At 41.3% G+C, this 135,224-nt stretch overlaps 7 protein-coding genes across 13 annotated transcripts in view; 3 read left to right on the top strand and 4 right to left on the bottom strand.

Moving 5' to 3' along the window:
• Positions 1 to 13,366, bottom strand: part of trappc9 (trafficking protein particle complex subunit 9) — a 166,044-nt gene extending 152,678 nt beyond the window's left edge. For 2 of the 3 annotated variants that reach the window (XM_026299857.1, XM_026299859.1), the window contains exons 1-8: positions 13,292 to 13,366; positions 12,014 to 12,614; positions 9,442 to 9,587; positions 9,089 to 9,214; positions 8,134 to 8,160; positions 6,368 to 6,489; positions 4,271 to 4,396; positions 3,602 to 3,818 (exon numbers count right to left, since the gene is read on the bottom strand). In XM_026299857.1, coding sequence (XP_026155642.1) covers positions 3,602 to 3,818; positions 4,271 to 4,396; positions 6,368 to 6,489; positions 8,134 to 8,160; positions 9,089 to 9,214; positions 9,442 to 9,587; positions 12,014 to 12,597 — 1,348 coding nt within the window. In that variant the 5' untranslated portion in view covers positions 12,598 to 12,614; positions 13,292 to 13,366. The remainder of the gene's footprint in view (positions 1 to 3,601; positions 3,819 to 4,270; positions 4,397 to 6,367; positions 6,490 to 8,133; positions 8,161 to 9,088; positions 9,215 to 9,441; positions 9,588 to 12,013; positions 12,615 to 13,291) is intronic. The other variant, XM_026299858.1, reaches the window with a different exon arrangement.
• Positions 13,367 to 14,899: 1,533 nt separating this feature from the next.
• sh3bgrl3 (SH3 domain binding glutamate-rich protein like 3) lies at positions 14,900 to 19,834 on the bottom strand. Its single transcript, XM_026300841.1, has 3 exons — positions 19,704 to 19,834; positions 18,285 to 18,452; positions 14,900 to 17,194 (listed from the first exon to the last, which is right to left on the bottom strand). Exons 1-3 carry the CDS (start codon positions 19,746 to 19,748, stop codon positions 17,129 to 17,131), a joined length of 279 nt encoding a protein of 92 aa, XP_026156626.1. The 5' UTR covers positions 19,749 to 19,834; the 3' UTR covers positions 14,900 to 17,128.
• A 2,027-nt stretch (positions 19,835 to 21,861) lies between these two features.
• On the bottom strand, positions 21,862 to 25,913 carry paqr7a (progestin and adipoQ receptor family member VII, a). Of its 5 annotated transcripts, none has more exons than XM_026301212.2 (3): positions 25,580 to 25,886; positions 24,684 to 24,762; positions 21,862 to 23,915 (listed from the first exon to the last, which is right to left on the bottom strand). In XM_026301212.2, the coding sequence occupies exon 3, from the start codon at positions 23,875 to 23,877 to the stop codon at positions 22,813 to 22,815; it is 1,065 nt and encodes a 354-aa protein (XP_026156997.1). In that variant the 5' UTR covers positions 23,878 to 23,915; positions 24,684 to 24,762; positions 25,580 to 25,886; the 3' UTR covers positions 21,862 to 22,812. The 5 variants fall into 5 exon arrangements, with proteins under 5 accessions (XP_026156997.1, XP_026157000.1, XP_026156999.1 ...); XM_026301215.2 differs by having other exon boundaries at positions 25,804 to 25,874; XM_026301214.2 differs by having other exon boundaries at positions 24,684 to 24,805; positions 25,804 to 25,868.
• A 5,557-nt stretch (positions 25,914 to 31,470) lies between these two features.
• Positions 31,471 to 36,604, top strand: tmem222b (transmembrane protein 222b). The gene is made up of 6 exons (XM_026300795.2): positions 31,471 to 31,627; positions 32,465 to 32,549; positions 32,884 to 32,915; positions 33,022 to 33,118; positions 33,213 to 33,343; positions 34,709 to 36,604. The coding sequence occupies exons 1-6, from the start codon at positions 31,509 to 31,511 to the stop codon at positions 34,794 to 34,796; spliced, it is 552 nt and encodes a 183-aa protein (XP_026156580.1). The 5' UTR covers positions 31,471 to 31,508; the 3' UTR covers positions 34,797 to 36,604.
• A 1,810-nt stretch (positions 36,605 to 38,414) lies between these two features.
• On the top strand, positions 38,415 to 41,801 carry tpbg1b (trophoblast glycoprotein 1b). The gene is made up of 2 exons (XM_026300422.1): positions 38,415 to 38,918; positions 39,063 to 41,801. Exons 1-2 carry the CDS (start codon positions 38,665 to 38,667, stop codon positions 39,910 to 39,912), a joined length of 1,104 nt encoding a protein of 367 aa, XP_026156207.1. The 5' UTR covers positions 38,415 to 38,664; the 3' UTR covers positions 39,913 to 41,801.
• A 4,673-nt stretch (positions 41,802 to 46,474) lies between these two features.
• On the top strand, positions 46,475 to 51,036 carry LOC113126253 (uncharacterized). The gene is made up of 4 exons (XM_026300209.1): positions 46,475 to 46,506; positions 46,613 to 46,671; positions 46,753 to 47,658; positions 50,585 to 51,036. The coding sequence occupies exons 1-4, from the start codon at positions 46,484 to 46,486 to the stop codon at positions 51,034 to 51,036; spliced, it is 1,440 nt and encodes a 479-aa protein (XP_026155994.1). The 5' UTR covers positions 46,475 to 46,483.
• A 5,102-nt stretch (positions 51,037 to 56,138) lies between these two features.
• On the bottom strand, positions 56,139 to 104,244 carry arid1ab (AT-rich interactive domain 1Ab). The gene is made up of 21 exons (XM_026300806.1): positions 102,932 to 104,244; positions 84,672 to 84,893; positions 81,468 to 82,021; positions 81,224 to 81,320; positions 80,373 to 80,486; positions 68,392 to 68,632; positions 67,349 to 67,438; positions 66,778 to 66,948; positions 65,899 to 66,199; positions 65,185 to 65,324; positions 64,998 to 65,095; positions 64,696 to 64,905; positions 64,379 to 64,583; positions 62,460 to 62,592; positions 61,922 to 62,097; positions 61,705 to 61,834; positions 61,445 to 61,564; positions 61,164 to 61,260; positions 59,997 to 60,816; positions 59,507 to 59,637; positions 56,139 to 59,425 (listed from the first exon to the last, which is right to left on the bottom strand). The coding sequence occupies exons 1-21, from the start codon at positions 103,829 to 103,831 to the stop codon at positions 57,509 to 57,511; spliced, it is 6,867 nt and encodes a 2,288-aa protein (XP_026156591.1). The 5' UTR covers positions 103,832 to 104,244; the 3' UTR covers positions 56,139 to 57,508.
• Between the last annotated feature and the right edge of the window lie 30,980 nt (positions 104,245 to 135,224).

The following is a 135,224-nucleotide window of genomic DNA, read 5'->3' as shown; positions in this document are numbered from 1 at the left end:
CCATCTAACACAGATCATTCAAGAGGTTGTATCTCATTATTAAAGATTCATAGCAGAAACAAAATGCTTCCTCATTCAAAAATGTAAGATCAATATTTATGAGAGCAACCCATGCTCAAAAACAAATCCTCTGCTCAGGCATTTTCTGTTTTTCTTTACTGGCCAAAAATTAAATACATTGTTGAAATTACACTGTATATTGTTGTTTCAAGAACACTTCGTCATTGAACTTTTTTTGTTAACCTAGAATTGTCAATACATACAGTATGTGACTGAATTACCACAAATGAAGTAAATACATACATTAAGAATATGGTTGATGGAGCACATATTCATTCTTGACCTTGGTAAAAGTACTTTAACCAAAACCTCATTTTACACAACTCCTGGTGGATGGAGTTTGCCTAGTTGATATCACAGATGGATGAAACCTAAGCATGATGAATACAGGTGGTTGTATATAGGAAGCTTAGTGAATATAGCAGTACTTCAAAGGAAATAGTTCAAATGAAGACTACTTAACTTTACTATAATCATCTCAGTTACAAAAACTGCTTTGGCACATCTGTACAAAGTGAAAAAGTGAAAATATTGAATAATATTCTTGACATTTCAGTAAATTCAGCCATGACTTGGCCAAAACACAAAGGAATGATTTAAAGATTTTTAGCAGAGATGTAACTAAAAATCACTACATTTAAGTTGTTACATGAAGTTACTGTAGCTTCTTTATTATACAACATTGTAAATGGATTGAATAACACCAATATAACACAAAATCATGTCATTGTATGTATGACAAATACACTGTACTAATACTGGGAAATATTCTGGATATTTCAATATATCTTGTAACCATATCCTGTAATGGCCTGTAATTACAGCTACACAATAATGCCCCTTAAATTTATTGAACTGCTTGCCTGAGATGATCAAAGGAGTGTGACAAAGTCCATATTTAGCATGCTTGAAATTATTCACACTCAAAAAGCTATGCATAATTAGATCAAATCAAGTGTTTTCATTGGAGACATCTCTTACAACTGAAGAATCCTCAATGCAGATTATCACATGTGCTCCAGCATGGTGCTAACTCAGTCTGTGTTGTTTGTGTTATACAGCTCCACAAGACATCTTAATAGCATTCTAGCCTGACACCAACTCTTACATAAGACCCTCAGCACCTACGAGATCCCCTGCTCCACTCCCAACTGTCGACTGTTGACTCACTGAGTGGGAACGAGAACTACAGAAAAGATGTTGTAGGGAGACAGTGGGGGTGAGAGGGAAGGAGGGAGGATATTTGGTAAACACTTGGATGTTTCCTTAACTTTAATGCCACCTCTAGTCAAATAATGGCTGGCAAGCTTTTCAGTTATCAGCATTTTTCTACCATGGTTAATATTCATCCTGACTTCTTCTGCCATGTGAATAAACTCTAAATGCAATTTCTGCATAAGCAATTTTTTTAGTCATGAAACTGCACCCACTACGCAGTCTAAAAATAGCAGACTTCCACCTGTCTGCCAAAACCAGTGTTTATCTGGAGGACAGTAATCCAAAGGACACTTTGGATTTTCTGAGGATGTCGCTCTCACTCGAACACGAAAAATAACTTCATATGTGGTATTTTCAGACCTGAACTGGAGGTGTCTGGCAATCCAATTAATACACCACCAAGATAATGAGTGTAGTGCCACGGCCAAGCAGTCGCACTGTCATGCAAAACCTGACTCATAAGGCACTGTAGCTTCAGGTCGCTTCTGATTAAGCCAGGGGAATTTTCTGCTGCGCAGGGTGATGAGATGTAACACACTACCATGGTGCTCCTACATATTAAACATCTAAAGTATTACAAGAAAAGAAACTCACCAGATTTTGATGAAGGCATGATAATAGTAAATAACAGGGGTCTTTGAGGAGGAAACTAAAAAAACGTGCCCTATATCTCCTGGGTAAAAATGGGAGTAGAAAAAAAGGGTTTTTGAGACATTTAAAAAGCCATTTGTTCCCCTGTAACTCAGGGTACAGCAGCCTTAATGGAATGCACCACTGATCCCAATTTTCTTTCCCACTTAAACTTGCCTTTCTAGCTCATTCCCTGATAAACTCCTACCTGATCCCTTCTTCCAAACCATTATTCAGTACTTTCCCTCCAGACCTGTAGGGACTGATGAGCAGATTCCCAGGCCTCCATTGGTACTTAATGTTTCAGCTGACTTGTTGCAACACTTCTGGTACCTGCTATGTATTCAAAAACACTGTTGCTTTCTATTTACAGCTAAGGTCTTCAATTCAAATGCACAATTTCTATAAAATAATGCTTTTATTTGCATTTACTTTATCCACTGGTGTAATGAACTCATTTGGATGTATGTTCTTATTTGAAAATAAAATATTTTGTTAATGGAGTTCACCAAAATGTAAACTGGAAAACATAACGGTCCACACAAAAGCAGCATAGGCTGAAATACAGCACCTTTACTTATAGAACCATGTATGGATCACACCTTAATAACCCTGGATCCATTTCGTTGTTGCAGCCCTACCTGATACACAAACTTGGCAACACACTTTGCTATGAAGTCTCATTCAGAAACTGAGATAAGCCATAATTATTTTTTTTTTTTAAATTGAAAAAGTGTGTGGTAACCCAAATATCATCAAAAGAAGTCAACCTTTAAGCTTGAGTGCAAGCTTCTCACTTCAAATGACCAACAGCTTATTCAGAGTTTCTAAAGGAAATAAAAAAATCCTCTCACAATATCCCTCAAATAAGTATCATAAGAGAAAATATGGACGTCCCTGGGCTTTTTGTTCACTGTTAGCCCTGTCGTTTCTGTTGCCAGTGTTTGCCAATGAGTAGCTACAATGAGCATGGGTCAAGAGTCTGCAGAACCAAGAAGCTTATCATGAGGACCTTACTAAAGAATCTACAAAAGGCAGGTCAGGCCTCAACTGTGCCTTTTTTTGAGCAAAGTGGTGCCGTGAATGCAGAATACCCTGAAGAAACATTCTTAAAAAGATAGCAAAGCTTGAGGGGGAATGGAGCGATGTTATTAATCTCCTTTATCTATTAAATTTGTTTCCACTGCCGCCACTCCTTTACTCTGAATCACGCAAGAATACTAATCCCTCAGTGGGTTTTTTTACTGCAGACTGACTCTGTTTTACTTTCACATTTCATCTGTTGGATGTACAAATGTTCAAAAAACTAAATCTGATTATGACAGTGATTTGGATTATTCATAAAACATGTATACCAATATAAAACTGGCTAAATTAATCAGCAACAATTGTGAGAATCAGTTCATTATGTCAATAATCAAAACAAAATACCAAACATTTTCTGGTTCCAGCCTGTCACACAAACAGGATTAGAGTTCTCTCCTTTGTATAATACTTAAATATCTTTAAGAAAACATTTTGGAAAAAGTCTAATTTGTTGGAAATTATGAAAGAAATTTTTCCATGTTTATATTTCATACAGTACAGTTAATCTTAAGGAGCCAGTTTGAAAGGAGTGTTCATTATGAACCTTTTCTGTCTTTAGAGTATTTTTCCTTTGATAAATCAAGAAACTCCAAGTGCCCAAGCCTACCTTTGCTGAAGTCCTTTGGATCAAGTGAAAGGCTGTACCCTGGTAACGTCTCCAGCAGCAATTTGTAGCAGGCCCTCCAGCCAGGCTCAGGGATGGTTGGAGCCACGCACTGCATGGCTGCAACACGCTTGAAAAAGGCAGACTTACGATGGAAGCCGATCAGCTCATAGAGCTCGGACAGGATACTGTAGCGCTGGATCTTCTCCTCCTCTGATAGCTGCAGTTATGAAGAGAACATTAAAGTCCCCCTTCACTAAAAACAGGTTTTTCGTATCATTACTTGACATGGATGTTTGCTCTTTACTATGCAGAATGAGATATATGAGTTTAACACTAGAAGACACTGTATTGTGTTAAAGGAGGAGGTTTTGCATACTATACACACTGTATACCAAGATATAAAAAGAAAAATAAACCTCTGTAGTACTGAAATACTTTACTTAAAGGACAAGCCTATAGGACTTGTTGGCTGCATAAATCACTTAAAGATACAAAGCTTTAAAGTGTTAAGGACAAAACAAAATGGTAATATTGTGAGGGCAGAAAATGTTCATGTGCCCTTGTGCTTCTAGTAAGATATTCTGCAGTCAGACAGATTCCATTGTACACCATATATCCACTGAACATATTAATCATCCTGTTTGTCTGTTTTCCAGTCAGAAAGCATACCTGCCCCAGGTTGATGTAAACAGCATTCTGCAGGAACTCAGAGGCCTCCCTGGCCCTCTTCTGAATGGCCAGCACCCTGACCGCTTTCACACAAGCCTCCAATTCAATCACACCTGCATTCTTGTACTGCCGGAGACAAGAGGAGGAGTTTGGGGGGAGGCTTAGTGTTAATGAAAAATGAATAGTCAGCCTTGACTTCTACATCCACCTTCATAATCAGAAGGAATGTTTTTTCATTAACATATGACCACCCTCATCAGTCACTGCAGATGTGGAAAGACAGACAAGTCTGATAGCGTGGATCCCATGTCGCTCATTCCTCAGGGACACCCAGCTACTATACCGTCTGCACTGCCATTGAATCCTGAGCTGATGCTGAGGCCTCACACTCTGCGCAAGTGTGTGCATTTTTTATCTCATTGTTCCTCAACCTCCTTCCTCACTGTCTCCTTATTAAAATTCAATTAATATCTAAATGGCTATGTATTGAGATATAATTTAATTGTGAATGAACCAGGTACAGGTAAAAGTGCTCAGGGAGGTCAGTGTGAAAAGGTAATTACAGTAATGGAGACAAAATACAGTGAATAGTTGGGTACAGTAGCATAATGAAACTGCTCTTTCATACTATTCTTTGTGACTCTGTCCAACAACAGTGGTAAAAAGAGCAGTCACACTATGTTCATATTATGCCAAATCAAATCAAACACTGCCCCCTGGTGAGATGAATAAATACTACATGTCTTCCTGCCAGTGGTTGTTTCAACGCAAACTGAACATGAACACAATCTTGTATGACCAAAAAATACAGAAACTGGAGAAATGCAATTCAATAATGTCGTGGTGACTTTCAGAGGAGGATGGTCAGGCACTACAGCATATTTATTTATACGGGTTTACTCCAGGTACTCTGGTTTCCTCCCACAGTCCAAAAACATGTATGTCAGGTTGATTGGTGACTCTAAATTGCCCATAGGAGTGAGTGTGAGTGTGTGAGGTTGTTTGTCTCTATGTGGCCCTGTGATGGACTGGTGACCTGTCCAGAGTGTACCCCTGCCTTTCACCCAAAGAGAGCTGGGATAGGCTCCAGCAGATCCCTGGGACCCTGGTTAGGACTAAGCGGGTATAGATGATGGATGGATGGATGGATGGATGGATGGATGCTATTTATAAATTAAATAATGTCCTAAGGCCCCAGTCTAAGAGATGTTGCCTGTCAGTCTGGACTAAAAACTGACAGAGAATATCTTTGTTTGAGGTTGTAACTACTATACTACAGAACATTTTTGGGACATTTTTTAAATCTTGTTAAGGTTGCAAATTAAATGCAATTTAAAACCTATGTCCATATTATTCCACCAAAAGGAAAAAAGTACGATGATGATGAAAAATATAAGCATGATTTATTATAACATGTACTTTACTTTATACTATACTGTATACTTTATTAATGTAATGGGGTCTGGATTAGTACCACAAATAGATGGCTTAACCTAATAAATAATTCATATTCATTTCAATGTTTGTTAATTCATATTAACACTTGAGAGAAACAAGCTTCATAACTTCAGTAGCTAGCAGCAGTGACAGTGCTTGTATGCTTTTTAAGACTTTTCAAGACCTTTAGATACTCTAAGCTAACTATTTTCAGGCAGGCTTGTAAATCACTATGATGGTGGAATGGAAACAGGGAAATAATGTGTTGGACAAAGCTCTGTGGTACAGAGGAATAAGATATTTTAGACAGTACGTTCAGTTTAGGGAGGTTTAGTGCACTGTTAATTTTGGTCAAGTTAAAAGTTAAACACAGAAAATCCACAGGTGTACTTTTTAAGACCCAAGATCTTTAGACAGCTTTACAGGGCAGCTCAAGGCCTTCTGTTTTTATTTACTGTTTATCTAGTGTGATGCACTCTGTAATCCTTCACACATAAATTAACTGACTCAAAATTCTGTTAATTTTAGGCAAAGCATCACTCACATCAATCTGACTGATGTAGTGAGGCATGATTCACCTAATATTAAAAATCATTTATTACATGCTAGTCAGTAGTTGATGTGATGTCGTTCTGACTAATAAAGAGTTGTGGTCAGTACCTTTCCATAGTAAGAGATGGCCTCTTTGTATTTCTCAATAATGTCCTCAGGACTCAGGCAGTTCTTTGCTCGTCCAATCTCAGTACTGGTGTCTGCACTAATGCCATTGGCTGTGAGGGCACCTACACTCAAAAGACAAGGGTTTAGGATTAGTTAAGGAAAGACACGAGTATAATCACCCATCTGTTCTGCCACAAAAGGAAAGAAAATGAAACAAGTGACAGCAAGATTGACAAACTTAAATTTGCTGGTTATCTGTAAATACTCCTCCCTGCTACCACTGCCACATTCATATTGATACATACTCCCAGATAGCAGTTATTATTTTAGGTTCACATTGCAATAAATCAAAAATCCTTTCTTCATAAAGGCTGCTATTGACTATACTGCACTACAGAAAGCTATTTATGTATCTACTATCCTTAACACTTAAGTGGAAAAAAATAACTCAGTACTGCTAGCATAAAGCAGTACTGAGTGTCATGTCTAATACTCCTACTCATAAAAGTTACCAGATATAAACACAATGATACTTTACAGCAACATCACACTAGTGGAGCAGATAGTTAGGCACAGGAGGAGAAATTACAGTTGTGTGGAGATACTTTAAGATTAGTGGCAACAGCAAAGAATCAACAGCTCTCTGAAAGTCTGAACAAAATCTGCACATTAATAGCTTCATGAAGGAGACTTTATTGCTGGACTATTGGATTAAAACTGCATCAGTTTAAGTTTGGTAGACCTAATAAACTGCCAACCTAGTACATATTAAATAGGACACACAGATGGTGTTCAAAATAAATTTCTTGACAAAATAGGAGTGGTAATGTTCTGAGAAGATATAAGGATACTGAATGAAACTGTATCAAGTTTTTATTCCTAGTTCTGATGCCTCCCAATCAATCCATTTAAACAATATGTGAATGTTGCATCTACACCACCAGTAGTGAGCGATGCCACTGGAGTCCCAAAGGTATATTAAAAATTATACTCATAGTATCCTACAAAGACTTACTCTTGCACCAGAAATGTTTCCAAAGCAACAGCACAGTAAAACTCAAATCTGATTGGAATGCAAATACCAGTAGTGAGTGCGTCACCTAGCAACAAGGGTTGTGTCCATAGCAACAGTGTAATGATGTCACTATAATAAATGGCCGAATGAGGAGATGCTACATTGCACTATTTCCTAGACAGACGACACAGGCAACATAAAAGACATCCAATAATTTACCAGAGCTCTATAAGAATCCAAATTTTTACAGAAAAAGCCTAAAACATCTATACATGTGATTTTATGTAACAAAGCCTGCCATGTATTTCTGCTTAGGACATGACAATGAAATTTAAGGATTGCACCCGTGATGTTGGACAGCCACCTGCTGTTGCTTATAAAGAGATAAATGCCATCAAAAGACCACATTTTTGATTTTGATAAGGTTAAGTGACTTTTATGTGTGTTAGAATGATGACGGCATTAAGATGGGGAGTAACTGAGAGTCATTTGAGCTTTGGTCTTGAACTGTTCATTCACACTGATAACCAAAACTGTGGCAGTGAGAAAAAGCATTTGGGAAAAAAAAGTTATCTTTAACCACCATAGAAAAACATTATAGCACCTGAGAAAAAAAAATGTTGATTTTCAAAATAAACTTTATTCTTAAAGTTTCTCATGATGCAGAACGAAAAACAACATCACAGATACGACCACAAGCAAACAGGTAGACTGGTGTCTACAAAAGCTAAGTGGGTTAGACATACCATACCTGGGTCAATGAGAACCTCTTGAGCCCCTACAGACAAAAAGAAAGAATGCAGATTCACTCCATGACACAAGGCGCAATGTTAGCAGCGTTAGTTCCAACAATCAGTTTAATGCAAAGTTTTAGCATGCAATTTACTTCACACAAAGAAAATGTACAGCTGGAAAATAATATTAAAGCAAAACTTTAGATTTTTCTAAAGTCTTTTCCTCTTTTCTCTCTCCTCTATCCACTCACCCCAACCGGTCGAGGCAGATGGCCCAAACTGATGGAGTTTTTCCTCTCCACTGTCGCCAAGTGCTGCTCATAAGGGATTTGTTGGGTTTTTTGTTTTTGTAAAGTGCCTTGAGATGATTGTGTTGTGATTTGGCGCTATCCAAATAAAATTGAATTGAACTGATTTGAATTGTATTATTTAGTAGAAAGTTGGTCTTTTTTATTATGATTTTGACAAAAAAAATATCATTTAAATTATTCACATAAAAACACCAAGTTTAGGCTAGTAAATAGAAGCATTTACTAGTTTTTCATCATTTCATATGATTGCAAACTTGATTTTAAATATATAAACTAATGGATTAAATAATTGATAACTTAATAAAAAAATGTTTAAAAAAAAAACTAATTTGATGCAACTCCAAATCCCCAAAAGCATGTTATCATCATTTATATTTAAAATGGCCGAGTTCCCATTCCAGACTTATATTTGCAATAACTGAAGCTGTTCATAATGCAGTGTTAGAAAACCATGTTAATAAAAGGCAGACTATATGTTGTTAAGGCTGTGTTAAATTAGCAGGGTACTTAAGAAAAGCTTCAGCAGTTTTGGCGGCTGACGTCTTGGACTTTACACACAAACGAGGCAGGTTAGCTGCGCAAAGCCCAGTAGAGACATTCTCACTCAATCACAGCTCACTAACAGGCATCAGCCCTTCTGTTTACACAGCAACATTCTCACCTGGTCTGTGGCGTTTCCCTGCATCTGCTGGCTGGGAGACACTTGGCTTGCGTCCAGCCATCTTCCCTGCTGTGCCTCCGGGGTAGTGGAATATGACAGATGCTGAACACAAACCCTCCAACGCAGCTGCAGAGAAGAGCACGGCCATAATAAAACACTTACTTTCCTTTCTGTTTGCACTGACCAACAATAATTATATAACTATTCCATAACTGCTATGGAAAATACACACTCAAAGCAAGTAAAACTCATATAGCTGATTCCAGTATTGGTGATAGAGCTGAAGTCTATGTGACCCTATAGAGCATATTCAAATATTAAACATCAATATACTGGCCATCCCGCAGACTTACCACCCAGCCACAGGAAGTCATTAACCCCTCGGAGCAGCTCCACAGCCATGTGATAGTGGACAAGGGCATCCTGCAGCATGCTTGCCTGGAGACACAAGTCCCCAACATGCTTCCTCATCCGTCCTTGGCAGCGCTTCTTATAATGCCTAACAAATGCAGAAAAAAAAAAAGAGGGGGAAACATCAGAAAGAACAGCAGCCTGAAAAGACTACTCACAAATACTAATTTTATAAGTTTGGCTCTTAAATGTATTGCTGTTGGTGCAGATAGGGGAGGTATCTATGATTATTTATATTTTTAAAAAGTTCTGACAGTCTGCTTTTGTTATTTCATATATTAACGGGGTTCGAGGAAAGCAGACTGACGTGAATCTTATCTGTCGGCTGTATAGGAGATGCATGGGTTGGAAAGCACAAGCAAAGGAGAGCAACAGAACAAGGACAAGGAGCAAAGGAGGTAACCTAAGACCCTTTAGGCTGCACACAATAACATGGGAATTCAGGGAGGAGTAGCTTCACTGGGATACAGGGAAGAAAAAAAACACGAGCCCATTGTGCAACACATTTGAGCTTTATGAAAAACAGGAAAGGTTATGTGAAGACAACTGCGTGGATCAGTAGGTGATCACAGACTCAAGATGTAATGGAGCCATGGAGATAATTTTCTTAGCTTGGTAACGACAGGCAAGGATAGAAAAGTCTACACAAGGCTACCTCCAAACAGCAACAAAATTGATCTGACAGAAGTGAACTAAAATGAAAGGGTTTTTCTTAGGAATTTGTAAAATATTAAGTATTGGAATTAAATTGGATATGAATAAACAAATACCATTATCAAATTCAGGTGCACTGCTATTCCAAGTTGGAGGTAATGTATGCTCTCATGAATAAAGATGTGAAATCCATGCAGCCAGTGTCTCACTGCAGCTTCTAAAGCCAGACAAAGAAAATCCCAAACTGCACCTTCCCTTTCCAAAAATTCTCCTGAAGCAGGGACAATACTCAGTAGCATCTACGATGCCGAGTCCAAACTCCTCCTTTAAAAGGACCATTCCAGTGTTTCTCCACGTTGTTTTGCACTACATATAAATATTACTTACTTTCAATCCCCCAAAATGTGTTTGACAATACAAGGGAGTATTTGTCTAAAAAGTTAACTGCAGAGACTGAAAGCATGTTTGAGACCAGTAATCAATTATTCTGTTTATAAATGATGAAACATCCCTGTTCAAACTGAAAAAAGTGCACATATAGCAAATGCATTATATTATATACATTTTGTATTATTGTATTTTTTATATATAAATATATATATATATATATATATATATATATATTTCCCAAATATCAAATATGTATAAATCACCCCAAGCTTGCAGAATTTAACTGTATCAGTGAAACTAACATACAATAAATCTATTTTATTCTTTTTTTAAACTGGCACAAAAGTTTCAACATACAAATTTAACGAATTGGTGGCTGAAAAACATAATGTTAAAAAAAAAAAAAAAAAAAAAACGTGAAATTCATTCCTCATCAGCATCATCCCATCAGGGACAGTCTGTATTGTATTACAAAGCTATGTGACGTGCTCTCAGCTGTATTACAGTGGCAGATCCACTTAAAACAAGACAAATGGATGGATGGACAACAGACAGACGGACAGATACAGATGAATACATATATAGACAAATACATAATGTAGGTAGATACCAAAACCAAAACCGGGGGGAGAAACTGTGATTTAAAGGAGGCATCATTTGATGCAAAAACACAGAAAACACTGGAATGGCCCTTTAGCTCCATTCCCAATTACCAATGCAATGTACCAATGTAAGAATGTAAGTTGGTAGTTACTGGGCCTCTATGAACACTAGGTGGTCAACTGCATATACCTTTGCAGTTTACTGCAACAGTGTGAAGCGTAAGACTATGACATATTATCCAGAAACCATTACTGTGTGTGTTGGTATGCAAAAAACTGCAATGCTTCAAATTAGTTCCAATCTAATACTATGTCATGTATAATGTGATGTTTGTTTTTTAGCAGTTAATGTTACTGGTGTAGATGAGACTATTTTGCTAACAGTATTTGCACATGCCACAGCTTTGGTTATATTCATGACCTCTTAATTTAAAAAATGTTTTTTCACCTCACTTTTTGTTTAAAACTGAAACTTGTGGAGGAGTGATGAGTTTGGTACGGAGGTCTTGCTGTTTATTTCAGGGCAGAGCTAAAGCTGATGGGATCGGTATGGGTCAACTAAACCTATGGATCTACCATCTCACCTTTTCACACCCAACAATAAACTCACAGGACAGTATGAAAGAAAAGAAGAAAGAGAAATAAACCAATGTAAACAAACAAATGACTGTAGCAAAAATCAAGAGATTTTTCAGAAAAGAATTTCTGAGCAGGTGAGGCAAAGGTATTAAGCAACTTGACACACAAAACACAAAATACTGCTGTATATCACATTTACTGACTGCAGTGAACATTCAAGCAATCCTCTAAATGCTAAATTCATCTTAGTGCTTTTGAAAAGGGTGACAAGGTGCAGAAAACAACTCACCTACTATCCGTATCCAAACCCACAAAGTCCTTCTTCTCAAAGGGCACACAGAGCAGAGGGATCTTGTCACCTGATTTGTCTGTTGCCCGATCAAGCCGCTTGGACTCCAGAACAATAAAAATCGACTCCACAAAGTCCTCCACTCTCTTCTCCACATCAGAGCAGTTTTCAAAGCTGGGGTAGAAGGCCATATCTGTGCGCTGCTGCTCTGCAATCTCACCCTGCAGCCCAAATACCAACAACCTCGAGTCGTAGAGCGTAGAGCTGTACACCTCCTTCTGGCCGTGGAAGCGTTCGGCGGTCTGGGGCCACTCCTTGGCCGAGCTACAGGTGGTGATGGCAATGAGGCCAACCACTTTACGGTGTGTCTGGAAGTCACCCCACTCATTGTTTTCAGGCAAGTAGTGGTGGCGGTAGCGGATGTAGAGGAGACGCTGAGAGTCCCTGATGTTTACCTGGCTCACGCTGGCAATGCGTTTGTAGATCCTGAAGAACTGGTCCTCAGGTACAATGCCAACCGGCTGGACCACCACAAGCACTGTCTGGTGGTCCTCGGCACACTGCATGTAGTCTGGGACACTCATCTTCACATGTGCCTTCACTGGACAGAAAACAAACACCGAATAGAACAGGTCATATCCCCACTTCTTGTTTCATGTCTTATTATGGCAACTTCATATTTATCAATTTCTACGTTGCTTCAGCAGAAAATGGTTCCAATGGAGCTTCATGCTGTTTTGTGCACAGCTGCAAACAAGCGTTTGAGCAGCGCTTCGTTGTGAGAAAAGAAATCAGTGCAAGCAGACAGTGAATAAACAGTGAGCAGCTGTGGCAACTGGGCTATTTAAGTTGTGAGCCCTGAACGTGCTTTGTGCTGTGTGTGCTCAGGGAGACTTGTACTCCATAACAACCGGTATAGCGTTTGAATGAAAGGTGTGTGGGCAAAACGAGAAGGTGGACGCTAAAATGTCCAAAAGCGCCACAGGCAAAGCAACAGCTGCCGCTGTCCTCACCCACCTAGCTGGGCAGCTAATACAGCCGTCAAAGAAGACACAGGCTGTGAGACATCTGGTTCATGTTAGGAAAAAACAGCTTACTTGGAGCTACGATGCCGTCTCAAAGCGCATGGGTCAGCTAGCTTAGCTCAACTAGCTAACCAATGCATCTGCTACTGGTGACAGTGACAGTATAACAGCACTGACTGGAGTAAACAGCTCACTCGTTAAATATAAGTATAGTTATTCACAACGACGCGTTTCATTTATTACATTAACTTACGTTTCCTTAGCAGGTCCCTATCAAATCTCAGAGCTTCCTTCTTTGGACCAGCCTTTAACAACACTGGCTCCACACCAAAGCTTCCGGTAAATATTTCCAGAATAAAATCTTCACAGGGCTAATAAATGTGTCTATCTTCTGACATCATGAAGCTGGGAGACAGTAAATTAATTTATCATGTATTGTCTCTTTGTTTGTGTCTTTTCAGCTTGACGACAGTGTCCCATATTAACTACTTAATGTGTAGGCAACTATTTTCGAGCCTAAACACACTTTGGATGAAATTAATGTGTGAAAACAGCACAAAGAAAATATTCTCATATGGATACATATTCATAAGAATTTTTTTTTTGAAGGTTAGTTTAAGTGAAGCTAGATAAAACATCAGAAAGAAACAGACTGCGGGAATAATTATGAATGGATTTTTATTTTGAATTCAAAATCTGATTTCCCACTGCTGCTCCACTCGCGTCGTATTATTCTTCTTCTGCAGGTTCTGCAGGCAGATGTCTCATATGCTACAACAGCTCTGCCTAAAGAAGAAATTGGGTACTGCAACCTGAGCAAACCATGAGAATGATGCCCTGATCAAAATGTCAACTTCATAATTTCTTCATATCGTATCATAACGCTCTTGGTCCTCGCTCTTAACCTTTATAAGTTGGTTTGTTCAAAATGTGCATGTTGTGTCCCTGTAGACCGAGCTTTGAAGATCTCACCCATGTGTTTGAGGTGGCAATCACGATACTCCAGACTTACTGTTCCAATATTTTTGGAGGGGACTGTAAGGCCAATTCCTTTAGGTTTACTGTAGACTGAAAACATTTGGGTTTGACATCAGAAGATGAATATGAGACAAGAGATCAACATTTCTGCTTGTCTTTCCAGGTATTAACATCTGGATCTGATACCCAACTTAGAAGATTGTATTATCTGTAACAGAACACCAATTTCTTCATGTGAGCAAAAGTATTGGAACAGACATACTTAAAATAGAATAAAGTGAATAAGACTTAATATGTAGTAGCAAATCCTTTACTTGCAATAACTTCATCAAAGCTGTGACACACTGACATCACCAAACTTTTGCCTTTTGTGGTCCTTTGCCAGGTTTTCACCACAGCCTCTTTCAGTTGTTTGTTTTGGGGGTTACTCCCTTCAAAACCCAAATCTGAAACTGAGGGTAGACATTCATCACTATTTATTGTTTGAATAGTCAATATAATAGGACATACCTGGGTAATCCACCCGAAAAAAAGCTGGGATAGGCTCCTGCAGATCCCTGTGACCCTGGTTAAGGAATAAGCGGGTATAGAAAATGGATGGAGGGACATCTGGGCAACAAAACAAACCTGTCAGTCACATGTTTCAATACTTTGGCTCACCTGAAAACTTGGTATTCTGTTACAAATAATACAATCTTTTAAGTTGTGTGTCGCATTCAGATGTTAATACCTGGAAATAAAAGCTGAAATGTTGATCTCTTGTCTCATATTCATTTTTGACTGAACAGACTGTCCTATAAAATTCCACTACATGTGGAATGTGTTTCAAATAGTCAATGATTTGGGGTTAGATTTTACAGGTGAATAAAGATATCCAGACATGTAGATTCAACTCCATTTTATTTATTTTTTAACCCATAAATCACTTTTCACAATCTTCTTGGAAGACAACCACATTTTATTCCCTATTTTCTTCTTTATTGGCCAAGCATAATTGGTCCAAAAGCAAAGCAGGAGCTCAGAGAGACGTGGAATGTCTTCAACATGGTTCATAGTGAATATACATCAAAAACAGGCAAACATCCACAACCATCAGCTTACAAAACAGTGCACAAACATTGTGTGTGAAGGCTATCATTACTACGGATCCCAAACTGTAACAACACGATCATGGATGTGGGGGAGTTAACAGGTGGTCCAAATAAAAGAGGCAAACCATGTTGTCATCAATTTTAAAAAAAACAGGCGTGACCAACGCTTGAACCTTACAAATTAACTAGTATCTATCAATTGCATGAATGCAAACACTGCAAAAATAAGTAAAACCTTCATTTTTCCCATGTGGTGACTGTGTTCCCTAAGGCCAGTAAGACTGAGTCAGGTCAATCTCAACACAGCAGCTTTGACCAGCGTTCAGAATGAGGCAGGGTTTCAGTGCATAGTCACATTACTGCATCTTTATGCCTGGTACAATCAGCAAAACTGTAACATAAAACAGAGGAAGGTAGAGCTACGTGGTTGAAGTAGGGAGATTAACACCTTTTCAACTATGAAATGCTTCCTTCTACATGTGACAACGTTTTGCCCAAGTCAGTCAAGTTTCCAACAGTGAAATGAAGGTTTCAAGTTGTACAGTAAAAGTGTGGAAAACATAGAAGATGGCAGGTAAGTGCTAACACTACAGAGACTATCCACCTGCAAAAGCACGTAATAGATATATATTGGCACCAGATGTGATAATGAGAAACATGTTCATCCTCGCTAATGGATAAAAGCAGCCAACTGATTTATTTTGAAAGAGTCAACCAATCTTTTACTAATTTTGGCTCATTGGACACCATTATAACACATCTAAGACAGCATTTGGTTCCCAAATCCTGCATTTTTTTGAAATAAACTGGGATGTACCCATGATTTCAGGAAGACAGGTCATGAGCCAATCTGCCCAATGGAACACTAATTTCCACAGAAACGTTTAACCAGACACCAAAAGCAAAGTGTGTAAAACTAATCTCTTATATTTTACTTAATTAGATTAAAGATTGAAGATGTTTCTCAATGTTGAAAAAAATTAAATTTCAGCTGAGCCTTACTGACTTTTTCCTATGCATCCATTTTATTTGCTTCAGATTTCACTAACGTAATTTGATTTCACTTTTGTTAGATATTTCTGCAACCTAGCTGCAACAAAGTGGGTCCCTGTTTGGTTGGTATCATGTGCGTGGACAGTACACACGTCTGCCACCGGTTTCTGCCTACTCAGATCAACAGTTCGTGGCAGTAACAAATAGGCAGCACTGACTTTAAAAATACTGTGAACTAGAAGACATGGATGTAAACAATTCGAGATTTAAATGTTTGTGTTTGAAAAATGTAAGGAAGGAAATGTGATCAACACATCTTTCAGACATCTGTCCAAAAATACACTTTTGGTGTTCTGGTGGCATTATCAACCTTAAAATCAGCTCAGATAATTTTGGAACCAAACCTTTTTTCACATACACCATAAGCTAACCAATGGACCAAAATGACAAAAAGCTGTCTGTGCCAGAAAGACATCTTTAAGCTGCTATAATTCATCAGGAGGTTTTAGGACATCACAGTCCATGCTACTTCTGTGTGCGTCTGCATTCATGCAAAGTACAAATAATGTGCCACCATGGGAACTTAAAGGCTACAGAAAAAAAGACAACAAAGTAGTTAAGACTGAGTGATGATGGTGTGTTTGGTCAGCAGAGGATCAGGAAGATTGTGGGTTGAATGTTGTCATCGAGTGGATTAGTTTAATCTCCAGCAATCATGTGGCCTTGGCCAAGATTAGTCGACCTAATTACCGCACATTTAGACACCCCTTTGATTCCTAGTGGACTAGGAGCACTTACTAACACTAGACTGGAAAAAAATGAAAAAAGAACAGAAAACAGATTAAGACTTAGTGGGAATGTGTTTCTTCTGATGAGTTGAATACGAGATATTTGGCATTCTTCATTATGGCATTGAAAGTGAGTGGACACTGCCAGTGGTGCAGAGGGAGACTGCAGGGCCCCCCCCCCCGTAGGACACAGGGTGGGTGGGAAGGTGATTGGTGGGGGAGAACTGCACTCCACCCTCCTCACGCCAGTTTCAGAAACTGTTCCACTGTATCTGCTTCCACTGCCTCAGTAAGCATATCATAGTTCTGTGGGGAAGAAAACGCCATGAGTGGCAATCAGTAAACAGGAAAACACAGCAGTCTCAGACATTTATATTATAAAGTCAGGTTGCTTAAAAGTTATCTAATATTACTTTCAAATTGAGTTACAGGGTTTCCACAAAGACACCTGCAGCCTGTTTCCCCTTCTGTTTGTTAGTTCATGCAGACCTTAGTTTGAACATTGTGCTGCAATTTGCACTCCAGGCTGCACCGGGAAAGTTGGTTGCAACTTTTTATTAAGATGTAACTTCAGCACCTTCGCAGATAAAATAATAAAAATAAAATAAACTAATGTTGGAAGAGGTTTTTCCATGATGGGCTCTATCTTCTTTACATGTTAATCACACTGACATGTATACTCAGCACTGTGCTGTACTGCTAAGAGATATTTAAATACATGAAAGCACCATTGTGATTTTATGCATCTTTCACTTAAGATGGAAATTGTCACTTGCATCTCTTGGCTGCTGTCACAGAAACGTAACTTTCAGCAGAACGGTAAGTAGGATGTGGTGTAAGAGAGACAAACATACATTGTATTACAGGTGAACTATTTAACATTAAACATAATAAAAGTATACGTCTTTTACTTTCTACTTTGAGATTTTACCCAGGTGCTGCACTAGACACATCTCTTTCTGTGACAGTGATTTACAGGCAACTTAGTTAAGCTGTAGTGCAAACAGATCAGTGTGAAACTAACTAGAAACCTAGTTAGTTTTGTGCCCCTTTGCCAAGGAATTCAGCTATAGCCCACATGCATGCAGCTGTTACAATGGATAATATATGTGACTCAGAATTAACTCAAGTATACAAACTTCACCCACGTTTGTATGCCAAGTATGCCCCAAACAGGCATATTCTTGGCATCATAGGCCACAATTCAGACAAATGTTCAGATATAAGAAATTTAGACAAACACATAAGGCAGCACAGCTATACAGTACATGCTAGCAACAAACGGACTGTCTTTAACCAAACAGTTGTCAAACTATGAGGGTATGGAACAGACAAATATTCACAAGTAACATAAACATTTCTGATTATCTGGGTCGAGTGTGTGTGCATTCCTCACCCCACAGTACTGGTCTTCATTAAAAAGCTGGGGAGGGGCTGCCCTGGGATCCCCTGCTTTGCTCCTCATTTCATCACGAAGCTCCCCGCCCTGAGAAATGTCGATGAGCTCATACTGGATGCTTTTACTGTCGAGGATCCGGATCACCTCTGCCTGCTGAGACTTCACCTAGAAAACAGCAGCTTCCATCAGTAATGTACTCTTCAGTGTAACCACTGGGAAACAGGCCGTCGCACCAACCTGGAGCACATTATCCGCATCTGTGTACAACTGTCACCACAACTTCACATCCTGCTTTTACTGACTATCTCTAAAAAGCTGCACTATATTGAGCTGAAGATTGACGGTTGTCATGCCATCAAGAGTTTTAGTCCGTGTCATGTATTGAACAAAATAGATGCCATGATTCCAGTACTTTGAGACAGTGGTTTTATGGAGCCTGTGGCTGATGATTAATAATAATGATTAATAGTACTGATGAGCAGACTGCTATATGTTTGAGCACCGGAGGAAGTTGGGGGGGGGGGGGGGGGGGGGCCCACACCTAACCCCAGCGCTAAACGGAAACACACAGGCTGCATTACACAAAATGAAAGTGTTGTAAGGCCAATGCTCCAGCCTGACACTGAAAGAGGAACTGCCTCTGCTCATTACATGAAACTGTGAAAGCAGAGCCAGCAAGTTAATACAACTAAATCTGAGAGCAATGTTTCTTAAATTCAAAATATGACTTACAGGTTTGTTATTTAAAACCCTTCAGGGAATACTGTGTGTACAATGCAGAACAACAAAGTCCACATTAGGAAATCACACAGTTTAAAATAGTCTTACTAAGTAACCACATATATTGACTGACATTAATTGACTGCTTATTGTACCAGACAGCTTTTATTTCACTAACCTTTCATACCGTGTTCTTGTTTGTAAAAAGCATTTCCGCCACAATTATGCTACAGGCCTGTACAGGGCGACCTAAAACTGCCATATTTTTACATGAAGTTTGGTGTACAGTCCCTGGCACAGACACAAATTAAACTATTCCGGCCAGTCTCATGTGGAAATGACACTATAACTGAGTTCGTGTTTAAAGTAAGTGAACGTCCATATTCCTGGGGGAGGTTTCTGCAAAAACAGCTAGCCAGACATGCCCGGTGAGGAAAACAAGCCCCTCTAACCAAGAGGTGGACTAATGTTATTGTGGCTCCTCTCTACGTTTACTACATTTCCCAATGATGCTTCCAGCCCAGTAATTCAGACATTACACCAGCGCCAGAAACGAGCAGGTAGCAGCACAGGCCCAGTGCTCGGTCAGTCACAGGCAGCAGTGACTGACAGGCTGCTGGGTGTGTCTGCAGAACCGACCGATGCCACCGCCGAAACACAGGCGGATAGTTAGTGAGGTACAGCCCGGTAACTCACCGTCCGTGAGGCAGTAACGGTGGTGTAGTACAGTTTGACTCCCATTGCTGCAGCTCCTTCCTCTCCCTTTGTGTTTCTGTAGCTTGTAGCTTTGTCAGACAAGCTGAAGACTCGTCATCAAAAGGGAAGGAAGTTCGGCGATACCGCTTTCAAAATAAAAGTCGACAGCTTATGATGTAGCTGCTTGAGGGTCCTGGGTTTTAAAATGATGTGATGCGTATTAAAGAATAAATGTCCATGTTTTAAGTGTCTATAAATATATAGTCAGATGTCTATTAGTATGTATATTGAAAGAGTTATTGCTGTGTAATTGGTTGCTGAGATGTTTCCTTCTGTCCACACTGGTCATGAATGCAATTCCCATGTAAGACAGGGGGCACTAAGTCCACACACAGTCTCTGTTTTGTTTAAGAATGACATCAAGCACATTTTAATTGAAAAACATCCATTGTGAATCACCCTTTGCATTGTGCTTTATTAGTACTCATTCATATAGTCCCAAAGTTAGACTACAGTTAATCAAACAACCAACTATTTGCAACATACTTATAATCAGACTTTGTTGGGCTCTTGGGTGTCATGCAGTCCCAGGGAAGTTGCCTACTTTGTCCATTTTATGTAATAGCCTTGCCTTGAGCAGATTAACTCTGTAAAATTATGTTTAAAATATTTTGGCAGAAAAATAAGGAGTACAGAAACAATTAGGTGATGTGCAGATTAATAACCTACATGACAAAAATAAGCATTACTGTTATTGTATCAACTGTTAATAAGCTTAGGCTTTATCCATGGACATCCTCTATGTAATGTTGGACACAACAGGAAATGATTTGTTGTACTATGGTAAAATTGACTCTACTCAGCCTGATACTCCAGACCACTGTTTGACTTGCAGTTTAAAGAGACAGTGCAAAGCTGTGTTCATATCTTCATTTGATGCTAATGATATTTGAATGTCTTAGTAATCAAGGATGCTCAAGGATGCTGCTGTCTTTCTTTTACTTTTCATGTCTTGCCATTTATTCCTTCTTCAGTCTTCTCATTGTATTTTTTTAATACATTTTTCCTCCACAGGCCTCACCTCCCTTTTCCGTTCCCCTCTACCTAATTTCCAGATACACACACGCACACACACACACACACACACAAAATCATACACTGTGGCCCCTACGCATCTCTCTCTCTCTCTCTCTCTGCCTGCTTCTCTTATAGGTAACCACATAACCTCAGTTAATTCAATGCACATGGCCATAGTTGTCTAGAGTTGTGTACATGTGTAGACGTGTAAAAACATCTCAGTGTGTTTGACAGACAGCTTTCTATCAGCTTTGTCATTGCAACTCATGGTAAAGTCTCACAGGCCATAGTCACAGTCAACAGCCGATATTAAAGCTGCCATTTGTTTCATTTGGTGATTCAATGATGTTATTTTTAAATGCTAAACAGTAATTAAAGATGAAATCCCACAGTATACTTGTAATTATAATCATCTATGACAATTTAGTTTGAGATGACATAACACTCAAACACTGACAAAGCAGCTGTGTGTTGTTCTTGCTGTATTGCTCTGTAATGACCATTTTGAGCCCCATTAAGTCTGATGAGCAGTGATTCAGAACGTATCACAGGGGGAGCAGCCTGGCCCATTCTGTGGTGAGTCAGACATGAGGAATTTGGCAGAGTCCAACAGTGCCACAGTTCGGCTGATTCAGGGTTTTAAGTGAGCGAGTGATCTGTGCAGTGTGGACCAGTACCCACCAGCACACAGCACAACTGGAGCCAGACTGCAGAAATAGCCAGGAGGGACATTGTAGTTATTATTATATCTGCTCATGACATCATATAACTCACAAGGCATGTGTTTACCTCAATTATACTGAGCTTCATCAACACTTCAGTGCAGCAGGATTGTATTTTTCACTTGGTGTAGAGAGCAAGCAATGCCCTGACTGGTACAGGAGATATCAAGGATGTCTTATATGTTTAAATAATGGGTCATGGATTTTGGTCAAAGTGATATACGGTGATATCATAGTAAGGAAACAAGAAACTTCAATGATGTCCAGCAACAGCAAATGTTAAATAATGAGTCAAATGTGGGGGACCAGAAGAATTAACACAAAATGAAAAAAATTAAATAAAATAAACATGGAAGCTATTCAGAGGGAGAAATTTAATGTCAGCAGCTACAAATGGAAATCATAATGCAGAAAAATCAATGAAAGACAAAGCAGAATATCTCTCCCTGTAAAACTCTGAATTATGTGTACCATGGATTAACGCTGCCTCATATCTTTGACACGGGTCAGCATATCATTTGATTGTTCAGATGCAGAATGACGGAGTGTTAATACATTAATAGAGAGGACAAGTTTCCCTTGAATCCAGTCTGTATTAGTCAGGTCTGTGTGTGAACATTTATGGAACTTTCCAGAACTGACAATTTCACTGCACATAACAACTGGCCAGCTGTGCAGAGGTGAGAGTCACCTGCAGTCAAACACAACAACTTGGGCTACTGAGGTACAATGTCTAAGACCCTGCATATTGTACCATTATCATAATATTGTAAACATTTTATCTAAGTATATCAAAATGTCTGTACTTCAACTATGAAGAAGATTTTTGCGAAATGCCAAAACCCCAACAGCCTGAGTCACTCCCAAAAATTCTAAAATAAATCCTGCACACTGTAGATGCTAAAGTGCCATGTGATCATCGTATAAAACTGATAATTCATCAGATCTAACTCTACATTACATAACTGTATCAGTACCATTCTTAGTGTATAGACACTGCCTAAATGCTGTAACTATATCTCTGTTTTGGCATCAGTGTGTAGAATTTGACTTTGATTAGGAGCACAAAGCACTAACCATATCTAGTAGTTTGAAAAGCTGATACTTTGAATTATTCAAAAATTCACAAAATACAGAGTAAGAGTCAAAATAGAAGCTCCTGATATAATACACATCCCTCTAGTAATCTGCAATTCATTTACATAGGACAAACCTGCAGCTAAAGTAATTAATTCCCTCTCTATCAGCGCCTGTGTGGAAGCAAAGGCAGGCTAATGCTTTTGCATGTAGTTCCTACAGTAACCAATATATTACTTGGACTTGGCTTTCAAGTTAAGCACTTGTTTAACTTTTCTCAGCATGAAGGCAGTAATTAGTGCACATACAACCAAAGTGAGCACATACAGACCCACAAAGAGAGCAGCCTCGCTGCTCCCATGCAGACGTGAGTACAGCTTCCTGCGGCCCATATAGTCGAGGTGGGAGGCATGAATTTGACTCAAAGTGCAGCAAGACAGGAAAATATGGAACACCTGATGACTCTGTCCCACAAAGTCACATCGTCCAGGGAAGCAGAGCTCCAGCATGGGGAAGGTGAAGAAGAAGGAACTGCTTAGAAAGAAAGCCACCTGGCCAAAGTGATAGCTAAGGGCTGGGTCACTGCTGGCTATGGACCAAAATAAGAGTCTCTTAACCACAGGACTGATGTCCCAGGCATAGGCGAGCGCTGAGGGCAGCACCTGACACACTTTACGTACCCAGGTCGGTTGGGTGTGGTTGCAGTATTTGCCGTAGCAGCATCCCAGGCAGGACAGACAACTGAGGATGGTAGCAACAGGCATGAAGATCCCATGTACATATCTGTGCAAGCTTTCATCCACAGCATAGTAAAAGTGAACTACAGCACTGCCATACTGATACTGTGCTACCCCAATGTAATCCAAGTAAAAGAATCCATAATGGCACAGTTCAGACTTCCCTCCCAGCATGTGAGCTGCTACGCTGAATGCTGAGTAGATCATGGAGGACAGGATGAGGATTAACAGGGGCCATGAGTGAGGATCATTGACAAAGTCCACAGTTTCTGCAAGCTGACACAGTTTAACCAGAAAAACCAAAAACGCCAGCAGGTGAGTCCATATGTTGATGGTCTCATTGTGGCGCTGGAACATCGACAAGAGGTAGTAGCGCCAGCTTTGGTTGAGTGGTCGGTAGCCAGTGTAGATGTGGCAGTCCCTGAAATAGTGGGGAACCTCAGTGTCTCGTACAGTGCCAGGCTTAGAGGGCGCAGCCTCAGTCAGCATCTGGGGAACCTGCCTGATCTGCTGCAGGCTGATGAACACTCGCCCGATTCTCTCCATCACAATGGTTGCCATAACTGTCAGTAGCTAAACTTGTTGCCACTTGTTGGTTCCTGCAGAGAAGATTATAATAATTAAAATCACATCAAGGTTGATGTGGTCCTCTGTCCTGTCCACACCCGTGTAAGTCTTTAAGTATGCAGGCTGCCTGTGCCTGGCTGTGCCTGGCTGCAGGGATGTACTGGTTGAGCATTAAAACAAAACCGCTGAATTAACAGGTCTTATGAGTTATGTCCTTCTAAAATCCATTATTATTAATTTTATTATTATTATTAATAGTAGTAGTAGTAGTAGTAGTAGTAGCAGCAGTAGCATTAGTAGTATTGCTTTTTGTTTGTTGTCAGTGGTAACAAATGAATTTCCCCTTCGGGAATCAATAAAATCAATCCAATCCCATAATAATCTGTCTCATATGTTTTTTCCACAGGTAAACCTAATTTAACTAACTAAAGCACATCAACTTGTATATATCTTTGAATATGTAAGCACTGATCATTTCCAAAGTGCAGAAAACAAGATGTCCCCTACATCCGCATGACTCCTATTCTCACATCACTTTTCTTGAAGTTGCTGATTAGACTGGGGTTATCATCAGGTGAGGTCACACATCATGTTAATGAGCTCAGAGCTTCACTTTACATGGATCATTCTGACCAGTACAATGTATTACAGGCACTGAAATCATCCTCATGGACATGACCAGTAACCCCAGTATAATCACAGTTCTATTAATATCTATTAAAATATGGTTCAACTTCACTTAGACCAGTTTATGCTGTCCCTTCCACCTCCAGCAGCAACAACATATAAATGGTGTGTACCTTAGAGACTGAATGTACATCAAGTAAAGTCCTCAATTTATCCAGTTCTGTTTCCTCTCCAAAGAAGAGCCTGCCTCTGCTTGAAATGAGGAGATGACTAATGTCACAGAGAGGTTATCAGCCTTTGGAGAAACGAACAGTCAGAAACCAGTGTTATCAGCCTTCCACCTCTAACACACTCACTTACACACAGAATGTGTAATTCATTAACTGTGTTTGCTGAGCAGATGACCACGAGAAATCCTCTTATTTGATGGAAGGAACCTAGAGTGTGCACGCTAAAGAGGGCTCCTGAGAGGGTTGAGTCAGAAACCATAGCACCCCTAGTCCACACCTAGTTGATTGGTTTGCATCATTTTCAGAGATTCATCCATCCATATTCCTTAACCAGGGTCACAGAGATCTGCTGGAGCCTATCCCAGCTCTCTTTGGGTGAAAGGCAGGGGTCCACCCTGGACAGGTCACCAGTCCATCACAGGGCCACATAGAGACAAACAACCTCACACACTCACACTCACTCCTATGGGCAATTTAGAGTCACCAATCAACCTGACATACATGTTTTTGGACTGTGGGAGGAAACCAGAGTACCTGGAGAAAACCCACACAAGCACAGGGAGAACATGCAGACTCCACACAGAAAGGCCCTTGATGGGTTTCAAACCAGGAACCTTGTTGCTGTGAGGCAACAGTGCTAACGACTAATCCACTGTAATTTCAGAGAAACAGTGGTCAAATGTCAGTCCTAGGACAACACCAACCTGTCCCTGCAGAAAATTACACTGCATATTTAACATGAAATGAAATGAAAAGCGGCTCTCTCGCTTTTTAAACCATCTTTAAAGACTTGGTTAACAACACACTGTGCTCAAGGCCCTCATCCAACCTTCCTGCACCTGAGACACCGTGGAAGTGGTGAAGTGGGTCGTGGAGAAGGTCTCACTGAGGTCCAAATACCACGTCCAGCATCGAACTGCCATCATCTTCTACCTCATCAACGCCACTCAGCCGACAGGTGCTACTGTCAAGGTGTGAAGGTAAAACCGAGCCACAGCCTGACCAAAAGAAGGACTAAATGATTGGAAGACCAATGCCTCTACCCCACAAAGCCACACGATACCTTCTCCGTGTCCACCCTCGTCTCCTTCACTGCTCAAATCACTTTTTCCTCCTCCGCCCACGGAAAGATTCAAGAGACTGAAGTCAGAGTAGAGTCAAGTTAACGTCGATCACACAGCCCGGAGGGGGCGGGATTGTGCCCCAAACATAAAAGAGTTGTTTATTCTCCGATTGACACAGGAATAGTGCGGAAATAATCAATCTCTGTATTACATCGATGGAAGAAAGTTGAGAAATACAATTAAATCTAAGTAATAATGAAATAATTGTGTACAGCAACAAGTTCGACACAAACTAGGAGTGGTAAAACAAAAGCATACACACAGTAAGTACCCGTAAGTACTTCAATGCTGCATTTCAGTTCAGTTTTGATGTATTTTTTGAGTAGGGCCATTCCCATTTGATGTTAACTTATAAAACCACCGCACTACAATATTGTGCTTTATTTAGCAGCCTCAGGTAGCTACTGCTTCATTTAACACAATCAACTAAAACATTATGAAGTCACATCTCCAGTGCAGCTGGACCATCGCAGCTGCAGGAATAAAGCTGCGTCAATGTGGCCTGTTTTATTTTGAAAACCGATACTAAAACGCTGGTGCGCCTGGAAGTTGAAACGCGCGGCGGCTCAGGGGCAAGAAGAGAAAGAAAATACCCAAAGACCACATCACATATATGAGCTGAGGTTTAGCTATAAGAAGTCTGCTGTCTGGGAGTGTCCATGGCAAACAAATGTTACTGTATAGTTGAAAAGAAATTACGCAAAACGACATTTCCACCACAGCAGCCATCTTGACTCACTTTGTTTCAGCAGCCGCACAAGAAAGAGGAAAGTAGCGGGAGACAGTATATTCATTCAGGTTTGCTGCAGGATTAGTGACAAATCTATGTGAAAACAGTTTGGGATTATAGGCAGATCTCACATTCAAATACTGGTGATATGAAGGAAGCTCCCACATGTAGGGTAACAAGTTCTCCCTTCATAGAAAGCATATTGGAGTGGGATTAAAATGGAAATACTGGACAACAAACACATGGATATCAAAGTAACAGTTTTTGGAAATATGCAAAAGCCCATCTGTCCTGATGTCTGGATGGTTGTTCGTGATAGTTTGAATTCTTTTAGCCCTGTGCAATAAAATACGAATGGCTGCAGGACATTGTTTCATATATTATTAAATCAGTTTTTCATAAAAGATCTGATGTTTTGTGGATCCACAGCAATAGTTACCTGTTCCATAATCTATTTGAATGAAGCAATAGTCGGGATTGGCCCTGGGGTTTGAGCCCTGCTGAAGATAAAAGGTCCAATGTGCTTACACATTTCCCAAGACTGAATTTTATCTACAGTACACATCTAGACATTTACAGTGACTGTGATAATTCACTTAAAAACACAATATATCAATGCAGTATTTTCACTGGAAAAAAAACTTTTTAAGCTTCTCATCACCACATGTTGGCGTTAGACACTGTAATAGAGCAGATATTTATTGCAACAAGATAAACATCTGTGGAAGGTAAAGTGGACATTTAGGCCGGGGGCTGGGAGGCGTGTGATGGTTAAGGTTGGGGTCAGAGAGGGAAACCAGAATGCCTGCCCAACTGTGTGCAGTTTTTGTGGGACTGACTGCACTCAGTTGTCTGCATATTTGTGTGTGCGCATAATGAAAGATAACAGGAAGAGGAGGGAAGTGTGACATCACTGATACGAAGGATCTCACCACTGAAATGACATCAGAAACTGCCAGTGAAAAGCAGTGAAAGCTGTTTCCCAGTTACTCACAAAGTGTTTGATGAGCAGCGGTTCTCTGTCCTTGAAAGCAAACACCACTAAAATCTATAATGTTACATCAAGTCATTTGCACACTGGGCAAATAAAAAAAATGTACAGTTTAGAAAAACTAATTGTTGAGACTCATTTCAAAAGTGAGAATCTCTGAGTGTTTTCTTTGTCCACCTCACCAGCACCTTTACTTCTCTGCTCAGGTTTAAATATAGATATGTCACATCTGTTAAACAAACATTAATTTCCTGAGTATGGTTTCACTCTGCCACCCCCTCTCTCTGTCTGTTTATCTCTCTTACAAATATATACAGACTTCCTGTTACTAACCACACTGACAACCCAACAATTTCATTCTCTGCCTCAGGTCTGTTTTTACTCTTTTACTGCCTTCATCTTCTTACATAAGCTGTTCACCTTCTACCTGATTTTCTCGCTTCTGTCTTGTTGCCTTATTTATTGCCTTTTAGTTCATTTTGACAAGAGATGTCCATGAGATGACCATGAACCTTCTTGCTATGAGGTGACAGTGTATTGCACTGCCCCACAATGTAAAAGTGCCCTTTAAAACATACAGATAAGATAAACTTCAGTGATCCTGCTCATTGAAGTGGGAGTATAACAGAGTTTAAAAAAAAAAAAACAGCAATATTTGATACAGACAAATAAAAAACAATATATATTATAAACATCAACTGCAGACTCAAAAAATGCTTGAAAAATGTACTAAATGTTATATACCCCTAAACATTATCTGATTAGAAAAGGCATTGAGACAAAAATAGCCACAAATAAGTGAGCATACATTAAAATTGTAACTTTAATTTGTGTTCAATCGGCACACAAAACTAGTGCCAAGTAGTAGTATGCTAGAATAGGGGAAATTGTTTTTTCATGGGCTGTATAATAATGCTGCAGTGTGTACTTACAATATGCATATGCAAGGAGGAGGGAGGTGCCTTGGAGCCCTAGTATTCCTGACTGAGGTTCTAGGTGGATCAGATCAGCACAGTCGGTTTATGTGTAATTCACCTGGAAGGTGTCCTGTAAAAGTCATGCACAGATTGACCTCTTTGATGACCTGTTTTCAAAGTGAGGGTTCCCATAAATCATGTCTGATGACTCCCCAATATATCCACAGAGGGGCAGTGTTTCCATGTGGAACCAGACATGGCAGATATACTTTACTAAGAAGATCATGTTGTGTCATTACTCTGATCAGGAAAAGCAGTTGATAAGATGTATTTTGTGAACACACATTTCATTCACTGTGATGAAGACATTTTTTAAATTTTTATAGGTTATGAGAGTTTATCTCACACATATGGCACATGTACCAAACCTCATATTATGCCCACAGCTCCAGAAACCCATCACAGTTACTGGTAACATGCCACATATATACTTCCATAAATTTAGTGGAAAGTATTGTGATAAATTGATTACATATAAATGTCTATGCACCATACAAAAACAATGTAAAACAGAAATAAGCAGTAATTTAGAGCTAGATTTTTACAAAGGCATTCTTTTGAAGTATAAGGCCTCAATATTAGGAAATTATGCAGGACCTGCACTTTTTTGAGCCTTTTCATTTCAGTTTTTATCCTACTGTGCAAATTCCCTAACACATTTTCAATTAAGGAAACAATCACAGACCAACTGTCACACTTACCATAAGTACTTTGGGCCTAGGGCCTGAGGGGCCACTTTGTTCAGCTGGGACTCCAGCTTCCATAAGATAACCTCTGGGTTAAGTTATAATGGCCTCACTCTTGTCCTCAGAGGTGTACCTTTTGAAGCTTAGAACAAAAAAATCTATATCACAATTTGCGCAAATGACATGAATTGATAGACTGATTCATTATCAGTTGCATTTGTGTGTGTAAAAATTGGCATTTCATGAAGTATCATGGAGTTTTTACAAAAAGTACCTGTCCCCTTTTTAACTGATGTTGTGTAACGTTGCTTCAGAACTGCTGTTCAGCTGTAAAGTTACTTTTCTTTGCATTTAAACTGGAAAAATAGAACTTTTTACTTTCTGGTAAATTCACATTTCCCACTGTGTTTCTAAATATATAGAGTATCATTTCAAGTCTTAGCTGAGTAATCACAGTCCAGGGAACTGAACAGGTAACTAGTGAACACTTGACATTTTACTTTTCAAACCTGTGAATGGAAAGGATAGCATGTCACAGTTACGGTTCCTAAAGCAGCACATCTTCTGGCCTAATTGGGCTGGATGGCTCAGGCAGCTATCGAGGCGGCATTTTGCCAGAGAATTCCCTCAGCTCCCTGATGATGAGCCCAGTGCGCCTTCGTTTATCAGTGTCTCCCTGCTTTTGCTGAGTAGTTTGTTTTTGCCCTTCGCACAATATATCACTTGTCACATCTAATGGGGACCAGTATAGAGTATACAGGACACCAGTAGATCCCATGGGTTCATCTTTCCTTCCATTTCCACCTTTGCCATATATAACTCCTCTGATAGCTGCAGCTCTCTACCTCTTCCATGAGAAGAGCTCTCTTTGTCCTGGTATGAAAACAAATGGGTGTCCTACAGTTAACTGTATAGATGTCCTGTTTTGAGGTATGATTAAATTTAGATAATAATGATGTACCACTGTAATACAGATGACACTGTGACTTAATTGTTGACAAAATGTTCAGTGATGCTCTACGGCCACAGAAATAACATTTTGTCTCTGTCACATCAGGGAACGATGTGACCTGATGACTGCATAGTCAAATTGTCAGTGCTGGGTTGTGGTGCCCTGTTTGAATACAGTGGGACAAAATGTCATAAAGATCAGGGTTAGGGCTGAAACTCATTATTTTTTTTATTGTTGAATCTGCGGATGATGTTTTTGATTAGTGATCCATTTGATTTGGTATGTTTTTACTAATCATATGTCAGTATAGAGAAATAAATGTCAATAAAAACTGACTGACAGCCACTGTGAAATAAGCAGATATCTTTTCTTGTCTCATCAACAGTCCAAACCAAAGCATCTTCACTTTACAATGACATGAGCCTGAGAAAAACAATAGATCCTTATATAAAAGAGTTGGAACCAGAGAACGTTTTTAATTGATTAATTAACTACTTGTTTCAGCTCTGTTAGTGACATGTTTGACCACAGTTAAATCTGCGTTAAAAAGTAAAAGTTTGTTGTGAGGCACCATCAGTTTTTGTGTACCGTATTTATTGTTTTATTTAGGGTAGTCCTGACTGACATTTGTAACAAAAGAAGTTACTGATTTTTATTTTTTGGAGAATTTTCACAGGTTGGCTGCATAATTGAAGACCTTGGATCCAGGTTTGCATCAAATGTTTCTACATTTTATTAAAACACCGAAGAAAGACAAAACTGAGCCAACAGCTTGAAGGAGCGCTTCAGAGGCTAAGTCGAAAACAACCAGGAACTAAATGCTTCCTTAAAATGATCTGCGTCACATGTCACACATTTGACCAAATGATTGTCAATGAAAGTGTGAAGGAGTGTGAAATGTAGTTTGGGCTGATACTGTTAGAGGAAACAGCTCACTTGTTTGACTACAATTTAATGGACTGATCTATTTTCTGGCCGGAAGCTGATGTTGTGGCACACAACTGTATCAAGCTAGACTCCGTAGAGGAGTTTTCCGGTTGCACCTTTTCAAGTAAAACCTGTATGAGCAACAACACTTTCATTACAGTGTATCCTAAACGCCATTGGGAAGTTTTCTGTCAGATTTTCTCTAGGTGTACAGATAACACCTAGTGCTTCACAAAAAATACTTGTACTGTACACGTCAAACCCTGTTTATATAATTAACATGCCGGAAGTGTTTTAATTTGAAGCCGCGCTAAGCCGTGGGCGCGTCGTGCTTGACGCGGCTCCTGAGTGGGACAAGTGAAGTTCATCTTACAGCTGGTGATGGCGGATGCTGTTGACAAAGACACCATGACGAATTACCACATAGCGTCTGAGAAAATTAACCCAGAGGCCAGTCGCTATCCGTACTGCATCGTGTGGACACCTATCCCCGTGCTGTCGTGAGTGTTGCTGTCGGGGCGGCTTTAAACCTCTGGACTGGGACGAAGAGCCAGCTTTAACTTACTAGCTTAGCCCGCTAGCACACAGACACAGACACAGACACACACACACACACACACACACACACACATACATACACACACATACACAAACATACACACACACACACACACCGTCCTGTTGCTGCTCTTCTCCCAGGACAGGCTGCAGTCATGCGGCCCTGCTGGTACCGGGAGGACAGTTACTGTTATATTTTAATCCTAATTATCTGTAAAAAGACCAGAATTATAAAGACAGTTAACACCAAGCAAACAAACAAATAAACACATACTGCAGAGTTGTATCGTCAGGAGCAAATCTGTTGCCAACATAATGTTTGCCAACTATTTTAATTCAGATGTTTTCAAAACTCACAGTGTCACAGTGATGCTTCTGGGTGAATTTAGTCAGTAGCGCTGGTTCTCAAAATGTGTGTGTATGGTAGAAACTAGATAAAGCCATACCTTATCCTTTATAATGCTGCACTCAATAGTCCTGTACCAGTTCAACAATATAACAGAGCCCTGTGTGAACGGCGTCCTGCTGCATGTTTCCAAGTTATGATCAGTGACAGATGTGTCTGTTTAGGTCCTAGAGGCAAGACAGCTGGGCTTGACACTGGGGGGTTACTGGTTTGATTTTCTGAGCCAGATGAGAAGGTATTTCAGGAAAAGGGGAACCTATCTCACATTATATGTGCGTTTGAGCCCTACTCTAACTGCTCTGGGTTTAGATATAGCACAGAGATGCTACTTTTATGACGGAACATGAACTTAGCATTTTTTGTTGTTTTTCAGATGGCTGCTTCCATTTGTTGGCCACATGGGAATCTGTACCTCCACTGGAGTCATCCGGGACTTTGCTGGACCTTACTTTGTCTCGGTGAGTAATGACTGTGTCACTGTGAGGTTTACACACTTTGGTGTTGACAAAATGCAGTCTATATTGTTTTTACTGCATGTAAAGAACATGCAGGCAGCATAAAACAGTGGCTGTACTGTAGCACAATAGATTGTTGTTGCTTAGAACATATTCCACTAGTGACTCTGTTTTACATCAGAATATTTTAAAACGTCCAAAGAAAGTTGCTATGAGTGTAACAATAGAAACATTCAGTGAGCCTAGATGAGTTAAAGAAACATGGGGACACAAATTATTGTTCCTACAAATAGGTTTGAAACAATATACGGCATAAAACATTTTCACTTTTTTGCAGGAAGACAACATGGCTTTTGGAAGACCAACCAAGTAATTTTTCCTTTTTTTTTTTTTTAAGTGAGCATGTTACTACAGAGAAATAGTAATAGAGCCGAACTTGTGCTACACAACAATACAGTTTGTTTTTTAACTACAGGTACTGGATGCTTGATGTTAGCAAAGTCTATGCCAGTGGCTCCAACGCCTGGGACACGGCAGTGCACGATGCTTCGGAGGAATATAAACACAGGATGGTAAATAAGTGGTTTTTTTGTGTCAGGTCTTATATTCATCTTTGGGTGAAGGAAACATTGGTAACAATTTGTAATAATCTTATTTTCTAAATAGCACAACCTCTGCTGTGACAACTGTCACTCTCATGTTGCCATGGCTCTGAATCTGATGCGATACGAAAACAGCACCTCATGGAACATGGTCAACCTCTGCCTCCTTGCTCTGATTCATGGAAAGCATGTCAGGTGAGAAGGGGTAGCATGTGCAGTCTGGGAAAATATCATATGCTATGTGTTAGACTGATGTGTGGGGAGGAATACTACATCAATGGCCCAGCTACAGCAAAGGTGGCTGACCTATAGAAGGCTGGGTGAATCCAGGCTGCAGAGGGGATTTAGCTGCATTTTTCAGTTCTCCTCATGCATGTCTTACAGAACAAATACACTTTTCTTTTAATCAATACAGCAGTCTACACAGGCTGGACAATGGCTCGCATTTCACGGGTCCTTTTAACAAAGCATCGTCATGAACTGAAGAGTATTTTTTTTGCTTCAAGTCTATTCTACATCCTGTGCAGACACAGATAGAGTACTTAAGCTGCTGCTCTGCTGATGTGCTACTTTTACTGTGCTGCATGTGTAGACACTATCTCAGAGTGAGAGTGAGAGAGAGAGAAAAAGAAAGACAGACAGAAAGAAGACCCCTGTGGACATTAGCTGCTGCAGTTACGGTTGTCTTGTGTGGTAAAGACTAGATAAGCAAGCATTAATAAGTTAAAGTAAATATCATTGTGATTACCATCTTCAGTCCAAAAGTGTCTGAATGCTGTTGACCTTAAAAGCAGTGTAATCGGCGCTGGTAGGCAAGGCTAAAGATTATATATGAGCTTTCTCAATGGGATCCTTGTGCATGATTTCAGCGATATTCCTTATGTTACAGGACACAAGAAAGAGCAGCCTGAAGTGTTAAGTGTATAAAGGACATTCCTCTAGAAGGCCGTTTACAGTTGTAGCATGGACTACACATCCTGTGACTCTAGGAAGATTGTTAGAAAAAAAGTACGGGTTTGATCATATAAGACAAAAGGCAACATTCACCATTTTCCTATGCTGCATCCATGTGGAAAACTACATCAGACATTGACAGCTTTGATACTCTACTCTAAAGACATTGTTAAAGTTATTGTGAAGTAAATTATGTTATGAAGTCAGTTACATAAACACTTTGAATTGAGACATTTTTACATACTGCCCAGGACTAAGGAGAAACTAAATATAAAGATACTTTCTTAAGATCTGTGTAACTAACTGCTCCAGCATGTACAGTTAGCTCTTTCCATTTGTACCAGCCTTCCAGCAGGGGTAATTGCGGTAGTAACCTGATAAAGTGTCATCAGGACATAGCATACTGAGACAGTTCTCATTGTTACAGCAGCCACAGGGCTACCAGTGGCTTGTATACTCAGGGCACTGAGTGGGAGGAAATTATAACAAAATTAGAGGAGCTTTCTGTTTTTACCCCATGTTGTACCCCTGTGCTTAATGTAATGTCGTGTTTTCTCACCTTAATTTTTCTGTCTCCTATCTGTGTGGCATCCCTACTTCATCCAGCTGTGTAGGCTTTCTGAAGACCTGGCTGCCTTTCCTGATGCTGATGGGCATCATCCTTACAGTGGCCCTGGCCCTTAATCTCCGGTGACCTGTGAGTCAGTTTAAGGACGCAGTGGAACCCCTGCAGGTCGGCTGTGTGGTTGACCTTTTACACAGCAAGGAGCAAATGTAACCGAGGATATACTCACCTCCAAGAGAATATTGAACAGGGAGTTCCAACACTGGCATACTAACTCACACTGGGTTTGTGGAAAGCAGGCAGCCTGTTACTGACATTACAGTGGTGACGCTGGGATACCCTGGAAATTCATTTATATTCAGTTATTTTGAGAGAAGGGACTGAACATTCCCCACCACCAATAAGACCAGAACCACACTAATACATTTATGGAGTATAATTCCTGAAAGGCCGACAGGAGATTTAAGGCTACAACCACCTGCAACATGTAGATACTGTGTAGCTGGAACATACAAAGTTGAGGGAAACACATCCATGCCTTGCTTTCAGAGTTTGACGACCCTATTTGGGGCGTTATGTGATAATTCAGTGCTTCCAGAGTGCCATTTATACTGGGGAGCACAAACATGTAATTAGATGCCTTTCTAGTGAATTTAGCGCATCTCATGCTTGAGCATCTTGAATATGCCAGGGCAGTTTGTATTTTCATGCATTTTTTTAAACTTGTCTTCATACGATATCACCTCAACAGGTTTACAATAAGTATTTTCATACCTTTTAACTATAGACAAACATTGCAGTGGTTGTAGCAACCTCAGTGAATGTGGCTGTGGAATACCTAGAGAAACCAACAGAGCAAAGCTCCTCCTCTGGTTGTCTATACCTGTGCCAAATGTAGGATGTGAGACCTTGAATATGTAACTTGTTCTTCAGTGGAACAGCTCATGGATGCCTCTGATCTTAGGGAACAAAAGCCTGTTAGAGCTATAAAAACTGATCTCATTAATTTGTTTATCCTGAGAGCTGTTGTGTTTGTAATTACTAATGTTGATTTTATGGAAGGAGCAAGAGTCTGCCTGAAAATGATCTTTCTAACAGATCCTTTATGTATTTTCAGTTTTGTAGTTTTTGTGACATGCTTTAAAAAAAAAAAAAAAAGTTAATTCCACATGATGGTTGGCACTTGAAATCCGTTGCCATGGCTGTGGTGAGTAGATTCAAATCCCCTCATTGTTTGCAATCGAACAGAAAAAAGTGTTGAGACCAGTCTTTGTCCACGGAGCTGCCAGAAGCAGCAGGTAGCCCGGATCCTCAGGTTTTTCACGCTCACCAAGCCCTGCTGAAGATACCCAGTTTCCCCCAGCACCTCACTAGCGTCACTCCTGCTGGTTTCCACCTCTGCAGATCAGACTGGAAGGTCGTTGTGAAATGTCAATGCTGTTTCACAAAGCTTTGATATGTAGTGGCCAACATCCTGCAATAATCCAAAGTAGATGTCTTTTAGGTGTGCGCTTATAAATTACAATCAGTTTTCTGTGGTAAGGGTGTAATGCTATGTAGGGCTAACACTGTTAGTTTTCTAAACTTTTCTCATGGGGCTTCCTCACCACAGATATTCTGTGGCCTCGTGCATTTCACCCATGTTGCCTGTAAATATTCAAACACACATTATACTGTATACCAGGTGCTCTTTATATACTTTTCAAACTTGATTGCGTACACTGCAATTTTATCCTCTGAATAATTTCCATTGTAGTTTTTGTTTTCTCTACGCCACTGTCACTATCATCTCTGCTTTGCATTGAAGCAGATCTGTGCCTGAATCAATGTGCGATTGTGTGTTCGTCATGCACACAGTGATTAGAGAGCATGTTATTGCATGCCAGCATGTGTGTATTGCATGCATGCAAGAATCTGAGAGAAAAGTTTGACTCATACTGTGGCTTCTTGATTTTTTTAATCTAATGGCAGCCAACTGTCGAATGATTAGTTTTGTATTGCCCCATATCTTTCTCTTAATCTCTTTTAAGTTTTGTGATTGCTGATAAACCATAATTACAGTAATAATAAATTAGACTCTAACATTCATTTAAATGCAATAGTCTGTAAACCTATGTACTTCCAGATTTATTTTGTCAAAGCATTAAAACAAGGAGACAAAAGAAAGAAACTGAGATTCTCTCAAGTTAAAATATTAAAAGTATCTATATATTGACAATATTTTAACCTTTTTACTGTGACACTTCAATGGTGTTTTTACTTTTAAAAAATGCCACTAGTGCTAAGAAGTAATTAGCTTTTGTTAAAATACATTTTGCATTTGTTTAAGCATGAAATCTGAAAATATGTCTAATGTCTAAGCTATAGTGACATTTTACATCTGAAATTGACCTGCATAAACAAACAGAAGAGTAAAAATCCCTTTGGTTTTCTGAAATTGTGCAAGATAATGAGAAATGGGACACAAGTTGTGTTTGTATGTAACTTTTCTTTAGTGAAACAGCTCATTTGTTAATTTTGTTTTATTAAAATGATATTAAGGAATAGCCTGTTGAGAACAACATAAAACTCACATTGCCATGTACTACTTTTGATACTGTATATCCAAATATATGCATATTTTAGGACCAGAGATAGAAATTGTGAAGATAAATAGTGGTGTGCATGAGCAAGAATGGAACATTCAATGGAGATCATTTGAATGGTTTTAGGTGTTGCCTGCTGCGTTGCCTTGTATCCAAGAGTCAGGTCCAGGAATGTGGAGACCAGAGATTTGGTCTGTCGACAAAAGACATTTGGGATGCTATTATCAGTGCCGCTGTTCATATATACTTACACCAGTCAGAAATTTCCCTCTTTGGTTTCTCAAATTCATAAAAGATATTTTATGCTGCACATCATATAGTCCACAGGGAATTTTAGGACTCCTTTAAATGACTGTGTGAACTCTGAATGTGTTTATGACTTATAGCTATAATACCAATAAAGATGTCTATTATTGTAGATTTGTGTGTGTGTCTGTGTGTGTGTGTGTTGGGAGGGGGGGAGTATTTATTTTCTAATCAAGGCTGTCAGCTCTTAAAGCTCTTTGACCATAAAAGACAACGTCCCTTCCTGCTCCTCATGTTGCTCCTCTTCTACAAAGCACTAATCATTAGATGCTTTCAGAATATACACTAGTGACGGGAAGCCGTCACAGCTTTGATGCTCTACTCTAAAGTCGCTAAAAGTCCCACTTGGTGGCCATTACCATGCAGAGCATCATGGTATTCAAGAACAGGGATCAAAGACTTTGCTGTCCGGACCCCAAGCAGTGCTCCCCCTTCTCTGCCGCACCACCTGGGTAGGTAGGAATGACCGGTGGCGTCCCATTCACCAAGCACCAGTGGTGAAGTTAAAGCACTCATTACATTTAGGAGCAATTTACACCGAAAAGCCTTTAAACCCAAATGTCACTGCTGTGTTTGTCTCGCTTATTGTAGAAAACAACGTGCGCAATTTTTTCATTTTTCTAATTCTCGGATCTACATTTAGCTTTAATATTGGCCTGAGAGACGGTGGACAGGATGAGGAAAACAAGAGTCGGAAGCGAAGCCACTTTCTCCTTCTCGTCCATCCCTCGTGTCTCAGTCTAGTCAAAGCTGAGAGAAAGATCTCAGGACAGGGTGCAGGCAGGAGAAGCCCCTCCCCGCAGATCATTGCACTAGTCGATGGTCCTTTAAAATTCACTGTTAGGGAAGAAGCGACGCCCCGCTTTGCACGGATAAGGATCAAACACCCCCTCTGATCAGCACGACCCCCGTTTTGTTCTTATGGAAATCAGACCCTGCCTCCCGGCCACACTTTCTGCAGGGATGCAAACTTGAAGCGCATACTTCGGCCGGATCACCACACGGTAATGATGTCTTGGAGGAGCTGATCGTTTTCGTCTGTCCGCATTTCTGTGTTTCTTTTCGGACTGTTTGCTGCCACTTGTGCCGACGCTAAACTTCCCAGCATGTTGGGTGTAGCGCAGCGCATTGTCTTCTGCACGCTCCTCGGCTCCGTTTACGCGTCGTGTCCTCCTCGTTGCGAGTGTTCAGAGGCGGCTCAAACGGTGAAGTGCGTCTCCAAAGACCTGCGGAGTATTCCGACTGGGATACCCGGATACACCAGGAATCTCTTCATTACTGGAAATCAAATCAGTCGAATCGGTCCGGAGTCATTTAAAGGTCTGGATAATGTGACCAATCTGTCTCTCAGTAATAACAGGTAAGACTCTCCTGCTCTTCTTGGCATGACTTTAATGCACTTTAATGGTGACAAATGAATCCTAAACATCCACGATAATACATTAATATGACACATTCACCTGAAGTGTAAAGAATTTGTCTTCTGGATGTCCCTTCAATCCAGGATTTCTGTGGTGGAATCCCACACTTTTGCTGGACTCCGCAGCCTTCGCTCTCTGGATTTGAGTAACAATCAGCTGGCCGTAATTCACCCCGAGGCCTTCACTGTGCTGAACCAGTCTCTGAGGGAGCTCAACTTGAGCCGAGCCCTCTACAACCACACATCAGTGATAGATTTGGCCACATCTCTTCGCTGGAGCTCCATGGGGACCCTGCAGGGACTGGACCTGTCTGACAACAGCCTCATCTATTTTCCCTCACGTATCTTCTCCCACCTAACCAGCTTGCGGCGGCTGCAGCTTTCCAACAACTCCCTGGTGGCCATCCACAACTCCACTTTCTTGGGTCTGGAACACCTGGAGGAGCTCGACCTGACCCTCAACGCGCTGAAGACATTGCCCGAGGAGGGTCTGCGAGAGCTGGACTCGCTGCCTGGGGCTGTGCTTCTACTGGGGGAAAATCCTTTCACATGCACATGCGGGATTGAACCTTTTGCTCTGTGGCTCAACAGATCACAGGGTCGCGTCAGAGATGCAGAGAGCCTCGTGTGCGCTTTCCCTGCCAGCATGAGAAACACATCCATGCTTGCTGTGGGCACGCTGACTCTGGGATGCCACCAGGGGCATGCAGGAGGGGACCTTGCTTTGCAGACCTCTTATGTATTTTTGGGTGTAGTCCTGGGCTTTATAGGCCTCATCTTCCTTTTTGTACTTTATCTCAACCGCAAGGGCATCAAGAAGCGGATCTACGACATGCGGGATGCCTGCAGGGAGGTGTGGGAGGGCTACCACTACCGCTTCGAGATTGACTCTGACCCAAGGTTATCACAGGTCTCCACAAATGTTGATGTGTGAGAGGACAATGTCCACTGGTGTCTTTTCTTATGAGTCTTTTCTAACGCATTTTCCAATAGAAAATTGTAAAAAAAAAAAAAAATGTACAGAATTGTCTGTAAATACATACATATATGTTAATCTTTCAGCCTTGTAGATAAAAGCATGCACTGCCCGTCTCTAACACAACCAATACGCTCTTTTTAAACACATTATCAAGAATTATTTGCTCTTGAGTCAAATGGACATGAATGACATAGAGGCAGTTTATTGATTGACATTTCTATCTTTGCCTGCTATTTATGTCTTTACAAAAAACACAAAAGTAAGTGCCTAAGGTCAGCCAGGTATTGCTTCCTGATTAAAACAAAATCATTTAGCTTGTAAAAAAAAAAAAAATCAACAAAACACTGCAATAAAATCCTGACACTATAAAAGCAAACCTCTGGGAATTCAAAGCACAGGCATTCATCTTTGAGCCGTTTCAAGCGCTTCGCTTCCTCCATCCTTCAGCTCCAGGGTGCCAGAGAGGAATTAAGCCTCCAAAAGTCTTACCAAAGCTCTCCTTAAAATCAACGCTCTGCTCCTCTTTTGCTATTAGAGTGGAAGTGGTGACAATTCAGCCCAGACCTGCGGAAATCTCTTAGCTCCCTCATTTTTCACATGAAATGTTGCTTTGTTTCAACTCCATGAGTTTTATTGTCAAAATGATGAGAACCAGTCCTGGGCTGAGGCCACTGAAAGCAATCTCCCTCCCTCCCTCCTAAAAGACAACAGCCGCTCTGCAGGCTCTTTGAAGGAAAAGTCTGGCTCTCCACATTTTTCTGTTTAGGGTTTTCTTCCAATGATAAGACACAGATGATTTTGAAACACTAGCTACATTGTTTCATTCAGCAGTTTGCTCTGACCAGTTATTTTCTAGGATTAATTTTTTAAAGTAACATGGAAAACCAGAGAAGTATGAGTTCTTAAGCTTTATACTTTGCACGTTTAAGCAGAATCAAATATACCGTACAGCGAATGAATCCTAAACAACACACGATAGTAAGTGTTGTCCCTGTTTCTCTAAATGGCTACAGGACAGAAACACATTTCTGTGGCCCTTTGATTCAACAAAGTAAGGCAAACACAAATGGATGGCATTCCTCAAAGTGTTTATTGCCCAAATGGCTCGCTATTTTCGTATGTGCAATGGGGGTGAAGGAGCCCTGGAGTTAACTGAAACAACCTCCCATTGTTTGAAGCCAAAGTAGCATCTTCATCCTATCAAGATGCTATCCAAGCTCTCCTGATAGCCATTCACAAATGTTTATAACATGGAGCTCTTTACTGCATGTGAATGACAAAATAAAGCCTTACCAAGTCATGATGTCTGTATACTGTCTACTGAAAATGTAATCTTGTGTGGTATGAAAACAGCAGAAATGAATGTATTCAAAATGTTCGGAATAAACTCTAGGTATCATTTCTCCAAGTTGCAGAACCACATTAAGCCAGGCATTGACTCACTGAGGAGAAAACAATTGAGGCTCATAGGCTGACACAAAGGGCGGCTCGGATGGCGAGACGCCTCAAATAAGCTTTGTTTTCCGTTGCAAAAAGACGCCTTGTGATACCCATTTGCTTTCTTTGTTCACAGACAGCCATTATGCCAGTGCGTAATAGGATTCTCTCATGATGACAAAGTTGAGTGCTCTGATCCAGCTATTGTTAAAGTGTCATCATTCTTAATAATTGCCTGTGGGAGAAAATCCGAGGAAAAGTTTTCATTTGCTATTACACAACATGTCACAACTAGGGCATTAAGCTGGCCACGGGTCACTGGTGTCAGTTGGCGGAGCAGAAAGAAGAAAGATTAGGGTCTGCATGTCATTACTTCCGATTTCACTTCCGGCTCATTGAAATGTGGATAAGGAGCTCTACCCTTTTTGTCTTTTATGAGACTGGCTATTTGAAAAATATAGGGTCTAGTTGCTGTAGGCTGTGCACGACTGTCTCAGCAGGAGGAGAAGGAAGAGAGGACTCCTACAAATCCATCCATTCTACATTACTCGCTGTGCAAGAGAGAAGCTTGTTAAAACCTGAAAAATTGCTCCAATTACTGTGTCCTTTCTAACTGTATGTTTCAAATAACTGATTAAAAGATCACATCTTTATTTCAACTTTGCTTGGCATGTCTTGTATTCCCACAAGCCATATACATCCCTGAGGTTTCTTTCCAGTAGGCAGTTTAAAAAAGTTTAACAGCTTTATGAGGCTGTACTCAGGGTTTTTTTTTTCTGAAAAATTCATATTTAAAGTATTTCTTTGCTGATTTGAAAATGCTCCTCCAGAGCACAGCAGCCTTTTTATTTTATTCATTTTCTGTATCTCGAATCATCTTGGTGCCATTACATGGGTTTTAATGGTCATGATAGGGAATATGCCTTAAAAGTGAAGCCCACATCTGTGAAGAATTGAATATGTTAAAAAGAGACCACAACAGTCAGCAGCAGATGACAGAGACAAAGTGGCATCTACACCCTCCACTGGGATGATATGACAAATATTGCTGTCATTCTTTCAACCAAGAACAGATGTCATCATTACATATGCCATCAGAAAATACTACATAGTCATCTTACATATTCTGCTTTCCGTTTGATTTATTTGCTTTTAAAATCAAACCAAACACAGAACAGTGAAACCAAGTCTAGTCTGCCCTTCCTTCCTTCGCCTTTTAACATCGGACTTATTTCTGAGATTATTGAAGTAATTTACCCAGTCATCAATCCATCATGACCAACCAGTCTGGCCAGTGAAGGTGACAACTGAACCACAAAAGTGGTTCCAGTGGGGTCCAACCTATTGTTCTGCTGTTCACTTGATCAATGTGAGTAATTGTGTGTGTCAATGGAGGCAAGCGAGGGAAGTTGGTCCAGCTGGTCCAGCTACCCATTAAAACCAACTGGCCTCCCATTGATCACTTTCATAAAGACTGGAGCTAAAAACAACCACAAACACACCAAAGCATATACACAGCATATAGAGCATTACAACTGAACTGTACTGAATCATCTTTGTCCATTAATGACTCGATTAATTAATAGAACTCAAAAGACAGCAGAAAACTGAAGCATGAACTATGATTGAAACGTGAAAATCATTCAAATCCCCAAAGTGCTTCTTGATTTCCAACTCTACAGTGCACCACAGGAGATGACAGCACATCTAGCATCAGAAGCCCTTAGTCACCTGCTGACATGGAAATGTGCAGAGTGACGGGTGTTTCCATGTCTAAAAATTGTTTTATACTTTGTTGAAAAATGGATAATGATCAGATGCTATGACATTCTGTCGAGGTTTCCTTACACAGAAAGTGAGAAGAATTCAAATTTCAGTTTGAGTTCAGCAGAAGTCACATTACAAGCAGATTTGATTTGAGGCAATATGTATAATCTATCAGTCCCACTTGAGCATGTTCACCATAGAGTTTCTACAGCATGTATATGTCCACATGTCATATTGGGATACTTTATGCTCTTGAAATTTAAACAAAATCTCTTGGTGCACAACCACAGTGGATCCCCACATCCGTGGAAAATAAGAAACAAATGCTCTCAGCAAAGTCCCGTCTCAAATGAAAACAGTCTCATGTAAAACACTCAACCGCAACAATGCAGCTTCCCTCTGAAGTCCTTATGACTTTGTCACCATTGATCTCTGAATTGACTACAACTGTAAACGAAGCAACAGCATGGCTCTGTTACCCCCACTCATCAACTTCTCCTTCTCTGGGCCCCTATGTTTCGAGCAGAGTGTGCCCTGAAGCCTTGTCGTGAGATCCGCTGTCTTGCAGCTGCCCATGTATCAGTCTCAATCCATGTGGGCTATCAGATGTTTTGTTTTGCTGTTGCTGTGGTTGTTTACAGGACTTATGAATTATGAAGTTTTCATCTTCCCTTTTTGCCTTAAGCCCCATAAAGCTGAGGCTTACTTCATATGCTGCAATTTAAAGACAAGTTAACAGTTCTTTCCTTTGTAATCTTGCACTTCTCAACCTTTCTCAACACAGAATTAAGATAAATTTGCAAAGTTGAAGAATAAGCTCAACTATTATTAATGTTTATCATCTGGTCCTCTCAGAAAAAAGGAACAAGGCCTATGTTGCTGGTATGATTTTAAGTGGCCTTGACCAGTTTCAAAGAAAGGGCAAGATGCTCATAACTCGAGCACTACTTCATCATCTGCTTCATACATCAATGAGCTGGGCTGAAATTGGCTAGAGAGCCGGGCAAATACAATAGCCTGGTTGGAAACAGGAGTCATTTCAACATGCTTGGGATCAGCCTTCCCTTCAGTAGACCCACAGTGGTTCATATACAATAATTTAATTTATTGCTGGCTATAGTTTTCCATTTTTATTTTCCAGTTACAGTGGTAGGTCTTTTATAAGAACCTAACAGGAGAACTGCAATAGGAATGTTTTAACTGCAGCTTCAGAACTATGTCAGCAGTGAACTGAAGTGCGGTCTCTCTGATGATGATGAATCCCCGAGCTGTGTGTGGAATGTGTTGGGTGTGAACTCTCCATAGGTAGTTTGCCCTCTCACCTTCCTGATGGGAGGAGACTTAGGATCATTATTATTACCTTCATTATTTCAAATGCTGGACCAGATGCCTGAGCAGGAGGGGGCCCAGCACACCCAACGGGAACGTGAGGTGCCTGATTGGTCAAAAGGAGAGGAACGGTTTGGAGGCCATGGGGTAGATTCTTCCGGAGAGGAGAGACCATCTGCTGACTGTCTCCCTCTGACTTTATATCTTGCAACAATAGACTTTGAAGAAAGGATGCTGCCCCTTTGAACAAGGAGATTCTGTTACATCAAATAATAAATGAAGAAACAAATAAATAAACAAATGAAAAGTTTTCATTTGATTCTGAAGTTGAAGTAGAGTAGGTTGTCTCCTCTTGAGAATCTCTAACCCCAGAAAATATTACTTTTGTTGGAGTTTCAGTTTTTCTAAAGGATTGTATAATTTTTACATTCACAGAAAACCTGAATTTTCTAGCACAGCAATCTAACAACTGCATGTAGAGGAAAATGTTCAAATGACTTTTGTAAAATTCTCTTAAAATAGCATAAAACCTGCAGGTAATTATCATTCAACTCAGCAGTCCCCCTCATCTCTGTGGAGCATTTTAATGTCTCATTGTTTTGATTTGCTGACTATATTTTAGTCCTTTGTGCCACAGAGCTCCATTGTTGTCTATGAATGAATTATTTATGTTTTTAATGAAAATGAGATCATCCACAAGGACAAAAGAAGTACCCAACTTTAATAAATAGTTCTCATTTACAGTTTGATTTACGTAACCCTTCCAGGTTTTATGTATTTTTTAAAAAAATCTGCATCCTATAAAGCTTGTGTCAAGATTATTTTTGCTGATTCCAGTGGAGGACATTCACTTGCTTTCTTGCTCAAATGGATGTTGATAGGCGTAATGGAAAGAATTCAGAAAGGGGAAAACTGTTCCTGAAAAAAAGTCTGTGCTATTTCCTTTGACAGGAAATTGTATCTTTGATCTAAGCCACCACACTCATCTGGTCATTGCATGCAAGGTGTCACTCTTTCCTACAGAAGAGAAGATTTGTGATGGCTGTTCTGGCTTGTTTGGATGCTCATGCCAATGGTAAACACAGGAGCACCTCAAAATGAAAAATAACCACCTGATTAAGGCACATACAGTACTTGCAAAAGTAGAACAGTGACATATTAATCTGCCGTCCACTTTTCATGCACTTTCATACATCATGCTTCCTCTGTCAGCAGGGGATTGTCATTAATGATGAACACTACTGACCAAGCACAGTTGGTCCTGATGTACTCCTGCCAGACTACCAGGGAGTGTGTCCTCTACCTGCCATAGTGTGTCTCTCTCCTACACTCGCACACTCAGTGTAAAGGGTGATTTTCCTGTGGAGCATACCACATGGTCACAGATCAGTCAGACACACAAACTTGTGTATTTTGCTTATCATTCAAATAAAGTTGGAATGTATGATGTAGAGACGTGGTATTGTTTTTTTTCAGTATTTGATTTATATTCTGTACACAAAAAGTGGAAGCACACTGAACTTTGTCATGGTTAACGTCGGCTGCATCATTACCGCAGTGGGTCTACTCAGCATCAGGGGGTACAGGAGGCATCATTAATAACGTTAACAAGGCCATCAAGACTAACATGATCTTTCTCAGGGTCAAACTTGATGCAGAGGGGGAAGATACCAGCAACCTACACAGCCAAGAAATAGTGTATATCCATGTGTGTGAAAAAGGCTTTTTGTGGCTTTCTGTGGTTTTCTGTTCTTTGCATACAAACAAAACAATTGAGCACAGAGCAGAGGAAGATGGGAGGGGGGGCAGACCTCCACTCCCAAAGACATGGGCAAGACAACAACAAACACCTGTACACAATTAGCTCATTAAGCAGTGATTAGATGCAGGCAGCAATAAATACTACCTCTGCCATGCACATATGTAGAGCAAGTAGCTTGAGGGCAGGTGGGCTACTGCTGTGTTAGCCAGGCTGCTGTTTTGGCATACAGAAATGGCTTGTGGAGTTCATTTGGGGTATGTTATTTGTAACTTTTTTTATTTGTTTGTTTGAAGTATGTGTTGTGCTACTGTTAATTATGTCTGTTTAGTTTCTGATCTTGATGTCTTGTTTTCTATGCAGGATCATGTTGGTTTGTTTGGTTCAAGCAGAGCATGTGTGCTGTTTATGGGCTACCCAAGGTGAGCACAACACAAGTGTGTCACTATCATTAAGCACTGTGATTTATTAGCTGTTGATACATGCTCCTGTTTTTCTTGCAGGCCAGAGCTCACAGAGGAGAAACGGCAACAGATATGTTGGCTTCTTACATCAGGGAAGTGGACTAAAAAGACTCTATGGCAGCCATCCCCAGAATCAATTCAGACAGGCCTCTGTTTCCACAGGTTCTGTTCAGAGCAGTAGCCTCAACACAGAAACTGTACTCAACATGGGTTATGGGCATGGACTCCCCAGTAGTGGTTACACACAGTCTCTTTCACTGCAAAAATCTCCCAGTGCTGATGTCAAAACATCAGTTTACTATGGACAAAAACGAGTCCCTCTCTCAACAAAGTGTTCTGGCCTATTCAGTGGAGAGGCTCTAGTGGAACACCAAAACTCTGGATGGATGCAAACGTCAGCCACTGCTCCTGGTAGAAGGGTGTCTTTGCGTCACAGGGCTGTAGCAGCTAAATTGTCCAGTTTGCCATCTGCTCAAAACCCCAGCCAGCTGCAGGCTGGAAAGCTATACCACCATGAACCTTTGGGAGAAAGTGTCGAGTCTTCTACAGAATTGCAGTACAAACAAAATGGTGTAATTACCTTGCATCCATACAAAGTCAATATTCCTCCAAGCAAGAGGTTGTCTTACACTGCTTCTGAGAAGAGCCCCAGCAGTATGATTTCTAACCAAGACTCCTGGAACAGAACTCCAATCCAGGGAGACTGTAACCTCCCTGCTTCTGGGCATGGCACAGCTCAGCACTTTGCTCCAACCAAGACCTATGGCATCCCTCAACGCTTTGGTGGCTACATTATCAGGCGACTGAAAAACCCTGCTGACCAGTCAGAAGTGAGTGTGCAAAAGCCACAGCAAACCTTCGTATTTCCTGCATGGCTGACAGCATCTGACAAAACACAGGGTTCAAGTAAGTGGGTTCGGATAAAGCTGCGTCAGTCCCTGGAAGGTGAGTTTGCCACTTTGTGCATTTTGTTTTTTGCCCCCCCCCCTTCTTTTTCCCGTTTGGTAAACTGTCTGATTTCTGACATCTTGGTCTTAACAGGTGCAGTACAATGAATAACTCCTGGATGAGCAACTGTTTTGAAATAAAAAAAAAAAAAAAAAAAAAAAAAAACAACTTGTGCCTTGACTCTTCTGTCCCAGTTATGTGGTGAGAGGTAAAAGCTGACACTTGGATGAACTACGAATGTGGACTTGGTGCCACCTAGTGTATAAAAGATGGAGTGCACTAAGGGAGGGGGGGGTGTTAATTTTAGTTTACAATATTGGTGATTCTGTTTTTCAAATAGTGTGAATAGTTAAAAGGGCACAGTGGCTGTTGTCATATCTAACTTGAGTTAAAACTACTCAAGCCAGCCACCTGCTTCACATGGAGGCCAAAAGGGGTGCTCTAATAGCCTAGTGGCCAGAGGAGGACACTGAACAGGACCAGTTTGTGCAATGTAGATTTGAGTCTAGTTTCTTACATTATTCACAGGTCTCCCCAATCCTTTAGCTGCTTCCTGTTTTGTCCTTTGTGTTCTGCTTGAATAAAATCCCCCAAAACAATAAGTGAAGTAGTTGCCAGATATAAGTGTATATAGGTTAGTATTGACATTTCTTAAACGATGTGTATTAAAACATGTCCTTGTATTAATGCCTTTCAGTTGCTTCTAAATCTGAAAAATAAACTAAATCCTGTTTTGTTAGATTTATGGTAAACTATGACAGGCATTAGCATAAAAACGTAAGATCACAGAGACGTTTATAATTTCTTTTAGGAAATAAATTTCATGCTAACAATGAATAGAGCCAAAAACATTGTCTAATTGCCACCGCCTTTATTTTACCTGACCTGTTTTTTTTTTTTTTTAAATAACCCACTGGTTATTTTCAGCAGGCTAACATGACGTCTGTTTCCCTTTACTCATTACAAACCTTAAAAAGGTGTACCCTTCTGGGCCGTTGTGACTTAATGTGCTGAGTCATTTTTCCACCATGTCTGATATCCCAGTGTGTGACACTTCGCAAAACTCGTGGGTGTTAATTTGACTTTGAGATATGAAAAGTTACGCGAAAAGAAGAAAAAAGCTTTAGAGGCAGATGCTGTGACATGCTTCAGATGAACAGATTATGTTTTTGGCGTGAAGAGAAGTTGCAGTTCCGCAGGCTCTGACAGCTCTAGCATAACGGTGAAGGATAGCGAGGCTGGGTCCAGCAGCGGGGGTGAGTGATGATGAACCTGGGCCTGTTGATGACGACCAACACCTCTCCCCTTCTCTACCGAGCCGAGGGACAAGGATGGCAATCAAACTGAACAGGTAAATTGGAATAAAATCAGTAGCAGCATTAGCTCGCGCTAGAAAGCTAGTTACTAATTTCAGTTATTATGGTAGTCAATATTAATTCAAAATAATGCTGAGAAATAAGCTCCTAACTCTAGAATGCAGTAAGAATAAATTAAAAATAATAAACCTTAATGAATTACATTGTTTTCATTTAAAAATGAGTAGCATTGGTTCCTTGTTGTATATTTATCCTCTACTTAATGACAGTTTTAGTGATACTCTAATTTGATCATTTGTGTGTTAAAGAGGAGAAAATGTAAATTTTCTATTAACATTTGTAGATTTCGTACCTATGACCACTGCAGATAGAACCAACACATCCTATTTAATATTTTATGAATATTAATATTATTTGCCTTTTTGCATTTTAGGGCCAGCTAACACTGTTCCAACTCATAGATTATCCTGTTTTTTAACTGCACCTATATAAAATAAAATTGCAAACAGCATTATTATTATTATTATTATTATTATTCATTCAGAATCAGGGAGATAGATTGAGCCAGAGTCAGGAAGCCACCTCCAGCTTTGATTTCTTCAAAGTACCAAAATCAGAACATCTAGAAATATTTTTCAAGTTCCACCCTTAACAAAATACTAGTAAAGCTTTGGCGCAAAAGGTTTTCTGCGGTAAAGATGGTACCAACAGAAGGTGGTTAATATACAGTGAGGAGAGCCATGCATTAAACAGGTTTGTTTGTAGGTATGACATTTACAAAGCCCACAGACACCAGCCCCTTTATATCTGGAATGGTAGACTGGAAGCATGTTCATCAAAGAACAGAAGAACATGAGAAGAGCAAAATGCACAGAGATTATGCTGAGGCATACTTTCTGAGGGCATCCAAAAGTAACATTGAGGGTTTGCTCATGGGGAGTCAGTTATCAGTTCACTGAGAACAAGTATGCAGGAGGAGGCAAGTGCTAGAACGAATCATTGATGTTATTAACGTCATTGGAAAAAGAGGGCTGAGTTACAGAGGCACTAAATCCGAAGCAGCATATACACCTTTGATGATAGCAGTCTTGACCATGGTAATTTTTTAGAGATGGTCATCCTCTTGGGAAAATATGACATTTGTATGAATGAGTATCTTGTTGAGTGTATTAAGAAAAGCCTGTGTCAAGAGAGGGAAGAGGTGCTCTGAGGTGCATTGTTGTCCAAAACTACTGTCAATAACATCATTACCACCATTCAGCAGACAATGCAAGCCACCATGGCTAGACAAACTGAGAAAGCAGGTATTTTTCTGTGCAGATTGACACAACACAAGACCAGTGTTCTGTTATTGTCAGATATGTCTTGATATGAGAGGCTTGTTGCAGTGGTGAAATGCGAAGCATCCACAGTGCAGTACTTTGTCCAGCTGTTGACTGATGTTCTGGAAAGGATGAAGCTAGACTGTAACAGTTGCATCAGCAATTCTACTGATGGAGCTGCTAGTATGCAGGGGAGGTATAAAGTTATAAAGGCTTCAGTGCCTTGCTTTCCTAATCACATGCATGTACAGCGTTATGCTCATGTGTTGAACTTGGTCTTGGCAGACACTACAGAGGACACTCTGCCTCCAAAAAGGATACAGAGGAAGAAAACTATGCCTGGAGAGATGGCTCAACATGAACCCTTTTCTAATGTAGAGAGTGCATACAGAATTGAGGTCCATAATTTGATTATGGATACAGTAATTGAAAGCCTACATCAACAGTTTCTGAGTAATGGCACTTTGTATGCCGACTTGGCTCTTCTGGACCCTAAAAACTTTGACCAGATTACGGCCAACACCAGTGATCATCCACAGACTGCACTTCAAGAACTAAGCAAATACTTGCTTAAGTTTGACAGTACAGCTACAGTGACCAATTTAAAAAGTGAGCTCTCAAGTCTGGCTGAACAGTGGCCTAGATTGAAACGATCAACATTCGATGAATACACTATCAGGACAACAGAGGATGTGCCTGAAGAAGACGATGGTGTGGAGATTGTGAACAAGAGCTAAACAAGAACAAGAGTAGGCTCAGGAGCTCTCCCACACAACAGCATCTAGAAGCTTTCATACTCATGGCTTCAGAAAGAAATGTTTTATTGGCCTTGGGTAGTGATCAGATCATAGATGGCATTGCTGAGAGAAGTGAGCAACTATGGAAATTGCTCACCTAATTAAAGGAAAAGAAGGTAGTCATTTTCAGATATAAGCTCTGCCTAACCCTACTTCTATGTTGTCTTGCATACTTGATTTCTTTACAGTAACAAACAATTTATAATAAATAATCACTAATCTGTTTTGTCTCCTTCACAGGAATCCTTTCATTATTGTTATATCTTACACTGCATCAAGATGATACCCCCTGACTAGCTAAAATATTGTCTTTATAGTTTTACATGTTGTTTGTCTTAATGTTCTTTCCTTTGTTTCTTTGTTTTACAAATATGACCGAATACTGTATATGTTCAGTGATACTTCAAATAAATGTTTAAATAGCATTTATTCTGCATTTCGTTAAGTGGTGTTAAAAATTTGTCTCCACATTAATGAGCCAATGTATTATGGTGTGGGCTGCTGTGGGCTAGGAAGTCCAGGGTTAATTTTTGGCCCCACACCGCCCCTGGTTGCCATTTAAATTTGTGCTCTGTGCTCTGTGTGTGTGTGTGTGCGTGTGTGTGGGGTGAGATGGTGCGGTTGATAGATTACCTGCACACCTGTGGCCATAGGATGTGATCATGGAGGTTAGATAGGGAAGACACACAGGTCTTCATCCGTGCGCGTGTGCGCATGTCTGCATGAGCTTTTGTGTTTAGTTGTTGCTATTTTTTTGTTTTTTTCCAGTTCTCGTTTTTTAATTCATTCAGTCAGCACCCTGCCGCTTGTAGGTGTTTTTAAGCTGTTCGTGTTAATAAAGTGATAAACGCATACCCTTGTTTTTTCACACCATGAGTTAGAAATGTCTTCCTATTCCCTCAAGTGGCTTTTTTTGGCAACTGGACAACCTCATTACTAAATTGATAGGATTATTTGGGCCAGACAAATTACGGAAGTCTCCTGGGAGAAATAACAAATCGGTAGGGGGCGGGCGACTGGTGTGAAATATTGGAGACTCGGGAAAACCGGGAGTGTTGACAGGTGTGGTCCTGGTTCTTTACCCAGGACGTTTTGACGTCATGACGTGTGCCCCTAACTCTTCCTGTTAGTTGTTTCGTCTCCATAGCAACATAAGCCGCAGACATGTCCTTTCCGCAAAACTTTTGGCGCCAAGTTGGACGAAACTGATGCACGTAAACCAGAAATAACAGCGTTTTCAAATGACAACTATGCTAATGTTTTTAAACCATTTAAACCAAATAACAATTTTCCACAGTGTCAACCAAACAGGTCACTCGCCTTTAGTTTTGAATTCAGCAGGTTTTTAGCCTCTAAAAATCTTCCAAAGTTGTTGTGGAGGTTAATTCATGAATGTAGTTACCTGTATGAGGGTTGTCCTGGGCTCCAGTCGGCAGCTCTTCCTCTATGGCAGGTGGACTGTTAGCTGACTGTGGACTGTTTCTCCTCTAGTTTGGATTTCTGATCTGTTTATCAGACATATACAAATGTTCTTCTTCAACAAGGTCCGTTCTTGTGGTGTTTGGACGCTTCACAGTGCTCAGTCTTCCAGCAGGCCAAACGCTGGAAAAGTGGCGCAAAGTACGAAAGGCGCGCACGTCGATTTGACCGCGCGACATCGTTCTGTTTCCATGACTTTTAATAATGCACGCGCCAAATATAAATTGGCGCGCATATAAATGATCCAATGTCTACTATTTTGATGGATGTAAATACAAAATCATACATGCCGTGCTATATAACAGGCCTATTCATATTGTAAGACCCATATCAATGCTCATGTTATTTTTAACACAGCTTTACTCAGATTGCATAGGCCTAATGTTGTTTTGTGATTCAGTTACATTTTTGTCTCGCCTCTTTACATTTCATATTTTCTCAGTTCTTTTGGGGGCTGCAGACGAGTTTTCACATCACGTTTGAGATAATAAGGCACCACTGTTAAACCACTGTTTTAACACAAAGTCTGTATTTCAAGCTGGTGCCTTAAGGTTTGAAAGATTGGGGGCATTTATCAGCCAAGAAGATTCTAAAATACTACCGAATTGCATTTTGGGGAATGTAGGAGCCAATGCTTTTGAAGCTCAGGTTCTGAGTTACCAGAGTCACTTGTTTTCTACTTGTGTCACACATACATTGAGTTGCAGGGGCATAATGTATTGTGCTGTTCTAACCAGAGGAGGGAGCCATACTTTCAGAATGAAGAAAGGAGCCCCAGAAAAACAGTATAATAGCACAGTGTATATGGTGAACCTGGATGTCAGTTGCTGTAACTATAATGTTGTGTGACATGAGACTGAACCTAGTAGGTGCAAATCTTGGCCATCACTAATAACTAATTCATGTTGAAATCAATGGGTTATTTGAGCAGTAGAATACTGACAACTCTCCAGTGCACACATTAGAAACATCCTGTGTTGTAAAACGCTGCCAGCACCAGACTACGCTGAAATCATTTCTAAACGAGAAGGGATGGGGTAGCTTTGGAAGATTTGTTAGGTGCTGGGTTGATGTGATTATAACGCCTCAAAAATCTCTTTAGAGGCACAGAAATCTTTGGTAGTGTGTGTTTACCAATGGCATGATTGTTTGTCATGGCTCTTGACAAAATCCATGACAGATGTCTTCCTAAGCAGGCTTCAGGTGTTGATTGAAATGAATTGAATGCACAGAATGTGGTGTTTGGCAATGTAAGCAGAACTGAGGCTATTTTAATGGTAACTCCAGTGTAGACCCTCTACTTAGTATGGACAAGGAGTACTGGACAGATGTGGCAGGTAGATTTCACTAATCATTTTGGGATGCAGCTGCAAATGTAGATTAAGAATATTTGTAACCAGGTCCACCACTTTTTGTTTGTCTCATACCTGAACACTAAACAGCTCCTTCCTCGAGTATACAGAGCTTCATGTCTATCAGGTACCAAACAAAAATGATTCAGAAGAGGACATTTCAACACCTGCAGCAGAAATTATTTTCTAACAACTACTGATTCAGAGTTTTTCATCACTACTGTAATTTCAGGCACGTCTGCCAACCGTGTTCTAGTGGATGTACCGATGCATTGAGCTAACTCTTAAGGACATCTCTCTCTTTTCACACTGTTTTCACAAGAACACACACAAAGGCTTTGTTAAGAAAAAGGCTTGTCTCCCTTTTGCTATTTTGAAGGAGTTTTTCATGACAGCATGTTTTTTTAAAGCATTATCGTAATTTTGAAGTTTGTACAACGAGTTTTGAGAAACTATACTTGTGCTGTTTTGCTGATGGAAACAGTTTTGCTATTGGTGCCATCTACTCTCCAAACCAGGTGTTCCTTTCTAAGAAAGCATCAAATAAATGGAGAAAAACTCTACTTTGACTTCAGTTTCATTCAGCTGTGTAAGTTGCTAAATAATTAACTGTCGAGTTGTTGCTCTTTAAGCATTTTCCCCACAACAGCCTTGCAAATACAGTATCAGTTAGTGCTGGCTGATTTAACTATTCTCCCTGTGCTTTATAAAGGCCTGTGCCATCGTGTCTTTAGCACCAAATGAGGTGTAGAGAGCACAATGGCAGCGGCAATAAAAACACCAGAATAAACTGCAGTCAAAGGAGCTTTGTAACAGAACTGACAGATACAAATTTAAGTAAGTTAACCCATGTTCCCTTTTATGTTCATATTATAAAATGTAAACTGTATATTTTATGCTTTGTCCAATTTTCTCTTAATGAATGAGGCACTCCACTGAATTACGACAAGTGTTCAGTGCAGTGGGACCATGTGTCATGTGGTGCTACAGGGTACTTAATGCCTTTTAAAAAACAATCCCATCATCTGAATCATCTCACACCGGGCCTGGGATCTAACACAAAGTCTGCATTACAAGCAGGAGGCATTTGCATTTGGAGACAGGGAAGGTCTAATAGGATATGATAGAGTTGTTTCATGGGAAATCCGTTGTTTCTGGAGCTTCAAACATACAAGAGACTAAAAATCAAGATACTGTAAAAAAATCTGTAATGTGAGTTCCCCAGCTTTACAATAGCACAGTACTAAATTGGTGGAGCACCCCTTTAAATAGCTTTCCTGCATGAAAAATGTTTTATAAATGCATATTTCTACCATCTAATACTTAATATTGTCATAGTTAACAAATACTCTGTAGAAACAGGTCTAAATCCTATCCGTATTCGTTGTTACTGCACTCACATCTTTTCCAGGAGATGTGCGTTTTGCCAAGTTAAAACTCCACAAAGTTAATGTTGTGAAAAGGAAGGGAGGGTTTTAGTTTGGATTACTTTGTTTTCATGTCTTGCTTCCAAAACATATCTTAATCTTAGTGAGACTTCCTGGATAAATAATGCTGAACTTAGTAAAACCACATCAACAGTTGGCAACCTTTGTTATTTGCCAACATTTAGCACATGCTGTGTTTTGTTTTTGTGGATGTTACTTTGTTTCTCTGCTGTTGACTACTAAGGGAATAAATATTTCAAAATTGTATTGGGGAAGAATTCTTCTTTTACTTTGTTGTAATTTCCTGCTCTTCAAATTAAACCTGTTTTCTATGAGCACTTACTTGAATTGACTTAAAAATCAATGTACCCAGAGTCAAAATGAAAAATCAAATGAAACAGAAACAATATTCTTGGGAGGGGAACTATCATTATCTGTATTTATCAAGCAGACTTCTGCCTGTACTCCATCACCAATGAACATGTGTGTGTGTAAAAATCAGCATGATCGAGGACAGCTGTGCAATATTAGGATCTGATGTCAAACAATAGATGGATGTATAAGCTGCATTGCATTTGCTAAGCAGCACACACCACAGAGCTAGGAGTGTTGTGTGTCTGCCAATGTGTAAATATAATCCATCAGCAAAACACAATGTGTGCTGCTTTAGATGTATCAGATTGTGCTTTTGCAAGTGTAGTGTAAACCAAATGAAAGATTCAGGACTTTGTTCACTGTCGCCTCAAGTATGCACTGAATAATAAATAAATGGACAGCAAACGTCTTACGAAGATTTAATGTACATTTATTCTTAACACGTGGAACATATAGTATAAAGATTTCATACTGAATAAATGATATTCATTAAGCCAAAAAAGGAAAAAAAGAGGAATTTACATCAAGTTTTAGCTACATCATCTGAAATACAAATATGTAGAATCCGCATCACTGGAAACAAAAATAAACAAAATAAACAATTAAAATGGTTTCTTCATCAAAGTCTAGTTTGTCATTAATGAAGGAGCTCAAATTGAACTTCTGACATGATTTTCGCTGTATTCTCTACACCCAGACCAGAGACAAACTGAATTTTGAAGTTGTGTTTGCTGGGGGTGGCATTGGACAGCAGCGAAACACCCCCCGCCCCCACCCCCACCCCAGGAGCATGATATGAGCCAAAGTAACAGAGGGTGGCGTACTTGATGCAGGGAAACTTGTAATCTTCAAAGGGTAAAAACAGTGAAGAGCAACAGAAGTTGAGAAAGAGAGAGAAGTGTAATGTACAACATCATATATACACTGCAGCTTGGACTGCATCTAGAGTTGAGGACCAGTCCTAAAGAGGTGACTTTTTAATATAAGGGTCAAGTCATACAATCAAGGGACAAAGAGAAGAGGTCGGGGTGTTGTAGGTTCACCATACTTTGGGGGGAAAGCCATTTCTCTCTCCACATTAACTAAAACTGTTTTTAAAAACTACAGTTTGCTGCCAGGCCAGCGTATCTCAGTGTGAAACAGTATTATTACAGTATGTTTACAGTTTTTAAGGTGTACAGTACAGAAAAATGTTCTACAATCTACTGCACAGGCCTCCCATGACAGATGTCTGTTCACAGCCAATAATGTGGTTCCTGTGGGGCTGAGTATATAGCATCCAAAGTTACAGCAATTATACCACACCACAGTCTGTGAGTCTATGTAGCCTCCAAACATGAACCATAATATTGTTTAGTCCGTGCTCTCTTCCCCAGCGAGCACATGTATCCCCCAAACTCACTGTAAACGAGACAGCAACTTTGGTTACAGTTTTTTTCTTTTTTTCTGGAGATTTTTCTTTTCAATAAAAAACACAAGTTCATTCCGCAGGGCAGCGCACTCTGTCCTATGCCTGGGTCCCAATCTACACTTTGCCAGTATCTTTCCTTTTCAGACGTTTAAAATCCACAGCCACTTCATGATATTCCTTCCTTTAGTGAGAAACAAGGGTAGAAAGACAGTGGAATCTGAGGTGTTTTTGCATAAATTAAAAAAAAAAGGACAATCAGTTTTACTCTCGTCAGTCACGCACAACAGACTCACACACAACAGATACACACACAAACAAAAGGGTGTGGGGAAACGGAAAGAGGCAGAGCTGAAACCTCTCCACGGCTGTCATGACTGGCCAATCAGAAAAAGTACGTCACAGATCACTTGGGACACCAGAGAGTTCATAAGTGGGGACACTGAGATGTCCAGTAGCCTCGACTCGTACAACGTGAATTCTGAGTGGTTTTCCTCTACCTTAGCCAGTGCATGCAGGGCCCGGGCTGCTCGCCGCATCATGTCCACGCTGGTGGGCTCAAACTGGGGTGCGCCCTGCATTTGTAACAGGGAGCTCTGGCTCTGCTGGTACTGTGTGGCAGCTAGGCTGTCCTCCAGGAAGCCCAGCAGGTTACCTATGCTGCCTTTCTGCACAGCGATAGCCCGTGCAGCCAGGCTGTCACCCTGTGCCAGATTAGCCAGCAGGACTACTGCCATTTCCCTGCAAACAGCCACCTTGCGATCACCGACCAGACGCACCAGTGAGCCGTAAAGCTTCTCCAAGCGGCTGAACGGTGGCGTTGCCAGAATGAGGTCAACGTTGTTGTCCTGGATGCTGAGCTTGCTGAGGGTCTCTAGGACTAGTCTCTGGGGGGATAGTGAGCCATGGGGCCCAACTGTGGGGAAGGGGTCCAGAGCTTCTGCTGAGGGGCAGACAGCCCAGTGGAGCAGGCCATCCAGCAGTGGCAGGCATATACTCTCTGAGTAGATGGAAAGGTCCAGCTGGCCTGAGATGTTTGCCAGAGTGACCAAGCAGTTCTCTCTTAACACCTCGAGGCAGTCCCACCACCACTCATCTCTCTCGCAGCTCACACCTTCATCTTCCTCTTCCTCCTTCTCATAAGTGACCGGTGCCTGTTTGCGTTCAGGGTGCCTGTGGTGGAGCAGCACCAGGCGGCCCAATAGCAGCAGCAGGCCTGGGTGTTTTGACATTTCCAGGTCGTTTCCAGGGACGAACGACAGGCTCCGCACTATGTTGGAAATGCAGATGCATCGCCGAGCTAGCGAGTCCTGCCAGTCTGACAGAGTGCACAGTGGCGTTTCGTCCTTGCTGTGAGGCTCATCTTCCAGGATCTTGACATTGCGGCGGCTCTGGAGGTCAGGGTTGATGCTAAACAGATACTTGCCATTTTCCTTCTGCTCCTCTGCACCTCCGCGAACTACTTCCTCTGTGACTGATCCTGGGCGGGCGGAAAGTACGTCATCGATGGTGGCAGTGACTGGTGCACCAATGGGAAGAGGAGACATCTTCTCTGCTGGAGACTTTTGAGATTCCGAAGAATGAGGCGGATGCTGCCGAGGCTTATCCTCCTTGTTGGACTTCGATTTCTCAGGATTTTCTGTTGCCATCTCAGGCACTGGGACCTTCTTGCGGCTCTCAGTGGCTGTTGGTGTGTGTTTCTGCTGCTTGATAAGGTCCATCCGGCTCTCAAAGTGGGTCTGGATGTGATCGGTAGTGTCACCACCACCAATGCTCCAGTGTATCAGGCCACTGTCAAAGCTCTGCCGCTGCCCAAGCTTGGAAGAGTGGTTCACCAGGAAGGGATTCTTCTTCCGTACAACCCGGATGGGGAGTTTATCAAACTTGCTAGCTTGCTTGGGCTTTTCTGAATGTAGGCTGGGGTCTGGGGGAGACCCTGAGGTAGAAGTACTGGGTTCCTTGACAGAAGACTCCCTTTCTTTCTCCTCTTCCTCATTCTTTGAAGATTTATCTTTCTGGGAGCTCTCCTCCTCCTGCTTCACTTGGACCAGTGAGGAGGTGTCGGGATTGGTCTTTGATTCCTCTACCACCTCATCCTCATCTTCTTCATCCGTGTCCATGTCCTCGTCCTCTGGCACTGGAATTTCATCATCAGAGTCCTCAGCAGCATTGGGGTCTATTAGGGTGCGTTGGCCAGGGTCGCCTACTTCGTACTCCTTCAAGATGCCAAAGATCTCGATGAGGCAGCGTCTGAAATACTCCACCAACAGCTCTAGCAATCCAGGCAGCTGTGAAACCAAAGAAGATAATCAGAATAACTACAAACTCACTACACACCACGGCGTGACAAGAAGCCTTGTGGAACGTACCTGACATAAGTTAAAAGTAGAAATGCTGTTGTCATCATACAGTAAAATGTTAATGGTGTCTAAGGCCCAGGTGCTTTCAGCTAGTAAGCCTGACTTCAGTGACATCATCACTCTCCAAGCCTCAGGAGTGCCTGTGAAAAGAAAAACACATGAACATCATCAGTTATTAAAGCTGTGAATGACAGATACTGTGGTTCACTTATCTGCACCGTCAGGTTTCATCTAACTGCCTAAGTACTTATTTCAACTATCCCAAATGAGCAGCCTCTGTTTTTCTAAAGGCTTCCATTGTGAGGCTTATCAAACAGCAAATTTAGGTCAAACAAACATAGGCTTTCTCAATAACCAGTAACATGCAGTTACACTTAATGTCTTCTGCAAAACTGCCTTCTAGTCTGATGTATAGTTAACATTTTACTGTGGTTAATAAATATGTTCAGTACATCTACATGTCATTTTGAATATATAGAGCTCTGAAATAAAAATCTACCAATGTCTTTCATTGTGAGCCGCCTGCGGGGCTTAAGGTGGGGTTGGGTGGCCTCAACAGAGCCTGGAGGGAAGGCCACATCTCGCCGGATCATGGGTTGCTGCACAGGGGCCTGGCCAATGTGGGAGGCGGGTACTGGAGGTCCAGCTTTCTGCACCTTAATGCCTGGATGCATGTAAGGGGGCTTGCTGGGTGACGTGCTGCTTTCCATGGGTCGTGGCATGGGTGCTGGACTTGACACCTGAGGAATGTGGTTCTGTGAATTCTGGTAGGTTGATGGCAGGGGTCTGGACATGGGAGGTCCAGAACCACCAGGGCCAAACGGTGGCTGCCGCTGGCTGACGTGACCCGGCCACTGACCCTCGTGGTTCATGCGTTGGTCTGATGGCATCATCTCCTCTGAGCGGTTAATGCCATGGTAGCCAGGACCCTGACCAGGTACTGGAGGTCCCTGTCGGTTAGGATAGTTAGGGTATCCCATCTCATTGCGGCCCTGCCATATTGGGCCTTGGGGGCCATCGGGAGCTGAAGGCATGGAACTTGCTATCATCTGTGGAGGCATTGGAGATTGGGAGGTGGGGCCTGCAGTTGCCGGTCCTCTGTCCCGGCCAAAGGGGAAGGGGAACTGATTCTGTGGGCCTGGTGGTCTGCGGTCACCTCCAGGGTACGCATTATATTGGTTATACATGTCTTGCTGGCCCTGGGGCCCTGAAGACTGGGGTCCTGGCTGCTGCTGACCACTGTAGGGGACGTTGTACATTTCTCCCTCATGGCGTTTGGCAGGTGGTCCATACCCTCCATCTACAGGACGCTTGTAGTTCTGTTAGCAGACAACATTCAACATTATACTTGACAACTCAGTATCACTTAGCAAATTAAATATTTTGGCTTTATTTGAAATTCATTGTAAAAACGCAGACAAGAAACATGCTGAAATAAATAAATAGAGGAAATATAACATGCAAAAAAGTAAACTGTCCTGTAACCATTCAGCAACTAGGACTCACTTTATACTATAATTTTAAAATAAATTTGTGCTGACATATGCCAGTGCAGATAGGGCATTTATTAGATATATAATGAATACAGTATCTTAAATCAGGAAAATGTGAAGTGGAATCACAGTGCAACAAGAACACATGCAAACAATCAATGTAATATTCTCACCGGTTGCTGTGTTGGATACATTCCTGGCTGCTGATTTGTGTACGGGCCACCAGGGGGAGCTCCTTGGCCAGGGTATTGATTTGTATAGGAGTCATGCCTGAAAACAATAAGACAAAGTTCACACCATTTCATTTTTTCTTTCAGTAAGTGCACAGACAGTTTTAACATAAAATGCAAAGCTGATTGTCCTTCAGTCTTCTAACATGATCACAGTGGCAAATATCTTAAGATAAATATCTTTCTCCTAACACAGACCAATAGTCGTAGTGAATAGCACTGACCGTTGTTGTGGTGGAGGGCGGCTGGGTGAGTACATCCCTGTGTCGGCTCCAGAAGGCATCATGTTGGGCTGAGGAGCTCCTGGTCCCATGCTGCCGTCAGGGCCCATCCCCGGCTCCTGTCTGTAAACCCAAACAACCATCATTCAACAGTTAATTTTAATTAACAGGATACAAAAAGGGCAAATAATATAGTCTATAGTCACACACTTTCTAATTACAAAATCATTCTGACCACTTGGGTAATAATGCTGCATGTTTACCTTCGGTCGTATCCGTAAGGGTACTGTTGCCTCTGGCCCATCTGCATGTTGCCCATAGGACCTGGTGGGCCTCTGTTATACTGTTCTCCCATCCCACTGTTGGGGCCTGGTGGCATGAACTGCTCTCCAGCTTTAAAAGAATAGGAAAGCACATTTTGAGTTCCAACTGCTGCACAATATCTGCAGCAGCTGATCTGGTGGTTTGGGTTGCACTCACCTTTCCTCATGCCACCAAAGGGGTCCTTGGTGGATTCATAGGGACCCATCCGACCCATCATTTCTGGACCAACCATCCCAGGCTGGTAGCCCTGAGAGTTAGGAGTCATGGCATTTCTTCTGGAAAACGCTGGGTCTCCGCCATCAGCAAAAGGATCCTGCAGATTCACACTACTCCTACAGACGGGAAAGAGCCTTGTTAGTGAAATGTTGGATTCTTATTATATATACTTGTTTTGAATGTATTGGTGTCTTCCCTCACCTAACAATAACTGGGTGCTTTTTCCAACCATACATTTAAATCTATGAGGAACTATGTGCAGTTTATTTTATTATTATACTACTCTTTAGCAGTTAACGTTGCTGTTGATTGTGTGCATATTTTAACACGACTTAGTGCTGCATAACTTAAAAACCTAATTTTCTCTTTGTTGTATTTTATTTCTACTTCCATCAGTAAAGTTTCAAAATTGCCACATTCATTTCATTGTAATAACTTCTGATATTGTGAACATAGTATTATGGCTTCTAACTAGTACCTGACACCAGGCATTGGAGGCATTTGTGTGTGGGGGGTGGACGCCGGGGTGGGGGGCTTCAGGTCCCCCCCCTCTGCCATTGAACTGCTGGTGGACTGAGGAGTTTGGGGTCCTTGCAGAGATCCAGAACCAGCTGCAAAACAAGGACATACTCACTGATCACTGGGAAATAACTATCAAGTCACCCCAGGAATAAAGATGAGAGTTGGTAGGTGACAGTGAGGTGCGACAGTCTTGTGTTTAGGTTTTGAGCACTGCTGGGAGCTTTTGGGAACACATGCTGCATTTGGCATTCCTAAATGCCATTAAGAAATTCCTGAGCACTGTACAGGGGAACACAGATTGCATTGAACTGACTTTTGGCTTTTGAGTGCACAGCCAGCAAAAATGTTCAATCCACTGGCTCATCACAACATGTAAGCCCTCTGCCCTCACTTGCCATCATGCCGTCGCTACCACCAGCTGAGGGAGGGGGTTTCAGAGCCACCAGGAAACAGCGCAGTAAACCCTGACTCTGACAGATTACTGCCTGGCCTGTAGAGACAGGAGATGGCTCGTTGTGTAAGTGTGCATGACAGTGCATGATGATTTGTTTGTGTTGTGTGTGTAGAAGATAGTAGCACTCATCCTAAACTTCAGCTCAGGACTTCTCACTATTAGCACAGTCTGATGACTCACAGGTTTTCATTCATTAAACTGGCACGCACACGCACGCACACACACACACACACACACACACACACACACACACCAGGGTCACTGGCAGGTCACATTTATTCACATTTTCTCACATCAACCTCTCGCCTCTGTAGTTCTCACAACACAGACACACATTAACTGGCTCCCCTCCCCCTCCTCCCTCTGGGCAGGGATTTCCCTCTACTACAGATGAAGGGAGGAAGGGGGAGGGGGTTAAGGACAGGATTTTGTGTAGCATGGTAGAAACGGAGCAAGTCAAAGAGAGAACTGTGTGACACACACACACACACACACACACACACACATAAACCTCTTCCCCCATTCATCATTTCTGGCTCAGTAATAATCTCCAGGGAGTGTTGCCTTGCCTCTGTAGCCCTGGGCCAGGCACCAGGCAGCGAGGACACACTACTGACGGGGCATCGCTAACGCCAAATAAACCTCCTGCCCCATGCCCCCGCCCCTTCCCAGCTCTTCTTCCGTACTAACTAGAAGGCTGATGCCAGCTGACAAGCACCCTGATGCCTCCTGTAACAACACCCCAGCGCTGACTCAGTGCCCCGTGTCTGACAGCCTGGGTCTCCTCCAGACTGAAGCAGCACATGGCTGCTCCTGGTGTTGCTGATTCTGGCAGCTACAACAGGAGTCCCTCCAAAACAAACAGTTTCCAGGTGACAATGTGGTCCCGAGACACCCCCAACTTTTACATAACATTCAGAGTTCATTGAAAGATTTGGCACACTAGTTGTGTCACTGCATGCACAAAAACCAGTGTGGGAGTGGAGTCTGAAAAGTCAAGTCTTTCAATCATGTTCTGTGCAAATGCCAGGGAGTATTCCCCCAGGAGATGTGCTTGTGGAACTGTCCAAAGGGTGCCGTGCACCTCTGTGACTTCGAGCTACACTACTGTCATTTACAGTTGCTCCAGTATACACCAAACAGCAGTGATTTATGGAAGGAGGCAGCCAAATACAAGAGATGACAAACAATCATCTATGAATGGCTTTTAACACTGTAATCAATAAGATACTATAAAATAGACTCCTTTATAGGCAGATGGTGTAAGGAAAACAAAGCAAGGAGGATGTGATGAATCACATAAAAACAAAACTTCACCCAAGGGAAAAATACAATAATCTTTCATTCATTTAATATGAGTGCAATTTAATTCAGAGGTTGAAACAAATGGTGATGAGGTACAGGAGGATGCCATTGCTCACCTGGGCTGGGAGGCTGGATCTTTGCTTGGTTCTTTTTGGTGTCCGTATTAAAGAAGTCCGGGGGTGGGTCCTCGCCACGCTCAATCTTGCACTCGAAGGCATACAAACACTGGATGTACTGTTTCTTGAGCGAACTGGCTGCGCTGCTCGACGTGCCCACGTTCAGGTTGGTGGCCAGCTCCCTCCACTTCTTGTTCTTGTTCACCTGGTGGGCGATAGCAGAAGGAGTAGGCTCAGAAAGCTGCACACAATAGCCTAACAAGAGTTTCAAATTAGCCTGCTTTGATTTATGATATTCACATCAGATTCAGGCTTACCTGGGTGAGGCCACCTATCTCCTTGACGGAGATGTAGAGTCTGAAGAGATCAAGAGGCTTACGGCCCACAGCAGGCAGGTTATTCATGCCCATGGCCTTCTCCTCAGCAAAGGCCAGGTATCGGTCCACCCACAGCTTCCTCTCTGGCTCTGGACCAAGTTCGTACAAACGCGTAATCTTCTCGTTGGTGATGGTGGAAGAACTTGACTTCTGAAGGACAGATGATTAAAGGGAATCATGAGATGGAAAAAAGGACTATATTTTGCAATAATAAATCCACATGATTAATTTCTTACTTTCACCTTTTTGGATTCAGGCTTGGGAGTCCCATCCACTTTGTTGTTCATCTTCTGGGCAGGGTTCATTTTGTCCATGCCAAACTCAGAACTAGGAGCCATTCCTGGGTGTTTAAGATTAATAAGAGGTATAAAATTAAAGCATTACCAGTGTACAAAACCAATTTAGGGACAAGATTTCCAGCTGACTCACCAGGGGTGTTGTTGGCCATGTTCGTCCCCATTGGGTATGGTCCTGGTCCTCCCTGGTTCATCATACCATGCATGCTGCCAGGGCCGTATGGAGAGCCTGCTCCCATCATGCCCTGGGACATGTTGGGGTAGCCAGGTGGCCTAGAGAAAAGAATGCTTGTTTAAAAGGAACACTGGGAAAGCTGAGACAAAATTAACAGATAAAACACAATCACCATGACAAAGAAATTTCAATTTACAGCTCTGTCATCATTTAATGCCTTGCTGTTTTATGCTGTGACCAATCCTAGTCTTGTGTTCACTGGATTCAGCTCATTCTGCAGGAAACATCAATTTACGTCAGTACTGCCAAGCCCACGAGTATCTCTCTGTAGGCTGAGCTGGCGTCCTCACTGAGGAAGGATGTGATTCACTGTTCACAGAGACCGTCTCCATCTCTCCAATTTTCTCTCACAGATAAGTGCTTGGTCTACTGCCATCTACTCTGTTGCATACCCAGGCACCAAACACACAACAGACCGGTGTGTGCATGTGGGAGGAACCAATCGTTTTTTTATGGTCACACAACCATCATTTAAGCAAGGACACACACAAACACACATTCAGTTAAAGGGTGAAAAACACTCTACAAGTTTAAGAGTCTTAATAGAAATAGCTGTACGACCCTCAAGAGTCAAGCGCACCCTCATGACTCACTGAGGTTGTGAGCACTCACCTGTTGTGTATGGAGTTAGTTGGCCCATGGTGCATGGAGGGGCCACCATCCTTCCTGTTCATGCCTGGAGGGGGACACATCCCAGAGCCGACTTGAGGGGGCATACCACCCATGTTCGAGCCCATCCCAGGACCGTAGGGTCGCGTACCCATCTGCCCCGGGCCTATTCTGCCAGGTGGAATGCTTCCATAAGGAGTCCCGCTGCCCTGACCAGGCATAGGGTTCATTGAACCACCCATACCAGGACCACTGGGGTAGTTGGCGTTAGGCATCCCTGTGTAGCCTGGCTGCCTGGGGTAACCTGGAAGGATCACAGTCGGGCAGAATGTAGCTTTTAGCCTGCTACTTACAATCATTTGATGGTGTTTTATGGCATCCTGATGTGTTTTTAAACTAAAATACATTCTAAACAGAAACATGTGGAAGAACTTCTACTTATATCTCCCTGATGAGATAAAGAGTTTCAGTCAGAGGTCCAGCTCTAAATTTACCTCTGTTCTGACAGGCAGTCTGACGAAGCAGGCTTTATCTGGCACTCGCTGTTCACTGCTATGAGTCATAGCAGAACTTCAAAGTCCACAGAAACCATCTGAGACTTCAAAGTGAGGTGATATAATTTCATAAATATATATAGTGAGAGGAAACTTCAAAGCCTTTTAAAAATCTGGGCTATCTACAAAACTGATGTTTGCAGGATGACACCGGTAAACTCATTCACAATATTTTTAAGATTTGAGAAAAAAATATGATGGAGCAGGGAAGAGAGGAGAGTACAGTGTTAAGTGGTGCACTGTGCTCTCCTCTCTTCTCAGTTACTTTGTTAATCACTGTAGAGAGCCCTTTAAAGCAACACCCCGTACACCTCTTCCCTGCCCTCACCTTGTGGGCCATACTGGCCTCCATGTGGCCCATAGCTTCCCATGGAGTTGTTCTGGGGATAGGGCCCTATCCCACTGTGCATCTGGCCTCCTGAAGATTGGCGTGGAGATAAGGCGGAGCCAGGTTGTCCTGGGGACCCGTATGGAGGCATCTGAGGGTTACGCATGTACACTGGAGAGAATAGGCAGAGAGCATCGTTAGATGCATACTTCATTTGTAAAACACAACTCTGCATCTGTTTAAACATATGGTTACATAATGCAGTATGTGAAAAAGATAAAGTGTGAGAAAGCTCTTTACTTCCTCATAGACACACAGCAGTACAGTGTCTCTGTCTGCTCTTGCCCTCATTTGAACTGGCAAGTAGACTAGAAGCACATTCTTATTTAAAGATTCAGCCTAGGGGAGTGTTTACAGGAGAGAGGAATGCATACAAATGCAAACAATCAAACCTAAAAGCTGCTGAGGATGTAGTACACATACTTGCACCGTTGTCCACTGAGCAAGATGAGGGGTGTCTGTGATATGGGTCTATTGAAGAGCAATTTTGAATACTTATGTCAATACTCACCCCTGTCCTGGCCCATGGTTGACTGGTTCATTGAAGAGTGCATGATGCTGTCTGACTGGACGCTGGACGGCCGGGGAGGCATCTGATTCCCTGCAGGATGGCAGCAAAGCAAATAACGGTAAATACAGTACATATTGTCTTTGCGTGCCCTTTAACTTTGACATGCTGATTATCAAATGGCCATTTGCCACTGAATGAAATCAAACAGAAAAACACTGACAATATCTGTGACAATGTTTTCCACCATAACTTGTTGGCATAGCAACTTCTGTTTCTCTGCCACCTGGATGCCTTACTAGCACTATGTTAGGAGAAATGTAATGTTTCCATCTGGCAAGTGGCTTCATGAATTACAAATATGATCGGCTGTATTTGTGAGTGAGCAAGTTTTGAATTAAAACTCTAAATCTGTCTCCAGTTTGTTTACTAGATGTTTCATACAGCATCCAACTCTATACACTGAAGCTAACACTAAATTATTATTTTTTAGGTATTTGGAGCTGGTGTATTTTTATTTTTCACATTTGGAAGTCTTTGGCAAGCGAGCATGAATTACTGCCTTCACTTATTCCATACCGGATAATGTGACTTGCCTTTGGTTATTTTCCCCAACATTTTGCATTTGTTCTTTGTCAGCAACTTCTTCCACACCCAATTAATGCATATAGAGAATGCTTTTAGGGCCCTTTTTAGTTAACCATTTTTTTCTTTTCTATAAAAATCATCTTATGTTGTTACACACAAGATTTTCATACATTTAGTGTAGCTTGAGATTCATGTAATCCACTTCAACACTCAACAGTTTTTGTGAGAATGCAAGTGAAATAAAAACCCTATTTTTCTAAAGATAAAAAAACATAATGCTATATTTGGCATGAAAACAGCTGTGCTTTAGGTGCAAAAAGTCCAAGTGAATATGATAAAGGTGATTGGGTGTGTATGATGCTGTAACAACCACGGGACAAAGACATTTGTCATTACAAGACAAAAACATTTTAAATTTCAGTATAAAACTATGTGTTCTTAGTTTCTTTAGTCTTTACCTGGCACAGCGGCAGGGGACAGTGGGCCGGTGCGGGAGGGGGTGACGCTGGCGGGGGAGCCCACAGGTGATGGTGAGGGCCCGCGTATGCCTGGCAGGTGGGGTGAGGTGTGCGGAGAGAAAGGAGACTGGGCAGGGTTGCTCTGCTCGCCCTGACTGCTGGACACTCCTGAAGTGCTGACACCAGGACTCAGGGTCCCCTCTGTACCGGTGGGAAGGTCGTCAATAGAGCCCGATAGATCCTGAAACAAGAGGAGCAGCAGCTGATGATGATTTTGATTTTTTCTTACTTAAACGGAAAAATAAATTTTCTCTGCTTTGAAGACTTAAAAGGTTGACTGAATCAGAGATTGGATATTTGAAATTTTTTAAAACTATGTACCAGCTTAGAATGTTATATTTCTTTTTTTCCCTTTGGGTAAAAACATAAAATATACTTTTCATTTTTTATGGCTCATGTGAATCGCCTAATTTACTCCGTTCAAATCAACTCCTGGCAATACTAATTCCAATTCACACCTAATTTCAAGAGTTTGTAATGTAATTTGACAATTTTATTTTTTTTTAGGTTTATCAGAATAAACATTTATAAGACAAAACCATCAATCAAACATAATAATCTGCAAGCTTTTGGGGAAGCTGTGATTACGGTGAAAAGTGGAAGATTAACTGAAGAAACGGATCCACAGTACGAAAGGTAAATCGGTCTGTGTGTGTAACTGGAGATAAATAAAGCCCAGTTTGGCTCAGACCCTAAAATGTGGAAATCTTGAGAAGACAGCTGCACCATTTGGAGAAATGTGAACCACATTCATGAGAAAAAAAGAATTATACCCAATGCTCACAGGGTGTGAACATTTTACTTCAGAGAGTCATGTCAAAGTCACTGGGGTGTGTCAGTTATTCTCATAAATGGTTGCCAGCTCTATTATATTGCAAACACACATTCAGGTACAATGACTTCTTTTTCCACCTTTTTAAAAAATACTTCACATCACTCCGATAATGCAGATAATGATTCATCTTGGCAATAAGAACGCTGTGGCCTGCAAAGAGGAAGAGTAAGGGAAAAATATTTGAATGCGAGTCATCTTGGGAGGCAGTTGAAATAATTGGTGCTGGGCACATGCTCTGGTGCCATGTGGTGTTGTTATTGAGCCTTGCTGGCTGTGACACAAAGACAGTCAGGCAGGCAGGAAGATAGGGAGGCAGCCTGCAATGATTATGTTTGTGGGAAGGTGAATGTTTACACACTGGCCACTCACGTGGAGCCCATGTGCTTACTCAGAAATGCAAGCTCATCTGCCAGTCACATCGGAGGAGGGGAAAAAAATAGGAAGGAGGAGGAGGAGGGGGGGAAAAAAAACACTCATTGGAAGGTGGCCAACTATTCCCATAGAAATCTCACACCAGCAGGCTGGCTGCAGCTCCGAAGCCGGCGGTTTTGCACTTGAAACAGCGCCCATTGCTATTTTTGGGACGTGACCTGATGGAGGAACCCCAGAGGGAGTGACAGGAGGAGAACGCTGATTCAGAATCCACCCCCTCACCCCCCCTCCAAACCACCACCACTCGGTTCCCTCTGCCCTCCCTCCTTCTCTTCCTCTCATTTCGGTGACTGCACAAAACCAGGCCTTTCTGACCTGCACACGAGACGTGGCAACTACAAAGTCATGGAAAACCAGACAGGAGGGATTTATGTATGAGTATCACACTACAGTGTTTCATTGGAAATTAACACCCAATTAATCTTTCACAAATATGAAAACAGGTCAGAACAAGGCAAAGCCATGCTGTGTGAATGACATAGAGGGGGTAGATATTCATGCTCTAAAGCAGAGAGCAGAGATCAAGCAAGATGACATTCCTCGCTTAAACAACCACGGCAGGATACTTCTTCCATCAGCCAGCATCGTCAACTGACCTACATCACCCCTCTTCCCAACCAGCACCACCTCCCCTCCTTTCAGACATCACAAGACTGGTCTGACAGAGGGCTCCGTCTGAAGGCCCGGGGTCAGTTGCACTGATGACCACTACGGCATCTTCCATGGTCAAAGCTTCATAGTTACAGAATTGAGCTGTGTCCCAACCACAAAAAACTCCTCCCTGACCAAGACCACAGGGCAAAAAGGTCAGGGGTCAATTCCTGGAGTTACACCCAGAGTCACCTCTCAGAAGGAGGTCACTGTGGACGGCTGCACAAGATATACGCATTCAGTCATGAGACAGAAAAAGGAACCAAGATAGTATTAATAAGGCAGGATTCAATCCAATATAGAACAACACCCTTTAAAAGTCGAATCTGGGGACCTCTGGCAGCCCTTGGGGGAGTTTAAGCAGAATGAGAATCAGCTGAGAAATAAAAATCTACAAGAAACATTACAGAAGTACTAAGATTCACTGCCTTCACATTTTTTGCACACTTTGGTTGTAGATTTTATTGCCCATCAATCAAAAAGTTATTAATAAATAAATAAATAAATAAAAAAATAAATAAAAACGACTGAATAAAAAAAATGTTTTTAGATTTTTATTTTGCAAAGTTATTAAAAATCTAAGACTCAAAAGACTAAATGTTTTCAGTTCCTTAACTGAGGACGTCCATTTGAGTCTGAGTTGTGGCTGGGCCAGCAACTTCTCCTGTCAATTTTCTTAGCTGTATGCTTTAGGTCATTCTCATGCTGAGAGGTGAACCATCACCCTAATTTCTGGTTGTGTGGACTGTGAAGCAGAATTTCTTCAAATACATCTCTCTATTTGGCTGCATTTATCCCTCCCCTTGTTCTGACCAGCTCCCTGTCGCTGATGCTGAGAAGCCCCCACCATGCTTCACTGTAGTGATGGTATTAACCAGGTGATGAGCAGTGCCTGTCACAAGACACACAGTTCAGTTTCTGTCTCACCAGACCAGATTCTTTTTCCTCATGCTCTCTGAATCATTTAAATACTGTTTGACAAACAATAAGCAGACTGTCATATGGTTTTTACTCTAAGTGGATTCAGTCCAAGCACTGTGCCGTAAAGGCTTGATTGATGGGGAGCCGCTGAGATTGTGACAATCCACAAGTTTTCCTCTCTGCAAAGAATTTCTGACTATGGAGCTTTTGCTCAGGGAGATGACCAAAAATATTTAAAACTAAATCTCTAACACAAAATTGTGTGCAAAAAGATTATCAGAGTAAACAAATTGGACAAAGAAACACTTCTCAGTATATTGTGGTATAGCATCAGTAACACTGTAGCTTCCAAAATGATCATTAAACTGAATAAACATGCCTGTAAAACTGTTTCAACAAAAACTGAACATTATCATCATCTTGACCACAGGTATCATATTAGAGTGCTGTTCTGTCAGACTGTTATACTTTTAGATAGATGTATGTAATAACTAAGTGAATTTTGTTGAATTAAAAAAGAAACAATTACCAAAATGTTCTTGAATAGAGTCTCTTATGACTAAATCTCATGAAAAAGGTTTAATAACCCTAATGCATTAAAAAACCAAAAGCTACAAACAACATTTACATATTCACCTGCTATACTGGTACATACGCAGTGTAGAGTGTGAGATCCTTAACATTCTGTAAATATCTGACAACTGACAGCTCTGATCCTTCAGCCCAGACAGGCAGAAGCAATGTACACACATATGCACACAAACGCTCAAGCTCCTACCAACTCCCACTCTGCAGTCATTGATTTTTCCCAGCTCAATACTGCACAGCACCAGCCTGTTCTGCTGACTGCACAAGCCAGACAGCAAGAGGAGAGGGGAGGGGAGTGGAGGGGAGGGGTGACACTATTGATGCTGAGGCTCTGCTATTCAACCCGCTTATTATTAGAAGGCAAATGAGGAAGAGGACATGGATCAGGCGTGAGGACGAGTTGAGGGACAGTGCTATGACTAAGTTGTAATGTGGGGGGCTTCTGAGCTCAGAGGAAGGTTTCAGCAGTGTTATCTCTGATAAATATTAATGGTTGGTCACACAAGTGTAGACCAACACATGCAAGTTGATTTTTGTTCCAGCATGAAGGGAATAGGAGAAGCCCTGTTGTGGAGAGAAGGAGAGAGCTGCAGTTCTTGCTGTGGAAGCTTCTCTCTATGGCAGCCATTTTGTGTTTTTCCCAGCACTGCCTAACATGGAACTTCAGAGCCGAGAACTGCAGAACAGTGTTTATAATGTTTGAGAGCTGAAGAGAGGCGAAAAGATTTATGGTATGAAAATACACAAACACTGAAACAACTGAATAACATTACTCCTGATGCAATCACTGTTTGTGAACGTGTGGAAAATGGCAGTCTTTACAATTTCCACAATTCCCATATACTCTACTGCTCTTCTGAGTGTGCCTGTGTCTGAGTCATCTGCTCTGCTCTCCTCTCTGCCGTCCTAATGTATTCCATTTGCAGATTACTTCACTGAATCAATCAAGCTCGACCAGAGCCATTATTCTGCCAAGCCAGCCAATTTTGTTTTTTGTTTTTTTTTTAAATAGGATGTGAGAAACAGAAAGTGGAAGAAGAGAGGTACCGTAGCAGAGTCGAGATAATGAAACATATCTGGAATGTGTGACCCTGGCCAGTAGTGTAACCAGATCTGGTGGTGGTGGTAAGGAGGGAGAGCAGGGGCAGGGGGGCAGAGTTCATCCCTCAGTCACACACTCTCCCTGACCCACTCTTCTCTGTCACTGCTCAGGGTTTCACCAACCGCCTGGCTGGCAGGCTTCCTTTTTCTAAGACTTCCAGATGCTAAACAAAATACACAAGAAAAAAAATTGCTCACACACATGCTCACACATCCTGTGTGGCACATGTGATAGCTGTAGAAGAGAGAGAGAGCAAGAAGAGTGGAAGGGGATTGGGAGAGATAGGAGTGGAGGGGGAAAAAAAACTGGCTGCATCTCAAGGGCTGCCATGGTTACTGTGATCCACGTGGTTGACACATTAGTGCCGACACAGTTCCTCCCCCCTATTGCTGCCATCCCTCTGTCTGTCTGTTTCTCTAGGCAGCCTCCCTGCGTGCCTGGCAGGGTCACGGTGCAGTCAGCTACTACAAAAGAAGAAGCTAGTCATTGTTATAGGAAACGCAGACACACCAAAACCGCCCCCCACCCATCTCCACTCTACCACCACTTTAATTACACACTCAGCCTCCAGGCCTTTTGCGCTGAGAAGGCCTGAGAGCCACACATACACAGAGAGTGGACAAACAGCAAAACACACTTCTTTGCCATCTTTACTGATCCCTGATGTTTATGTGCTGAAGCTGAGTGACAAGACTGAAGTGCTGCACATTTGCACATTCAGGGCAAAATGGTCTTTTGGTACACGGTCATGGGAAAAGTCTTCTCGCTTTTAAGCATGGGATCAAGTGAAATTTTCTCAGCACATCTCCCAAAGAGGTTTCCCTTCTCTTTCAGCTCAGCCTCCGAAATTGCTGACGTGACTTAACTGAACCCAGCAGCACATTATCTCCACACCCTGATCATAGAGCTTCTATCTGTCACATGACAGACTATAGGTGCTCAGACAAAATAAAATTAAGGTTGTCTAGTCTGTGAAACTACCTGCACTCACTCCAAGCTGCATTACCAGGGGATGACAGCAGGAAATGCCTAAGGTACTCAACAAGAAGACTGACAGGTCGATGTTGATGCCTCAGTCACCTGCCCAGAGGTCCCACCTGTATTCAGGAGCAGTGCCAAGCTACGAGGGACTCCAGGGAAGTCCTCCAAAGGCTTAGAGTGAGGTAGCCCCAGCCCCAGCTTGAGGTTTGCAGGGCTGAGCTCAACCATAAGGGGGCACTCCCATCCCACTATGAGGAAAGAACTGGAGAAAGGAGGAGAAGCAAGGCAGGCCCCTGCCTCATACAGCAACAGCAGCCATTACAGGGTTTCACATACAGCACAGGCTAACAAGAAAGTCTACAGTTAAGGCACGATGTAGGTGCACCAATGAACTCTTACCCAACACAATATAGATATGAGCTAATGAACAGATTGCTTGAAAACCGGTGAATGTTTGAAATCATCATATCAAAGTTGCATTATTTCATTTCTCCAGGGTGGAAAACAAATGTAACTATTGACAACACCACTAGATAATTGGTCTGGGGTGCTAGGGCCAAAGACAGTGTCTACTATCCTCCACAGACGAGCTAGCTTTAGCTCCCCAGAGATCACCATTATACTACTACTTTGTCACCAGCAGGAAGGCATAATAATATGGACAAAAAAGTACAAGGTGAAAGAGTGAACCAGCAAAATTTCTAAAAAGACTTGCACTCTTAAGGCATGAAAAATACAATTAATTTGACTCTGGTTTATATTGTTATGCCTCCAACATTCTTGTGTGCTACAATCTTGAAAATGAAAATATAGGCCAACAATGAATCTTAATAAAAAGGGAGTCTTTTTTAAATGCTCCACATTTGCCTAATTGAGCTTCTCTGTGGGGGCAACAAAAAAGGCAGTGCAAGGCACACAAACGCTGCAGCAGTCTGTGTGTAGCTAACAGAGTAGATGGATGGAGATGGTGAAGGGGAGGAGGGTAAGAGGAGGCGGTCTGATTGCTGTGAAGAATGGGGAGATGGTGTGCGCATGGGGGGCTTTTTGTATAGATCACAATAGTAGCAGGGAGTCCCAGGGCAGCACACAGATGCCCAAGTGAGGCAGGCAGCTGCCCAGCCTGAGGTGAGGGGTGCTGGGATACAGAGGGCTGAGGGGGATGCAGGGGCCATAGGGTGAGGGTGGGGTGGATTGGAAGGGAGACCCATACAACTAGTCTGCCTGCTTTCCAGAGCAGCAATGCCCCTCCCCTCCTACTGTCACACATTGAGCATGTCTAGAGGGCGCTACCAAATAAACTGACACTCACCAGTGAATTAGCTGGAGAGGAGAAAAAAATAATATAGAGGTTATTTCATAGAGTGAGAGTTAATTTCATTGTGAGGCCAGTTTCATCCATCCAGGCTCAGCAGCTTGTTCCTGTGAGAGCAACAGAAAGCAGAGGACAGACAGTGCTGCAGTCAGCCACAGTCTTTGTGCTGCAAAACTAGCTCAGCCCAGCAGAAATGGAGGCAGAGGGGAGGGGCATGGGAGTGTGTGAGTGTGAGTGTGAGTGTGAGTGTGAGTGTGTGTGTGTGTGTGTGTGCATGTGGGCATGTGTGTGTGTGTGTGAGAGAGAGAGAGAGAGCGGACAGCAAAAGGGAGCGGGAGAGTGCTCTCTGTGCATGCTCACAAGAGCAAAACAGGGCTTGGGGTTTTTGTAGGCTGAGAAACAATTCACTGAAGCAAAAGCAAAACAACACACTTTGTCAGCAGATTGAATTTTCTCAAGTACATTAATTAAAAATCACATAGAGGAAAGAAAGGGGTGAGAGAGAGAGGGGAGCAGGGGAGAGAAACAGACGAGCTGGGAGGAGGGAGGGGTGAGAACGAGCGAGAGGCACCCTGGAATCTGAATAAGACATGTCCACACAGGAAGCAAGGGCCCCAGAATAGCAACAGGAAACTGGCCCCAGACTCTGAATACTGTCAGCATCAGCCTCGCAAAACAAGGCTGCGCTGCACAGCGTTATGAAAGCTGATTTACTGAGAGAAGAGAGAACGAGGAAGAGAAGAAGAGGAGGGGAGGGGGGCGCAGGCGAGGGAAAGAGAAAACGAGAATTCAGACAGAAAGAGGAACGAGAGAGAAGCATTGAGAGTGAAATATATATATTTATATAAAGAGAAAGAAAGAGAAATGCAGCAAAAAACAGTGTAATATTGAAAAATGCAGGGAGGGGGTTGGGCTGGGTAGGAGAGGAAAAAAGTGGGCCGGCCTTGTCAGGCTGATTGCTCTAGAGCTATGTCGCAAAAACAAGCTTAGCTGCCGCAGGAGAGCAGAACTGGGCTGGGCTGAGCAGGGAACGAGGATTGCAGGAGGGGGAATTCAGAGCTGATCCAAGACTGGAAGATCCCTCGATTCCAGATCAGGAGGTCTGCCATATATCATTAAAGTTCATTAAGGGACGGATCTGTTGTGATGTGGGTGGTCTTTGAGCTTTGGATAAGACTGAATTCTGAGACTCAGTGCAAGGGTGGGGTCTTGTCTGGCAGTGATGGAGTGGTAAATTACAAGGTGGGAACACTAGGACCAAACAAGGACCTCCAGTTGATCGTTTTCAAAAGCAAAATCTCCAACAAATAAAAATAAAAGTCAACTGGTAGAAAAGCAAGACTGTACAGCCTTCACCATTAGATACCCCAGTTAGAGGCCTTCTAGGTACGACACATTATACTTACAGTATATATTTCAAGTAGGGCCAGTACTGCGTCTACTCCATTACACCACTGTTAATAGGAAAACATACCCTATTGACACGAAAAAAAGTAGACAACATAAACCCTTGGCTGCTCCTTCAAGAGAAAACCAACCCAGATGAAATGCCTTATTTAGGAGGGCAAGACGAACAAGAGAAAGAGGAGGATGAGAGCAGAAAAACAAACTGAAGTGTTGGTGTGTGACCAACATGTGACCTTCCTCTTGAGTGTGTAGCACATTCAGACACATCAGAAAAGACGAACACCACAACCAGTGGGTGGTCCTGAGTGGGATTAGCCCCAAAGTGAAGAAAGTGTGTATGAAAAGACCGGGGACTGAACAAAAAGGAGAATTAATAATAAAAAAATAAATAAATAAACAAAGAGAAAGGTGCGATGAAGAGACAGAGGCTGACAGTTATGCCCATTCCCATGGTTTGAGAAGCAGAGAAAGTGTCACTTCCAGGGACTAAAATCCCCCTTGATGGTGACAGCAGAGTTTGGGCTGATGAAGGAGGTGGACTTTTATGTTAGCTCCTGTCATACCAAAAAGATTGTCCAATATAAAGATACTGGACTCACTATATCAATTTGTAGACATAGCAACATGGTATTAGTATTGCTAAAAGACAACCTGGTAAAAGAATATTTCCTTATGGGAGGGTGACTTGTTCAAAAGTTTAAGTTCAAAGCTCAAATTGTGATAACTAATGACAATAATATGACGTAGTCAGAGAGGCAGCCTACAAAACAAAATTTCTTTCACAGTCAATGAGTTAACTAAAGTTCATGTGTAAAATCAGTAAAGTGCTGCTTTAAGTCAGTTACTGATTATAGACTTGTGATGTATTTATTGGAAAACTGTACAAAAGGCTCGTCTTTCTTTCCCTCATACGAGCTCTTAATTTATTTGCTTTCTTAGAAATTACATTAAAGTTATTAGGCCACAGGAATATTTTAGACAAATATTTGTTTGTTGTATTGCTGTATTCTTTAAAGGTTGGATAAGATCAGCATCAACTTAAAAACCTAAACTGTGTAGAAGTGGAAAGAGATCCCTATCTAGAGAACAATGTGAGTTCTGGGGAACTGACAGTATGGTAAATACTCAACAGTTAAACTGTGCATGTGTCCTGGAGCCAGGGTGAAAACAAACCAGGAACCAGTTCAACCTGCGCAGCTAGTTCCACTATCGCTGCCTGGCTTTGGCTCTGCCCCCCCCCCCCCCCTCTTATCCACAACCCTGTTCTCAAGCTGACTGTTGTGTTCCTACCAGTCCCTTTCAGCAGGCACTGAGCCTCCTGTACTCCTTTATTCCCACCTCAACGGCAGCCTAACAGACGCTGGGTTTTTTAGCACCTGGCTTAAACAGACCCATCTGTGCTCTGGATGAGGTGGTGTCTGGCTGGCTCTCTGTGTATGTTTCTCAAGTAGCTAAATGATGCTGCTGTTGGATTGGTATTCAAAACTGTTTTGAGGCAGATTAAAACAAATGTTTCTATACAAATCACTGCAGGTGCTTAACAAATAAACGCCATTTAACCAAATTAAACCTGTAGATCTGTAATCTAACATTATGCAACATGTATAGCAATTTAGAAAATATCCTTCTTTGCTTAACATGAAACGTTTCTTGAAGTAAAAGTTCACAGATATTTATGATAACAGGACGTATTTTGAATCAAACGGGAATAACTGCATCTATTGTGTTTATCTAATAATGGATGGCAAATGAAAAATTAATTAATATAGAAAATATGAAACTTTGCAAATAGCCACGTTTTGATCCGTCATATACATTTTCCTGCACTGTTATTACTCTGTGGCAAAACTTGTGACATTTAAGCCTGGAGGTAAAGATATCACTGGTGCACATCTACTCAAAACAGCTGTAGGTGTCCTACAGCTGTTTTGACTCACACTGTCAGCTAGCACGGTCTAATGTGCACGCAGTGTCATGTGAGATCCACAGGGGTGCGGAGGGAAGAAGAGGAGGAGGAAGGGGATGGGCTCATCTGAACCTTAGCCAGATTAATGACTCTCGCAGCCAATCACACGGCATCAATAGGGAATCCCCAAGAAGTCAGTGAGAGAAAGAAATAAAAACAGCCCTGGCCTCTTCAGCCAATGGCTGAACCCACAGACAGATGTATAAATAAATAAGAGAAATAAATAAAAGAAGAGGGAAACACATCCTGAGGGCATCCCCTACTGGTATGGACAGTGCTGCCTCTCGTCCCTCCCTCCCTCTCAGCATCACCTACTCAAATCAATCACTCATACTATTTGAAGTTATTTGCGTGCACTCCCTCAAACCTGCACAGCACCCCACCAACTCCACCCACCGACTCCTCTCTCTCACTTTCATTCTCTCTCATTAATGATCTCATTTCTCACTCTCCTTCCCTGAGGCCCAGAATGAGGTTAGCTTCACAGTCTGACCTATAAACACTGCCATGGAAACTGCAACGTGTTTCAGCAAAACACCTCTTTAACAGGGATGTGGGGAGCAGTGAGGAGGTAAGGGGGTTCTCTCACCTTTATCTTAGCCAGAGGGCGATCAGATGCCTGGTTCACTTCTCTTTCAACAATCCTTTTCCTGGCAGAAAAGCATTTCTGCCACAGATTTTTTTTCCTCCCTAACAAGTCACTAGAAACCTGCACTGCTTGAACAAGCGTTACTCACTTTGGGCATCAACCTGTTGTTTGTGCACTGTGTGTATGTTGACAGCAGATGCAGGAGCAGAGAAAGGGTTTTAAACTAAAAGATGGCAGTGGGGATGCAGACATTTACTCATGGTACCATTTAACTCTTCATTGATGTTATGTGTGAAAATGCTGAAATTTCAGAATATAAGACTTAAGTATCTCCAATCTCATGTCATTAATTTAGCAGGCAACATAAAGCAGCAAACAAAGCTGGGAATCCTACCATGTCTGCAGTCCAAAGTACTGAATATTGACCCTACGCTTGTAAAACATGTAATACCTATAGTATAGGTCTGAAAAAGCATAAAATATCCAGCACGTTGCTCTGAAGAGACTGGTGCAGCTGAATCCATGTGCTTGGTAGTCAATCGATTGCACAGTGGGCCGAAAAATCCAATATTTACCTCACATTTCTATGTATTTTCCCCACAAAGAGTCACATGAGAAAAATGCATTTTATGACTGTTCCTATTACTCTGGGCTAACTCTTATTGCAGTGCGTTGATGTTTGCTACATTACAGAAGAAATTTAGGTGCCATAACTTGGTTATAAGAGAAAAGTTTTTATAAATTAACAAGAAGAATGGAGTAATTCTACAGAATTTCTTCTTTTTTATAAGCTTTAAACACAGCTAGTTGGTAGTGGTCCTACAGGGGACTAGGACAGGCATGGGAGCAAGCATGGATTTTTGACTACAAATTCAAAGTCCAAGTTAAAATGCTTATTCACTGTCACTGTGTTGACCAAAATGACCAAATTAATTATTGCAATCATCCGGCCATTGCTGCGGGGCAGCATGAATACCTACAACAGCTAGCTAGCTCTGGCCAAAACCTTACTAGCAACTAGCTGTGTTTAAAGCCTTTAAAGGGTGGTGTAGGTGGTTGCATCGAATGGAGGACAAAGCATAAAGGTCAGCTACAAAAAGCACAGGTTCGTGTTAAATGAAGAGACAGGCGGCTCACCGGCAGACTGGATGGCCGGACCTGCATGCTGTCGTCTTGACTGCTCTTGTTGGAAGCCATGGGCTGGTTGGAAGGAGCGCTGGACTGGGAGCTAAAGGTTTCCTGGGACAGTTCCTGATCATAGGGGCGAGAAAGATAATACAATGGATTCCACACAAGTTAAAAAAAGATAAAAGCATCATGCAGCTTTTTGGCTGTTTGCAATACAACCACACACAGGCACAAAAAGAAAAGAGATCTCCACTTGGCAGGAGAAATGCAGTTTTGCAGTGCAATAAGCACCTGGACATTTCCTGCATAGGATGTCTGTGTAGCAGACATAGCAGAGGCATGACATAGGAAAAGTAATTGCCTGCTTCACAGCCTGAGTAGCTCACACAGGGTTCACTTCAACTTATTTTAATTATTTTTTTTTTATTGAAATCTTAAATTGAGGATTGAGCAAAGATTTGCTCCCATGTAATGCAGAGGTTGTCACATTGTGTTCTAAATACCCTATATTATTGTTTACTACTGCTTTTACCATGTATTTAAGACACAGCAGCCTCTTTAATTAAGTAAATAATTAAACTACTATTGAAAAAAGACTTAGTCCTAGATGGCTTATACCAATCGTTTAATCAAAGCCTCATATAGATGTTTCACAGTTATTGCTTCACCTTTCAAATCAAACAAGGTGGCTCTGAAGCATCTACTGCTTTGCACTGTTTGATTCCAAACATTGTAAGGGAGGTATGGACTTGACTACAGCACTAATAAAGAAGCAAATGTGTAACCTCAGGAATCTCCTGCTGGCCCCGACACAACACATAACATTATAGCTACTGTGCTTTTATGGGTCTGTGTTTTACCTGTGGAGGAGGTGGGAACCTCTGATATGGTGACTGTTGTTGCTGTTGCTGCTGCTGCTGTTGTTGCTGCTGTTGTTGTTGCTGCTGCTGCTGCTGTTGTTGCTGCTGCTGCTGCTGCTGCTGCTGTTGTTGTTGTTGTTGTTGTTGTTGTTGTTGTTGCTGCTGCTGTTGTTGCTGCTGCTGTTGTTGCTGTTGTTGCTGTTGTTGTTGTTGTTGTTGTTGCTGCTGCTGCTGCTGCTGCTGCAGGGGAGGCGTCTGGGAGTAAGGTGATGGTTGACCCTGCTGACCATGACCTGGAGTTTGTTGAGCTTGAGGGGGTGGACCTCCTGGTTGTTGCGATTGCTGTTGTGGGGTCCCTTGCTGTTGCTGTGGGGTTTGCTGCTGTGGTTGTTGCACTGGTCCCGGGGTTTGTGGGTAGCCAGGTTGACCCTGGGGACCCTGGGGACCCTGCTGACTTTGAGCACCAGGAACCGGTTGCTGTTGAGGCTGCTGCTGGGGAGGGATATAAGGTGTTTGTCCTGGCTGAGACTGTGGGGGCTGGGTATAAGGAGGCTGCCCTGGAGGGGGGCCATGGGGACCTTGGGATTGCTGGTAAGGGGGTCCTGGCTGCCCGTGCTGGCCTGGAGGCTGTGGAGGGTGACCCTGCTGGGGATACGAAGGCCCGGAGGTGCCTTGCGGTTGGCCAGGGTATGGGGGTTGCTGCTGCTGCCCAGGGTGAGGTGGGGGGCCGTGCTGACCATAGTAGCCCTGGTTCTGCTGGCTGAAGCCACCTGGGCCCTGCGGTCCATAGGCTGACATCTAGACATGAAAACAAGAAAACCAGTCAGAAAAAAGGAAGACCACTGTGAAATGTGTGTAAATAGAACCCAGCTCAGTTGAACTGCCTGTGAACATAAACAGCTTTCTTCAGCAGAAATAAGATTTTACTACAGGTTCACTATCCTGAGTGCCTCAGTGGAATATCAATCACTAACAGAATACTGTCACTGTGAATTGACAGGATCCTTTCTAAAGATGTAAAAATATATAAAAATAACCCAGATTCAAAGTCACCTCTTTACTTTTTTAACCATTCATTCTCAGTGGAGTAATCAGAGCATCTCTTCATCTTACTCAAAGATTAAAAGGAAAAGACAACTGTTCTGTCTGTAAGAGAGAGGAGTGTGCTCCTCACTATAAACTGATCAGTCAAGGCGCATAAGAAAAACCATCTAAGTGTTGGAATTCAGCTGTGTATTGCTTTAAATTACAGCCATGAAAACAAAAATTGAGTTTTGACTTCATCTCCTTGAACTTCAATATGAGGCTTTTCATATTCTACCTGATCCTGTGCGCGGAAAGCCTTTCAATACAGCGTTTTCCTTTCATTACCTTCAAGGAGCATGAAAGGAGAAAGCACTGACCTTGTGAGGAAACACAGTAATAAAAAGAAGAGGAGGAGGGAGCCATGTGTTGTTTTGGGAGTGTTCACAGCTACTCAAGAATTCAAAGAAAAGACGAGATAGTAAAGAATTGCCACACACTTAAAACAACATGAAGTGGCTGTATTGTATCTGTCAGACAAAGGGAGGGAAGCCGTTTTCTTCTCTGCAGGGCACTTATCGAGTCCATGGTCAGACACCAGGCAGGCCAGTATGAGATAATCACACCACACAATGGGCACAAGACCACAGACAGCGGACATGGAAGAAAAGGCTTCACTCTACGGGATTCCCTGCATGCATTTTTCTGTAAAGGCAGACTGCCTGGCTAACAGGGTTCAAGAAAGGGCTTATTCCTAGCTATGAGTTAGTAGCTACAGCAAACTGGATGTTTGCTGCTTTCAATTCGACGACACTGTCAGAATGTGCTGCCCACTGTGTTTGTAGACACAACTTGAATTTCCCCAACTTATATTTGTGAGAAAAGAAACCAGACAGTGGAAAAACTGATCGGCTGCTCTCTTTGATTCTGTTTGCGTCAAGGTTTTTTTTTTTTCCCCCCTAGTTCATTTGAGATTCAAGGTTGAAAGGATGCTCAATTCTGGCTGGGCTCACCATTAGTCGAGTAAGATATAGTATACAGTATATTCCTGTCTAAAACACAAACCTCTTGCTAATTCACTTCACTGAACAGTTACAGATTAAAGACCAGTATGAAACTTTGGAATTTCTTTCCTTTCATGTCAAGATTTGCAGCAACTGGTAAGCTCAGCAAAAACCCTAGAAATTGGGAAAACCTGTTGAATCAGTCCCAGTTAAGCAAATCAAGCGACCATCACCTATAAAACTAATTAACATTATATTGATTTATCTGTAGCTTGGTTACCACACAAAAAGCTGATGTGTAAAATAATTTGAGGTTTGATGGAGGATTTGTTGCAAATAATTTCCTATTAATACTTTAAACAGTTCCAGTTTACCTGCTTTCCCAAAATTTCCAACCTTCCAACCAAGGTACAAAGGTAAATAAAATGTCCAAGTACAAAAACATCCATCAGATCACATAATGTGACTTTAACTGGAAACTAACCTTCCCTCTCAGACAGTTCAGATTAAACACTAACATATCCAGATCCTGACTAATCACCATGAAACAATAACCGGTTTTGAACCCATGCTTACTCCGATATCCCTGACATCCAAAGAGACCGCTACATAAAGTTACTTTATCTGCTGTCTGCTACCATGTTGACCAGTCCTGTAATACTGAGTCACTTACCAAGTCCGACTAAAAGGCGTGTAAAAAAAAAAAAAAAACTGATTAACTTGGGAGCCAGACTTTAAACCTTACCTTTTGCCATGACTATGTACTGCCGAAACTGAAAACAAAATTCAAGGATGGCTAATGTTCCTCTCTTGAGGCAGGAGGTCTTTCATTTTAAATAACATATTAGTTTCACCTGGTTTACACTTTCGACTAACAACAGAAATGTAACAGGTGATGCAAGCCTCTGCCCATCTTTTCTCCAGCTCACCCAGTAGCACTACTGGTTTGGCAATTCCTTTAACAAGCACGTTGAGGGACCTTCAGCAATCATGGAGGCTTTTTGAACGTGATACAATTATTCAACCTTGGTCAACACATTTCTGGCCCAGACATGACGCTAGTTACATGTTGCACTTTGAACTGAACCCATATTGACGACCCACATCTTTCTTCATAAATGTATGGTCCTTTGTCTTTACTGAAGTGGATAGACTTTCAGGTAATATCAGCAAAGTTCGATCATTTTGGAAATAATAAATCTACAATTTTCTGATTGCCCCAGTGAGGTGGTGAATAACCTGCATAGGTTAATCTTCATTATTTAGATGACATTAAGACTGGAGAAACCTCAATCATCAGTAGGTTGGAGTTATGACTGACATTCCATCATTAATTTTCAAAAATGGCCTCAATCATATAACATCCTTGGCCTTTTCAAGTCAAACTGTGACAAAGTGATTTAAGCTAAATAATTACTGACCTGTTGTCCATACTGCATGCCACCCATTGCACCAGGTGTTCGGCTCTGCATGCCCATAGGGTACCTCTGAGGCCCGGGTGGTCCATAGCCCTGGCCGGGATAAGAGCCTCCCTGCTGGGGTCCAGGCCCTGTGGGAGGCCCTTGTTGCTGCTGGGAGTAGGGGTTGGGTCCCCCATATGACTGGCTGCGCATTTTCCCTACCTGGTCCATTGGGCTTGGAGGCTGGTGAACACAGAGAAAATTTGAAGTATATCAATGAGCTGAAACAATGGATAAATGGCTGATGACTGCTGGTTATGCATAGTATACTGCCCTACGAGACTGTGCAGCCATCCACCTTAACAAGCTATAACAATACTGTCCAGGATTCACTAATGTGACAGCAAAACATGAGAAAATATTGTGCAGTCAAATACAGACGGTTATTTTGGGACCTCTCAGTGGGTTTTCTTGAAAAAGCATTACTCAGCAATGAACACAAATGATGACTTTTGCATTGCAATGTGTCGTGCAAGCATTATCCCATAAACCAGTCACAGTATAATCAAGCAAATATAGAACAAAAAGTAGGAGGGGGAGGAAAAATCAGTAGTGGATTTACTTTCTGAGTAGAAAGGGAAAATATTGGCCATGAATGAATGAATGAGCCCACTATATCCGCCAGGAGTGTTTTCCAGCCCAGGAGATCATTGTGCCAGTGGGTGGATACTATTACGTGGGGAGAAGTCGGGGAGGGTTTCTATGAAAATAAGCTTAAGGAAGTGGAAGTATCTGTGGTGGCTGGAGCCAGGCCCAACCCTCAGCTGGAGCCACGTTAGGATAGAGGCTGATGGTGATGTTCGTGGGGGCTGACCTTGGCTGGCTTGGACTTGGGGAGAGCTGCATTGCTGGGGCAGGCAATGTTACTGGGAATGCGTTCTCTGGCTGGAGAGCCAGGAAGGCAAATGGAGAGAGCAGAGGAGGAAGAGAAAGGGGGGTTGTAATGAGGTAGCCTTGCCTGTCAACAGCTGGAGCCAAGGTCATAAAGCGTCTGATGTTGTGTGTGTAAATAAGAGAAGCTCTAGGTGGAATCCCCCCAAACAACTTTCCTCAACAACATGTATTTAACAAATGGAATTCCATGGAATAAGAAGAATGTAATAATCAACAAGTCGGCCTCTGGAAATCTAAAAAAATAAAAATAGAAAAAACAAAATTCAAACAAGGGAAAGGTGGGGGTCTTCCTGGATCCGATGCCATCAGCTCATCACACCGCTGGCAGCCCCTGCATGTTCCCATCAAACCCACCGCAGCGGCATCTGAAAGTACAAACCACAATGGGGGCTTTGAAGTAGAAACACCTCCTGGCCTGCTGACCTCGGGCAGCAGACACAAAGCTTTCATTGCTTCCCACGGTTATTAATCTGTGTGTGTGTTTTTTCCTCCCCCAAAAACCTCTTTCCTTGGTTAAGGGAGACAACCACCAGAGCTATTTATAGCAAGCGAGACGAAGAGGGCAGTCTGCCGAAAATGTAACAGGTCCCAGCTGCACTGCTGTTTGAACCTGGGCCAGGCCTTGCTCTTCCTGGGCTTTAATAAAGCAGCAGGCTTTGGCACTCTATGAATGACAGTGGTGCAATGAAAGAGAGGAGGGTGGGGGGTGGGCAGCTCAGCAGGAGACTGATGTATATGTATATGTGTATGTGTATGTATATGTATATGTGTATGTGTATGTGTGTGTGTATGTGTATGTGTGTGTGAGAAAAGGTGTTTGTGTCTGTTGGGTGAGACTAAGTGTTGGAGAAGGGGAGGGTGAGGGTGAGGGTGAGGGTGAGGGTGTGTGTGTGTGTGTGTGTGTGTGTCAGTGGATCAACAGGCTGTCAGGGCGGTCATCCACGATAACAAATTCCACTCCAGGTTTTCCCTCTAGCCTCCCCCAGGCCACACTCTCCTGAACTCCTCCAGGTTCAGGAGAGTATGTGGGTGTGTTTTGTTGTGTATGTGTGTGTGCGTGCATGTGTGGAGTAATAGGGGAAGGGGGAAGGGGGGGTGTTACTATGCTCCCTGGGGTCATTACCAACTGCACCATGGAGAGAAGAGGTAACAGCCCCGGTAGGAACTCTCATGTGACCTCTAATGCACTTTTAACCCCAGTCTGCACCATACCACCCTGCACCTCCACCCCTTCCTCGCACCTGACATCATGCCTTGATGGGAGTCCACACAAGACAGTGCTAGTGGAAAATACCAAAGCAGACACCACCTCATTGCCAGGTTTTAATCCATTTCAGACAGGTGTAGTTGTCTAATTACTGCAACAGCAACAACAAAAACAAACTGTCTACTATAAACAAAGATGGAGTCACTTTTTTCACTGGACACAAATATACTATAGTTCTTTCTTAATGAGCTGCTTAAACAATTAGACAGCATCTCCTCTGTCAATGGCAAAGTGTGCCACTGAGGCCTACAGCCCTGGCTAACATCCTCCATTCCTCTTGAAAAATGACTAGTATGCTGACAAACCACAAACCAGCAACAGTAAAGGTAAAATCTATTTCTCATTTAGACAAAGTCTCCCAGCAATCCATTAACCGGCCATTAATAATCAACTTTTTTGCTCACCAATTTCAGCTGATATTTTGCTGGCAGTAAAAACATTTCTACATCAGCTTGTGTACCCGCTTTTCCATTAAGAAGCCTGACAGCTCAGGCCCCAGTTCAAGGGGAGAGAGCTGGAAGAGTACAGCTCAAGTGCAATCAGAGCCACGTGGAGAATCAGTGCCGACAACCACTCACCTCGCTCTCATGTCTCATTTAACCACTAAAGATGGATACACTGGTCATTTCACCAGGTGATCAGGTATGTGTGCACTATGCACACCAAGGGTTAGACCGATATGTTCCTTACAGAAATCACTCGTATGTGCAACATTAAGCCACTGCTATTTACTGATACTGACATTTTGCCCCAATATATGAGGCAAGTTTCATACAAAAATCATAAAACAACCTGTGATGATGCAAAAACTTCTGGAAGGGTGTGCAGGTGTACTAACTGATCCATTCGTTTATCTACCCATTTTCGCCCACATATCCAGTGACTGGTCACAGTGGCAGCAGGTTCAGCAAAGTAGCCCAGGCATGCCCAGGATATTTTCTTGCTCCTCCTGGAGGAGCTCAAGGCCCTCCCAACATAATCTTGGTCTACCCCAGGACCTCCTGCCAGATGGGCCTAGAAACCACCAATGCCCAATACATCTCAACTGGCTCTTTTGAGGATAAGAAACAATAGCTGTACTGAAACCTCCCTCCAAATGTCTTGAGCTCATCTCTAAGGCTGAGCCTGTCCACCTTAAGGAAGAATTTCATTTTAGCCACTTATATTCATGATCTCATTCTTTACCCAAAACTCATGACCATGGGTGAGGGTTGAAAGAAAGCCTGGCCAATAAATTGACAGCTTTGCCTTCTGGCTCAGCTTCCTCTTCACCACAACAGTAAGGTAAACGCTCACATTACTTTTGATGCTGTATTAATCCTCCTGTTAATCTCATGTGAACAAGGCTGGGAAGATGCTTAAACTCCTTCGCTTGGGGCACAACTCACTTCCGTTCCAGAGGGAGAATTGTATTGTCTTCCAGCAGGAGCTACTGGTATTAAAACTATTAGAACATATGAAGACATCACCTTAGACCTTAGACTTTCTCTATTTTCTGATATTTTCTACACTTAATGATTAATTAAGAAATCAAAGTCTTTGGGAAGTAGTAAGACACCAGAACTATTCTTTAAGGCATGATCATACCACCTTATCACTAAAGTTTACTACTAGTCCCTACAACATAACTGAAGTAAATTCATTGTCAAATAAAACACCAATAATTAGACAAGAGATCTTGAGAGAGATCTTGTTTTTTTACCCTTCAACCTCATTTGATCACATCTGTGCGCTGCAGGCTAGGATGCAGCTGCGGCCAGTCTATTGCACAGGCCTTCATTGATCTGTTTACCAGCCTTTCCTTGCATTGCTTAAGTTGTTCATATCTGACATACCATTACACATCCCCTAAGATCCCAGAGAGCTTTGGCAGAGGCCTTTGTGAGTTTGTATATGTGTGCTTTAAACAACCTTTTAACAGCCTCTACTGCTTCTTCTGTATGGAGGTCGGGGGCTGCAATAGAAGACTCTGTTCTTCTTTGTCTTAGTTATAGAATGAGTGGCTCTTAAGGGGGGCAATGCCAAGGCTGGAGCACTGCTGTAAAAACCATAGCATTTTAATTTATTTGCCCACGTTTCACAGTCAGAGTCAAATGATAAATCATACTCAAATATGATATATGGTAAATAAATATTATTAACAGTAGTTCAACAAATGAGAGGTTGAAAGCTGAAAATACAAATAGGAGGGTGTGCATTGCGCTTAGTTTTTGCTCTATTTAAAGAGATTATATTTGACTGAAAAATCATGCAAGAGAATTTTAAACATAAATATAAAGATTTATTTAATATTTTCACATTAGTAATCTGTTCAGTAAAATGGTCACACTTGTTACTTGTTCACCATCAAGGTCTAGAACAGAAAGTGATTTGTATCTGACGTATCAGAAGAAAATGGCAGCAGCAGGAGATTGCAGAAAGATGATAGGCCTGCAACACTACTCAATTGAGTGTATGTCTGCATCCTTATACTCTGAAACGCAAGTGACTACAATCAAAGGTCTGAGATGATAGTTAACTGACACGTACTGTATTAAATGTATTTTATGGTAAAGATGTGCATTTGGTCATGGACCAAGCAATGTACAGTGCATTCAGAAAGTATTCAGGCTCCTTCACTTTTTTCAGTTTTCTTACATAACAGCTTGATACCACAATTGTTTCAAATTATCCATTCATTTATTCCTCCATAATACTCAAATGGAAGAATTCTGGCACAACCAGGACTTTTGCTGGTCGCCCAGCCTAACTGAGCAATCGTGAGTGAAGGGCCTTAGTAAGAGAGGTGACCAAGAACCTGATGGTCACTGACTGAGCTCCAGAGATCCTGTGTGGACATGACCAGTAGTTTATGGTGGCTAATATTAGCTCGTGTTGGCAAACTAACATTTAATTATTTGTTTGGTGGCATTTGTGTACGTTTCCCCTATTGTTGATGACTTACTATAATAACATCACTAAGGGAGACAACAAAAAGCATGCTATAAATCAGAAAACAACTACATCTTTTATTTTGGTAACTCCTTTATAAAAAAAAAAAAAAAAAAAATTTCTAGGGATGCACAATTCTGGGTAAAATAGTAAAATTTCTCTCAAAATTCTTGACCAATGAAATATTTATATTATTTTTTTTTGCCTGACTTTTTTCTCATTATGTCAGATTTAATATGATCTTTACCACATTGCTGTTATTGTTAAACAATATATTATTTTTTATTTGTTTAATATTCCCCATTTTCACTGCAAGACTCTTGAGTCTCATTTCATTATCACTATCAGAGATTTTCCTTTAACCATGTCAAATGTGTTAGTTTTGTTTTTGAATCAGTCTTCCTCTGTACAGCTCGTCACATGATGTAATGTATTCCTGCTATTGCGGCTTAGCAATGAAAAAGAAACACACTATGTTTGATGGAACAGATATTCCTGCTAAAGCACACACAGCCGAATCGTCATCACTGGTCATCACTGAGGAATGAGGTCGCATAAAGTGGTCTGAATAGACACAGAGGTTGAAAAACAGCCCTACTTATATCTTGTATTTCTTCTAAAGAAGACAAACACTCAGGGAATTCAGTGCACCTTTTTCTTCCCAATGTATTAGTGCAAAAAATGTAAATATTGCAATGCGGTTTCCATAATAGCATTCAATCTCAAGTCAGAACAGAAATATTATATAATATGAATGTTACTCCTTTTGTACATCATAATTAAATTCATGTGATAAAAATGTCTAGTTATTACACGTAGGGAGATTCCCTGACACACAGGGACAAAAGGCAGGTGGAGAGTCTTTGCAGCAACCCACTCATTTGTTTCTGAATCTTTCTCAGATGTAAGACTGATGTTTGTTCCAAAAGGTCAATGCTGTGTTGTGACAGCTATATGACAGCCAGATTATTCAGGTTGCACAATCTTGACATTAAGAAAAATGTGGTTATTGTGTTTCTTTGAGAATGTAACTTGTGAAACAGCTTTTAGATGAGGATTAGATATTTTGTTTTCCAACCAAGGATAGTATTTTAAACATAATCTTTAACGTCTCTCGCGTCAGAATTAATTCAGGTCTAACCGGCCTTTTGCTAAAATGATAACTCAACCCACAAAACCACTCTCTCTCTTTTCTGCTCAGTCATCAAATCAACTTCAGAGGAAACACCTCCCCTCCCTTTTTTCTCTCTTCCATAAAAAAATAAATAAATAACCACAATTAGCACATGGCTAATCTGCATAGAGGAAAGCCAGAGCACTCTTGGCAGAAGAGGTTGTGCTGAGTATATTGTGTCATGACTGGGCTGCTGGTGGATACTGCAACTATTCAAAATTGTGCATGTGTGCGTGTGTGTGTGTGTGTGCGTGACATAGGAATGGGGATTTCTGAGAGGATGGGTAGGGTGGGATAGGAGGGGTCTGGAGCAGTGCCTGAGAGCAGAGCTGGAGTCTACAGGGCCAATCGGAGCAGATGGGCCGAGGGGGGACAGATGATAAACAACTGCTGCTAATTTAATCTGCCACACGGCCACATATCCTCAGCCCACACACTATTGTTCTGCGTTAAGGCACTTCAATATGCAACACAACAGTGCTAACACACACAAAGAGCAACATGATATCCCATACTTTATCGCCAGCGTCGATTTCTGGGGGTGTTGCTATCCGTGTTCACAGTGAGAAACTCCCATTATGACCAGCCTCTCACCGTTTGAATGTGTCCACATCAGAAGTGAAGGGTGAGGCGCTCCAACACAAGGGACCATGTTCCTCATTCCCTTTCTATAGCTGTATAAAGAATCATTTCGGCAACACCTCCAACCACCTCAAAGTAGACTCACTGCTTTTTTATTTCCAAACAAACAACTATTCCCACTATCAGTTATTCTGCAAAACATTTCCCTAATTAATCACATGTTGTTTTGCCCAAAAATGTCAGAAATGTGAAGAAAAAAAACTACAATTTCTTAGTCAAAAACATTCAAATGATTCATTTTGTTCAACTAAGAGTCCAAAGCCCCAAAATAAATATTCAGTTCTGGTACAAGAACTTGGGCATCAAAGCAGCATTGGAATAACCTTTTTAACTTATCAGGAACTGTGTGCCAAAAAAATATTTATTGTCATCTCTGACTGGTACACTTTCTCTGACCAGTTATCTTAACCAGCTCCTACATAGGAACAAGGTTGCAATGTTAACTTTTAGACACTGATGATATCCAGATGGACTATTTATATTTTGACATTATGCAACCTTAAAACAACACTATGTAGTTTTTTGACCTCAAAATAATGTCTCTAAAATTATTTAAGTGGTAGAACAACTCTTAACCGCTGCAGCCTGAGCGGGCTCCCATCAGCTGAAACAGCACTATGTAACTTTCATGTTTGGGTAGGATCACTCAGCCCCGCCATCTGCTGCCAGCTGAAAAGTGCTTTACGACATACGTCACATAGTGTTGCTTTAATAGAAAAAACTCTTACAGTATTCTTTCAGTAGAGCAGTCTAGACTAATTGTTTAAATGAGCATTTACGGAGCGCATAGCCAACCAGTGCGAACAAATTGACAGACCTGTACCTGTGGAATCAATAGGGCTGGGGCACAAGGTAATGTTCCCAATTAAGCCATTACTCTGTCTTGCCACTGCATCAACCTGAGAAGTTCCCATTTTGAACTATCAGCTGCATGACTCTGGACAATAGCAAGGAGGAGCTGGCTTAGGGTAAAGGGGACGGCCGACGGAAGCCCTCGCCTGCTGGTGCTACAATCCACGCCAAGCAGAGGCAGCAGCACCATACTCACCCAGATGTTCACCCAGCTGTTCCTATGAACTCAAAGGATGTTCTGGGAGGAGATGAAGAAGGGAACTTGCACACTCGGATGACAAAATTGGCTTGTACATCTCAGAGGAAAAAAAAAAAAAAACAAAGCTTTTCCAGAAACAACAACAAAAAAATGGCAGTACTGTGTAGCAGCATGAACTAGGGCTGTTTAGAAAGAAGGAAAGTATTACTGCTCAAAAGGTGTGTTAAAATTTAGTTTAATAAAAAAAAAAAACCAAAGTTCTACACTAAACTCAAAAAACACCAACTATTTCTACAAGATGAAAGGTAAAAAAACTAGTAAGGGCCAGTTCTAGGTTTCCCCAAACTAGTTGTACAAGTGTTCTCTCTGGCCACACTGGAAATCAAATGTGTTTCTAGTTATTCTGAAAAGTTGGCCATGATAAAGAGAGTGTAAAGACAATTATGTTTAAAACATCCACATATTTTCAGGTACTCTCATCAGGAAGACATGGGAAACAAAATCACAATTGATTATGTGATTGGGATGGGACAGGAAAAAATGTCAGTGGATCAGTATCAGTACATCAGTAGAGGGTGACACGGGAGTGGATTTTCAAACTCTCCCGTCCCACTCCCACAAAAAAAAAATCTCGGGGAAAAATCCATCTTGTCCCAATCCCAGAAAAATGACTCCCATTCCCTCCCACTCCCTTATGTTTCTTTTTTCTTTTTTTTTTTTGGAATCTGTCACACAGAAATTTCAGTGATCACAATGGAGGAATCGTTTTCCAACAGCCTGGCTTTCATGTCTGACTCCATTTTGATTCTGATTTTCACGGCTACACGCATGCGCATCCATGGGAAAACCTTCTTCTCTTATATTATTGGTGGTTGGCATTGGCGTACCAACTTGTGGCATTACCGCCACCAACAGTTACGGGTGTATGGAGCGCATCATTTGCTTAACCAGCCACACCACAGCAGACGGGAGGAGAGCATACAGAGTTCAAAAATAAAATATATAGTTGATTTATATAAAAGGTATTTGTGTATAAAGTTGGGTATCAGTGTTATTATGATTCCTGGTCCCACCCACTCCCGCTGACATTTTTTCCTGTCCCGTCCCATTCACATAATTAATTGTGATTTTGTTTCCTATCCCGTGGGATTCCCCAAAAAATGTCCACCTGTAATACATAGCGTCACCCTCATTTGGTAAGATTGGAAGTGCCACAGGCAGGTGAGTAACAAATGAAAACAGAATCACAGTGTGGTGCAGGCATGAATTGGGAACGTTACAGAAAATAGCTGACAGACACCTGTCCAACATCAGAAAGGTGTAAAAGGAAGGAGTTTCTGATTCGATGTAGCTGTTCAATATGCAGCTTAGATTGAGTATAAATCCTAAATAACCCTGATGAAAAGACGTGATTAGTTAGAAGTGTGGGGTTCAGGTTTTTCAGAGTCAAACTGACCAAAGCTAAAACCAAGTGAATTAACATGTTATAGTAAAGTGGATGTAAATATTAGATTTTCCTGCCTTGAGAAGAAGCTCAACGGATTAGCACCAATTTGACAGTAGTGATTAGGCTGTTGAGAGTGACTGTTCACCAGTGAATTACAATATAGCTGCAAGGTGCTAACTGGTTGCCAGCACAGGTTCAGTGTGCTCTGTAAAAACAAATCTTCTAGATCAAAGCTGCTTGCTGAGACTGTCCAGTTATAAAAAGGATGGAGGAGCTGCCTGCTGCTGCCTGGCCTGTCAGTGCGATGTTGAGGTTGAAAATACAAGGGAGCGAACATTGGCTCTGACTGCCGGCTGTCAACCTGTCAGGCCAAACTTATATTTCCAGGAGACAGTGGCTGATTCCCAGGAGTGAGACAAAGAGGGGGGTGCTCAGAAGGCTGGGGAAGCAGGGCTGGTGGGTATAGGGCACAGGGTGGTGAAAAATGGTAGACGGAAAACCAGATGTTCATCATTTAACAGTGACATAAAAGGAAACTCCAAGAGATGTACAGTATACTGCACATGCAGACACAACAAAACAAGGACAGTTTTTTCTTCTGCACTGTTGGTAAAGAGCATGATAGTTATTCAAAATCCGGTTAATACCCTGCCATAATGACTTATGGGTAGGGTATTGAACACAAAACGTTTTATCGTATGGACTTACATACCAATCAGTTAAAAGAGTAAGGAGTGAGCACCTCACCTAGACCACTTAGGGCACAGAAAGTGGTCCCTGCTTTCCCCTCATGCTAACAGATAAGCCACTTGACATGTTACTGGAAAGCAATCGTCTGTCAGCATTGGAGGCAAGACAGTGATCGGTTACATCACGCTGCTAAGAAAGATGCTTATTCAGGATGACCACTGGCACCCTGGACGACCCATTACAACAAGTGTGTCAGTCACTACAATGCCAAAAATACCCTGGCTACCGAATGAGGCGAAGCCACTTAAGGACCTGGCTGGGTCAGGGCCTGCCTCATGGTCAGAGTCACCACACTGACACTGACGTCAGACGCACTGCCCTGTGCGCGCGCACAAACACACTCAACCAGAGGAAAACATGTTTGGTTATAACCTGACCTCATGAGTAGTAATTTCAAACCGAATATAGAGCTTGTGTACTGTAGTGTAGCACAGACAAAAAAAAAAAAAAAAGGCTTTCAAGCCTTGCTAAGAAACAAATGAGCAATAGAGTAAACTGGACTGTTAAAACGGCTGGGATTGTTCATTTGTGCTCTCTTTCACTGACAAACAGCTACTCATGGGCACGGACATGCAAATCTTCAGGTAAAGAGGGTAACATGCCAACAACAGTTACTGCTTCTTCTATAGTCCTACCACTACACTTTTTAGGACCACAAGAGTCCAAGCTTACCATCAGCTAGACACCAGATACTGTTCAAACAGGTCTTTGGTGTATAAATCATTGTCATCTGTCACACAAACCACAGACAATAACACTAAGCCACATTTTTGTCTGTGCCACTCTGTCCCTCCTGATCTGTTTTTTTTTTTTACCATGAGCTGTTCATATCAAGAATAAACAATGGCTCTGTATCAAACTGGCTGCTAACACCTGGTACACTGCTGCAGAGAAGGCATTTAAGTTGTGTAAACAATGGCCTATTTCTATGAAAAATGTGCATTAATTATATCAGCAGAGTAAACATATGATCTGGAATGTAATTATTTTTTAAGAGCTGAAAAGTTAATTTTGTACATTTTACAGTAAAAGTCAGACTTCAGCCACACAAGTGAGAAAAATCTCTAGGTTTTTTTTTTTTTTAGAGCATAGTATAAACCTCACTGCTAGGGCTGTAACTAATATGCACATTGTCAATTAAACTCCCAACTTAATTACTTAACAATAGTAGTTGCCAGAGGCAAAGATATCATTCAAATACCATCAAACCAGTCTAAAACCCAAAAGAGATTCAATTTACTAAATTATAGGAGGCTTGGAAAACAGGGAATAAATGTGGGTTCAGTTATATTTTGTTATTTTTCTTAAAAATGTAAACAATTATCAAAGATGTTACTGAGGGATCAAAGAAATCTAGATTAAAAAATTTAAAGTTTTTGTCAATAAATTTATTTTTTTTATTATTAATGCATCAATCAATAAATGTCGGAAAATAGAAAATAAAGTGTAAACCAACATTGTCTTGCCATACCGACAGCGTAAGACACAATGACATGTAGTTTAATATGACTGAGGACTAAGAAAAGAAGACAATCCTCCCATTTAAGAAGCTGGTCCCTGTGATTTACATTGCTACATTTATTTTCCATCAACTAATCCATGAATTGACTGTTCAGCTCTAGATGCTGTTTTCCTTTAACTTGTAGAATAAATATCTGGAACATGAGGTTTTCATCTGGTTCAAGATTTGGATATTGATCAACTACTGGTTTGATAAGATTACCTGGGTCTGCCCAGGTGTTTTATCAGCTTCTGCTTGCTGTGAGTCTATTTCAAAGCTTTGGCTTTATTAGCCTAAAAAAAAAAGGCTGAAATAGCACACAGCATATTAGGTAAAACAGAAAGCAAAGCTGTGACCAAAGGGCACACAAAAATATAAAGGGAGAAAACCTACAGTTCCTCATGTGCTTATGTTCCCTTTTTTCCCCTTTATTTATGAGCCACAGGGTTTTTCAAGTACTGTGTAAGAGCTGAGAGGAAGCATCATTCTCTACCTTCTAGTGTCAACAACTGCACCCATTTAAAGGTTAACCACTTTATTCCATAAAAAACACACACCCCATATGTCATGTAAATGAAGTCTGTAGTCTCACACAGCCTCAGAGAAGGATATTACTATGCTAATCTGGAGCATTTTAGAAGGTAAATGTCAAAAGAAATGAATTACCTTTACATTCCAGTGTGCCCTGATGCAATAGCCCAAGTTTGACATTTGTCCATGAAGGAACTTGTTTTTCCCCCAGTGTGTTTTCAATGTGCAACACTGGGAATACAATTTTACTATCAATTATTGAGCAGATAATGTGCCATTATTTGTGGAACCTAGAAGTATTCAGTCAAATTTACAAGCACCTGCATGAAGGCCAGCTTCATATCCTGTTGTTCAGTAGCATTCCTCTGCTGTGTTGTGCATGTATTGAGAGTTCGTAAAAAGAGTAAGCCAAAATAATAGCAAACTGTAGAAAAAGTGAGTTGGTAAACAAAACGCTGTCTGTGGTTGTCAGGGTGATGAAAAGGCCGATGGTACTAAAGAAAGACGGATGGCTGGTGACACGTGGAGTAAGAGCAGGTCAGAGAGACTCCTGAGGCGCGCACACACACACACACACACACACACACACACGCAGTCACAACGACCACCAAGTAACTGCAACAGTTTATACAAAAATACACACAGCTGTCAGGGGCAGACGAAGATCATTCACAAAACACCACCCCTCCCCTCCCCCTGGGTATCACTGACACTGTTTCTCATACATACACACACACACACACACGCACATACCATCCAGTCTCTCTCTCTCTCTCTCTCACACACACACACACACTCTCGCACACACACACCCACGCCCATATATACACACATACACACACACACACTCTTGCACACAGTTGCCGGGAGGCAGCATGTCCATGTGGCCTGTGGAGAATCATTACTCAGCAGTGCAGACTAAAAAGCTGAGAGTGAACTTCCTTTCTGAATGCTCGGTCTTCCTCTTCTCCACAGCACCACCCCCAACTCAACACAGGCTGAACAGTAGCTGGAAGTTGTTCTGTATGTATTCTTGGAAATGTGTCTTGTGTTTATTGTATAGGAACCATTCCTAAAGTGCTGATCCAGCTGTCAGAGAAGACTTTATTACCTTCTTGTGACTGTGTGTATGTTGATACATATTCAAAAGCCAATTTATCAATAATTCTATCAGATGAACTAAAATAAATCATCACTGCATCATTATTTTTTGGCCATCACCAGTCCCCACACTCCACAGTGACATCCTAAAATGTTGATTTTCTGTATTATAAAGATATATTTCAGAAGCTAAAAAATGTAAATGTTTGATTTCTTTCTGTTCAAAAAATGATGTTTTGACAAAATACTTGGCAACAAACCTTGAAGAATGAAAGTCAATTAAGTGATTAATTGGTCAAAAGATAATTGATCTGCAATTACTGTAAAAACAGACATTTTACAACCAAAAACTGCCAAAACTGCAGCAGTATAAATGTGTACAATTACTGCTTTTTTATAAGTTCTGTGACAGTAAACTGAGTATGTTTGGGTACTGGACTGGAATGACATTTTAAATGATCAATTGCAGATTAATTAATGAGAATCATTAGTTGCAGCCGTATTTGTAATTTATTTTCTGTCAGTTTGGGATCTTTTTTTAGAAAAGTTGAATAATTTTTAAACAGCATTGGAATGAGTACCCTTCTGCTGCAATGACTGCCAGCGTACTTACACATTTACATAATGATTTCAAATAGTATTTCCAGTATAGCCTTAAACAGATGACACAGCTCAAAGGTGCTAAATACAAGGATATTAGTCTATTTATTGCTTTAATTAATTTACATTTGAATAACAATACAGAGCCAGGCAAGATATTTGCTCTGTTAAATATTAAAATCATTCCATCTTCATTTTTTGGGAGAGTTTCTGACATAGTAAAGCTGTCATTACACCTTGTATTTGTAAGATACTCTCCTATTTGCAGCAGAGCTCTCTTGTACATCAGCACCAGTGTGTGTGCGCATCTATTAGCATCAGTCAATTTAACACCTTTGGTTTGTTGTTTTTCATTATGTTTTCAACTGGGGGACTTTCCCAAAAAGAAATGTACACAAAGTGTCTCTGATTATGATTTAATTCAAACTTGGTTTGGGTAGTCAGTCATGCAGAGCTGAATGGGCATCCCTGATGGCTCACAACCCATGTGTTGGGGCAGTGGGAGTGGAAACACTTGGTTTATACTATCCAAAACAACCCCACTACAACTCGCTTCAGAGTACTTGTTTGTGTGCAAGGCATGAGGAAATCCCGTAATACTAGCCTTTACCCACAACTCAATTAACACATTAATTCATCTTCGGCAGGTGACCCAAGGCAGGTGAACGGCTCCATAAAACTCATCCACCGAATCATTACTGGAGATATAGCCACAAATGAAGAGGCCAATAGTGCCATTGTTAATGAGTGGTGAGTTCAAGCATTTAATAACTCTGCTAAAATAATAGCGACTAGCACTGACTGTGGACAGCTCTTCTGCAGAAGGTAGCCTGTGAAAAACTCCCCATCTGAACTTTGGTCTGCTGGCTGCCACATCAAGCTTTGCAGTCAAACATCAAACACACAACAGGTTCATCTGACTGGACATAATGTGCACATAGTGGTGACCTTATGTGACATCCCTCTGCCTTGGATTGACAGCAGTTTATGTCCCAAAAATGGACTCCATTCACCTCGCATTTCTGTCTGTTGCCCTGAGTGAACAGCCATGTCCTCCAGACACCATGTCTGGGATTAAAGCCATTAAATTAATGTGTTTTCTGCACCTGCACCACTGCCATCAAGTCAAACTCCTGTAAAGCTCCAGTTTAAACTGATTCTGATTCTTCCCAATTCTGACACTAATGAGATCTGAACAGCCCCTTCCACCTTGTGCAAAAAAATTGAGTTTCTACTGCCTTTAAATATACTATTATCACATAAAAAAATGCCAGAATATGATTTCAATGATATGAACAAAAGCTCAATAAAACTATGCTAATCACAATACCATTTTCACCTTAACTTTTGTATGGGTGCTTTAACCGCATAACGGCACTGTCACTTAGCAATCCCCCTGTCGCTACAATCGTTCCACACACATTCAGGAAAAGTGACAAGGCATTTCTTCATATACAACTCTCCAAGACACTTAGATGTTACAGCAAAGATGAGACGGTTACTTAGAAATTCATAACTTCAATATGACACCTGGAATTAAAACTGAAGTGTCAGTCTTTGTTTTGTCCACAACGCAACCAGAAATAGATTCAAACTGCAAATAGCATGTTTAATGAATGTTACAGAGGCAGGTCCACATCCTGAAGTAACAGTCACGAAAGTACATTTGCTTCTAAGAAAATGCTTCAAGCTTCTCTAAAATAAATTAAATGAAGAATAAATCATAATAAGAATGAAATATATTTTACATATAACTATAATGTGTTATTTAAAATAGATGCTATGTTAGTAAGTTGGCACATAACCCCACAGGGAAAGCATGACGTTTAATATCCATGTTGCAAATAAGCCCACTCTCCAGGACGAATATAAGAACTGGCCATTAGACTCTAATTATTTGGCTTTACACTGGCCAAAATTTCAAAGCACTCCATCTGAAAAAAGCCGAGTGGAGATGCAGACATCTCTCTTCACACAGGAAGTGAGAAATTGAAAGTAAAAAAGGAAGTCCAAACTTTCCTCTAAGCAGCAGTGAGCATTCCAGAGAAGAACAGACTCATCGGTATGACACTCTTCATTGATTTTTTTTATATAATTTAGTAAAACTACAGACCAGCCAGTTGACTGAATATGACCATGCTCATGTGGTCACTGACATCAAGATGCAAAATACTTGTCTGTTTAGGTTAAAAATAGTTGAGAGCTAAAGCCTTTAGCGCTTCAGATATTTAAAGCTGCACCTGGCAGCTTTAAATGTCTACAGTTTACCTTTCCTTTGAGGAAATAGATTCAAAGATTAGATAGATTTGAGGAAAGGTAAACTTATACTTCCTCATAAAGGAAAGTAACAATTAAGTGTGTGAAAACCTTGCACCTTAAAGTTTAAAGCAACAAGTGCTGTCACTTCTCTCTTCTTCTCTCTTTGGGCTAAAATTGCATACAAAAGAAATGCAAGGCATATTTCTGCTCTACATGTTTGTGACAATGCTGTATGTATATAATTAAGACAGCATCCTTCCCACACCTATGTATGATGCATTGTGCGTTTTATTGTAAATGTAGAGCTACACACTTCACCTATCATTACACCAGGGTAAAAACACAATACATGTGGCTTATCACTGAGGGGGAGAGCTGTAGGGAAGCAGTGACTGCATAAGGGAGAAAATTAGACTATAGTAAACCTGCTTGGGTGGAAAAAATAAAAATAAATAAAAATAAATAAACAGTGACATTTGGCTGACACCTTGGCTGCTTGTAAACACAACTGCAGCCAGTCCGACCCTATCACGTGGCCACGAGACATTTGAGCACACAAGTGTCCACAACTCCTGATCTGGATACAGTGGGGAAAACACAAACGGGGCTATATGACCACACCTACACTATCTGCTGTACCCGAGTTAGCTGGATTGAAGCAGCAGTGCAGACACTATACAAAAAATAATAATAATCATCATCAGGTACACACATCTGATGTCATAATCCTAAAATGACAGAGCAGTGCAGAGATGCAATCATCACCTATAAGCTTAAGGTTTAATAAAAAATAAATAAAAACAATGGTGGGTTTACATAGTACAGTCATCATGCAAATTACTGCAGTGGGAGGAACTGAACAAAAATATGTTCACAAAATACTTTAAATAAATACAACCAATGAGAAGGTATTATCCTGAAATTAATAATACTGTGGATTTCTGCTAATGTGAGAAAATGTTTTGTATTTATAAATGCAAAAATTCTAAAGATATTTTATGACTACATAAGTGCATACAGTAAGTGTTAAAAACGACTAAAAATGCAAAAAAGGCATAAGGACTATGTTGTGTTGACACGGTGGAGGAACACAGAAGTGGGCAGAGGGGGCTGTTTTTCTGCAGCCTTCCATTAGATGCAATTATAAATGGCCGAGAGCAGAGGGATGGGGAGCCAATCAGATCTCGGCTCGCATGTCAACCTAAGACCAACTGTCTCCTGGCTCTGACAGCAGGATTTTACCTCCATAATTCAAATCCCAAAGCAAAGGCAATCTGCACTTTGCCAACTTCATCCACTGGCCGTGTTTACAAGGTGGCACATGGAGGAGAGGCGCAGAAAAAAGCGAACGGAGTCGAAGCAAGCCGCAATGAATGAAAACCTCCAAGATGAATCAATTCGCGGTCACAATCACACTTTGATCCGAGTAAACACTTTACGGCTCTAATTGTTGCCATTCATGGACTGAGAGACGCATCTCCGCTCCGCCGTGCAGCGACTCTGGAGCCGACTGAGGGGTCTTTTCTTAATGATTATGCAAATGTTACTTTACGGCTATCGCTGTTATTTGCATCTTGTTTATCGCCTTGACATCTCCTGACTCGACTCTGATAGCAGAGGTCGGAGCACGGTGCCAAACCAAAGAGACTGAGCGCGGATTCCCACAGAAATAACAGCGGGTACAGCACTTAAATCTACAATGAGGCTGAAGAAGCACTGCGAAGAAATCACCTTATCTACACACACACACACACACATACACACACACAGTTACTCCTGGCAAACTCCTGCTCTACTTAGTCAAACTCTTGCCCTGCACCAAGCAGACCCACACACCAATAACAACGTTACCCACGACTCAGAAAGTTGTTTGTAGGGGAATATGAGGCATCTTTCTCTACCTAAACACTATTGCAGAGGGTGGTATTGGGAGAAAGAGAGAGGCAGCCATTTTAGAGCTCTTGCTTCATAGACAATGGCTGGTCCAACGCAATGTGCAACTCTGCCGTGTTGTCCTGAGCTGCTGAGTGACTTTAACTCAGTCAAAGTGTCAGTGCACTAAGGGAAGTTTACCTGATTTCTGTTTGGAGGTTGTCCAGTGTTTCCCGGGCTCATGGGGGGCGGATGGTGGGTCCTTTGTTGCCAACCCGGATGGACCCCACCATACTGACTGCTGCCCATGTCTCCTGGTCCCTTGCTGGCCCCTTCCTGATTGTTATAGTCTCCTTGGGGGTAATTTGGGTAGCTCCTGGCAGAGCTGGGGGATGTCAAAAGCTGATTTAAAGTTGGCGTAGACGTAGGCTGTTGGTTTCCCATGTTATACCTCTGATTATTATAAGAAGCAGTCATAGCTGTGGTTCCTCCTGCTGGCTGTTGCTTGCCTGGCTGCCCCCCAGCCGCCGGAGGCTGGTTGTTACGCGGGGAATTCATGGCCCCGTATCCTTGGCCCTGATAAGAAGTCCTGTTCTGGAAGGGGCTGTAGTTGTTATAATGATTGGGGTAGCCGTGTTCGTGTGAATTAGGGGGGTAAGGGTCCATCATGCCCGGCCCCGATGCAGCTGCCATGCCAGGGCTTTGTTGTCCGCCATGTTGATGAAAAGGGGCCCGGTTGTAGTGCTGGTTGTAACCGTAAGGAGGTGGAGGAAAGGGCCCCGGGTGGTGGTGTCCCATCCCGGGATGGTTATTCCCTTCAGGCCCGCCTGTATCATTCTGGTTGCTGCTATTATTATTTACCCTGGGTAAATTTCCGTTGCCGTTCTTCATATCAGGATCCCCTCCTCCCCCAGCATTTCCAGCATCAGTCCCGTCCTGCAGCTCCTTGTGGCCAGGAGATCCGCCGTCAGGTCCCGGTTCCTTATTTTCATGCTGCTTCTCTCCCGGTACCGACTCCTCCTGTGGGTCCCGATCCGGCTTTTTGAGTTCGGATGGCGGGCTAGTGTTGAGAGAGGCGACGCTGGCGACCTGAGCGGCCATGATATCCCTCTCTCTCTTCCCCACTCTGCCTTTACCGCTCTCTCTCAGCACGGAGACTCACTCACAGTAAAACTCCGAATAACCATTGAATATACATACGATTAGATTTAACCTTATACCAACGTACCCGTTGTCCCGGTTCATTCCCCCGTTTGCCCTCCGCCCGCACAGGTATCCGGTAATCCACCGCGACTCCGTTTGAAGTTAAAACAGAGAGGGGAAAGTTTGTGAAAGAAAAAAAATATAAATACAGAGCCAGGGAAATGAATTTCACCGACACAAGTGTGTATGTGTGTGTGTATGTGTGTGTGTTGGAGGGGGGGGCTTCTGTTAGAGAACGAGAGCGCGAGCTAGAAATCAACTAAACCAGCACGAGGCTCCGCGAGACACAGCCATCTTACCGACCTGTCGCGAGAAAACCAAAAACCGGAACGGAGTAGGTGGTGAAAACTGGATCCGGACCGACGACGAACAACATTGTTTAAAAAGGGTCATTACTGAGGCTCAGTTGCGCTTTACAGTGGGCTCGTACGTAAACATCTCTGTTTGTTATGATAGAGCACTGGTCATTTTAACTCTAATTAAATGTTGCATAGATAAAACACACGCTAATGAAGACACACAAATGCCTGACAAAGTAAGTGAGTTCATTACATTTAGATTTGAAGATATGTGCCCAGTGTTTGTTATACACTAAGAAATAAGAAATAAATAAGAAATGTCTCATACCTAAGTCGTGATGCCTGTCCTCAGAAGTAAAGCTTACATCCCTAAGCTCATTAATGACCAAAGGGCATCTGACATATTTAACTTCAGTTTAAATATGTTTTAAATCGCCACTGGCCTTCATAGACGTGTGTGTAACACTGATAAATGCTAGACTTTGTGTCTACAGTTTTAGGGTACTAAACAAATTAAATGTCCCTTCCTTTATCCTTTCCTTTACCATACCAATCTGACTTGAAGTCAGCCATTCAACCATCCTGATTACAAAAACTGCTTCATGCATGAGCTGTGGGTCCCTCTCTGATGCATTCATTTGTGCAGTTTATCTTATTAGCTTTTAAAGCACTGGAACCAAATGAGCTACAATGTCATCTTCTGTTAGAGTGGGCTAATGGCTGCAAGTGACTGCTTCCATACTGCTTCCATGTGTCGACAACAGCAAATAAGAGGACTGAGTACAGCGGAGGAAAGTAGAGGAGAGCATGAAATTACAACCTGTGTATGTGTGTGTGTGTCTATGTGTCTGTGTGTGTGTGCGTATGAGAGAGAGAGAGAGAGAAAGATGGGGGATGGACTGAGCCAGTCACAGAGCAGGAAGTGAAGATGCAAAAAGAGAAACAGTGTTGGTGGAAAAGTGACAGTAGCCTATAGGCCACTAAAATTCAATACACCACATGTTATCTGTTAAAAAGTCCAATTTCACGCCAGCACATAAGAGAATGAGAGGAGATTTGGGGAACACATAAAGTGGCCTTATAGCTAAATAGAAGTAGACACCCTATGTCTCTCCACCACTCTCTCTCCCCACCCCCTTTCTTCGTGTTCTCTGCCTGCCTGCCTCACGCTCTCCTAGCAGCAGCAACCTTCGTGCTGACTTCATGCCCTGTCAGAATTTTCTAAATTATGCCCTGAGTCAGGCATGAACAACTCCTACATACTAAAATTAATCAACTAAACAAGAAAAGAAAGTGTAGAGTGTTTTACCATAGGTTGACTTTGCTAAGGTGTAATGTTTTTGAGAGTGTAGTCAGTGTGAAAGCTGCTTAATATACCAAACACACCTAAATAAAACAAAGTCATGCCTGACAAAAGGTAGCATTTAAGGCTCCACTAGATGAAATTAGTTAGGTTATTACTGAATTAGTATCAAAGACTATACTGACATGAACACAAAAACATGTTGTGACTAGCAAATACTGGAATCCTTTGACAGTAATTTCAAATCTAATGAAAATATAAAAGTAAATAAATCAACACCCAAGGTAAAAATCAGAATATTGTTTTATTTGAAAAGATAATTTGCTGTTTTGCTGCATGAAACACATTTGTGTGCTTGTCTTGCCTGTTACATTTCAAAGGCAATTCTATAGCCTAGATGTATATTTTTTGCTTTCTATTTCATAAAATAGCTTTTAGACACATAAAATAATAAACAACAGCAAGGAAAATAAACAAACAGGCCTACATTGTTTTAGTTTAGTATTTAAAGCCAGAAAGCACATGAATGCTGCGACACTGTGTATTCACAAGCCTGGTGTGGAGCACGTGAAAGCAGCATCCCCGCTTGCAAAAGCAGCAGAACTTTGCTATGTGAATGTGGGGGATGGGAAGCAGCAGCTCCCTGCGCTGCTCAGCCCTTTCTCTCTACAATGCAGGGCTTTCTGCTCACATTGCTCTCTCTGCCTGTGCAAAAGCAATCATGTTTTACTTTAAGTTTTACGAAGAAGCCAACAAAAATATCCATGTGTATTATAAAGCTGTAAATACAGCTTTTGTATGTTTAGTAAAGGAGAGTAGCTACACAGGGTGGAGGGGGTCAACTCAGCTGCTGTCTGCTTATAAAGGCTAAGGAGGACACTGTGTGTGTACGTGTTAGCAGAAAGCGTAGAAACAAGGCTGTAAGGGAGGAGGGGGTAGGGAGCGTCTTTTTCTTTTTAGCATAAACTTACTGTTTAATACCAAGGCGTGCAGTCTCTCTTCCCACATTCATATATTCAAAAACAAAACTACAATGTGCTTTCTATGCTCTGTTTTCTCTTTCTTATTTTAAAAGTGGCTTCAAAATGTGCTGTATTTTCATCGTTCACCTTGAAAAATATTTATCTGTTGTGTCACCATCTGTGTGGCTCTGTGTAGCTGTAAAGTGACTTTAAAACTAAAGAGATCATACGGTATGTTGTGGGAGAGCAACAGCATAATGTTAAAGACCTCCTATTTAGTTAAGGGTGCTATGCATTTATTTATGCAATTCTTGTTTTATGGTGCTGTCATGTATTTTGTGCTGCCTGTCCAAATGAGCACAAGGACCTTCTTAACACAGAATTAATAGGGACATCATGATTGTTAAAATTGATATGACCTGGAAAGCAGAGTTTTTCACTCAGAAAGAAGAAAAAGATCACCTACAATAGTTTATGGTTGATGTTACATTGGCTGTTCATATATAGTAACTGTACTGTAACTGTTATCACCCACAGATGAAGAATGACATAACAAAAAAGTGTTACCATGAAAACTTGTCACGGTAATTCTGTCACAGTCCTCTTTAGCTCATGTAGAATATGGTTCACACTTCCCAAGTGATTTTATAGTATTGTGCTTTGTGTCTGTCTTTTGTCTAATTTAGAATCAATCAAACGGAGAAAAAAATCTGAACTCAATTACACATTGCTGCACAAATGCTGTCTGGACTCTGTCTCTTTGCTCCGACTCTCGATAGTGGGTGCTGATGGAGAGACAGAAGGGCTGGTGTGAGGGGTGGAGACATGTGACACCCCCCATCTGTCCCAGGATGATGATTTAAGAGTGTTTACTTGTGCCCCACCACCACCTCACTGTGAGGATGACCATGATGCATCACCTTCGGCCCAGCGCCATGGCTTCCCCGGCTGTCACCCAAGCAGCGGCTTGGACTTCATTCAGGAGCCCTCTTCTCTTGTAATCATTGTTAAAGTGATATCAGTGGTTGATAAGAAGAAGGAAAAATAATGTCACATCCAAACTGTGAAAAAACAAGTGTCGAAAAGCTGCACTCAAAATTACAAAGATTTGTTGGGAGTTCATTATTCGTGTTATCAGATCTAGTTATACACAACTTTCAGTGGACAGACAAGGGCTATAATTTTTTTTTTACAAAGTTTTTTTTTTTCATTTTAAATAAGCTTTTATATTCTTAAATATGTATTTTTAATGCAGTAACTTTCTTAATCTCAGTTAATCTCACCTTTGGACAGTAAAAGTGTCACTCTTGTTGAGTGCGTTAACTGATGACTGAGTTTCCCTTTTATTTTTATCCCTTGGGATCCAGTCTGGGAATGGAGCCACACAATTACCAAGACAACCCAATAATGTGGCGTGGAATTTCCTAACAAGAGTGGAGTTGAATTCACACACACACACGGACACATGGTATACAGCCACAGGTACAATAGCCTAACAGAGCCTGTACTTGACAGTGGTGTACACAGCAAGAATTTATGGCTGTGAAGAGTCTGTCATTAACGTACACTTGCACCAGACATCAGTGGCAATCCCACACTGAGATTGCCCCCCCCACCCACACACACACACTGATTTAAAACAACACATTCACACAACACAACAGTTGGGCCCTATCCAAATGGTTGCCAGGCAGCAGTCCAGCGCATAGTCTGGAGTGTGTAGAGGAAGGAAGTGCCACTTTGCAAAGTGCAGTGGGCATCCGGCTCGTTCCCAGATGCTGTGTGTGAGACCTGCCTTTTAACTTTACACCTGACAAACACACACCCACCGCTTTGTAAACAGTGGAGAAATAAGGAATGTGCAATAGATGTCCTGTCTCAGCTCCTTCACGGTACCTTAATAAATGTGTGTTGTTTAATATTTTCTTTAAAAAACACATCTTACTCCACAGTCAGGGCCTAAGTATACATTTAATACAAACATACAACTTTGATAGATGAAAGGATACTAAAAAGCACTTGTGGAATTATTCTGCTGCCTTACAAGGTCACATTTCAGATTAATCTTTCATCCATTGTTCTTACCTGATTTGATCAAATGATATCAAACTTTTTATGAGCCACAGCTCACCCTGAACTGCTAAGCGGACATTCAATCAGTTACTCCTCTCTCCTTCTATTATTATTTCTCAAGCAGTGAAATCCTCTCTGTTCCTTAGGTGAAAATTGACTGGGGGACCTCAGTGCCCCACGACAGGCTTTCAAATCAAAGCTGATAGGATATATTCGGGTTAAGCTGAAGCACTTCTATCTTTTATATATATATATATATATATATATATATATATATATATATATAATTTGCTAGAGGGCATTTTTGCAAAATCTTTAAATTCGTAAAGTCCACACAGTTACACTGGCATCCTCTCTGAATTGTAAACACTCCATTTTCTCCAGTGTGTTCAAGTGAAGTGAAGGAAGGACGCCCAGTCTCAACAAAGCCAGGCAAGGTTAAGAGCACTCAAAATTACGGTGTCCATCCTGCAAGGACAGAGAAGCACTCACTCTCTTTTCACCAGGGATAAAAAAATAAATAAAAACCTGCACCAAATCATCTCTGTAGAAAGGGAACTTATTACTGTGAGCTTACTGGGAACTGCCCCACTATGGGTCATGGAGCCAAGTATGTGAGCTTTTCTCTTCAACCAATAAACAGTCCCATGCCTGCATATCACACAGAGCATCTTGCTGGTGTGTCAGTTGTAGGGCTGGCCAAAATAAAGAGGGGAAAAAGACCATACAGAGGTCTTATGGGTCAAACATCACTCATCAAAAATAGCTTTACAAATACAAATCTATATTTGATCTCTTTAAGCTTATATCCATAGAAGTCACAAGGGCCAGTCGCACCAGGAAAAGACAAAGTTTTGTTATGTCTTTGCAAAATGGTAGTGCTAACATGCTGATGGCTAATACTTTAGCAACAGCATAAAAAGCATTGATATTGGATGGCGAAATGAAAGAGTGAGATAATCTAATAATTTTTACACCTGGGCTCATTATAATGGAATGTTATTTTGTCCTTTTTTATCATTCGTATTTCATTCCAGTATATAAAACGCTGGCAAAAACCAATGAACTGTTGTTATTTTATAGCTAGTTTTTTATTTGCTGTTGCCATTTTTCATTACTAAGTCTTTGTCTGTCAATCAAGAGAAACATAGAGGAGGCAGTTATGTGATTGGCAGTTGCTTTGGTCTGAAGGAGGTAACAACCAATCACAGTACAGGCTGCGCTGAGTTTCTCTTGACTGACAGACAACAATATCTGTAATAAAAAGCAATAATAAAACGCAATAAAATAGTCATCATGGAAATTGACATTGTGAAAATGGCTGAAAAAAGATGTTTTTGAGTGTTTTATTTACTTTTTGAATACTTCTCCAAATATGCAATAGTGGTTGTATGGTTGCAATGCATAGACCTGTAATGTGAAAAGAAAATGCTGCATCTTGATGGTTATGGAGCTGCACTCCTTTTTGTATTTGTAAAAAAGATTGGACCTTTAGATTCTGCTCATGCAGCACATTAAAAATAGAAAGACAGACTAGGATATGAATATTTAAAACTATAATTGAACCAAATAAGCATGTTTGAATTAGTGATTCAGAAGCTATATAGTTTTGCAATCAATGATGGCAGTCAGGGGACCTGTGTTTGTTTTGAAGTGAAATAGCTAACTGTAATGCAGACATGATGAACAGCACAGTGAGCTTGCAGAGAGATGGGCAGAATTGACATGTTGAAGACGAAGTGATTAAGTTACCTGTTACAGAACAGCCCTGAGCATATATCCATATGAACTGTGGCAGGCTGAGAAGATGAATTGGTTGTGAATGAATGGCTGTGAAAAAAAAAAAGAATTGCAAGCAGCTGTACTTATTCAGCTTGGAAAATAGAGTCTATGTAGGAACCAAAGGAGCATTTTATGGAGAAACCATTTTCTGTGTGTAATATCAGTATGTTGATACAAGGCATTATATTGAAAAACGGCTGATGTAATTCACTCCCTGGGCCCCTGAGATGCTCAAGAGACCAATCTTCTCATATACTGAAATTGGATATATTTCAGCTGTTACCAGCTGAATCATTTTCTTGTCCCACTCTTTTAGCCTGTTGTTTACAGATGCACCTTTTGTTGTGCCTGAACTCTTCCCTGTTATGGGGGCTGATGTTTATGCTGTTTCAAGCATGAGTGCCTTAACTCACAAAGGGCAACAATGAAGTGAAATTGAAAAAAGAAGGGAATACATTAGCATAGCAGTTTGATATGAGATAGGTGGTAGAGTCGATGTTGAAACAGCAAGAGAGTCCTGTTTGAAGGAGGATAAACACAAACAGAGATTGTCAGGAAAACATAGGGAGCAAACCTTGGCATATAAAATGTACTGTTTGTAAGGTGACAACATCTAGATAGACTGGGTTTGGTAGGAAGAAAGCTACATGGACTGGGTCTACAAGAGAATACACTATATGGACCTAAAGATGGTCTAGGAGCCTCCCTAGTGTGGCAGCATGCTTAAAGAATGACCTTTTGCATTCATGTTAGGACATGGGGAGATGATGGGAGCCCTGTACGACCCATCAGTTAACTGTGAAAAAACTTTACCTTGACTCTGTGGGGAGGATGCAAGATAGGGGACTGCAAGGCCTCTGGGGACAGAAGCTATTCTTTGGGGCTGATTATTAGCCTGAAGGCTGCAAGGCGGGGTTGAAGATAGGGGTGGTAGTGACTGATGCAAATTCTTTGCATTGAGATGTTGATGAAAGAAAGTACATTCAGCTGTAATTGCTGTTTTGCTGTAATTGTGTGTGACACACCTCCAAGTTGAATACCAAGAAAACAAACTATGAACACTGATGTGTTACAGCTGCCACCTTTCTCTCCATGCCTGGCAAGGGAGGAGGACACTGAGATTAACAAACAAAATCTACTATAATGTGTGACAATAAAGTAAAATGAGGCTGTGCATATGACTTTCCAGTTTTTCTCCATCTGTTGCCAGTCGAGTTGATAAAACATAATCCACAGTTTCCTCTGAATATGATATGAGAGCTTACAATTTGGAACGCATCATTTGGATCATTTAGGATTTGGATCAGGTTCACATTTGAAGAGGGTATTTGAACCAGAACCTTAAGAGACACTGCTGGGCACAGCTCTTGCCAAATAGGGCATTTATAAAAGGTTGGCACAGGCCCTACAGACTGAAGGCTGGCAAAGGCATGATGCCCACATCATAGTGCCAACCAAGGGTTTTGTTTGGCATGTGTCTCTGTAGTATGGCTTGTCTCCTCCAGACAACTGGCCCAAACATAACTTCGCATTAGGTTACAGAAGCATTACGAACTGAAAAGTGATTCATTAAAAAGCTCTCAGCCTCTGTGTGGGATGAAAGGTACAATAATGAGGATCAATAAATAACATATAGCACAGATAGAAAATATTGCATGACATATTCTATATGAGTGTTAGAGTCCTTTAGCCTCTGCTGACCGTTTGGATTGGATGTTAATAAAAATAATAGATAAGGAGTAACAGCTTTTATCATATGGAGTCAGAGCACCACAAATGAATAAAATAAGTGCATCTAATATATTCCTGCTTTTGCACAAGAAATCAGGTAAGGAAAACTAAATTAAATACAGAGTATAAACTCAATTATTAACCCAGAGTGACAGTGTCTTTACTATGAACCTTCTTACTGGAGGATTTGGCTGAATGCCTCTCCAAGAGATTTTGATATCCCTCGTTTGATAGCAGCAGGCGCCACATACGCAATCCTCACTGAGACTGTTACAATAAAAAGGGCTCTAGGAACATAGTCAGAGACAACAGAAATGCTTAATTTCAGGCACCAAAGAGAGCAATTTCTGTCCTACAACTGCACAAAATAAGGCAGTAGGGAAAAAGGGCAAAATAACTAAAGTAATTTATTCTGGCTCATTTTAACTTGCCAGAGAGGCCTATTTTAAGAGAAAACAAAAAGAAAGAGGAGGTGCTGAAGACAATGCATTTTAAAGGAGGCTCTTCCCCCAGTGTGCCTTTATCTATCAGTCAGACCCAGTAATGTAAACACATATTAAGGGGGAAGACAGAGGGGTTTCCATAGTCACAGTTTTAAATGGCAATGTTGTGCTGTACACAGTACCCCTCCTTTCTGCAGTGTTGTTTATTTGCTGATGTGTTGAAAGAATCCAGGTTGTGTAGAAAGCACTGATAGTGAAGCACTGGGAGGCTTGGCTTGCGCTATTTCCACTGCAAGAGAAAGCAGAGAGAGATAGAAGAGGGCCCAGCAGACTGAGAAAAAAATCATACAAGGCCGGTTATGCAGAAACACAGATTTAATGTAAGGCTTGGCTCTCTGTTATAAGCAGGGGAGAGAGGAAAAAGCTGGTCTGGACTGACAGGAAGAGGGAGACAGAGAGGAGAGGAGGAGGAGGAGGAGGAAGCGGAGTCTCATCCAGCGGCCCACGGGATGTCTGTTAACCTGCAGATGGAGCAATCTGAGGAGCTTTTGAAAAGATCCAGTCCAGTAGAAGCCACAGTACCTGGGCTAAATGAACCAGCTTTCTGGGAGCCAATTCTCAGAGAGCAGCTTCTCCTGCCCCCTCTTTGGGTAAACAGTGCTAAAATACATTGTATCACCAACAGAAGCCCTGAGGTTTTCAGGCCTTTTCACAATAAATTGGCAGCCCCCATTCTTACACCAACCCACGACCCATAATTTTTATGGTTTCAAACTGAATAACACAGCTATAATTAAATCATTTTCACTAGCATCACATGCATGTCCTTGCCTTGGCTCTATAGCTGTTGGGTTGTGATTTCAAACATACCTTTTTTTTCATTTTGAGACATATCATGATATTTTATAAGGAGCTATCGATTCACAGCCTTTGGTTTGTGAATCTGTGCACAGTAATTGTATTACAGCTTTAAATCTGTGTAAAAATAGCATTTAGCTAATGCCATTTGTTCATCTATATCACCAATGGATGCTCAGTTCATGGACCGCCCATCTGCAGTTGAGCATCTCCCTTGGAGGCCTTTTCTTAGGCGATACATAAAACATCTAGCGTGTAAGCAAGACGTTCTGTTCATCAACACAATGTGCGATGTGAAAAGGGGATACGATTCTTGCCGAGCCACATTAAAGCACTCTCCAAAACCTCTGATTCTGTTTGTTCTGTCATCTCTGCTGGAGACCAGGTAGGAGCCCCTTAACTGTGGCTTCTCACCCGCCGCTTAATCTTACCCACAATCACATTCAGTGACAGGCACACAAAGCCGTCCGGTGAGCCCAACAAGGCTCTGCTATTATGTAACCACTGACAGCTGGGCTTTCAAGGGAGGGCTGAGCCCCCATCCATGTGGCAGCACTTTGTGTCAACCAGACGTGACAGTCAAGAAAGGGGCTTGAGTAGAGAAAGGTTATTATCAGGCCAGGCAGTGGTACAGAGTCACAAACATACTCAGTGATGGAGTCCAAATCAAGTCAGCAGCAGACACAATACTAACATTTCCTTTATCAAATGTCATGTAACATGTTGTATCTCTGTGACACTTGATAAGAAGAGCCAGGCCTTCAGTACCCTGAAATATTCATGAAATCTGGAAAGTAGAAACAAAAATATATATAGTTTCTTGACATCACAGTTCATCCGAATCAAATGTACCTAGCTGAGCCTTAAAAAACAGTGGGACCGAACCCACATGCATGGACTTGAAGTTTCCTCGTTCCATTGGGGGTGATTTCTCTCCATTGTGTTTCTTAATATGTAATTTCTTTGAAATGGCGGCACATTGACACAGAGGCACTCAAATGTTTGATTAAACTGTGCATCACTTCCCTTTAGGCTGACTTCTCTGGCGGGCCTTTGATGCTCTGCATACACAGCAGGGCCAAAGGACCCAGAGTAACAGGGGCATAATTGACAGACGGTGTGTTGATTTTGCCACCATTTCCAAATCAGTCCCTGTTGTTCCAGGGAAGAATTGCTGTCAGTAGTGGCATTCCAGGGTAGACAGGCTGGAGAGATTATACATGATGAGGGCCGCCATCTAAGATACTGTGGATCTAAACACGTCTGTGGCCACACAGATCTGGCCTTCAACATGTTCTTTAGCCAAACTGGTTCTGGTTTGTTACGTCCCTGCCTGGCCAGCTTGGGCAGGCATATAAACATATTTATGACATCCAAAATTAATGACTGACACTCCTGTTTGTCCATAAAATCCTTGATGAGGTTAAACTTTTATGGCAATAGACTGCTGCAGCAGCATAATGGAGCAAAAAGAAAATAAATCAAGGGTAGTTAACATTGAAATACTACAGTTCTCAAAACGTAGAATAAAAAAAATAACAGAAACATTAAAATATGAAACAAGTTATTTATATATGAGCTTTCATAGTATACCATATTTCAAGGCCCATATGTTTTTGCATGTTTTCACCCTTGTTTTATAGAATAATGAAATATATAAAGGCTGACTCTAAATTTGCTAAGGGATCATGAACAAGTGCCACATAAAATTAGGACTAATTTTTAACACTAAAAAGATATATGTTGGTGGAATCACCTGCTTCATCGTGCCCAGTGTTTGTAGCATGTGGTAACCTGTTTTTGATAAGAAACATTTCACCCTGGCTTGTCTTCAGAAGCATGACTTTCAAATTTTTCTCTATAAAAAAAAGGAGCCTTCCCATTTCACTGTGGGATATTGTGTGGACTGCTCTTGACACAAGGATGTGCCAGTTTACCGACCACCAGTATAACCAGTTCCACTCCCTGTACAATAGGCGCTGTCGCAGTTGAGCTAAAGATTGTCAGGTCTAGATAGAGGTCATAGTACAGAAAACGTTTCCTTCAGCACACATGCGGAGCATTAGCAGGCTAAAAACGGCCAAATGGATTGAAATACTAGACGCTATTCCGTCAGTGTTTGCTGTAATAACATTTGATAGGCTTCATACAACATTATTATACTTTATTCGTTTGTTTTCCCACTTTTAAACTAGTTTTTTCTTTTTTGCTACAGATTAAAATCAAACTCCAGTCCGGGTTTTCTGAGAAGCCGGAACCTCAATTTACTGTGTGTGCTTTCAGCGCCGAAGCACTCACTGGCAACCTTAAGGTTTCCTCCGCGACTCACTTGTGAGTGCGTGTATGTGACTCTTGTTTTACAGCACAAAACGACAACGTGTTTACTTGGTACGTCACGTAAGACAAACTGCAATAGTTCATTTTGATCGTCTTTTCGCGGGATAGTAAATGTAATGCCTTTCAACATCCGCAGGCCAGGTTTAGGGAACTTGGTGCACTATTTTGTCCCATCTGTCCTGGCTTTCTAACGCATACAATACATTCCTGTGTTGTTCCGCGGTGTGACAAGGCCCTGCCTGCCTGCTGTTCCTGTAAACTCCCGCCTTGACTCAATGAGTGAGAGAGGCAGAGAGACACAGAGAGAGAGAGAGACTGGAAAAGCCCTATAAAACAAGCAGGGCCACAGCACCCACACTGGAGTTCATATTCCATTATAGAGCAACATCAAGTTTGCTGGGTATAATGAACACAGTAATCAAATAATAAAAATAATGACTCACACATATCAGACTGAAGAAATGTCAATTTACTCAACAGGACTGCCCACATAACAAATTACTCAGTCGTCTTTGTCCACTATAGCTCACAAACAGCAAATGAGTTGTTACTCCATTGATGTGTGTAAACAATAGGCCTTGTATTTACAGGGATTTGTAACTTCTAATAGCCTTCAAATGATCAGATATAATGTGATACAGTGGAAAGTCAATAGAATATATTTAAATTCCCCATTTAAAAAAGTGAACATGTCCTTCGTCTGACATTTATACCTAAGCTGTGGCTGGCTGGTGTGTAAATCATTTTATTTCTAAATACTGTGATAAATTTTGGTACCTAAACCTTGAAAATAGCAGGTAGGTTATCTAAGAATAAGGTTCTCCACTAAATCCATAATATCATATCACTAAAATATTCCCATAATGTGGGTTTTATGTCTAGGTTTGCAAACAGCAGCTACCCAAAGAAAGGTCCATATCAGCTTTGCATCTTAACCGTGAATTAATTCCTGACCAGGTTCTGAGTTGTGACATGAGGTTGCTGATGACCGATGCTTTCACAGTCAGAAACGTGCAAAACCAGATTCCACTGCCCCTAAGTGACAGTTTATGATCTTTGATTGGGTTTGGCTGGAGATTACCAGGCAACAAAACTATGCTGAGTCCTGAATGAAACAGCCATCTGTTCCATAGCCCGGTAAAACTGAATTAATTTGACACAGGGCCTAATCCTGAAATTTGACTGGAGCTTGAATTTTTAGACCAGTGTCACCAAAAAAGTAGGTTAGATCAAAGAGTCCAGCAACCTTTTGGGGTGTTGCACTGCTCAGGTCACGTCTTCACGGCACTTGTACGTTACAAACAATACACTTTGACAAAGGTGGGATGCATAAAGCTTTTAAATGACAACTCTGAACTGGAGAGAGAATGATTGAAAAACAAAGGAGACATTATTATTTGTGTTGACTGTAAAGCAGGTCAGAGCATATTAATCCCCTTGTCTGGGATTCCACACACTGAATGCTGGCCATGCTTTCTCTTTATATGCACATGATCATTTAGACTCTTTAAAACTGAGATGGATTATAACATGTTAGACAACAAAATCAAAGGTGTAAGACAAACTAGAGCTGAGGCTAAAATCTGCACATGATCATGGCTGTCAGGTGATTCAGACGAGTGGCCTTTATCCAGCTTCCGTCCACCCCACTGCCCTTGACCCCTGGCACGCTGAGGGCAAGGCCCTTTGGCTTGGATGACAGTCTCTCCTTCTAGTGTCTCCTAGCTCTATCCTTCCTGCTTCATGCCTGTTAAAACTATATGGATTGTTTTACCCTCCAATCCACGAGGCCACACAATACCCATTGAAAGGGAGAGGTCAGAGGCTCACCACTGCGACCCGAGTGCAGGGGCTTTTTGTATGGAGCAAAGCTTGTATCCCATTCTCCACCCTGGTTCAAATCATGTAGCCGAGCACCAGACACACTTCTGGGCTCACACTAAATCAGCTTCATAAAAGGTGCAACAACAATAGCAACAGAGTGGATCATCTGGCTGCTGTTGTTTCCCTTCCCACACAGCTGTGGGGTTAACTTGAATAGATTACACTGTTTGTTTTTTGTTTGTTTTGATTTTTTTTAGCGATATTAAGCCAATGCTGAGGGAGAAGGGCTGACACTGACAGATCTAGTAATACTGCCACTGTGTCAAACACACTTCCAGGCTATCTCTCGGTCACAGCTGGTGAAAGTGCTTGATAACCTACATGCTCCCTTTTGCCTAAGATGTTGTCTAGTGCTCATCGGCAGCAAACCCAGCATGGTGATTATACCTGCAAAGTGAACTATAGTGACTAAGGTGCAGAAACTGTAAGTTTTTGGACAGTTGTTGTATTTGAATGGGAAAAAACAACTAAGATATGTTTGATTCCCACATTTTCTTTCATTAGCCTAAAAAGAGAGACGACAATTTGCAAAGGGGAGCTGGAGGAAAGGGGCAGCTGCTATTTTCATTGTTGATTGTTTGTAGAAAGCTGCTTTTTTTCTCTTATTTAGCGAGGCTATTCTTGATTTGGAAACTGCTTTGACAGCAAAACAAGAGTGTCTATCTCAATCTGAGAAAAGATGATAGTCTATGAGAAGCAAAAAGAACAAACAGCTCCCTCTTCAATGCCAGTAATTAAAGCAGCAGTGGGTGGAAGAGTGTGGGAAACAAGCAGAGCTCATAGAGGACGGCTGGTTCAGGGCTGCCACCTAGTGATGTGACAAGCATAATGCAGGAGGCAAAGACATGCAAAGTGCTTTGTTTTATGGCTTTTTCTCTAGATTATAATATGCATCAAGTAAGACTGTGCATTAATATTGTACTCAGCAAAGGAATAAACGTCTCACACTGTCACCTTTTCTGAACCCAGGGCTTACTCTTCACCAGTATGTGAGAGTAGTGACTGGCAGCATCTCCAGGATCTATCTTCTCTTGTCCTATGAATGGCAAAAATAATTGAACAAGGGTGACCCACACTTGGCAGCTGAAGTGGAGGATGGATCCTGATCCCTGTAATAAGTAGGGTTCAATAAGCACTGCAGGAAGCCCCAGCTCAGCTCTAGCAGGAGAATGACTGGGTCAGATTAAGGTTGAGGAGTTTAATTATGAACAAGGAAATGAAGTCCTCCAAATCTCTTGCTTGTGGGATAATTTTAGCTGAGAGACAGCAGCGGGTGACTCAGGTCCATCTTTTTCTCTGTCTGCGTGCTGTAGCTGCAGCATCTTCTGCCACTTCACAATCAGACACCTCCTGAGGGACTGTGGTGAGGGGGTAGTGGGGTGGGGTATAGTAGAAGGAGACAGGGATGAAGTGCCACTTAGGATATTGCTTCAAGGACTGCTCTCCTTGTTAAACTCATTGCTGTGGGCATAAATATAGCCAGGCGTCAGATGATTTATTGACATGCACTCCCTCTCCCCCTTCTTCCTGCCTAACAAGCCTGTGGACAAATGAATTGTCGAACTGGAGGAATTTTGCCTTGATTTACACTCTGTTCCCAATGCCCGTAGGAAATCGTAAGAGAATGGGCTGAGTGTGTGCGTATGGGTGTGAGAATGAGAGATGCAGAGTGGGGAGTAAAATTGAGCATAAGAATGAGTGAGAATGTAGATATTTTGCTAACCATCTTTTAAAAAGTGTTAAAGTGGAGCTGCATTCATGTTACACATAGAGCCAGTTTGCCTGTTATGAGGTGTAGTATTCAACCTGTGAAATGTTTTGTATGGCTTTGGTGGAGTTTTTATGAAGTCTAAGATAGCCCCTAATGATATCAGGGGTTGTTTTAACTAGGGATTGGAGATTACAAATTTATAAGCACAAAATCTATGCAGCAAACCTGGTGTGTGGAATTTGAAAGATTTTACAAGCCAGAGAAATGTCCTGCATATGAATTCGAAACATTTGGACAGCGAGACGTGGCTCAAAGGATTGAAAAATCCTCCAGCTACACTTGCAGGGGAATGTTGCAAAAGAATGAACTTTCATAATATTCTAATGTCCTTAAATCAGTGCAAGCTACAGCCAGGAAATCACTTTGATTCCATCGGAAACCAAAGCATAGAAGTGTTTACTACCTCAGACATGAAAAAGTAGAATGATGTATGGAAACAAAGTGTAGACATTATTGATGTAGCCGATGTGAATGGCTATATCAGAAAACAACTGCCCAGTCAGAGCAGAGTATGTAAATTACGAACCACAACACTCCCACACAACTACAGATTTATGAGAGGCCAGATACTACCAGCTACTTAGTATCCATATGTGTGAACACACCAGAAGGGAAAAAATGTTGTTAGCTGCTTTATGGATTACTAAATCACAAAAGTCCCCTTTAAATAAATGTAGTTCACAACCAGCCCAAATGACTATGTGTAATATGAAAGGTGTAACTCATAGTGACAAACTCACTGAGGATCATCATACAACTTTGCAGTTTCCCTGAATGTTCTAGCCTCTTTTAGCTAATTGTATTTGGTTTTCCAGCTCACAAAATCCATTCCACTCCACCCTGTTTGCATCAGGCAGAAGATATATCTATATACTCCATATTTGTCTGCTGGATGTGTAAATAACAACCTTCTAGGGCTACATTAATGCATCCACCCAGCCATTATCTATATCTGCTTATTCCTTAACCAGGGTCCCAAGGATCTACTGGAGTCTATCCCAGCTCTCTTTGGGTGAAAGGCAGGGGTACACCCTGGACAGGTCACCAGTCCATCACAGGGCCACATTAATGCACTACCAAAATGGAAAGAATGGAAAAAAGCTTCTGCTATTCCAACAGGTAAATGTTCACACATTGTTACTAAATTGTTACCACAATGATTAATGTTATAGGCAGACCATAAATGTAATGAACAAAATGGAACTGAAGTCAAAGATTGTACCTATATATTTCCATGAAAATGGCTTAAGTTCATAAACCAAAAATGTTGGGTTTGCCTCTTTCTCTCCCTCTAAGCAAAAATGTAGAATATTTCAATAATCAATATTTGAGACATTTACTATAATTAGAGTCGTTTATTTAACTCAAAATCATAAACACATCTGTGCTGCAAACTTACATGAAGGTTCCACAAGTTACAGTCAGAGGAAAGCCTTTTATTCATGTTTGCATTGTAATTGTAAGGTTGTGCTTGGGAAATTTCCTAGTGAGAAACAAAGATGTCTCTAAGAGTCTTGTTGAACCCTTCAGAACCCTCTTAAATTTCTTCCTCTGCAGTAATGCTGTGGTGAATTCAGGTGCTGAACTCTGCAGCCTGGCCTGCAGCTGGCAGCAGACATCAATGCCTAAAGGAACACAAGAGCAGATGATGAGAAATAATTGTCCTCTGGTGTTTGCCGCAACGGTGTGCTTCACCAGTTGAAGATAATAATTGCACATCTCATAAACTGTCAGCAGCATGTGCCCACATGTAATTTCTTTGTCTCCCTTACGCCTCCCTCTCTCTCTTTTTTCTCCTTCTTCATCTTTTCCCCGTCACAGTGTCAGTCCCCACTGTGGATCAGAGGGTGGCATATCAGGACTGATTCGCACTGACAATGAGCTACTTGCACTAATTTACTCATTTATGCTAATATGATTGACATTTCATTTCAGCACACTCCCCTCCCTTGCCTCTGATAGTGTTGGTCGAGGCAGCCAGTAATCACTGACAGGCCCATTAAAGGGAGATTGCATGCAATTATCTTGCTAATTCAGAGGGTTCTTTTAATTTGGCAGCATAAAATTGTCAATCTTGAAAGTGTAATCGGCCTCATTCCCATTTGAAGCCAGGACTAAAAATAAATAGGAGTGGGGTGTGTTTCCCTTTTCAATGGTCTAATCACAAAAGAGATGCAGAGGCAGCAAATGGAAAAGATGTTGTCCACCCATGCTGACAAGCATGGAAGGCATCGGGATGATATGCAGAGTGCAGGAAATTAATATTGTTTTTACTGTCACATCACCTGTATTGCTGTGAAGCAAGTAGATAATAGGTTTCATTTTGCATTGCATATTCCCCATCACAGACACATCCATATGCAGTAAATAACTCCCATGTAAGTTACACAAGGTAAAATTAAACTTGATGATAACTAAGGAGTAGCAATGAAAATAGTACCAAATGAGTTTATATAATGTGGTATGTTTGTAAAAAGTATGCAGACGTGATGATCCCACTCTAGAACCATGGCCATTAATCTGCTATTATAACAGCCCTCAAAGCTTATTGTTTCAGGCTTTCCATAAAATGTTGGAACCTGGCTGCAGGGATTTGTTCCCATTCAATCACAAGAGTGTAAATGAGGGGCAGCACTGGTGGGGGGTGAGCATGGCTCATAGTTGGTGTTCCAGTTCATTCCACAGTGTTTGGATAGGGATGACTGTCAAGTTCTTCCACTGCAAACTGCAAAACAACAGCCACTAAAAAATCTTTACCTCACTTTGTGCCAGTGGTGTTGTCATGTCACAAATATTATTATATTCTGAATCATCACTTTTAATGCATTTTAGTGATTATTGCATACTATTGCTGCAAAGTGACATTCATTGCATCAACTGGAATTACTCTCACATACCTTACAAATAAGAATTTTAATTTGTTAAATTAGGTTTAGAGGTTAAAACTGATTGGTTCTTTGCTGAATGAATGACTACTCCAATACACTAGTCTCATACTATAGTCACTTCAATAAACCTTAATAATAAACCATTATTTATAGCTATATATTCTGTGCCTGGATTTTATAATCTGATGATATAACAGGACTCAAATGCTGTTCTAGGCTAAATTTCAAAACTAAATTATTGTTTTCCAGTAATTATCATTCAAAAACAATGGTATAACTACGGCTATAAAGATAGACCTGTCTTCTAATGCTTATTTTTTGTTCGACAGTAATAATATTAGAGTACAATGCATAATACTACTATTAATACTATTACTATTAATACTATTCATATACTATATTTTAAAACATTTGTATTTTTGAAAATAGATCAAACTTAAAAAAATGACACTGTAATTATTTCACACTACAAATCAGTGTATCCTTGTGACAACATAGTATATGCAATGACTCTGCGTATGAAAAGTATGAGATAAACCATGATTACAGCAACACGAGCAATATGCATGGTCAGCATTATGATGTGAGGCGAAGACAAAAGGTTGCAAAACATTGTCAGTATGCAAACAGGCAAAAAGATCTGAAACACTATACCAAAGAAGCAAATGTGTTATAGTCACATTAACAGGGCATACAAATGTGTCCAGTATCTGGGTGTGTGGAATTGTGGGTATGTGGTTGTGTGAAAATTATTCACCTCAGCAGTACATTCAATTTGCACATGCAGATAGCATATGACATGTACATCTCACCGTGGTCCCAGTGCATTTCTCAAACCTGCCTTTGAGAATTGCACAGCAGTAGTTAATCTTATTCCACTTTCCAAAATGCTGTCCCCCCCCCCTTCTGTGTCTGTTCACAGGACTTCCAGATGAAGGAGTGATTGGTCATTTCCCCATAAATACGAGGGCCCCTGAACGCAACCCTATTCAACAACCATCAGCCGGCCCAGAGAGATGCTGGAGTGGATGGGAAAGGCTGCGAGAAGTGGACTCTACATGAATGTGAGAGAAAACCCTTGGCATTCAGTGTTTGAAAATGGCTTTTCATGCCTCACTCTCAGAGAAGCCAATTGGGATATAATGCGTAGCACGTCCACCCTCTCCCTCACTGCAGGCGATTCAATTACCTCCCATGCAAATTGGCTGGGGCATTCATTTCTAGGAGGCAACCCTGGTAACTCATAAGGCATCTCATTCGTAATCTCAGCAATTAGAGAGCTAATGCATCTGTTTGTCATGGTTTGGAGAGAGTGAAAGACACTGGCGCAAATGAAAGTGTCCAATTCAAAGAGTGGGAACAAGGAAAAAGGCCCAACATGAATGCAAACACACTTATCTAAATTCCATAAAGCATGATGAGATGTGTTCAGAAATGTTTCTCTCTGAAGTCAAACTCTTCAAAGCAGAAAGAAACATTTTGACTTTTGCTGCTTACATCAGAATTCAAATTACATTCAGACTAGAGAAATGCATACATTTTCAAGTGATAACACTAAGGAAGAACGATTATACAACAATCTAATGTGTTTGCAATTCTCATGAATCTATTGTTCTGTGGGTGTTCCTGTTTTCAGCTAAGATTTTATTGTTTATCTAACCCCTCATGAATAAAACATTATGTAGTCATTTTTACTGCATGCTGTTACATTAGATCAATCATTCACAAAGCCTGTGCCCGTAATTTGATTCTCAGTGTAATATTCATGGCAACAAAAGCAGGCTCAGAAAAGTGAAACTGTGGATTTTTGTTGCCTCTCTATATGATTTGTGGCTCATTCATCATCAATCTTGTGCTCGCTGTTGGAGAGAAAAACACTTTGTACATTGTTTGGGGTTCACATTCAGAGCAGATTAAATTATTGTATTCAACATAATGCACAGTGATATGGAAAAGCTGATTCTTGAGTGTACATCTACTGCTACACATGGGACGGTGGTATGTATTGATGTGGCCACCAGAGGGTGACCATGCATTATTTAAGGGTTGTCTACTTTGTATAGACTATATATAGACCACAGTCAGCAGTAATCACAAAACAGCATAAGACCAGTTATCTTATTCAGCACTCTTTTTAGATTTTTACACATTTTCCCCTTTCTCTTCGTACACACCTGAGACAGCTGTATCTGAGCTTTAAGCACACTTTTCCTATCCAAACCTTTCATTTGTTCAGATGTTTCCCTCTTCCTCCACCGTAATAAACACCAGGGGGCCATTTACCCAGAGATCACTTCGAGGATCAATGAAAACGTCACCAAACCTTGAAAGAGTGTTGGCAGCTGTGTCGCCTAAAAGCAGCAGAGGAGCGACAGGAGAGTTAGGAGACGCCGTGCTCACATTTATAAAGGTCTGGTGATCAATATTAATCAGCAGCTTCATCTCAGTGGCATCATTTATCTCACATTAAAGCCATTAGTCGTCACTGCTGTCAAGTTTCAGCCAGGATATCTGGTGGGTGTTTTGACATGTTCACAATTAAAATGCTCCTTTTGTCACATGTCCACATTTAAAATGTTTCCATTTCCATAAAACATAAGTATAATGTGGCACTGTTTTTAAGGAGTGAAGCTATAGTTTAAAGGCCAGAAACTAATCAACCTTTGCAATCAGAGAATCTCTTTAGAATGTTCTTTCTGATAACTCAAATTAAAAATATCGTGTTCACCTTGAAAATAAAAACTTGACAATCTCCTTGTCTTCATCAGTGAATGGAGTTTGCTCAGTTGTGAAGATGAGAGATGGCTCAGATGCCATTGGATGTCCAAGCACGGACGTTTTTAGGTGAAAAAAGTAAGTTGCACTAATTCAAAAATACTTCTTTGTAAAATCATGTTGCCTTTTCAACTCATAAACCTTGAGTACATGTATATACAACCATCATTACCCAACCCAGTCATTAGTATTTGAAACCTATTTACCGTCAGTACCTGCAAATGCTCAGGATGAGTGAGCATCAGCCAAAATATCTTTTGCATCAGTGGAAAATGTCAGATAGACCAGGAAATTTGACATTAGTGAAAAGCAACAAATTGAGATGCTGAAAGCAAAACATCTGGCAGTGATAGGTGGTTTGATTCATTTTCTGTTGAACAACTACTAATGTCACTACTAATGATACCAGACTATTAAAACTATATTATTTTATTTATTTGATTCATTTTATATTTATATTTAACTTACATATTCATAATCATCAGTGATACTGAACTTTATCTTGGGTCATTATAGACAAACTGAATGAAAGCAAAACATTTATGTTTCAATAATCAAAGGTCCAATAGAGAGACAAATGTACTATAAAATCTCAAGGTTATATCAACGTAATATGTGCTTCTTGAATATAGACTGTAATAAATTAATCACATAGGAACGCAATACAAAGGAATGTGTTTCACGTATAATTCTAGCTGTAAGTTCTCTGTTATCGAACTGTCTGCATGCAACCGAGTGAAGCTAAAGAGCATCTTAGGTGTGTGTGTCTCCCACTGCTGACAGCTATTCTTGGCTGACAACCTCAATGCAATATATCATCCCAGGGACCTGCTACCTTTACTGTTACCTGGGACAAAACAATCTCCAAAGCAAATAAACAGGAGGCCTGCTGTGGTGATGGGAGCAGCGACTGAGCCTGCAGCCCACTCCCAGCCTCAGTGGCACCCCCTGCAACAAAAGAGCAGACGGTGATTCTGACCTGGCTCTTTTGTCAGGGTCCACATGGGGCCACGATTAAAACAGTTCAACTCACCGAGGGGGTCTGGCAGCCCTCCCCTTCCCTTGCTGGCAGCACTACCTGCAGGCCCTCCATGGGAAACTGAATGGCCAGCAGAAGCTCTTCTGCCTAATTTTTTTGTTCTTCTAAAACCAGTGACACCCACACATATGGTATACACATTAAATGAAATCAGTGTATAACCCATAGGTCTAACCTTTAAAATGAAGTGGACTGCTGCTGCTGTGGAAGCATCAGTGGGGTCCAGGTATCCTGCCAAGCCCGCGTGTGAAATGACATGTTTGCCTTTGGTTGTTTGCATGTACCCACACGGCTCCTGATAGGATTACTGACACACGGAGGCTGCTGGTCGTTCTCTCCGCATAGATTCATTTTGTTGTTGCTGCCTTTACCTCTCGACACCTTGGAAGTTCAAAGTGAGGCAAAGGCAGGTCCGTGTTGACAGGCACAGTGTGAAAATGTGAGTGTGTGTATCCTCTTTGACCCAGTTTTAAGTGTTGATTCCAGGCTCTTTTTACTTTTTATTTCAAAATCTCTTCACATGGGAAGCCCTTTCCTATTTTTTAAAATATTTTTTCTTATCATCATATATGACTGCTTAAATTGTCTGTTGAGAATATAAACCCTGTTATTTTGAACTACCTGCAATGATGATCTTTCTCCAAAAGCATTATTAATGTTTCCTTCTATCTCCTAACTGGTTATTTTACATCCAAATAATGAATTAATGCACTGATCTCCACTTTGTACAAATGGGTGAATTTATAAATTGAAAAAACATTATTATGACAGCAGTCAGATTAAATTATTTGTAGATTTTGTAATACAGACCATATCACACTAAGAAAAAAAAACCCCATGTCTGTCCAAATGTGGTAACCTTGTAATGGTCAGATAAACCGAATGATTAACTGTTCCCTTTATGCTTTGACAGAATGCTCATATTTCTTAAAATAAAAAAATACTAAAATCCACTGGATTATCTTAAAATGCAGTGTCATAAATCTGGAAACTAAAAATTTGATGCCCTGGAGGTTATTTTCTCCTAGGCTATTTCAGGCTATTTCAGGCTATTTCAGATAGCACTATTCTGTCAGCAGGACATGAGATTTTTATTATTTGGCAAAAGTGTGTTCTAGCAGCACACAGCAGATAAAAAAAAAACACCAAAACATGTACTAGAACCTGCACAATGTAGTAAAAACATAATCAAATATCAACAGCGTATTGTATAATATGCAGTGTATTGCATATTATCAGCAGGTCAATTAACATTTTTAATCATTTTTTTCCTAATTCACAAAGAAAGATTATTTTTGAATGGTGCCCTCCATCTATGGTCAGGTCAGAGGTCAGGGAAGTCTCAGGACCTCCAGTACAGACACTGCCCTGATGAGTGATTTGGACCATTTGGGTCTTTTTTTGAAGACTGCAGCACAGTGAAAATGTTATTCTTGTATGTGTGAATAATTCTTGTGTACACATATTATTTTAATCATTTAAAGATGCGCTCTAAAAGGCTTTGGTTTCAACACTTTAAGATAATCTTCATCTAATCCCTACTTGTGATATATGAAGTATATCAAATCTGGAGGATATCAGATCTTCTCAGAGACTGAGCACAAAGTGACAGAGAGAAGATGAGTAAGAGGAGAAGGAAGGGGGGTAAAAAAAGAGAGAAGAGACACTCCAAGATGAAGGGGCTGCAGAAGAAAAGGGGCAATTACTGTTCCTTTCTTATGGAAATGGTAATGAAGTGGGACATGGGGCTCAGGACAATAGAGGGCCACAGGCAGGTTGAGCGTCACTGTGTAAACTGCTTCCTGTTAGGGAGCCATTTAGCCCTCACTTTTACTGACTAACAAGCCATCTCCAGGCCAACTACAAAGAGGCTTCCCCATCAAAGCTGGTGGCTGCTGCTTTCTGTGAAGTCCAGATAGGCTTTTCCCAGGCCAGCTCACATCGAGGCCTTTAGGGTGCAGATTTAAAAGGTGTGCATTTTTTTCTTTCACAGGGATGAACGATGACATTTCAGCAAAGTTGTCCCAAGAGTTTAACCAGTGGCTTTAAGTACAAATTTCACACATTTATGAGACTGCTTTGTCATATAACTGATGGATGGAGAAAAAAACCTATGACAGCTGTACCACAATAACCATAATGTTCACTGACTGCTCAGAGACAAAGTCTAATAGCTTCACTGTAAAGGGGTAAAGTTTGTGCACCATACTGGCTAGGTATCCATACAGACAGCAGAGAGTAAGATAAAAGGAGCTTTTCTGTTGGTGTGTACTGTTCAAGACAATGACCAGGAATTTTGAATGTGATGAACATTTTGTTTTCAGATAGCCCAATTATTATTAATAACTTTATATAACTTCATATTACTGGAAATACTATGACTTTTTAAAATAGATTATGACATTTCAAGAATACCATATGCAATGGACATAACCCTTCCAAAGCACACCATTTACCGGTGTGACAGTAGACCCCTAAGAGTTAATAGAAAGACAACAGCATGCCATGCAGATAACAAAAAATGTAAAAGTAAATAAATAAATAAAGCCAAAGGAGAAAAAAGGAACTGAACTGAACAAGACAATAAAAGAACAGTCAAAATAAAAAAAATCATTAATCTTCCATTAAATACAAATGTTTTTTTATATTTTAGCTCATACATTTCAGATATAAAATACACCTGTACCATATACTCACATTCTATATTATTAAGATCTTTGTTTTGTATGTGCCTGCTGTTCAGGCAGCCACTGGTGTTGACTCTTTCATGTAAGTCATGAAATTCTTGCACTGCATTACGTCATGACAATAATACAACTTTACACCAAATTACTGATTTTCACACTGACCCAAAATGATCAGAATCTGCTGAATGCTAAATAACATCATCATAATTAGTAAGCTATTGTAGTGTGGCTCACTAAACCATACAACAAGTTACAGTTACAGCAACAACATGTAAAACCAGTGGCACTGCCCTGTAAAGGATGAGGCTGACCTACAGTTTTTATTTAACTGTACCAATGAATCTTCATCCTCTCTAAAAAACAAACAAACAAACAGCTGGGCACTATAGTGTTTTTATGGATAGCACATTTTGCTGGGGACTACTTTCAGTGGTGGATGAATAAGAGAGGAGGCATCTCATTTGATTCTGGGGAGTTTTTGACAAGTGCAGGATGTTAGCAATAATAAACCATAAGTTAGCCCTGCCCTCCTCACATTAACAGACTAGGGGAAATTCTCTTTAAAGCTAAAGGATGATTGAACAGCCCACCGCCCTGAACAGTAGGGGGCAGCCTGCTGATGTCAGGGGGACACAGTAGAGGCTGTGTGTGCTGTGGTAAAAGCCCTGGCAGGGACTGGGGAGGAGATGTGGAGGAGGGCCACATCTATTGTCTTTTAATGAGAGCCTTTGATGTTGCCCCACTGTTTGCTGTTTGTACACCTGGGTCACTGCGCCTGCATTCAGATTGGCTGTCTGCTGGTGGAGGGGGCGACTCGGCATATTCCAGGTAACACTTTCCAGTCAGCTGCTGCTGCTGCCTGGCGTGGGAAGGCAGTAAAAGCAGCCTGGCCCCCTTTGTTTACTCCCCTCCAGTTTACGGTGCAGTACGCAATCCCTCCCCCCATTCCTATAGTCCTGCCTGCCCTCCAGACTATGCAGGCAGACGCTGACTTGCCTCTCTGGGGCCCTTGGAGAACCACTGAGGTATAGTTGCCTGTCTGAGCTCAGAGACATCTATGTTTTCTTCCAGTAAAGCAGTAAATTCGTGTTATACCTGAGACATTAGAAAGGAAATGTATCAATACTGATCAAGAAGGGAAGAGAGGTTTTGTGGGAAAGCAGTTGAAGAAGCTGCAGCTGACAGCAGCCTTATGAGTCACAGATAGGACACATCAGTCTCTGAGGTTTCTGCAGCCACATCTACAACACATACAATGCAAGTTAATGGAATTTCTTTTGGGCTGCTCAAAGAACCCAAAATTGACATATCTGAAAAACCAAACAGCAAAATCTATTCACAGAAATAAATAGATAAATCCAGTTACTATGTTCTACTGAACAAATAGTCTCTATGAAAAATACTGACAATAAATGTTCTTCATTAACTGAGCACTTTCTTCTAGCGTGTGATATATATTTCATTTTTCATTTTTTCTAGTGTCAGTACAAAATTCTATTCACCTCTGTTGTATAACATCATGTCTACTTCCAACTGCTTGCACTGTTTTCATTTGCTTGAGTTTTTTTTTTAAATTAGCGTCTACAATACAAGCCTTGACAGGAGGTGATTGTTCAGTCATACGCAGCTTGAGTAGCAGGATTTAAAATCTACAGAAATTGGAGATTTAGAATTTTTACATTTTTTCTGATTACATTTACAAAAAATAAAAAACAAAACAAAAAGTAAATAAAAAAACACACAACTTTATAGGTCAGATCATTTTTATTCTGCTAATCATCCTGACGGACTGTATCCTGTGACTCTACAGGTTTAGAAAAGTACAATTACAATTAAAGCCCTACATTTATTTTCTAACATCTATAAGCAGAACCTGTAAAAAATACCAATTACACACACATATGCTCATAATGTTAGAAAGATGCCATTATCTATGCTCCACATTAGTGCTTGGTAAGGTGAGAAGTAAGTATGATGCAGATAGCTCACTGGTAATGCTTCAGAAGGCGACACCGTGTTGTGTGAACATCTCATTTTAATTGTGCATTTATAGAGAGAGGAAGTGCCGGTAGAGGAAGAGGGTGATGAGCTCTGGAGTCACACGTCCTCCGACTCTGAGTAAATAATGTCCCTGGCTGCACCTATCATTAATCATCTGTCTTTAACACTTACTGTTTGTCAGTGGAAACTGGCCTTGCTTCTTTTGATCTCCCTCCTGCTCCTTCAACCCTCAGCCCTCCCACCAAAAAAAAAAAAAAAAAAAAAAACTCACCCAGCCAGAGCAGAGCAGAGAGAGAGGGAGAGAGACAGTCCTGGTTATGATGATCTACCCCAAAGTCATGATTAATATCTGCTAATATTTGCTAATGTCTTTCATGACTTCCCAGCACAGCCGAATGGCGATCCGCCTTCGCGTCAGGAGATAGGCTGAAGTGTGATCTCACTCTGCAGGGCCTACTGTTAATATGTGTGTGTGCATGTGCACACAGCTGGAAGCTGCAGAGAGGAGATTTAACTGTTTTCTCACACACTGGTGTCTGCTGACCTCAGCTGCTCATATTTACATCGGGAAACACTGATCGCAGTGGAAAATAAGGGAAACGGGCAAAAACAAACCCACAAGGAAGAAAATGTGTGTGAAATCTAACCTTACTGTGTACTGGGGTGAAAACTATAAATGAATGAGAATGTTTTCCTTTTGTCTGTAGGTCTGTGTAGAGCGCAGTATTAATTGTTTTTACTGTATCTGCATAACTAAAAAATGTAAGGTGTTTTGTTATGGACTGTTGCATTACCACCATATTAGTGGAAAACAGAGCATATGATCAAATGTATCGTTGGCACTGTCAAGCTGTTATTGTAAAGCTAAATGAGTCAAAGAAAAATTCTAAAATAAAAACCCTGAGTTGGGTGGGTATTGCTTTAATTACAAAACTAGTTCATGTACAAGATTATTTGTTACATATAAATGACTGAAGATCCCTGTCCCAGAAAATTAAATGTTACCTTTTACGATGCAGAATGTTAGATTGTTTATCTAATGCAGCTTTAAAAATCAAAAAACTAAAAGAAATAAATACAGCGCACAGAAATAAGAACAGAACATGTTTGGGTAACAGACTAATAAATCTTATAAGAGTTATTTTGGCTGCCTGTCCTGCTGCTTCTGAGAACCTGATCCAACTGCAAAACAAGAACTTTCCCAAACAGCTCATCACCACATTTATCATGTCACAAAACTGATGGTGTATTAGTTTTAGGAGTGGCACAGTGTTGTCCTGTTCTTGCAGCATTATTGTAATTTTTCTAGGGTTTCTGGGGTCTGCACATAAAACTTCAAATAACTAACTTCAAATACCAATATACCAAAATAAAAGTACTGATTAGCAAAACAACAAATAGATGTTTAGTATGAGGACATGGACCAGACATACACTGTCAATAAATGCACATTAACCAGCCTTTGTAAACACAGTGTGACTCTACTGAATATAGACATAATCTGACGTCTTGTGTCCAGCTATACCCTGCACATAGCTACACAGAAAAAGTTTGTCTATTACTTTCACCTGACTGAAGAGCAGTACCTGTGTCGTCATGTATGTGTTTGATCCCTACACTGATAGGCACTGAGGTCTGCATATGTGTCTACATACCTGAGGGACATAATAATGGATTCTGTCCCTCAGGTTTCATGCATGAAATTCAACAACAAAAACACCAGCTTTTATTTTCAGCTGCACATTGCAGCCTTACAAACACATTACTATTCTACTCTATTTTGTGCCTCCATGATTTTCAGCAGGAAGATTGTTCTGTACCACATTTATCTGACAGATTCCATACAGATTAGGATTTCTGATCACATTTTAAATGATGAGATATTTGTTTCTGCATTTCATAATTACATCTTTACAGTTTGTTTTCTCAAAAACTGGAGCAGTGATAATACTCAGCTGTTGTTCTGTCCTACATCTCTGTAATGCAGTGACCAGCCTTAAACAATTTGAAAGTGGTCTACAGTGCTTTATCTCAGATTTCCTTTTAAACAACCTCCCACACAGGAGCAGTATTTCTGGAGTAAATTTTCTTAAATGACATGTATTGATGATGACCTACAGCAAATGTTCCTCCCTCTGATCTCCTCTCCTGCTTCTCCAGAGCTGTCTGGGTCTGCCTCAGTAGTGTCAAAGCTGAGCCTCCTGTCATTAGCATGCCAAAGGTCCCAGGGTCTACTGTAGGGCACCTAGATGAGGGCTAGCGGGGGCCAATGGGGGGGACAATTACTGTCCCTCACTAATTCTTTTTATCCCTTTCAAAGGGACGGGTGATTAGAAGAGGAAAGTTTAGATTTCCTGAACTTGAAGTGGAAACGCAAATGTGACAGACGCAGCTCACGGCTCAATCAACATCAGGGAGGGCTGGGGCTGAGTGCAAAGTGTGTGTGTGTTTCTGTGTGTATGTGTTGTGGAGCTCTTCAGTCTTTACTGGTGGGATTACTATGGTATGTGAGGACATGTTGGATGGTAGCTGTTTCATTTGCTGCTTTTTCTTTCTGCCTTTACATGCACACGACAATACAGAGTGACATTAAAATACAATACAGAGACTGAGACTACTGACAAAGGCCATTTTACATAATGACTATTTCTACTGTTTGACTCACTTACAAACAAAAAGCTTCATTGCTCCACAGTATAACAAAACCTCTCTGTCATACACTGATGAGCTTTGCTGCTGAAACCTTATACATTGTGGAATGACCAGCATATACAGTGGATACCATTAGTTTATTTGACATACTGTTGCTGCTGCTTTGGGACTTTTGTTTCTGAACAAACTTCCTGGACTTTCAGTGTTTGGCTGACTCAAAAATGTTGGGAAATGAAAACATTCGATATCTTGTTATGTTGTAAATGCAATTTGTGGCCATGGGGGTCTCTGTTCAGTAAAATATCTGTGTACTTGTGACCTTATAAGTATACTGGAGCTAATAGTGGTCAAATATGACTTGAACTTGAACAAACATGAGTTCAGGAGACAAGAATTTGTTTATTTCACTTAAGAAACAACAAAAGCAAGAGGATTTGCTTTATTTTGACATTCACGTGATCTTTTTTTAGCCCAATCTTTCATTTATTTATATTTATCATTATTTAAGCAGGAATAACTTCAGGTATTTCAAGACTGCATATGTTTCAGTGTGAATATTTTTGGACAAAAATAAACAAAGGATTCAATATTTTTCATCATCATTAAATAAAAAAATGAGAAAATATTGATTTGAAAGTCATAAATAATTAAATACAAAATTAAATCAAAACAATAAGGGAAGGATTTCGGATACATTTCTCAGGGCTGTGAGCGGCGACACTGGCTATGGCTCTGACAGCATCACATCATCACTGAGCTGCGACACCTTCAGTATCAGACACATTATCAGCTGTATTACATCTGTTTAGTAAATATTACGTATCATTTTAAATCAAAAATTACGTGTGTGTGTGTGTGTGTGTGTATATTTTCTTCTCAGGACTGACTCATCTGCCTCCCTCTGTTTACTTATTTAGGACAGCGAAGTCCTCTGGAAAATATGCATCGTTATAACTGTTCCTTTGTGAAGCACCAGACCTCTGCAATATTTCTCACCTAGGTGAGTGTGTGCTGATGCCAGCGCAGGGCCTGCATCAGTTAACCCTCGGCTTGCCAGGAGGCAAAACTGTGTGTAAGGACAGAACCTGCAGAAAACCTACAGGTGGATTTTCAAACAAACTTTATATTTCAGAGCAGACATTTGCTCACTGTGTCAGATGAAGACGCTCCTCCTTTTGCCTCTCAGTCAGACTTTAAGTTTTTTTTGTGCTTTATTTATTTTTGCTGGGCAATAGCTGACAAGCATAACACATAACAGAATTCAACTAAAAGGTTTGCCCTCCAAGATTTATTAGTCAGGCATGATTACTGAATTAAATCTTAATGTGAAGTCAAGAGGCAGCTTCCTGTCAGTGTGTTTGTGTGTGTTTGGGGTTAGCAGAGCCTGTAAGGCTGGCCAGCGGGGGTTATGTCCTGTATGCAGCCACTTTCTTTAACACTCTCTGTGTCTTTCAGCCTCCAAAATAAAAACACACACACCAACACACACACACAGGGGAAAAGGAAGAAGCTGCTGAATGATATGGGATGGAAAGGTGTGAGAGAACCCCTTTACATTTATGGCCTCTGTAGAACTGGAGGAAGTGGTGCAGTAAAGTGGAGTCGCGCTCCAAAGCCCTCACTCAATTCCAAGTACATCACAGACAGTAGTATCAGAGGCAACAGGAAAACAAGTAGAAGGCTCAGATCTGAAACACCAAACCTTTGTCAGCATCGGTGAGGGCAATTTAAACCCTGCATACTGTAGGTCAGGTGATAGTTAGTGAATTAGACCTGAACATGAGTGAGTATGGCTTTTTATGCTGC

This window comes from Mastacembelus armatus, chromosome 11, assembly GCF_900324485.2.
Source record: "Mastacembelus armatus chromosome 11, fMasArm1.2, whole genome shotgun sequence".
Lineage (NCBI taxonomy): Eukaryota > Metazoa > Chordata > Actinopteri > Synbranchiformes > Mastacembelidae > Mastacembelus > Mastacembelus armatus.
The sequence above is the reverse complement of the archived record's forward strand: the minus strand, read 5'-3'. Positions and strand labels throughout refer to the sequence as shown.

What these genes read in the sequence shown, in the direction of transcription:
- arid1ab (XM_026300806.1), bottom strand. Translation starts at nt 103,831, where the DNA reads ATGGCCGCTCAGGTCGCCAGCGTCGCCTCTCTCAACACTAGCCCGCCA. An exon ending in AACCATGGGCCAGGACAGGG is followed by an intron (nt 66,949 to 67,348) that starts GTGAGTATTGAC and finishes TATTCTCTCCAG; the next exon opens with TGTACATGCGTAACCCTCAG. An exon ending in CTACTTTTAACTTATGTCAG is followed by an intron (nt 59,426 to 59,506) that starts GTACGTTCCACA and finishes TTGGTTTCACAG; the next exon opens with CTGCCTGGATTGCTAGAGCT.
- paqr7a (XM_026301211.2), bottom strand. Translation starts at nt 23,877, where the DNA reads ATGGCAACCATTGTGATGGAGAGAATCGGGCGAGTGTTCATCAGCCTG.
- sh3bgrl3 (XM_026300841.1), bottom strand. Translation starts at nt 19,748, where the DNA reads ATGGGAGTCAAACTGTACTACACCACCGTTACTGCCTCACGGACG. An exon ending in CCGTTACTGCCTCACGGACG is followed by an intron (nt 18,453 to 19,703) that starts GTGAGTTACCGG and finishes GCTGTTTTCTAG; the next exon opens with GTGAAGTCTCAGCAGGCAGA. An exon ending in ATGAAGACCAGTACTGTGGG is followed by an intron (nt 17,195 to 18,284) that starts GTGAGGAATGCA and finishes TCTTCCCCACAG; the next exon opens with AACTATGATATGCTTACTGA.
- tpbg1b (XM_026300422.1), top strand. Translation starts at nt 38,665, where the DNA reads ATGTTGGGTGTAGCGCAGCGCATTGTCTTCTGCACGCTCCTCGGCTCC. An exon ending in CTGTCTCTCAGTAATAACAG is followed by an intron (nt 38,919 to 39,062) that starts GTAAGACTCTCC and finishes CCTTCAATCCAG; the next exon opens with GATTTCTGTGGTGGAATCCC.
- LOC113126253 (XM_026300209.1), top strand. Translation starts at nt 46,484, where the DNA reads ATGGCTTGTGGAGTTCATTTGGG. An exon ending in GCTTGTGGAGTTCATTTGGG is followed by an intron (nt 46,507 to 46,612) that starts GTATGTTATTTG and finishes TTTTCTATGCAG; the next exon opens with GATCATGTTGGTTTGTTTGG. An exon ending in CTGTTTATGGGCTACCCAAG is followed by an intron (nt 46,672 to 46,752) that starts GTGAGCACAACA and finishes TTTTTCTTGCAG; the next exon opens with GCCAGAGCTCACAGAGGAGA.
- tmem222b (XM_026300795.2), top strand. Translation starts at nt 31,509, where the DNA reads ATGGCGGATGCTGTTGACAAAGACACCATGACGAATTACCACATAGCG. An exon ending in CTGGACCTTACTTTGTCTCG is followed by an intron (nt 32,550 to 32,883) that starts GTGAGTAATGAC and finishes ACTTTTTTGCAG; the next exon opens with GAAGACAACATGGCTTTTGG. An exon ending in GCTTTTGGAAGACCAACCAA is followed by an intron (nt 32,916 to 33,021) that starts GTAATTTTTCCT and finishes TTTTAACTACAG; the next exon opens with GTACTGGATGCTTGATGTTA.